The following is a 144,179-nucleotide window of genomic DNA, read 5'->3' as shown; positions in this document are numbered from 1 at the left end:
TGATGCAATTGGTTAACAGAAGACTCTTATATATGCACGTGGCACACCTCTAAAACTTGTTTCCTTTGCTAAGTGACTTGCAACTTGAGTTCAAGGGGGTGGGGAACGATAATCAACAAGTAGACACAATATATTATATTTACATCTTTCAATCAATTCTGCCTCATATTTTATAGAAAAAAATGAGGTCTTTCATTGTGAATTTCCTCTTCTCCTGCCTTCCACATCTGCTATCACTCAGGTGTCTTTGGCCTCTGAGAGTTTCTCCTCCTTTACCTTTGTCTCACCTGATGAAATGTTTTCCCTCCTTATCAAGGCCAACCCCTCTACCTGTTCAAATGATCCTATTAAATTTTACGTCCTCAAATGGACCACAGTCATCCCCACTCTAACACTTGTCTTCCATCTCTCCCTCTCCACTGGCTTATTCTCTATTGCCTTACTAACATATCCATGTCTCTCCCATCCTAAAAAAACCCTCACTTGATCCTTTCATCTTCGTTTTCATTCCCTATCTCTTCTGCCTTTGGGGGCTAAACTCATTGAAAAAGCCATCTACACTAAGAGATCTTCCTTTCTCTCCCCTCACTCTCTTCTTATCTGACTTCTAACCTTATTCTGCTGAAACTGTTCCCTCCAAAGTTACCAATTATCTCTAAGTTGCCAAATCTAACTTTCTTAATCTTTATTCTCCTTACTTCTCTGCGGGCTTCGATACTGTTGATTCCCATTTCCTCCTTGATACTCTCCTCCCTCTAGATTTTCAGGACACCATTCCCTCTTGGTCCTCCTCCTATCCATCTGACTGCTTCTTCTCAGTTTCTGCTACTGGATCCTCATCCAGATCATACTCTCTAATCCTAGGTGTCCCACAGGGGCTCACTTCTGTTCTCCCTCTATAACATTTCTCTTAGTAATCTCATCAGCTCCTATGGATTTAATTATCATCTGTATATCAATGATCCTCAAATTTATCTATCCTGATGCATCTTTTCTGCTAGGCTCCAATGTCTTATCTCCAACTATCTTTTAGACATCTTGAACTCAATATGTTCAAAACCAAATTCATTATCTTTCCCCCTAAAATCTGCCTCCACCTAACTTTCCTATTACGGTTGAGAATTAACTGTACTCCTAGTCCCCCAGGTTCTCAAACTAGGTGCCATCCTCAACTCTTCACTATCTTTCATCCCCCATATCCAATCAGTGACCAAGGCCTATTGATTTCACCTTTGCAACAACTCTTGAATATGCCATCTTCTCTCCTATGACACCGATACTACTCTAGTGCAGGCTCTCATCACTTCATGTCTGGACTATTACAATATACTGCTGGTGGTTCTGCCAACCTCTGCCCACTCTCCTTACTTATATCTTTCCCTTCTCTAATCCATCCTCCATTCAGCCACCAAAGTGATTTTCCTAAAACATTCAATCATATCAGCCTTGCTACTCAATAAATTCTAGTGGCTCCCATTTGCCTCCAGGATCAAATACAAAATCCCTCTTTGGCATACAAAGTCCTTTATAATCTAGATCTCTCCTGCCTTTTCAGTATTCTTACACCTTCCTCTCTGTCATAAATCCTTCAAACCAATGACACTGGCCTCCTTGTTGTCCCATAAAGAAATCATTCCATCTCTAGGCTCCAGGCATTTTCTGGGACTGTCCTCCATACCTGGAATGCTCTCCCTCCTCATCTCTGCCTACCACCTTCCCTGGCTTCCTTTAAGTTCCAAAAATGCCATTTTCTACAGGTAGTCTTTCCCAATACCTCTTAATTTTAGTACCGTCCCTCTGTTAATTATTTCCTCTTTATCCTGTATACAGGTTATTTGTACATATTTGTTTGCCAGTTGTCTCTTCCATTAGATGGTGAGCTTCTTAATTAAATCCATTTTTGCCTTTTTTTTTTATGTCCCTAGCACTTAACATGGTTCATGGCATGTAGTAGACACTTAATAGGTGTTTATTGACTGACTGTGAAAATGTTGGCTGCTATGGAAAATCAGCCATGAAGGTCTACCTGTATGATATTTGGGAATATACATAGGACTTTCAATGACCCCAAGGTGACTGATCCAATAGTCCATTTTTTTATATCAATCCGAATCAATCAACAAGCATTATTTGACATTTTTGTGGTAGCAAAAATTGGAAACAAAGTAAATAGGCATCAATCTGAGAAAGGCTAAACAAATTGTGAAACATAAGTGAAATATAATTGCTATTACAAGAAGTAACTATGATCAGTACAGAGAAACATGAAAACACTTATATGAACTTAGACAAAGCGATGCAAGAAACCCATACACATGACTATCACAAAACAATTGAGACAGAATGTTGCAAAATCATAAACAAATTTGTCCTCAGGGAAAAGATTGAGAAGATTCCTTCCCCATTATCCCTTCCCTTGCTGGGGTTGACCCCACAGGTATGGAGCATTGCAAAATGTCAGATTTTTTAAAAATAGGTTTTGTTGAATCTTTTTTTCTTCTTGTTTTTGAAAGAAAAATGTTACAAAGAATGACTCTCTGGAAGGAAGGAGGGATAGAAGGAAAAATGTAGGTGATGTTAAAACTAAAGATGTTAATAAAAACTATGTTTTAAAAGAATGCATTTATTAAGGGCCTATTTTATTCTGGACACTGGGCTAGTATAAGGATATAAAGACAAAAATGAAATAGTCTCTGACTTCAAGAAACTTATATGCAATGGGAGGGTACATACAATATACAAAGGGAGGGGGGAACATCATGTACATCAAAGAATCAAAATTGCAGGTGACCCAGAGCACAGTGGAGAGATACATGCACATATGAGTAGGATATTACTAATATAATTTTTATACAATATAATAGTACAAAAGATATATAGGAAATGTATGATCAGAAAAGAAGGGCTAGTCACATAATAAAAAAGAGTGCTATCAGACAGGAAGCCCAAGGATTTCACTTGTTTCCACAAAATATTAAAAATTTTATTGGAAGTGTTGACCTGAAAACTTGGTTAGAGAAAAGGCATCATGGCTAAATGCATACATTTTATGATTTAATTAATTAATTGATCAATTCCCCATAAAGAAAACAGTTACATAGCGCTATGGAGTCAGAGGTGACTCTGACTACCTAGTACAGAAATCATCTGTCTTAAGTACATTTTGCCATGAGAAAGAAACTCTCCTAATTAAGCAAATCATAAATTCAGTAAGACAGGACAATTAACAAAGCAATGTTAGTCAGGCTTTGGGATTTCAGGCTGGGTAAGCATATGTCTCGGTGATAAGGAAAGAAACCCCAGCACTAGTAAGTGGCAGGCTTCCTCCCCTAAACAGATAATTGACATAGGAAAGGGTAAACAATGTTCAATAGAAATTACGACCTAAGATGTCTATATTTTCTTTACCATTAATATACCATAACATAGTACATGTCTGTAGATAATAAGATTCAAAGGAAAGTCTCATTATTCAAGATATAGTGTCTTAGGTTAAAGGTCTCCTTAAGGAGTGTAGAGTCGGCCTTGGCTGGCTTTTGCTGACATAGGAAGAGGCACTCTCTGAGTTTACTTCAGAGAGAAAAAAGAGATTATTCCAAAATTTTATATTAAACATTATCAGAAGGTCACTGGAGCCATGGATAGTGTGTCTATGGAGAATTTGTGAAAGATACAGACAAGAATCACCCAGGTTGAGAAGAAATGGATTTAATGGCAATAGACACTAGTGGAAGGAGTACCTTCATCAGTCCAGAGAAAAAATAAAATAAAATACATAGTAGCTTAACTTTAATACGTCAATATCCTCTTCATCATTTTAAGGCCCATAAAATAATCTTTTTCTCCACTGAGTCTAGGATATGGCAATGTTGCTCCCATGAATTTGCTATATTTCTCAACCTTTTCCATCAAGGAGTTATAGAAAAGGGGGAAGAAAAGTTATTTTGAAATTTTCTAACAATGTCACTCATTTAATGGCATCTAATAACCCCAAAGTTCAGACTTTTTCCAAAGAAAGTTCCCCAGGGTATGAATCTTCTTAGTTCTTGATAAAGGTAATGAATATAATGCATATGTAATTAGTTCCTAAGGAATGCTAGGGAACAAAAGACCTTTTACCTTTTCTTTTCCTTCCCACTACTGACTTTAACAGGAGATGTTATCTAAAAGTCAATAATAAACCAGATCAGAGGCTGAGATGCTGTTCTGCAGCAAAGTCTGGAAAAGCAGTGAAAAAATCTTGAACAGGTACATGATAGGATGGGCTCATAGACCCTGGATCTAGTACTCAACAGGACTTTAGGTGTCAGTGAGTCATCCAGTTTCCTCATTTTACAGGCGTGGAAACCGAGGCCCAGAGAGGCTAAATGAATTGCCCAAAGTTTAAAAACCAAGGCCTAAACACATTAAGTGACTTGCTTGAGGTCACTCAGGTTGAAACATTACAGAACCAAGATTTGAACCAAAAGTATCTAACTCCAAATCCATGGCTCTTCCCACCCTACCACTCTGCCTGTGCCAGCAAAGGTTAAAAAGAGGGTCTAAATTAGGTTTAGATTGATTCCTTTCTATCCCATCACCCCTCCTTATTAAGATTTTGAAATCAAGTAAAATAACACCAAATATCAACACGTATAACACTAAATGGTTTAATAGGAAATGCTTTACTTTCATTAAGTTTTTGCTTTATTTTTTAATTTTTAAAAATTTATTATCTGCTTTCTTTTAAAATTTTGACCAGTGGCCCAATTATACCATTTTGCTGGATCTGCAGTAGCTCTGTTAAGCCAAAACAGTAGTCTGTTGCTGATGAAAAGTGTTACCCTTTTCTGTCCCAAGATACTATAAAGGGTGACAGATGATATAGCCCAGCACCCTGTGGAAATCTTTATGGGATACGTGATAGACCTCAAAATATATCACCACTCCCTTGGTCTGGAGAGCGTACAGAATGAGTAAAGAGTGAAAGAACTACCAGGGAACTAGGGAGCTTCCAAAGGTATGCTTGGACAGGGTTACGTGGATAAATGTGAGCAAGTCTCAGACCTGGTGTCAGGGAGATGAGTTCAAATACGACTTAAGACATTTAGTGGTTAGGTGACCCTGGACAAAGCACTTAATGTCTGCCTACCTCCTCCTCAACTGTAAAATGAGATTAATAATAGTACATACCTCCCAGGTTTGTTGTGAGGATCAAATGAGATGGTTTGTAAAATGCTTGGCACAGTGCTTAGCACATGGGTGGGGAATCTGCAGCTTTGAGGCCACATGTGGCCCTCTATGTCCTCAAGTGAGGCCCTTTCACTGAATCCAAACTTCACAGCCACACGTAGCCTCCAGGCCACAGGTTCCCCACCCATGTATGGCCTAGCACCTAATAGGCTCTTAATAAAGCTTATCCCCTTCTCTCTAAGTTTCACTCTTGTGGACCTGATAGCTTTTTAAGACTGCTTGTAAGGCTGGTTTATCTTTGTCTGAAAAGCATTTGAACGGTTTGGTTCTCCTATTTTTTCAAGATTCTCAGGCAAGCGAAACTATTGCTACTGTTCTGACTTAAATTTGAGATGACTTAAAAATACTTTTAAAATGATCATGATTCAGTGAAAGGATACGTCCCAATTTAAATTCAAGGCTGGTTTCAGCAAACTTCCTGTTTCCTTAATAATAGGGTGTTGGCAGCAGGAAAGAATGAAGTCTTTCTCTTTCTCAAGTATTTGGAAACCTCACTTATTTTGAGACTCCTCATCCATTAGTCATCTGTCTCACAGATATTACTTGATATTACTTTCCAGTTAACCCTCTTTGGTCACCTCTTGTCACATGTGAAATACACCATTGTTGGATCCATTCAGAATCTGGTAATTATCTCAGACCTGAGAACCAGTGGGCCCTGCTTCTTTCCCCTATCTACTTAATTGCTATTCAAAAATGGGGATGGGAAGAGGGGCTAAACTGCCTGGAGGAGAGAAAAACTAGAGGGAATAGAAGGTAGATGCAAGTAGCTATTCACATGCATAGGATGTTTGCAAGTTGAATAAGGAACTGTCCCTGAATATTCAATCACAAAAGTGACACTTTTTTTTCTTAGAAATACTAATTATTCTGCTTCACTGGATTCTACCTTAGGTGCTCTGAGTTTTGTCTCAATTTCCTTGTAACAAATGTGGGTGGCCTAGGGGCTGAAGGGTGCTGCTGAGAGCCAATGCCAAAACTTCTAGTCTAGATGGCAACATTTTCTTGGCCATACACTTCGGTAAGAACCAGCCCCTCATCTGTGCTTTTATTGCCAAAACACCCTTCATCTGATCAGTAATAGACAGAGGAAAGAAGGATCAAGGGATAAAAAATGATGACAATCTAACATTGTTCAATTTTAGCAGAGTTTGGGAAAACTGTGCCTATTACAGGAGAGTGGCCACCGTGGCTATTACACACACTACAATTTCACCCTTCCTTTAGTCACAGGGCTGTTTTTCTTAAATTCCGTGCTGCTTTGTGACTTCCCTACTCAGTCAACTCCAGTGACTTCCTATTGCCTATAAAACCAAATATCAGCTCCTCTGTTTAACTTTTAAAGTCCTATGCCACCTTGCCCCAAACTAGCTTTCCCGCAACAATGGACACTACTTTCCCTCTTCTGCTCTGCCATTCAGCCAAACTGGTCTTCACTCTGTTCTGCAGATGCAATCCTCCATCTTTCACAGGCTTGGAATGAGACCCCTCCTCACCTTCATCTCATCTCCACCTCTACCTCTCTTCCCTTAAGATTCAGCTTCATAAAATAGTCTTTTGATAAGCAAATGTTTTGCATTCAAACAACGTGGCCAGCCCATCAGAGTTTTGCTCTCTGAAGCAGAGTCTGAATACTTAGCAGTTTAGCTCAAGAAAGGACCTCAGTGTGTCCTGGTACTATGTGATAGGAATGCAAATACGATAAATGGGGGGAAAAATTCCTAACTACTAAGAGCTTATGTTCTAATGGAGGAGACATCAGGGACATATATATACACATACATACAGAATAAATATAAAGAATTCAAATACAAAGTAGTTTGAGGAAGGCATTAGCAGTTGAGGGGAATTGAAAAGGTTTCATGTAGAAGGTGGTAAGTGATCTGTACCTTAAAGGAAAAGAAGAGCGGCATGAGGCAAAGACAAGAAGGGAGTATGTTCCAGGTCTGAGACACAGCCGTGCAAAGACCTGAAGACAGCAGATGGAATGCTGTGTATTAAAAACAGAGGGAAAAAAGCCAGTTTGGCCTTATCTACTTACATACTGGCTTACAGTGTGTGGGAGGAGGAGTCATTTCAACCATGAGACTGAAAAGTTAAGTTAGGGCAAAGTTAAGAAAGGCTTTAAAAGTTAAAATTTTCATTTGGTTCTAGAGGAGATGGTTGGTTTTTGTCCTTCATTCTTGAAGAGGACCATGACATCAGGGAGGCGATTCTATGACATGCAAGGAAATTGGATTTAAGTGAGGGAGGGCTGTGTAAAGTCACCAGCCTCACTTTCTTCTCTTGAGCCTTCTGGGTCTAGAGGCAAGATATAGATCAAGATGACTGGAGATGGCACCTTAGAGGAGATTAATGAGGTGGAGAGTGATATTTGCAAATCTTCATTTAAGCAAAGTCATTTTGGTAGTACATTTGGTAGTACTACATTTTAGTAGTAGTACAGAGGATGGAATAAATGAACAGAAGCTTCAAGTTCTATCAGTCTGAACCTGCAAAGCTAGCTGCTAGTGGTTTAGTCCAGTAAAGTCTACAGTAGCTCCAAACTGGAGAAATTCCATAGATGTGCTGCTCAGACCCAAACACAGGTTAGGAACTGGCAGAGCTCCAAGAAGGACAGCAGCAACTAGAACTTGCCCTGAATCAGACCGAAAACTGGTATGCCCCTAGCCTGAGCTGTCCTTGAGATAATGGTGTTGGTGCTCATGTTTAACTCTTCATGAACCTATCAATCACAGCATGCCAATACTGCCCATCAGGTTTTCTTGTCAAGGATACTGGAGTAGTTTGACGTTTCCTTCTCCAGTGGATCAAGGCAAACAAACATTAAGTGACTTGCCCAGGATCACACAGTTAGTACATTTCTAAGCCTATACTTGAACTCAGATCTTCCTGACTTCAGGCCCAGCACTCTATTTACTCAGCCACCCAGCTGCCTCTGAGATAATGGTATATAACACTTAATACCTCAAGAAACCGGTAGGATCCAAGGGGACACAAGCTCAGCCCAGATAGTCTTTCCATAATTATATAAAGGAGTACTCTAATATAAAGTCTGAAGTTAGGAAATAGGCTGGAAGAATGAGCAAAAAAGGAAAAAGAACTCTACCACAAAGAGTTATTATGCTGACAAGGATGTTCAAGACACAGAAGAACAAAAAGATGCCAAAACATCTATAAGTAAAACCTCACACACACACACACACACACACACACGTTCAACTAGAATTCCTTGAAAAGATAAAGCAAGAATTTTTAAAAGAAGTTTAAATTGAAATAAAAGCCCTAAAGGAAAAACTGTAGAAGAAATGAGATCTATAGAAGAAAGAACTAGAAAGAGAATTAATAGCTTGACACAAGAGACACAAAATCTTACCAAAGCAACAGATACTTTTTAAATTAGAACGGACTAAAGAGAAGTGAATGATTTTATGAGATAACAAGAAATATTAAAACAAAGTCAAAAGACTGAAAAAAATAAAAGAAAATTTAAAGTGTCTCATAGAAAAAATAATTGACCTAGAAAACAGGTCTAAGAGAGATGATTTAATAATCATTGAACTACCTGAAAGCCATGATCCTTCCCCCCCAAAAAAAGCCTTGACAGCATATTCAATAAAGCATACAAGAAAAAATACCCAGATCTCTTAGAACTAGAGGACAAAGTCAAAATAAAAAGAATCCATCAGTTATTTCCTGGAAGATATCTCAAAATGAAAACCCTCTAGACCATTAACCAAAGTCTAGAGCTTCCAGGTCAAAGAGGAAAATATTTCACACAACCATAAAGGAAGAATTCAAGTACTGAGGAACTATAGACAGGATCACACAAGATTTAACAGCCACCACCATTATAACGGAGTAGAGGACTTGACATATAATGTTCCAGAATGCAAAATTTTGCCATATAACTAAGCATAACTTCCTCAATATTACTGAGCATAATCGTTAAGAAGAAAAAGGAGATAGTTAAGGAAATAAAAGACTTCCAAGCATTCCTGATCCAAAAACAAAAACAAAACAGACTAGGACTGTGAAGAAACTTTGAGATATGAAAATAGGAATCAAGAGAAACATGAAAAGGTAAAGATAAGTAAACAATTATGAGAGACTAAACAAGGATAAACTCTTTTAATGTGAAGAGATGATGTATGTAGTCCCTCAGAGCTCTATCATTATCTACAGTCATAGAGGGAGTTCATAAGAAAGAGTTTTGTTATATTGTGATGATCTTAAAAGAAGAAAGGAAAGCAAGAGGGAAAAAATACACTAGGGTAGGAAAGGGGAGATGAAATGTGAGGAAAATTATATTACATAATCAGAATGCAAAAGTATAAGACACTAAAAACAAGGAAGAAGGGATGAGGGCAGTGGACAACACTTGAACCACTTCCTCATCTGAAGTGGTCAAAGGAGAGAAGAATATGTACACACAAGACACACATATACACGTACACAGACACACACACAGAGCTGAGTACAGAAATACATTTCACTCAATAGAGAAATACAGGAGGAGAATGGGCAGGGGTAAGGGGATAGATTAACAATGTGATAATTTCTAAGCAAAACAAACTTCACCCATGGAGAGTAGATTTAAAAGTGATTTAAAAGAAAATTTTAAAAAGATAAGAACATGGGATTGGGCTCTGGGTGAGAGGAGCATAAGTAGATGGCACCAGACCTAGAACACTGATTCTGAACACCCTCCTCTCTTGCTGCCCAATTTTCCTTTAGGGGTGGGAAACAAAGAGAAGCAAAAGTGGATAGAATAGGATAAAGGGATATACAATTAACAAGCATAACCATGAAAGGGATGAATTCAGCCATAAAACAGAAGAGGATAGCAGAAGGGATTAGAAAGCAGAATCAAATAGTACATTGTTTACAAGAAACACACTTGAAACATAGAGACTCACACAGAATTAAAAATAAGGGGCTGAAGAAAAATCAATTATGCTTCAGCTCAAGTAAAGAAAGGTAAAGGTAGTAATCTTGATCTCAGGCGAGACAACAGCGAAAATAGACAATTAAAAGATAGAAAGAGGGAAACTACATTTTGCTAAAAGGTAACATAAGCAATGAATTAATACCAATACTAAATAAACATAGACAAACGAGAACAGAAAAGGACAAAGTCTACTCTTTTAAGGGGCTGACAATTAAGAAGGGGAAAGTAGGAAATATAGATAAGCATAATACAAGGTAAAATATGATAGAACAAAAGAAAATATTTAGTATATAGGTTTGGGTTTTTGGTTTTTTACTATTAACTATTTTTAATTTTTTTTATTATTTATGATTAACCTGTATTCTTCCCTTCTTGTGAGAAGGGACCATCAGCTATGACTACTTGACAGTCAGTATTTATTAAGTTCCTACTATCTGCCAGGCACTGTGCTAAGTAAGCTCTAGAAATATAAATATAGATGAAAGGAAGGAAGGAGAAAAAGGAAGAAAAGAAAGAAAGAAAAAAGGAGAAAAGAAAGTCAGCCACTGCCTTCAAGGAACTTACAGTCTAATGGGGTAGATGACAGCAAAGAATAACAGCTAACATTTCTATAGTGCTTACTATGTGCAAAGCATTTTGCTGTGAGTTCTACAATTATCTCATTCGATCCTCACCTATCATTATCCCCATTTTACAGAGGAGGAAACTGAGCAAGCAAGGTTTGTGATTTGCCCAGGGTCATGCAGCTAGCAACTGTCTGAGGCAGGATTTGAAACAAGGTCTTCCTGACTCCAGGTCAGGGTCTCTATCCCTTCTACCACCTAGCTGCCTAAAACCCACACAAGGAAGCTGAAAAATGGTGGGGTTGGGGGAGGGAGTGGAAGGAGATGGTACAGAAGACAGAGAAGTCCCAAAGTAGTGCAGCCTGGTAAAAAATGAGATGTGTGGAGACTTGGAGTTCAAGGGCCCACCCTCCAACTAGTGAGACAGAGGGTGTTGTTTTTTTTGTCCTTTGTTTTCTGAAAAGCACCAGTGGCATCATGGGCGATGTCTTGACTCATAGGTGAATTGGATGTAAATGAGGCAGAGTTGCACAGTCATCAGCCTCACTCTCTTCCAAAGTCATAGAAGTCCAGTGGACAAAAGTCCAGACAATTAGAGATGGTCTGGGGTGCAATGGATGATTTTGGTGTCTTCGGTGACTGACCAAATTCTTAGAGCACTCCACAAGACCTGTTTCATGGCCATTGGAACAAATTGTTCTCATCTGCCCACTCCACCAAGGGAAAGTCTTTACACACTTGGGATAAATATACTCCCAACTCACTGAGGGGTTTGAAGCCTACCTTCACCCTGATTTAATCCATCTGCTAAGATGGTTTACCAGAGTGTGGGCACTGCACATGCTACAGTTTCTTGGAAGCACAGGTGAGAGTTGGGTGAAAGGTAGATGAGTAGCCCTGAAAAGGGCTCAACAGACCTTTGCATCAGAGGTGCTAGTCCTCCTGGAATATCCCATACACCCCTAGGTAGACAGAGGGTGGATGAGATGGAGTACCAAAGCTGATGAGATCTTATAGAATGATAAGGTTACCTTAATAACAAACTTCTTGGAACAGAGTGGAGAAGTTAGTCAGAGAAATCTCAAGAATTTGCAGCCTGGTGAGAAATGATGAGATGTCTCTCTCCTTATATGGAGGTTTGACCAGATCCTGGCAGGTTGAAGCAAGAATGCCAGGAAAAGCTGTCAGTTGTCCATTGACTGTAATACGTCTATTATTTCAGTTTTTCTAGTGAGCTAAGAGTCAGGTGAGTATTAGAAATAGGAATTTTGTGGGAAGTCTACTGAGGAACACATTTGTGAGCAAGAAGGAAAGTTAAAATAATCTGGTGAGACTGAGAAAAGCTTGAAGATTTGAAAATAAGGGAAGGAGAACATATAAGAACTAACTTCATAGTCCTGGACCATAAAGCTTCCAGAGAAGAAGGGGATCAGGGCAAGAGGGAGAGAAGCTGAGATTGAACCAAAAGGACAAAACTAGACATTTTATCTGCCAAGCACATTTGGTTCAGGCAATCCTACCAGAACAGAGAGCATTGTTATAAGTAATCCAAAGTGAAGAGAGAGTGTGAACCTTCAGTGGCTTGAACCACTGAGATCTCCAGGAGGGCAAGGAAGGCAAATGCTAGATTCTAGTATAAGAAGGTCTGAAGTCCAGAGAAGAAAATTTGGGTACCCATAAGGGGAAGGGTCCATGTTATCCTGAGTGGCAAACACAGGAGTTTAGTTAACTCATGCATGGCAAATTCAAGGGTGAGGATTGTTCCTGAAAGGTCTTTGAAGCCTGGGGAAGATTATGACTTACAAAGTTCTACATTTTCCTCTCCCTTGTTTGCTATTTTAACACTCTCTATATTTTTCCATAGGGGTAAACAGGAAAAAATTAAGAAAAAAAAGGGGTTCCTTTCAGGGAACAGGATAAGAGACTAAGGCTTAGAGTATCCTCTTTAGCCAGGCAAGCTGGGTGACAAGCCAAGGTATGAGTATCTTAATCCAAAATTCTGGGCCTCCCTGGTAGAAAAAAAGTTGGGAAGGAGTGTGGATAAGAAGGGAAGAATCACTTCAATCAATTCAATCTTCATATTTTTTAAAAGAGAAGAAAAAAGCCAGGGATGGTTACTGTATTTAGAGATGAAACTCTCTCTCTCTTTCTCCTTCTCTCTCTCTTTCTCTCTCACTATCTCTCTCTCTCTATCTCTCATATATGTATATCTACACACACACATATATACACATGTGTATACACATATATACGTATACATTATACATACACATATATACACACAAAGAGAAGTATACGTCATAGGATCATAATTCTGGAGTTGAAAGAGAATTCAGAAGTTGTCTAATCCAATCACCTCACTTTACAGATAAGGAAACTGAGGTCCAGAGACAAGTGAATTGACTTGCTCAAGGACACATAGGTCATAAGTGGTAGAGTAGAAGCTCAAAAGCAGCATAGCCTCTGTAATGCTCAGGAGTCCATAAGAGTTCACCCCCTTTTTGTTCTAACTTAACACTAAGGTAGCAAAGTCAGGGTATTTCTTAGGGGCTTCAGAGAAGGTGAGACTCTTAAAAAATTTTGCTTAGCAGTCTAAATTTTAAACTTGTTCCTGTACAAAAGAATCCATAAAATCATAGAATCACAATGGAAGGGACCTCAGGGGCCACCTACCTTCCTAGTCTAATCCATCCAGTCCTCTTTCTAACATCCCACTTTACTTGAATGTGAAGACTTCAGAGGAAGTGTGCAGGACTTCACCATCTACCAAGGCAACCCATCCCAGTAGAGGACAGCTCTACTTCTAAGTTGTGTATCACATCAAGCTGAAACCTGTCTCTCTTTGCAGCTTCTACCTCCTCTTCCTAGTTATTCCATCTAGACCCAAGCAGAACAATTATCTTTTTTTTTTTTGTCCTGGAAAACTTTTTATTGTAGCTGGAGTGGGACAGCTGGACACAGTTTAGATGATTTCAATTTTGTTGGCAACATCTAAAGCAGCATAGTCTGAAACAAGTCAGACATAGGCCTTCTTCTCTTCATCAGGCCAAATCAGTGCATTGCCCTTGGCCATGTCAATGTCATACAGCTTCTTTACCTCCCTCTTGATCTGATGCTTGTTTTCCTTGACGTCCACAATGAAGACTAGGGTGTTGCTGTCCTCAATCTTCTTGATAACAGACTCAGTGGTCAAAGAAAACTTAACGATGGCATAGTGATCAAGCTTGCTTCTCCAAGGGGCACTCTTTGGAGGGTATTTGGGCTGCTTCCAAAGTCTTAGTGTCTTGGTTTGCTGGAAGGTGGGGGATGTTCAGATCTTCTTTATTATGGACACCCTTCAATACTGCCTTCTTGGACGTCAAGGCCTTGGACTTGGCTTCTGTTTTTCGGGGATTGAGGGGGACAACCACTTCCTTATTTGACTTTAGTGACTTTAGTGCTGTCTTGGGGGAAAGGGAGAACAATTATTTTTTAAAGTATCCTATTTTGTATTGATAGCTTTTGTTTCTACATCCCATTTATTTACAAATATATTTCTTTCCTCTACTCAGAGAGCCATCTCTTGTAATAAATATATATATATTTATAAATTTATGTACATATATATAACACAAATATATGTATATATACACATATACATATACACACATCTGCATATATTATATAATTATATATTTATAATATGTATTATATTACATGATATATTGTTATTTTCCTGGTTCTGAAGCAGATCAGTTCCAATGACTCTTTAACATGACAGTCCATAATGTTTTTCCTAAGTCTTCTCTTTCCTAAGCTAAACTTTCACAAGCTCCTGCAGCTGCCAGTTAAAAGATATTAATGATCAATGAAGAGTCTTTAAAGAATCCAAATCTTAACAAAAAAAATAAAGGGAATAGAAAAACATAGAAAAAAAGTTTCCATTAGTATATAATAAAGATACATTCTGTGCAGATGTATCAACACATTTATCTCCAATAAGGACTATTCAAAATGACTTGAATGTGTCCTGTGTTTCATCTTTTAGAATTCTGTTAAATATAACTAATCCACTTTAAAAAAAACAACACCACCGGAATCAGTCCTTACTGGACAAAGAAAGCACTGTCAATATATTTTTTTCTTATTTTATTATTCTGAACTTAAATATCCCCTTCTCCCCCCCAAAAAAGCATTCCCATATACGTAGTAGAACACAGAAAAGGGAAACTATGTGGAACTGTAAATCTCCATTTCATATTTTTTAAAGCACATAATAAATTCTATGTTACTTTCAAAACTTCCTCGCTTATCTATGCTTCCTTTTGAACTTTCTTCTGTTCTCTTTCATGCATTTAAAAAATATTTCAATGGCCTTCACTTTTTTTTGCTAAACCCCCTCTTCCTCAGCACCCTTCAAATAAAAAAGCCAGAAGGGCAGGTATAAAAAAAAAAAGCAACAACTGAACATAGCTGAACAAAATGAGGTCATTTAGTGGCCATGCACAAAACTATGTCTTCTGCACCTTGAGTCTATCTTTTCTGTCAGAGGTGGATAACGTGCTTCATCACTGGTCCTCTGGAGGTACAGTTGGTCGTTGCATTAATGAGTTCTTAAGTCTTTCAAAGTTGTTTATCTTTAGAATATTGTTGCCTTTGTATAAATTCCAATTCCACTCACTTCACTCTGCATCTCTTCATACTACCCAGAATTTTCTGAAGTTTTCTCTTTATTTCTTACAGCACAATAATATTTCATTACATTCCTCAATCACAATTTTTTTCAGTCCTTCTCACACTGATAATCACTCTTTTAGATTTGAGGTCTCTGATTTTCTTACCCCCACCCCAAATTCCCCTTCCCTTTCAGGATCAGGTAATTTGTTTTGTTAATGATTGTTTACTCCCTAGTCTACCCTACTCCCATTCCTGCTTGCTTCTCTGCTGTTTGATGGAGTTCTACATCAAAAAGTTTGCGTGTATAATATGCTCAACACTCTTTTATCTTATTCAGATAAATGAGATTGATCTGCTCCCCCAACTCCTTTCTTCATGTTTAGATACTCTTCCCATACACACTAATTAGGAGAAAAAGCAAGTTGCACCCTTTCCTTCCTTCTTTTTCCATTACTATAACTTTTTTTTTTTACTTTTCCTTCTCTTTCCCCTCTTAAAACCCTCAGAATAAAAAAAAATCTACACATAGATTCTTCTGTTTTTCTTATGTAACTTCCTTAATACACTTTGAAGACACTGAGGTTCTGAAGGGACATAGTTCTTTCCATCCTATTAGATTGTTAGAACTACGTTATCACACAGTCCCTTTTAATTTCTCAAATAAATTTACCTTTTTCGAAGTTGCCCTTGATTTTTGTTTTTGCATTTTAAAGTTCTACTTAGCTTTGGTCTTTTTGTCAGAAATGCTTGCATGTTCTCGATTGCATTACACATCCATTCCTCCCCAACCCCACCCATCCAGCTCCTCCCCATTGCTATTTTATTTAGCTTTCTAAGGAAAGCTATTTTTGTAATCCTATAGCTTTTGCTCTTTGGAACATTGCATTCCATGATCTCCTTTTAGCTGTTAGGTCTTGTATAATCATGACTATGGTTCTTTGGTACTTAAACTGCTTGTTTCTAGAAGCTTGCAGTGTTTTTTGTTTTTTAATTTGACATGGGAGATTTGGATTTTATCTATGACATTCCTGATACTTTTTTCCTCTTGTTTCTTTCGGGAAGTGACTGGTTTGTTCTATCTTGATTGTTATAATTGATAGTTATAATTGATCTGGGGAGTTCTAATTTTTGATTTTTAAAAAGTATAGTGTCTAGGCTTTTTTTTAAGACCATGGTTTTTAGGGAGTCCAGTGATTTTTAAGGCATCTTTCCTTGACCTTTTTTTCCCAGGTCAATTGTTTTTAATAACAGATATCTTACATTTTTTCCTATTATTCTATCTTTTACTTTGTTTCTAATATTTCTTGCTATCTTATACAGTCTTTGGATTCCATCTGGTCTATGCTAATTTTTAAGGAGCTTATTACTTGGGTAAAATTTACTACTTTCTCTTTTCAAAGCGATTTATTATCCTTCCTTTTCTCCAGAGCTTTTATTTCATTTTATATCTCTTATTTAATTTCTTGTATTTGTTTAGTTCTTATGGAAAATCCCTTTTTTCCTTTGAGTCTTTGCTTGCAGTTAATATGAAGTTGCTTTTACCCCATGAGACAGCTACATCTACAAAAAAAAAAATTATGCTGGTCAGTGTTTTCTTTGGTTTACTTTTATCTCCAAATTTAGCTTCTGAATTGAAGTTTTGTGTCAGCACCAGGCTCTATTCTCTGCTTCCCTTTTGAGTGTGGTGGTTCGCCCTATGATCTTTGCCCAAGTTACCTGGTTTCCTGCACTGACTTCCACTTCCTAGGGTTAACATCTTTTACGTTCAGAGTGTTGGATCTTCACAGCTCTGGGCTGTCTTAGCTTGAGCCACAACACAGTGGGTGGTAGCACCACATTGGTCCCTATAGTACCCTCATTGGTCTCCATGGCTCCCCAAGACTCTCAAGATCACTATTCTGGATTTACAGCCACTCTAGTATTTTCTTGGAGGAGCAATCATCACTTGCTGCCTCTCGACACAGAATAGTTACATCTTTGTTACATCTCTGGATCTTTGCTGGCTGAACTGGGAGGTTATAGATGTGCCTTTCTTTCCTATTGCCAGTAGGCTGTTGACTGACTTTTTGTGCAGTTCTGGGGTTGGAGAAGTCACTTCCTGCAGCTTCTCATTGGATTTACTGATCATTATTCTGTCTGGTGGAAATTTTAGATTTTTAAGTGAAGAGTTGGGGGAGAACTGGGAGGTCAGCACTTACCACTGTGCCTGGCCCATAGTAGGTTCTTGCCTTGACTTGGCATTCCAGCTTGGTCAGAAGTCTTCTCAATGTCCTTTTCAAAATCAGAATGGAAAACAGAAACTACTAAGGTGTAGTGAAAAGAGCTTGTGATAGAATCAAAGAAGCTGGACTTAAATCCTAGTTCTCTGTCACTTACTATTTATGTGACCTTGGGCAAATGGTTTAACCTCTATGGAATTCAGTTTCCTTATCTGTAAAATGAAAAGGGTCAGATTGGATGATTCTAAGGTTCCTTCCATCTGAAAACAGTCAACAAGATAGAACAGCAGAATCTTCTAAGAATAGTCTCAGGAGTGCCAAAAGAAAAAATTCAGAATGAGTCTGATAAGGAATGATAAAAGTGACAGAAAGGGTTGTTTTGGGTTTGCTAGGTCTACTGTGGGGAAAAAAGGAGAACTGAAGTAGAGATAAACCACTGTTTAGGGTGGATGGGATGATATATGATGACAGAAAAAAGGCAGAGTTGCTCAACTCTTGTTTTCCTACTTGTTTCTTTGCCAAGGAGGATATTTGAACTGTAAGAGAGAACAAAAATGACTTAGAAGGACTTGATACTCAGGGTATATATACGAGGATATAATCTGAGATCACTTAGCTGAATTTGATGACATCAAGATGCTCATGCCAGATAAAATATTTTCTGGGACATAGGGGTCAATCACATAGCCAGGGCAGCCCACAACCCTCCTGAATGGGATTCAAACCAGATTAAAATAAAATTGGGAAATATTTAACAAAATAAACGAAAATACAATAAGACATAGATAATGTTTATATGTAGTTTTCTGAATCAATATGCAGCCTACAGGAGTCCTTATGTATGGTTTAGTGGCCCTGAACCTATTTGAATGTGACATCACTGTCCTAGGGTATTAAAAGAACTAGTAGATTTGATTGCTGAACTACCATCAATGATATTTGAAAGATTGTTCGAAATGGAAGAAGTGACATAGGACTGGAGAAGAGCAAATGCAGTGTCATTTTACAAACAAAAGAATAAAGGTGGTGGGGGTGGAGGAAAAGGATAAATTCTGCACACTATAGGATAGCAAGTTTGATTTAGATTCTTGGAAAAATTCTAGAATGTATTATCAAAGCCATGATTGGTAAATATCTAGAAAAGGAAATAGTGATCCCAAAGAGTTGGTGTGGCTCTAACAAGGTTGGATGATGTCAGATTAAACTTACTTTATTGAACTACTGAACGAGTAGATCAGGGGAATACTGTAGACATTGTTTACTAATATTTTAATGGCACATATGACAAAGTCTATTAAGTGATTTTTTGAGGGATGTAGGTTCAGTATGAGAACAATTGGGTGGACCTGGAGCTGGTTAAAGGACTGGAGTTAATGATGAGTGACTTCTATTAGGTACCTGTGTTTTATGCTCTCCTCCAAGGAGATCTTCCATGGTATATCCTTGGTGTCAAAAATACTGATCTTGCATAGAACTGATAATGATGAGGTTCTGGTCTCTTTTCTCCCATTAATTCACTGAGCATAGTTAACTTGACTGTTCTGGACCTCAGTTTTCTCATCTGTAAAACAGGGATAATAATCTAATTCTAGAGTTGTTGCAAGGATCAAATAAAGTACTTGATGTGGAAGAGCTTTGAAATGTTATAACCATTAAACAAATGTAAGAAATTACATTATGATTCACATTTTTTAAAAGTAATCACAAATGGTTTGATGTTAACTTGGCAGAATGTCTCCAATTAAGTGCCTCAGGGATCTGTGTTTGGCTGTGTGTTGTTTATCTATGACTTGGATAAGGTATAGATGGTAAATTTGTCAAATTAGCAAATGACATAGGGTGGGGAGAGAGAGCTCACACTCTAGAATTTTCTGAATCTTGACCAGCTCTCAGAACATTGGGCCAAATCTAATAAATGAAATTGTATAAGGATAAATTTAAAGCCTTATACTTTGACCAAAAAAAATCAGCTCATAAGTACAAAGAGGGAGAGGGAGACCAATGAAGTTAATCTGACCAATATATGGGGATTTTAGAAGACTACAAGCTCAACATGAGTAAACACCATGATATAATAGCCCAGAAATTTAATGTAATCTTTTATGTAAAAGATAACATCAGTATCCAGGAACAATGCAGTGATCAACCCCCTGTATTCTGTCCTGGTTAGACTACATCTGAAACGTAATCCTAGGTCTAAAGCTCATGGGTATGGGATTCCCTCCTCACTGGTGGAGATCCATGCTATGAGCTTGCATGAGGGGCGGGTGGGGATGGCAAAAGCCGAATACAGCAGAGGTTTGGGCTCTTGACCTTCTCTGAGACTTGAGAGTCCCTTTGGGCAGTTGCTTTGAGCACATCTGGCTTCTGATTTCAAGAGAGAAGATAGCTTATGCCAATTCGTCACTTCAGGTTGCTGAAAAAAGGCTAGGACTCTGGAAAGAAGCTTGCAGGAGAAGAGCTAATGCTTCATCGTGTTCTTATCTCCCGCTTGTTACACTAGAGACTTTGGGGGATTTACTCTTGTTTGAGATTTGGGGCTCTCTCTCTCTTTCTCTCTCTCAGAGGAGCCAAGTTACCTTATTCCCAATGGGAGAACTCCTTCATTCCATATTGTCTAGTATATATTTGATATGATTTCTGTTTTGCTGTTGACTTAGATAATGGGTTTCTTTGTTCATTGTGGAATTGCCATTTGGTGGGAAGCAATCGAGCCTTGTATCTATCTTCCCTTCCCCATTAAGAAACAGCAATCAGCAGTTTACCTTGAACCTGAAAACCACATTCCCTAGATTAATAATATTAATAGATATAATTCTAGCCCAGTACCCCCTCTCTCTTAAGAGAGGAGAGTGGCCAAGCTTTTGACCCAACTTCCTGCTTTTCCTCCTGTCAGGAATCAAAGTGTCCCTTGGAGAAGGGTAGGGGGAAAAACTACAAATGTCTAGTCTGCCTTTCTCTGAACCACACATGATACCCCTCATGCAACATGTGGGGAACAGCCTGGTTACAGAAGGATTACATTTAATCCCAGGCACCATATTTTAGGGAGGAAATCAATAACCTGGAAAATGTTCAGAGAAGGGTAACCACAATGTTGAAGGGCCTTGTGTATAGATCACATAAAACTTGTTTGAAGGAACTTGTATTTAGCCTGGAGAAAACAAAACTTGGAGGTAGGGAGAGCAGAGATTGATCTCTTCAAGTGTTTCAAGGGAAACTGTCACTTGTTAGAAGGATTAGCCCCATAGGCTAGAACTAGCAAAAAGGGGTGGAAATTGCAAAGTGGAAAATTTAGTTGTGTTATAAATATCATCTATAGCCCAAGTATGCCCTCACACTTCTCTCCCCAACTCCCAGGACTCTGGGCTTACATAAAGCTGGGTTAAAATCTCAAGGCCTGATTCCCAAAGAGATAAATTTCTTCCTTTGGCTCTTTGGTCCCACCCTGCAGAAAAACTCCAGGGAAATCTTAAAATAAAATTTAGGTATGGCCCTGTGAGTAGGTTTTCCCAGAAGTGAAGAACAAGCTTACAATTCCCATACACGTCTTTAATGCGCAAGACAAATACTAGGTACAAGACAGTCTGTATTTCCTGTACCAGGAAAAAATGTACAGTCACAAAGGAATTTTAAGGGCTCATATGTGGGGCAGCCAGGTGGCATAGTGGATAGAGCACCAGACCTAGAGTCAGGAAGACCTGAGTTCAAATGTGGCCTCAGACACTTACTAGCTATTTGACTCTGGGCAAGTCACTTAGCCCTGCTTGCCTCAGTTTCCTCATCTGTAAAATGAACTGGAGAAGAAAATAGCAAACCACTCCAGTATCTTTGCAAAGGAAACTCCAAATAGGGTCATGAAGAGTCAGACCTGACTGAAATGACTGCCAAACAACACCCACAACTACAGAAACACAAAGCATTTGCATAGGACAGTAGAAACCACTCCCACTGAAGAAAGAGATACTTTGGGAGACTGCTGAACTCTTCTCCCTCAGACCTTTATCCTCAGGGTAATGCAGAGCAGTATCACTGAGGGTTGGTAAAGTCCAAATTTCTTGGTCCCTCATGGCATAGTTTAATCTTTCAGCTGTCTGTTACAATTCTCTGAAAGACCCTCCTCCTCCAAGAAGCATGCTATTAAAGAAATCTCACTCTGAGAAGCTAGGGGTGCCCAACAGTCAAAATCAGGAATTCTCAATTTGGGGAACTCTTGAACTCAGGATTATTCGCAAGGTAACCTCATAGCCTGGAAACATCTCTTCTTGGGGTTATTAGACCTTGACTTGTGCTCAGAATAAGGAATCAGAAAAGCAAAAAAAGGCAACCAGGAATTGGAGGTCCAGGAATTCCATCCTCAGATTTTTTTCTCTGTTTGCTTCCCCACAAGTCACCAGTTTCTATTCCCAGAGGTGGGGGGAATCCCTACTGGTCTAAAAATCTGAGGACAAGATGAAGAGTCCAAAGCATTTGGTGTCTTGCAGGCCACTTTCTCCTGTAATGTGGATTCTTTGGACAAAGGTCCAACCCACTCATTCGTCTTTGTCCCTAATCATCTTAAAGCTAGTCTTACTTACTGGGGACCAATCAGAGGGGTTACCTGCATTTTTTCAGGAAGGGGATAAGGTGTATGTCTATCCCCGTGAAGGATGTCCTCCAGGAAAAGGTCCATAATCTCATCCAGTTGATTACTTGTTGTTTTTCAGTCGTTTCAGTCATGCCTGACTCTTTGTGACCCCATTTGTGTTTAAGCAAAGATATTGGAGTGGCTTGATATTTCCTTCTCCAGCTCATTTTATAAATGAGGAAACTGAGGCAAACAGGGTTAAGTGACTTGCCCAGAATCAGACAGCTAGTAAGTTTCTGAGGGCAGATTTGAACTCAGGAAGATGAGTCTTCCTGACTTTATCCACAGTGATATCTAGATGCTCTACTTCCCCATCTAAGGAAGAGACTACAAAATTTGGGGGTTTGGAAATTAGATGTCAATCAGAAATAGGTGGGCTGTGGGGCAGCATGCAACTCTTGGCCAGCTTGGCATAAATAAACGTTCTTAACTGATACCCTTACTTAGTAGTGGGTGGCTGGTGTGTAGATAGTCCCATGATGCTGAGTAGTGCTTGGGCCTGGGTCATAGCAGAGGGTGAGACCATTGTGTTACTCTTCTAGATGCAAAGCCCTCATTGTGGGTTGAGATTCTTTATTTTTTAAATTTTGGATTTAAACATCAAAAAAAAAGAACATTTATATACAAATAGCAGAACAAAAAAGAGGACTACATATAAAAATATGAATATCCATGTCATATTGTTTGGTTTTTTTTCTCTCTGTATGTAACAAATTCCACATGTTGCTTTCAAAACTGTCCTGCTTGTCCGTGATTTCTCCTGTTCTTTTCTGTGTATTTTTTAAAATGTTGCAATAGCTCTTATCTTTTTTCTGCCAAACTGCTAACCTCCCTTTCTCGCCACCCCACATTCCTCTACAAAAAAAAAAAAGAAAAAAAAAACTTGGAACAATCTAAATGAATCCATAGTGTTCACGTCTAAAAGTGTATGTTTCTTTTTGCACCTTGAGTCCATCACTTTTTCTATGTGCTAAGTTTCAATTGTAGTAGCATTACTTCTTTTTAAATTATATCCCTCCACAGTGTATAAAGGATGTAAAAAGCTCCAAGTGGCATTTACTCTCTATCTGTACGATATCATAAATCCTACAACTTCCTTTGTCATTGCAATGGAGACATTTTGATTTTAGGCTTTCTATTCAAGAAATTCATATTTACAGCTGAATGAGAGTTTCCAGGAGAATAACTCTTGTGAGTTTGACATTAGAGTATTAATTCTAGTAGCTATTTTTCAGCAAATCAATCATTAGCACTTTTTACTATATATGTATTTACTTGTGTGTGTGTATATATATATTATATATATATACACATATATGTGTATGTATGCATGTTTTCCCCCCTCAACAAAATTTCAGTAAAGCACCTGGCAAAAACATCTTGACCCACTCAGACCTTGGGGTCAGGGAGATGTGGGCCCAAGTTCTAAATCTGCCAAATCCTGGACAAGTTTCTTAATTCTTTAGTGCCTTCAGATAAGACTATAAATTATAATGGGTTGTTGACCTGCACTGGTAGAGGAAATTTCAACCCAGGGAGGTCTCTACACTGATGAAATCACGGGGCAAGAATTGAAAAAAAAGAGTATCTAGCACTGTAAAATTAAAGATTCCCCTCTTTTCACCTCAACTTCTAAATTTTCTGAATAAAACTCTAGTTAAATCATAGCCATCCCACATTTCTGTTGCTGCCCTGATTTCTTGAGGTACTTTGTGACAGTGTCAATAGCTCTCCTGGTCCGTATGTGAACTATTTTTTGGCTCCTGTACCCTAGAGTAGACGGTGCCTTTTACCAAGCTGTTGGTCTTGTGAAATCGGAAGCATGGGCTACAGCTACTCATATTCATGGGCAGGACTGGTCTTATGAGGAAAGCAGGGTAACAGCTGGTATTTATATGTCAAATATACATACATATATATATACATACATATATATGCTTATGATGTATTATATATATACTTTCAGATATCTCATTTGAGCCTCACAAAAACTGGGTGAGGCAAATAGTACAAATATTGTCATCATTTTGCAGGTGAGGGAACAGGCTCAGGGAGTTGAAATGACTTGCTCAAGTCCATAAAGCTAATCATTGTTGAAATGGGATTTGATCCGAGGCCCAACTCCCTGACTAGGGCTCTTTCTACTGTGGTATGATGGCATGAACATTGGCCAGGATTGTTGCTCAAAAAATATCTCCCTTACACCATGTCATGGTGCTTGGAATTCTATCATTCCAGATTCTCATTCTTTTGGATGTGTAAGAATTTCTTATTTAAATGCAAATATGGGGATCAGAGTGACATTAGTGACAGCTGAGAGCAAGACAGATGTGCTAATATGAGATGTGCCCCAGGCGGGGGCAGCAAGACGAGAGGGTGAAGCACCAGAGACAAGGGTCACCTACTGCACCATTTTGTTTATTGCTGGTTCTGTCCTTGCCTTTCTTTGTAAATAGCAAGGACAGTGGGCCATCCTGATGCTTTCTCTGAGTCTAAAATATAACCCGTTTTTAACCCTAAAGCACTGATCTCCTTTATTCTCATTCTCTTATTTTCCTCACTCTCTTTAGGACAGTGGTGGTGATGGAGACAGAGTCCCCTTTGGAGTGGTTGTGTTGTCCTGGGGTAGTTACCTGTGGATAATGATAGTCTAACCAGGGGTGGGGAACGTAGGGCCCAAAACAATCATTCTTTTTTCTCTAAGCACAAAAGAGTTAGGAAATTTTTATGGGTTACAAATACAAATGGTCTTGCTTCAGGCTGTCTTTTGCTTGCATTTCCAGGTGAAAATTGTCCTATTTCCTTTTTTTTTTTTTTTTGCAGTTTTCCCCCCTTTGGGACAGATGAAACCAAGATTTATTTCCCCCCCATTTAATAGTATTCTATTTTTTCCAATTACATGCAAAGATAGTTTCCAACACTCACTTTTACAAGATTTTGAATTCTGAATTTTTCTCTCTCCCTCTCCCCTCCCCAAATCTGATACAGGCTATACATGTACAATCATATTAAACATATTTCCATATTAGTTATGTTGGGAAAGAAGAATCAGAACAAAAGGAAAAAACCACAAGAAAGAAAAAAAGAGAAAGAAAAATAGTATGAAGCCAAGGTTTATTAAAGGCCTACTTCCTGTAAGGTAGGGACATTTAGAGAGAGAAAAAAGTGCCTAAGCTCAAGAAGTTTATGATGTACTGGTAAACATACATTTTAAACAGATTAATGAATACAGTATAATCTGAGGAGAGAGAGACAGAGAGAGATGGAGAAAGAGAGACAGAGAGAGACAGAGAGACAGAGAGAGAGACAGAGACAGAGAGACAGAGACAGAGACAGAGAGAGAGACACAGAGAGAGAGACAGAGAGAAAAACTACCAATCAGGGGAATTCATAAAGGCTTCTCACAGGAGGTGGCACTTGAGATGAACCCTGAAGGAAGCTGAGGATTCTAAGAGGTAGAAGGTGAGGGAGAAAGCATATGCAAGAGTGCTGGGGCAGCCTGTATAGTATAGCAGGGGAGCCAGAGATGGAAACATCAAGTATGCCAGCTGGGTTACAACCTAAGCTGGTGAAAGAGGGACCAACAGGACAGACGTCAAGAAAGGTAGTCCAGAACCATACTGTGAAGGTCTAAAAAGAGTTTGCATGGCAGTTCTTCACCCTTCTTTGTAGCATGGACCATTTTGACAGGGGTGTGTCCTATAGGCAACAGGGATACCAAAGCCTGTCAGTGCTACCTGTTTGGGTCTATCAGTCTGTCCATCCTATCTTCCTTTCTTTCGTCTATTTATCTTGCAAAGTCTATATGCCATGTGTGTGCACTGCAAAAGCCTATAAGCGCTATATATGTATATGTGAAGCCTGTTGTTACTCTATACACACACAGGGCAAAGCCCATACATACTATATATAAATGTGGGATGCAAAGCCATAGGCTCTATACACACATATAGATCCAATGGGCAACAGGAATACAAAAGCTATAGGAGATATATGTGTATATAAATACAAAAAGTCTCTTCAAAAGGCTTCAAGTCTCTGTTGCTTATAAGGATGTGTGTTGTGTGTGATGTGTGTTGGTGTGTGTGTGGTGTGTGTGATATGTGTTTGATGTGTGTGTTGTGTGTGATGTGTGTTATGTGTGTAGTGTGTGATGTGGTTGTATGTGATGTGTGGTGTGTGTGATGTGTGTGATGTGTGTGGTGTGTGTGATGTGTGTTGTGTGTGATGTGTGGTGTGTGTGATGTGTGTGGTGTGTGATATGTGTGTTGTGTGTGTGATGTGTGGTGTGTGGTGTGTGTGGTGTGTGTGTGATGCGTGTGAGTGTACAGATAGATATTGCCTACAGGCTTTGCGCTCCTGCTTGCCAAAAGCTAAGTGTGTATTTGCGTGTGGATGGATGGCTGGAGAGGTAGAGATAGATACAGACAGACAGACTGATGGATAGACAGGTATCGCCTGCGGGCTTGGTCTACAGATCCCTTCTCACAAAAGCGTTAACCACGCATGTAACAAAATAGCCAGGATTACAAGGGGACCAAGGATATTGACATCAAGATGTAACTTCTCCCCATCCCAGTTCACAGCCGCCCTTCGTCTGGCCCAGGTTGAGGCCCCGGGCCTAAAGACAACAGGGAGCCACCCATGCACGATTCCTGAGCCAGGGGCGCCTGGTCTTTGCCCAGCTCTGCCAAGACGGTTGGGAGGGCAGGATGACGCTTCTCTAGTCTTGGGGAGAGGGGAAGGACGAGCCTTGAGGATGTGGAGAAGATAGAGGGCCAAGAGCTCAGGCGGGAAAGGGGTCACTGGGCAGGCCAGGCCCACCCCGAGGCAGGGGCCAAAGGCAGGCCGGGATCCCGCGGGACCAAGCCCAAGACCGCTGATTGGTCGGGGATGAGGAAGCGCGGAACAGTCTAGAAGCTGTCGGGTGGCCTCGCAGGGTGGCAGGATGGACCTGCTCTCGGCAGGGATGGGGAAGTATGGAGGAGAGGCGGGAGCAGGCGGTAAGGGGGTTCCGGGTGCTAAGGTGGGGATGGCCGGGGGGAGCGGCGGCCATCATGGTGGCAGGAGGACTTGGGCTGCAGGCCCACCGGCTGATCCTTCCTGCCCGTGTCACTTCGGGTCTCTCCACTCGCTTGAGCTCGGGGTCTTCATCTAAAAAGCGGGGGTGGAGGGTTAGAGGGTGGCTGGACGCCGGCTCAAGGCCTCTCTGATGAAAGACTTGGTCAAATGAGAGAGGTCAGGGCTGGAAGTACCAGTGGGAAGGCCGGGGTGGGGAGCGGAGGAGGTCCCGCTGACTGCGAGGCCCCACCCCGACTCCCAGGCCCCGCCCCCGCCCCGGCCTGCGCGGCGCTCCTTTGCCCCAGCGAGGGCTCCCGCCCTTTCCGCCGCGCTCATTGGTCAGCTCCAGCGCCTGCTCTGGCTTCTGACTGGGGGACGCCGGCTGCCAGTCTAGAGCTGCCGGAACATTTCCGCATTGAGGTAGGGGTGCGGGGGAGGGGTGCACGGAGGGGGAGGGGAACCCATCGGGGGCCGGGGGTGTAAGGAGAGTTCGGGAGATGGGGGAGTGGAAGGGGGGGGCCGACGGGGTCGTGGCCGCCGTAGCTGTCTGGCTGAGATTCGGGGCGGGAGGTGGCGCTTTCTCCGCGGAGCTGGGCTTGGGGAGCGGGGGGGGGGGGGGGGGGGGGGGGGAGGAGGAAGAGGAGGAAGAGGGGACACATCCTCCCTGCCAGTGCAGAGCCTTCTCCCTGGGGCCCCGTCGACGTCCCCTAGCCCGGAGGCCTGAGGAGCGGAGGAAGGTGGGTCCGGGCGGCCGCTCCAGGGAGGGGCGAGGAAGGAGGAGGGTTTGTCCTTGGAGAGCCCCGGCGGCCCCCTCCCCATTCTCTCGCTGGCTCGGGCCTCGCCCCGGGGGGTCGGAAGCTGGAGATTTGGGGGAAGAGGAAGGGGCTGCTCCCTGTCTTCTCGTCCTTCTCCTCCCAGAGTGGGGAGCTGACCCGCTTTATAGAGGGTTCTTGCGCTCCCCTCCCGTGCACGGGCGGCCCCCACCGGGACGGACCGGGCCCGGGCTGGCTGGGCCCGCCCGGATCACGCGCGGGGCTTGTGGGCTGGGGAGATGCCCGGGCCGTGCCTTCACGCCCCCCGGCCTTGGGGAGGGGGCTGAGGGCGATGTTTACCGGAGGGTTTCCCGGGGAACCTGCCCATTGGCCGGAGGCTGCAGAGGGAGGAGGCGGAGGGAGCCTCCGTCGGTCCTGCTGCAATCCCACCCTCGGGGGGTGGGGGGACGAGGGGGCGGTGAAGCCGCCGCAGATCCGCCTCTTTCATTGATGAAATTTAAATCCGAGGGGTTTTACCTTTAACTTGGGTCTCCAGCTGGCTCTCATTTAGGTCTGGAGCGCTCTGGAAGGCTGCACTGGGGAAAAAGGACTCCATCCCACCGACTTGCCTTTTTTTTTTTAAAGTGGAAAAGGAGTAATTCCCCCGGTATACTTTTTCCTTTTTTTTTTTTTTTTTAAAGAGCTGCTTTTTATCGCTCTGAATTAATACTCCTCCAAGTTGTCAACTGTGGGTGGAAGGAGCACGTCGAGTTGTTAATCAGGAGAGGAAGAAAAACCTGCTCTAGTGTGTGACTTGTTGAAAATACATATATATAATTATTATATTTATACTACAGAGTATTTATTTTATTAAACCCCAAAATGTCGATATTTGTACAAGGTAAGATGTTCCTTATTTCCTGAATGGTTTTCATTGTACTTGCTGGGAGTGCTGGCAGTTGGGACGTTGGTGGGCGATTTGGAAGTGGAAATAACTCCTTTAAATTATCTTTTGCAAAATCTTTGTCATACTGTTAGCTGAGCAAATGGATCTGCCTTACCCACGAATATAATGGATGCAGCTCTCCCTTTTCTAGTGTTTCACTCCTAATTTCCCTTTAAATCAGGTTAAGTAGCACTTGTGGGTGGCATGGGACGGTGGCTGATGGTGATAAAATAGCATTTTAGCAACCGGAGCTACTGCTGTTCCGCTCCTTTCCCAACAAGGGGGTGTGGAAGGGGACCAGGAAAAGGATCCGAGAGAGATGACGGGAGTCAGGTGGGTTTTGATAAGGACTGTTCTTTACGGTTTGGCCGTGTCAGTTTCCACTCGGAGTGTCTACGTGGTTTGAGTTTCGGATTCATTTATTGCGAAAGAGAGACTAACTAGTCCATAGAAGCTGGAGGTCATTTCTGCCAGAGACATGACTTTGCTGCATTGCTGTGATATATTTCTCTTTCGAAGTATGAAAAGATTAATTAAGATTTCTTTAACGAAGGTCTGCTGCTGTGTTCTAGGACTTAGAAAGAGGTCCTTCAACAAACCACAGCCTGGAAATGAGTGCTTTGGAGGTGTGTAGTATAGGAATTAAAATTAGAGTTGTCTTTAAAAACTATCACTGGGATGTTGTGCCTAGTTTGCCACACTTTTTGTATGCAAGTTAAATATATCCTTAATTTGCAGACCTCTGAATTCGAAAGTTGTTGCCATTTTTTGCAGACTCCAACAGCCATAAAGTTCACAACTTCACAAGCTTCACATGACATCCCGAATAAACAGAGATACTCCAAAAAGAAAAAAAAAGGGGGTATTAGTAATGGTTACCCTGTTGGAAAGGGATGTAATTTTCACACCCAGGAATATCAGAGCCTGATGAAATTTCTCAGCACTTTGTTAATTCAACTATTTAGAACATTTTGGACTTAAGAAATATTTTAAGGTAGAAATTAATCTCACTATTATTGAAACAGGATGCTTTAACCAGCTGACTGCCTTCAGCACTAAGCCCAGAAATGTCACATGTAATTAAATGTCCACAACTGTTTTTTACCTCGTTCATGGTGAAAGATGATTGTATTGTGATTTGAGACCTGAGTAAAACGACTATAATGTATCTTCCAGAATAGAATGTCAAATTTAACTCCTTGGATTCTTGTCTTAGTTGTCTTGTCCTAGAAACTCAAGAGGGGAGGGAAGGGAACAAGCATTTATATACCACCTACTATGTGCTAGGCACTGCGCTAAGACCTTGTGACAGCCCTGGGAAGTAGGTGCTGTTATTATCCCCATTTTATAGTTGAAACTGAAGTAGGCAGGTTAAGTGACTTGCCAGGGGTCACATGGCTATTAAGCATCAATAAAGCCATTATTTTTATAAGTCCCACAAAGAAAATGAAGTCAGTGGAATAATTTTGAAAGTTTACCATATGCCAGGCACAGAATACTAAGCATTATGGTTACAAAGGCAGAAATTGCCCCTGCTCTCAAGAAGTTAACATTTAAAATAAGGAGGGAAAATAACATGGTTTATACAGAAATAGAGGAAATTTCTCAAGGGGAAGGCAGGAACACCTTGGGGAAAGAGGAGGGAGAAGAGTACTAGGACCAGGAGGACAGTAAGAGACCTCCTGGAATTTGATCTGAGTCTTGAACGAAGCTAGGAAAGCTGATAGTGTGGTGGAGCTCCATAAGGGACAGCCAGGCAAATGAACAGTAAGGGCAGATGAGGTGCCCTGGGCAAGGAACAGCAAGTAGGTTGTAGATGTCTCTGCATCACTTAGTGTATGTGTGGAGAGCAGTAGAGCGTAAGAATACCAGAAAGATAGAAAAGAGTCCTTTTATAAAGCACTTTAAATGTCAGATAGAAGAGTTTATATTTATAGATTCTGGAGGTAATAGGGAGCTATTGGTGCTCCTTGAGCTAGGAAGGGGGGACATAGCGAGACCTGTGCTTTACTAAAATCACATTGGCAATTGAATGGAAGATGAAGTGGAGTGAGGAGAGACATGGGGCAAGGAGACCAATTAGAAAACTTTTGCAGTAGTCCAGGCGAGAAGTGATCAGGGATTGAAATCTCTTAAATAGGAATAATAATTCTATTGGACTTTTTATGGTGTCAGAAGTACTTTCCCTACAAGTACGAGGTAGGTAGTATAAGTATTGTTAATCCTGATTGTGCAGATGAAGAAACAAAAGTTTAGGTTAAGGCACTTTTACACTGATTATGTAACTAGTAATTATCTTTTCACCAGTGCTTTTTAAGGGCTGTTTTTGGATAAGTTCACAAGGAGTGTTATTCACTAATTCATGTATGTAATGACTGTATAAATGTGCCTAGTGGGCTCCAAAACAAGTTCCAGTTGCTACAGCAGGTAACGAGTGTATATGAGATAGATGTCTCCATTTCATTGTTTCTTCCCGTTATTATATTCTTTCTTATTTGGTAGTGATTTCTCTTCAGTTGACAACTTGTCATTCACAAAAAGTGACATTTAAAACTTGTTTATCACTGGGCTTAAATTTCATGTTAAGAGTAAATTCACTGTTACTTCCTTGAATAGAGTTCATTAGTGATTTAACTCCATAGCTGGTTAGCTAAAACAGGGATGCGATTCTGTTGTATTTCTTTTCCTTATGTCCTCTCAGATCAACTGATTTGGAGCCCATGTAACATTTATCATCTTTACTACTAAGTTGTCACTGGCGTATGCTACTGTAATTTGTTTTTGTTTGTCTTTGTCTCCCAGCACTTTCATAACGCAGTTGCTCAATAAATGTTGGTGATAAAAACAACCCAGTTAAGGCTTAGAAGTCAAATAGCATTTTTAAATTAGGAAATTATTACAAACGTGGCTTAGAAACTTTATAAAATTTTGGGGACTTAATAAATTATGTAAGGTTAATATACTAATGTTAAATGCACAGAAGGGAATAGAAATAAAATATATAAATAAAATATATCCTATACTTCTTCTGTTTTCAGAAATTGATAAATAAACCTAAAGGAAATATACCAGGGTGGCAGGAATGGATCCAAAAAAGTATGTTCAAGTGACTACTAATAGGATTTAGAGGAGGGGAATGATAAGTCTCTGTTTTTCATTGAAATAGAAAAATCTTTAGTCTACTTTTTTCTTCTTAGATGATTTCAGAGTCTTCCTACATTGCCTTCCAGGTCTTCTATAACTGTTGAGCTAGAGGTTTGTGGAAAAGATTTTGACACATTAAGTTGGAGTTTATTGAATAATAGTGATACATTCATTATAATGCTAAGTAAGCTAATGATTGATTTCCAAGTATTAATTGACTTAAAATTTTGAAAATTTCTATATTCACTCTTACTTGTAACTATAATGTTTGTTATAATAGAATTTGAAAACAATACCCCACACCCCTTTTGTTAGGATTCAAGAAACAGTTGGAGATCATCTTTAGCAATAGTATTATGGAATAGTTATTTCTTCACTAAATTCCTACCCTGATGGCTCATAAAAACTGAGTTCTCCAAGCCTTTGTCAGTGGAACTCTGGTAGGTCTTGCCGAACTGGAAAATTTTCAAATGGAGCTCTGGTGGGAGATAGTATGTTCATTGTCTGAGGACCAACCTAGCCAAGTTTATAGGGGATCATCACCATGTTGACTTTAGGGTGATGAATTTTTCAACCATGGTGACTCAAAGACAATCTACTAAGTTGTAGAGACATTTAAGGTAAGTGTTAGTTAAAAGAGTAGCCACACTGATAAAATCCAAGTTATTGAAATTTTAGTTCATGTTATTGTTTTTATAGTATGTTCAAAGTTTACAAAGTATTTTTTTACTACCCTGTGAGATAGGCAGTTATAGGTATTATCACCATTTTATGGATGAGGAAACTGAAGAAAGAAATCATGTGCTTTTTTGCCTATAGTAAATAAAATCTTAGTTTTAGCACTGTATCACTAAAAGGAGCAGTAGAAATATAATTTCTTGGGTGTTTTCTATAAAAATCTATAAGAAAATAACTTTTTCCAGTCAAATTATTTATTGATGCATATTAATGTCACCATGTAGTCATTTGCAAAATGTGATATAGATAAACCAGTTGCTTTATTATGAAAATGAACTCAAAGTTTAAAACATTATCATTGTTCAAAGTTAGGTTCTGAAACCTTAAACTAGAGGAGGTCCCTGACCATAGATGTCAGTGTCTTATATGATTCTTAATTATCAAAGGCTTAGTCCTCCTAAGTTAGTATTTGATTATGGGCCTAACCTGGCTAAATTAGAAGGAGCTTATTCCTAGAAGGTTGGCCACAAGAGGCTGAATTCTCGCTACCCATGTAACACCCTAAGACATGGATAAGATGTAGTTTAAATTGGTGGATGGAGTACCCACATTGATGAAACTTTGTTTTTGAAATGTCTGGAGTAATTTTGTGTATTAGAGGCTAATGCCCATTTCTGTCTAGTAGGTATTTAGAATTTGTGAAATTATCCTTTGGACTTGAATGATTGCATTTAGTATATGCATATGCAGACATCCTTTAAGATCAATCAGTAAATATATAATTACTTATTATGTTCCTGGCACTATGCTAAACACTGGAAATACATAAAGAGGCAAAAGACAATCCCTGCCTTCAAGGAGCTTACAGTCTAATGGAGATAATAAACAGATATGTACAAACAAGCGACATATAGGATAGAAAGGAAGTAAGAGAGGGAAGGCACTATAATTAAGAGGTGTTGGAAAAGGCTTCCTGTGAAACATGAGATTTTAGTTGAGACATAAAGGAAGTCCATAAGGAGAGTTGAGGAGGGAATGCTGTTCCAGGCATGGGCAGCAGCCAGAGAAAATGTCAGGAGCCAAGAGATGGAGTGTCTTGTTCCAGGAACAGACAAGGCTAGTGTCACTGGATTGAATAATATGAGGGAATAAAATGTAAGAAGACCGAAAGGTAGGAAGGGTCTAGGTTATGAAGAGAACTCCAAAGAGAACATTTTGTATTGGATCCTAGAGGTAATAGGACGCTACTGGAATTTATTGAGTTAGAGGTGAGGTTATCAGACGTACATTTTAGAAAAATCACTTTAGGGACTGAATGGAGAATGGGTTGGAATGAGGAGAGACTGGAAGCAGGCTGTTGCAATAGTCTAGACATGAGGTGATGAGGGTCTGTGCTAGAGTAGTGGTACCATCAGAAGAGAGAAAGGAACCTGTTTGAGAGATGTTGTAAAGATGAAATTGATGGACCTTGGCAACAGATTGAGTATAGTAGTAAGACATGGAGTTCAGGAGGACTCCAAGTGGGGTGGGAGGATTTAGATGAAGGATAATGAGTTCTGTTTTAGACATGTTGAGTTTAAGATGTCGACTACATCCCATTCCAGAGTTGGAGATGTAAGATTGAAGGTCAGTAGAAAGGCTTGGGCAGGATAGGTAGAGTTGAGAATCATCAGCCTAGACATGATAATAAGTCCATGGGAACCAGTGAGATGGCCATGTAGTATAGAGGGAGAAAAGGTGGCCCAGGAAAGGACTGAGGGATACAAGGAGAGGTCCTGAAAACCTAGAAAGAAGAAAATATGAAGGAGAAAGGGGTGGTCAACAGTGTCAAAGCCTGTAGCCTTTTGTAGAGAGGTCAAGGAGAAGTGAGGATTGAGGAAGGGATTGCTTGATGGATTGGATCAAATAAGACAGTAGTTACTATGTAGAAGTCATTCTTATATCTTCAAAGGTGTTTACACAAGTATCTGTTTAGAGAGGTCACTTCTGAAAGGCCTCTTGCTCATATGTTAAAGATCCAAGAGCTTATCTATATACTGTACACCAGATATCATTAAGATGTACATTAATTAGAAGTTGGCTTACAGAATTCATTTAATAACTTGTTTGTTAAATGCCTGGTGTCTACAAACACTTTCTTAGGTGCTGAGGAAGATACCAAAAACAGACAGATCACTAGCCTTTCTTTTTTTTCCCTCTCTTGCCAAATTAAGAGACTTTCTTTTTACTTAATCCAGTTTTTCCCTGCTTAGCAGATTCACAGGCAGCCAATTAACTGACAGACCTCTCTTTAATACCAGGTTGGTCAAGAAGGATATGAGAGTGGAGTGCCAACATTGGACCCTTTTACATATGACCTAGGCCTTAATCTTAGGATGCAATTGAGTTTTTTTTACTTCTTCAGATGACCAGGATGTGTGTAGCCTCTTTGAATTCTAGAGTTTCAGGACTGTGGACATAAATCGTTTGACTACATTGGTCTTGACCCTTATGAATGTTTGCGGTTTTTGCTAAGCACATATCTTTCTAAAACAGAGGAATTATATACCTTTCTTTGTATAATGGACACCTTTGGATAGCTGGTGAAGCCTAGGGATCTCTTTTCAGAGTAATGTTTTTTGTTTAATTCATAATTGAAGGAAATGCTAAATTTCATTTAAAACAGGAGTTCTTAACTTTTTTGTGTGTTCTGGATCCCTTTGGCAGTGGCAAATCCTATAGACTATTAGAATAATGTTTTTAAATGCATGAAATAATTCTTTTCGGCTTTTCTTTTTCTCTCCAGACTTGGGCATTTTCCCTAACGGATAGTAGGTAATTAATAAATGCTTGTTGAGTTGGTGAAATAGAATTACAAAGGAAACCAATTACATTGAAATACAGACAGTTCTCACTTTATGTCACTGGACCATTTGGCTCTGCACCTGTGGAGGGAGGGAGCCAGGGTCAGCACACCATTCAAGGACACCCAGGCGGGTCAGACGCATGGGGACTGGACACGGATACAGACAGGAGAGGACAGGCATCTGGAGGAGGCTGTGGCAGACATGCAGTGCCTGAGTTGGACAGAAGAAGACCAACATTTAGGCACCTGATACTTGGGTGGGGGAAGCCAGGAAAAGACACCAATCTCTCCATGTTCATTCTGCTTTTCCTTGGAGGTGTTTTGTTTTATTTTTGGTGGAGGGCAGGGGGAAAAGGAGGTATTGAGGTCACAGAGATGAGGGACAGGTGCAGAGAGAGGACACACGCAGTACTAGAAAGTGATATTAACAATTTCTTTTTTGAAATGCAGATTTTTTTTCAGAATTCTTTATGTAAAGTCATATTTGTGAAAAATGAACTTATGTAAAGCAAGAACTAGAGTTAAACATATATGTACACTTAAGCATATTTTTTAAGGTTCATAGACTTTAATAAAAACTCCTGAGTTAGAAGTTAGTGAAAATAAAAATGAAAAATATTTTTCTGTTTAAGTTCACAGACACCCAGGTTAAGAACACTTATTCTAAAGGCCGTATCCCCTCTAGCTCAACAAACCATAAATTTATTTTCTAAAAGAATGTATTACAGGGATATAGGTTAACATGAGGTTTGACTTAAGAGAATTTTAACTTTCAGGTTAATAGATGACACTGAATTAACTAGCCCAGCCGAGTTGCAAACAGTTTATCTTGGAATATTCATATTCTTCTACCAAGTCTACATTTTCCTAGCTAGTAATATGATTTTTCCATAGGAAGAAAGATAAGTTGAAAGCTCTGCCTTCTCAAAAAACCTTTGTGTACTTTCTTGGACTATGGTTTTCAAAGTTATGATGCATATAGCTATTTTTGGACCATTTCTGAGAGCAAATAGAGAAATTGGCCATTGCATTACCTTGTTATGTGGAAATATAATAGTTCTACATAATGCATTTAAATTAAAGGACAGTATCCTTGTGATTTCAGTGTACCTTTTAAAATACCACTTTGTACTGAAAGTAATTGTTTTCCAAGAATAAAAAGCAGGTAAGAAGCTAGATGAGGTGGCAGCTGGGAATTTCACCAACTTTGAAGCCATGAAGACCTGAGTTGAAGTTCCACCTCTGACATGTAGTGACTGTGAGATCCTGGGCAAGTGCCCTTCAAATATGGCCCAGAACTCCTTCAGGGTGGTCTGTGAGGCCAAAATTTGTTTTATAATAATACTAACATTTTAATTTCTAATGTAGCAAATATTGATATAAATCCATATAAAAGTTCTTAAGAGCTCTGGTGTATAAAGGGGTCCTGAGACCAAAAAGCTTGAAAACTGCTTGTTTGAGGAGGTACTTCACAGTGGCAGAGGAGGCGCAGAAATTGAGAGAGGGAGTTCCCTACAGCACTGAAATCATAGATCCAGTCTCTGTCTCTAAAAAGCAAGAGGCGAATGATGAATGGGGGCAGGAGTAAAGCACTGGCCTTTGCTGGAGGAGATCAAGGTTCTGGTCTAGCCATTGCCAGTGCTGGGTGATGTATCCTAAGCCAGGTCAACTCTTAGAACCTTATTTTATTCATCCGTAAATGACCTCCAATGACCTTTCCATGTTTTTTATTTCTCCAAAATTCCCCTTTTGTATGTTAGCTATCAAATTTAAAAATAATGTGTAAGAAGATGGTAATATCATCTAGGGATTTAGCCCTGTGGGTGATGAGGAACTTGACCAGCTGCAAAGAAAAATTGGCTGCATGGATAGCTGTGTTTCCCCTCTCCCAGATACTGGCCTCATATTATTATTGCTGTAATAGAGTTACCGTGATGATTCTCCCTTTGTGTTGATCTTATTGTTTGGAATCTTAAAACTTCTCAAAGAGTGCAGGGAAATGAAATATTACAGTTCTGTGCACAGTTTAAATGCCTTTGGGTCCATTTGTGCCAACAGTAAAAATACTTAGTCTGATAATAAAATATTTATAGTGATACATAAAAGCTTTTATCTATTTTTCTTTGCTTAGAAGACAGCCAATGTTTAAGGAATGATAAAAACACAGTAAATGGTGTTTATCTTAATTTGTGATTCTCCAATTACCAAACAGTTCATAAACGCTTGTCCAGTTTTAGATTTTTTTCCATATTATTGATGGTGTATATTCTAAAAGTGGTAAACCTACAACCTTATTTAAATGTCTTATGTCTGGCCCATATTAACTTTAAAAGCATCAGAGGTAGTCAATCCCTATAAATCAAGAAAAAACATACCTCTATGTGTATGTGTTCATAAATCTTTGGTTTTAGTCTGGAATTAAGTGAATGAGGAACACTGGACTAAGGTAAAATGGCTCAGGATTATGCAAGGAAGAGCCAGTCTTGATTGTTTCCCCTCTGCCTTCCCAGCCTTTTGTCATTTTAGGTACCCCACTACTGTATCAACTGTCAGGGACTTCTTTGGAGGAAAGACTATTGAAGCATCACTTCTTCCAGTGCAATATTTCAGTACCCTTATTTCGGCTTCAGTACATGAGCTAACAGACACCACAGTGTCTCAATAGGCCTTTGGGACCTTTCTAGAGCCCTCAGATCTTGAACTGGCTTAAATTCAGTGCCTTTCATTCTCTTATTCAACTGATCGGATGCTGTGTTGTGTCACATTTGACTTTGCTCAGTAAACAAATAGCTTTGGCTGTAATGGAGAGCACAAAACTTTATGTTCTTTGATAGACCTTTTGAAATGTTGTACACGTTTTCCCCTCCTTCCCAAACCCTCCAGCCTTCCAGACATAAGCACTGGAGCCTTTTGCAGGATTTCTTTTTCTTTTTATTTCTCTATTGTAATTGGATATTTCTTTAAAATATGGCAAGTTTAGTATATATGTATTGTCTTGTGGATTGAATTTTTAAAAAATTTTAGGTTCTGCTACAAATAGTTCTGGTAGTTATAGATTCTTTTCTGACATTTCAATAAAAGATGAACAGAAAGGGCTTGGTCAGTAAGAACCAATAGTTTTGCCTAACCAAAAATTGTTCAAAGAAGTACATCATCCTGGATAAGAACATAAGAGTCTCCATTCATCTAGCACTACATTTCACACAAGCCAGTAGTTTTTGATTGTAGTATTATCCCTTCTGCCTACCTTCCCAAAGTGTTAAATGGCATATGTACATTTTAAATTAAAATGAGTATTTAGGGAAACCCAGGGAAGAAAGTCGTCTTAGGTGTTTTGCTTTATTTACACATCAGTGTGTCATATGTAGGTTTTGGTCTAAGGAACATCAACCTGAGTTTCAGTCCTAGTGCATAAATATACCCGGAAATGGGAAATTTCAGAGATGACATAAAGTATATTGCTGATGGAATTATATTTTAATCCAGATTAAAGGGTTCAGATTGGGTGGTTTTGTTAAATTACAGATCTTCCTGGCTTGGGCTTCAAAAGGCCAAGAACCAAGATACTCATTTAATAAACATCCTTAAGAATGTTTTAGCTTCCATCACATTCTTGGGTTTTCTTGTCACGTCAAGATATAGCAGTTGCTACCCAGAGAATGATCTCTTAATTCGTATTCTTCACGACCTGATTGTGAGGAGAGAACGAACAGATCAGAAAGGAGGTTAGATTTATTTAACAGATCATTCGTGCCATAGAGGAACAGCATTGCATTTTTCTCCACTTTTTAGCCTGTCCAGTTATCCGTGTAAAGGTTGCAACCCTACCTTAAATGTTAGTTTGAAATTTTCATGTGCCATTATCAGGGCATTAGGGAACACTGATACCTGCCTGAAATGTTGAGACCTAATAATGTACGATGAGCCTGAAGATATGCAAGGATCATAAGATCATAGATTTAGAGATAAAAGAAACTTTAGAGGTCATCAAATCCAATCCATTCACTTTACATATGAGGAAACCGAGGCCCAGAGAAGTTAATGACTGTCCACCTGCTTCTTTGATGTTGAAGGGGAAAGTGGTTATTGGGAAATGGAATAAATCCTGTGGGGTTTTTTGTTGTTGTTATTTTGTTTTTGTAATTTGCAATTTACCTCAAATTAGAAAAATTGTTCTTTGATGGACAGTTACAGTCAAATTGGAATTAGGACTCTTAGGTTCCAGGTCTAGTTCTGACAATGGCTTCAGTTTTTTCCTATCTGTACTTGGGAAGTTATAAACCCTTCCACACTACAGAACTGGGAGGGGGTAATTGTGTCAAACTGAAACAAATGCCATTCTATAGGAAATCACAATTAATAATAGCCTTATTTATATTTATAAAGCCCTTTGCTTTATGTGCCTTATTTCATCAGGTCAGTCAGTCATGTAGTAAGTGCCTCCTGTATGTCAGACACTAGGCCACATGATGGTAAATAGAAATATGGAAGTGAAAATCCCTGCCCACAGTTATGCGAGTACATGATGACAGGGCAGGGAACACTGTGTTTGAGGTAATGGGGAAAATACAAATGGCACTAACAGGGCAATTCACTTGGACAGGCATCCTCAGGCAAGGTCTAGTGAAAAGGGTTATTGGGTCAGTGTGTGTGTGTGTGTGTGTGTGTGTGTGTGTGTGTGTGTGTCTGTATACACACATATATATACTGATACTAATACACACTTGTCCGCACATACATTATATACCCTATGTATAACCAAGCCCTTAATACATTTATTGACTGAATACATGGGCATACTTCTTTTTGCTCATTGTCTAATCTGCATAGTTCTTATGTTGTAAGGGAAGAGATTGTAATCATTTTTCTTATTGAACCCTGGATAGAATAGATGTTTGTGTGGGCATAACATTAACATATATTGATATCTATATAAATGTAGTATTTAAATTTAGAGTATCCACCCCAAATGTTCACATAGACTATTTGTGCCCAATCTCTGGTAGAGCATTCTGAGCTTGTAGTAGTCTGATCAGCCAATCAGGCACGTTGAAACTTGACCTTATCATAGTGATGTCATTTTGGTCCTCTTTGAGAACACAGGACAGCAACCACATACATAATATATAGAATGTATAGTTTTAGATGTGTACATGCATATACATGAAAATGTGTGTGTGCGTAACAAGTACCCCTTTTGGCCAGGGTACGATACACTTTTGGGGATAAGAAGAAAAATAACTGTAATCCTTTCCCTTACAATTTTGGAAAGATAACTATGCAGTTTAGACAAGAAGGGCAGAAAGGTGGAAGAATGTCCATATATTCAGTCAAGGAAAACAAAAGTGTGTGTTTGTGTGTATAGCTGTGTGTTTGTGTGTATAGCCTTGTGTTTAGAGGTGAAGGGGTGACCAGGTATGGAGAATATGTGTATTCTTACCTTCATGGAACTTAAGATCCATTAGGATAACACACTCAGCATAATTAAGATATACAAGATTAAGTGCATTAGAAATTTATAAAAGGAGACATCTGAGGTGGAGGAAGGTCCATATTGAGGGTCAGGCTTGAAAAGATGAGCTGGGAGGGCAGAAGAGCTCGAACACAGGAGCAGGAGCACATAAGGATAGTCACTGAAGAGGTAGGGAATTGTTCACTTGGGATAAAGTGAGTGTTGAGAGTAATAGGGAGAGAAGGGAAAGGTGGGTTGGTTCCTCCAGGTTGTAAAAGGTCTTAAGGAATTTAACTTGACTCAGGAGACTCTAGGAAGCTGCTGACTGTTTTAGAGGTTAGGAATGATATGATTAGATTTGGACATTGGACGTGATTTTGGCATTGAGGATGTCTGTAAGTAGGAATCTAGATGAGGATGGATGAAGCCAATTCCTGGTAACTTGTCACATCCACTTTGTACTGTGGTTGATTCTTTGGTCCTATCTAGATGTACTGATAGAAATATTTTTGAAACAGAAGTTTTGAATTGCTCTTGAGGCATAGATTAATTGGAGCTAGGTTTTAAGGAAAAATAAGTAGCAAACTAATAGAAGGAAAAGAGATTGGACTGATCAGGCCTTGAGAGCACTGTTTTCTAATAAAGATGGTAGTAGTAGATAGCTGTGTAACCATGGGCATATCCTTGGACCTGTCTGGCCCTCCATTTCTGCCCCTGCAAGAATAAGGGATGAGGTGACCACCAAACTTCTAGAAGGAGTAGTTCATTGTCACTGCCTCCATATTTTAAACCTCTTGCAGCCCTTCCGTTCCTCCAAGCCTATTAAAACTATTCTACTCAAGTCACCAGTGATCTTAGTCTCATTTAGTGGCCTCTTTATTTATTCTTAATTAATTTTACCTAGTTTCGACTTTCTTCCAAAGCAAAGAGGATCAATTCTATATTGCTGAAATTGGGGAGAGCAGGAATTCTTTAATAGACATTCCTAAACAAAATAATGGTAATTGCTATAACAATACTCTGTGTATAATAGGCAATTAATTTTATTGAGTGGGTTGATGAGTGGAAAACAGAAGTGCAACAATGAGAATAAACTTCCTTTCTAGGTAATTGTGATAGGGTCAGTAGGCGAGGGTATAAACATGTTGGGAAGTGGCTTCTGGGCCAGAGCATGTTTTTTACACCTCCCATCTTCTACTTCCTCTACTTGATCATTAAATGCTTCGAATAACTACAGTGATAACTTTTGCCCCTCCAAAACCCTAGGAGCACTGGAAAATAAACATGTAATGCATCAAACATGCACCTGCTTGTCACAGAGGAAAGATATATTTGTAAAATAATTGGGCAATTATTTACTGCTTAAGGAGCCATTAAATAATTAGTTTACAAACCCCTGGTGGGTTTGTGAAATGGGACCCATTGCTTCAATATTTAAAAATGGCTAATGGCTGAGAAGGCTGGTGTAATAGGCCTTGAGGCACCTGCATTCACAGTCTGGGCTTCCTACTTACTTCCCGAGTGGAAGTAAGACGTCATGAGATGTCTTGGAGACGTGAGAAGACGTCATGAGAACCTGTAAGGTCAACAAGAGGGAAGAGGGAAGGGAGATTGAGACAGAAATAAGTTGTCTGAAGTGACTCAGAACTTTGAGAAATCATGTAGTTACTAAAAGAAAACACTTCAAGTCTAAGTTTAAAAAGAATATTGCTAGTTAAGTTGTAAGGAGAAAATGGAGATGAGAAGGGATAGGAAGGAACTGTATTTGAATTCCTCCCTCTCCTTCCTTTCTTTCCTCCCTTCTCTCCTTCTGGAGTCTAGAGAGGTTCAGTGACTTAACAGGTGACAGCACTTTGAGAACTGCCAAGGGTTATGCAGATGTAATTACATACTTTCTAAGGCTGTTTAAGCATGAAAGACCAGTTTCATTCTATAGATCACTTTTCTTTTCCTCCCTGGTCCCATCTTTACCTTTTCCAGCCTCCCCTTTCACTCAATGTACTTGACATACTAGATCTGTGTTGGACAACTCAACATTACTAGCAGCCTCTGTGCGTCCTCACAAGTTGTCTGCTGTGCCACGAATGCAGTTCCTTCTCTTAACATTTTGTATGTGCCTTCTTCCCTTGAAGGCTTTCCCTTCCTTTCGTTCTCTCTCCCCTGCCCCCCAATCTCCCTAATCAGGTTACCTTGTATTTCTGAACTTGCACCCCCCAGGTGACCTCTAAAGTACAAATTCCTTGAGGAGAAGGACCAATTTTTACTCTTGTTTTCTGTCTGACGTTGTACTTGGTGCTGTCTAAATACTTGTATAAAACATGTTTTCTGACGTTTTTGATTAGCAAGTAACTTTGTACTGTGAGGATGAGAGAGAAGTAGGTGTCGAAAAACTTAGTTTTGGCATCAGCCCTTTCCAGAATTTAATTTCTCTGGTGCTCCATTTCCTCATTTATCAAGTGAACATATTAGATTAGATAGTATTTTAAGTCCAATGTTTTGTTTTTTTAAATTCTTAATTCTGTCACATAACATAGGCAGAATTCCATGAATTCTGAACATAAGTTCATTCATCGGAAATGGTTTTCTTTTTATTTTGTAAGTACCAGGTTGTTAAAAGAGAGCTTATTGTGTGTCTTGTTAACAAGAGTTAAATTGAAATAACACCATTGGTCTGATTCAGCTTTTTTCAGCTAATTCAGTTCAGCAAATACTGATTAAGCGTCTCCTGTATGCTAGGCACTGTTCTAGGTATTGGAATAAGAGGGCAAAAAAAAAAAATTAAATTCTGTATCTTTATTTTTAAACCTAAGAAAGCCCCATCCTTTCCCCTCCTCCCACCAAAAATTAAGGAGGAAACAGGTTATATGTTTTTGGTTCCCTGTCTTCAGGCTTCATTTAAAATGAGCAGGGCCATTAAAATGCTAACTGCCATTTTTGCCACCCCCCAACATATCTGCTTCTGGAAGCTCACTGCCTGCATTTCATTTGAAAACAAGCATGGAGTCACCGCAGAACTTGCCCTACCATCTGAACATTGTCAGAAATGTTTGTATTTTACCTACCACAAAATGGCTTATCAACAGTGGGTAATCTTATTGTGAATATTTTACGGTTAAATTAACCTATTTATGTCTGCCTAAGTACTTAGTAAAAGCAGGATTTCTACGTTTGCTTAGCAGAACATGGGATAAATGTTTCTTAGTTTGAGTTCTAACTACTGTGTAGTATCTTTTATTTTTAGTATACATATTTTAGCAAGATAAACATGGTAATCTCACTACTAAGTAAGTGGAAATCCTTTATACAGCAAGCTATTTATAGCACTGCTTTTTTTGGAGAGCAGAGAACTGGAAATAATGTAGATGCTCATTAATTGGGGGAATGGCTAAGCAAATTGTGATATGTGAATGTGCTGGAATATTACTGTGCCAAAAGAAACTATGAAGAATTCAAAGTAGCGTGATTAAACTTAAATGAACTGTTGTTAATACAACCAGGAAAAAAAGTATACAGTAACTTCAATAATGGAAAAGGAAAGAATAGACAAAACAAAACTGAAAGTTGTGAAAGTATCTTGGCTAAACTTGTCCCTAGAAAAGATGAAGAAATGAATCTTCTTTGTTTTTCATGGATAGAGGGACCATGGATATGGAACATTTCCTTTACTATCAGACTCAGTTGATTGGTTTGTTAGTTTTACTAAATGTTTTTCCTCTTTTTTATCCTTCCTTCAAGACTCACTGCATATTGGAGGGGGAAAGGTACATTTGGAAGTAGAAAGTGGAGTAAAAAAAAAACAATCAGTAGATTTTTAAAGGGATCCATACATAGTTGCTTTAATACTGTTGCTTTGAGTCCCAACACACACACACTGTTGCATGTTTAATATTTGAAGTTTTTGCACCTAACCTCAAGAGCTCAGAATATGTATTTACAATAAAAATGATTTCACTCATATACTCCTGTCCAGTGTTTTTGTTTACTCGTGTGCTTTTGGTTGGGTTTATTTTTGTATGACTATTTAAAGCATAAGAACAGTGCTTGTCTGCCATAGACCATAAGTGATGTCACAACTCCTTAATTGGAAGGCCTTTCAGAGACCATCTAGTCCAGCCCCCCAATCAAACTATAATTCCCTCTACAGCATACTTAATAAGTGGTCATCCAGCCTTTGCTTTAAAATATTGGGGAGGGGGAGGTGTTGAGGGAAATTGGGAAGGAGAATCCTGAGATTTTATTGAACTGGAAAGCTAGAGAAGAGAAAATTAGTATTCCTGCTCATCCCATCAAATCACTGAGGCCAGAGAGACCTGGATGAGTCTTCTAAATGGAAGGTGAAAACCCCTCTTAGGTTTATCTTTATTCAGGGATTAGAAAAAGGAAAATTTCTCTCTATAAAATGAAAGAACTGACATCCTCAAATTAGAAGGCCTTCTATCATCTGTTTCTACTGGTAATATTGACAGTCTTTTGTTCTTGACAATGATATGCTCCTTTTCTATCCCTTATGAAAAGTCATTAATAGGGAAAACGAGGCTACATTAAATGGAAAGCTAGGATTAGGGTTAGACTGATAGAATCGAGGGTTAGAATCGAGCACAGGATTGTATTTCAAACTGGAAGGGACCTCAGATCTAGTCCAACCTCCTTATTTTATAGATGAGGAAACTGAGGCCCCCCTTGGGACACAAGCTTTGTAGCAGAGCTAAAATTTGAAGTCGGGATCTGCCGCCAAATCCACTGCCATTTGTATCATACCAGACTGATAAACTCCCAATCTATTACACCAGTTCCACTGGTGTATGCACTGATATTGTAGGCACATTAGTTATGCATAACCTCTCGAGTAGTTGGATTTTGTTCAGTATTCTATTTGATGTATTAAAATGTTAAGAAAATATAAATAGGACTAAGAAATTTCCTAAAGACTCTGTGATTCAAGCATTCCAGGAATAAGTAAGAGATTTTACCAAGATAGTTAATTTTAGCCTTTGTCTAATTTTCATTTCCTTTTTTCTTTTAAGATCTTAGCAAAGCAATGTCTCAAGGTGGTACTTCTCAGTTCCAAGAAGTCATCCGACAGGAGCTGGAATTATCAGTGAAGAAGGAGCTAGAGAAAATACTTTCAACTGCTCCACAAAATGAATCTGAGGTACGAATTCAAGTATTCCTGATAGCATCAATTTAAAAAGTAGCCACTAAAAAAGTCAGTGTTACATGTTGGTTGGAAAGCTAGACTTGGAGTCAGGAAGACCCAGGTTTAATTTCTGACACTTTGAGTTCATTTCAACAGTTAAGTGCTTAATCTGTGTTTACAAACACAAAGACACAAATTAGAGTTTCTGAATCTTGCCTTCTGGAGTTTATATTCTATTAGAAGTAGATGTGTGGTCTTGAGAAAGGTATTTAACCTCAGTGAACAATTCTCCAAGGCGTATCCTTGGCCCTTCTCTTAATCCAGCTTGAAAAGATTCCCTATAAGGAAAAAAAAAGTTAAATATGTTTGTTTATAAATTAATAGTGTTGGATGGAATGTTTCTATGTGAAATTGAGTCAGTTGTTAAAAATCTGAAGAAATGTCAAATTATTTAAGATGTCTTTTCCTCCAACAGTTAAACATTTTAATAACTCATTTTTCAAGGTTGACAAGCAAATTTTTCTTTTATATGTTTGAATCAGTAACCAGGAAAAAAAAATGTTTAATTTTTTTTTTTTTGACAAGAGTTTTGGTGGGAGATGAGACAGACAGCCCATGCTAGTAGCTTACCTCCTTTGTCTTCCATTTTGCCCCCTAGTGATCTCTTTATAGTCTTTCCTTTTCCTGGTGCTCACAAGATACCTGAAGCTCTCCAGAAGCTGTAGTATTATTTCACCTGGCCACCTTTTAGTGCTGACTGAACACTCTCTCATCCCCTCTGATATAATGGACTTTCTTCAAGTCCCAACTGGTATGCCACCTGCTATAGGAAGCCTTCCCTGATCCCCTTAATGCTAGTGCTTTCCTTCTACCCATTATTTCCAATTTTCATGGAAACTGGATGTAATTTGTGTACATAATTCTTTCCATGTTGTTGTAAATTGTAACCTCCTTGAGGGCACAGACGGTTTTTTGCCTTTTGTTGTATCCACAGAACTTAACAGTGCCTATCACATAGTAGGTGCTTTGTAAATGTTTATTGAATGCCTGAGCGTAAAACAGCTCACATAGCTTTTTGCCTGTTCATTTTTACTTCATTACCGCCTTTCTGCTGCCATTTTTCAAGCTCTCTTTTGAGGTTTATTTTCCCTCTGTCATCACCTGGTCCACATTTTTCTGGCTATAGTCTACTGACTTTTGAGTGACTCTCCCTCCTTTCTCAAGTATATGGCTCAAAATCTTTTTCTACCTAAACTCCTGTTCTTAAACTGAAAGCCTTCTGTATGCACATGAATGTTCCTGTGCGCGCCCTGACCTCAGTAGTTTGTCCATCAGTCCATTTTAGGTTTATCACCAGAAGGTTGGCTGCCCAGTGGTAACTCTTTTTCATCCAGAGTAACTCAAGAAGACAATCTCCTGAACTTTATCAAATGCAATAGCATTTAGTCCAGTCCCTCATTTTATAGATGAAGCTGAGGCTCAGGGAGGTTAAGGGTCAGTTTATACAGGTCCTATACAGGTAGGAATCAGTTTCAGAGGTAGGAGTTGAACTCAGATCTTCTGACTCTAAACCAAGTATTTTTTCCACTGGCTAGCAGTTTGATATAAAAGCTGAGCAGAGGTTTGACATTTAATGTAATGATTGATGTTAACCATCTCACAGAATTGGTAGGTATTACTTTTGGTGTCTCTACTTCATGGAAAAGTTGGAATTTTTCTTTTCAAATTTTAGTTAAGTCATATTTTAGTTTTAGTGCTGTTAAACACTGTGTCTTTCACTTTGAAAATCTTTGTTGAGTGAAAGTAAACTACCTTTATTGATAAAGCTCTCATGTGTGTATGTATACATATTTATATATGCATAGACTGCCTATACCATCTCCATTCTTCCTGCCATCTTCTGAACTAATAAGGTCATGTGTATGTAATTTGTGATAGGATCTCTTTGAAATTTCTGCAATTAATGGTATTGGTGATTCAATAAGTTCCTTGTAGCAAATCCTTATTTAATTGTGGATATTCTTTGGGGAGCCTATGAGATCATGTTCCTATATATAATGTTAAGAAAAACTAATACTCCCTTCCCCAAGTATGTTTTATTCCTTGGTTTTAGGTCTTTTTAAGTTGTAAATATATAAAGTTGTGTGTATTCTGTGACCTGAAGTAGAAGGATTTCATTGAAGCATGCTTTATAGTTTCTGTCACATGTGTCCTATTGCTCTAATACTGGAGTATTCTTTCTTTTCTTAGCACACTAAAAAAGACCTGGAAGGATTTCAGAAGTTATTCCATAGATTCTTACAAGAAAAGGGACCTTCTGTAGATTGGGGGAAAATCCAGAGGCCTCCAGAAGATTCGGTAAGCCTTGGGTAAAATGACGGAGGGATTTTAGCATGTTTTGATACCTTCCCTTAGATTAGAGGGAGAGTTGTCCTGGTGTTGGGAGGATCAGTTGTGAGGAAATAACAGACCCCCCCCCCCCCCCCCCCCCCCCGTCTCTTTCTTCCTGTTCCCACCATTACTACCCTGGTCTTGTAGCTCCCCTCATCGTATTGGCAATAGAACACTGTTGCCATTGCTTCCACTCTCTCCTCTAGTCCATGTGGCATCTTGGTCCTGCTAAAAAACTTTGGATGGTTCTTTCTTGGATACTTCAGGTCGAAACACTAGCCTAGAATTGAAGCCATTGGCAATCTGGCTTTGGTCTATTTTTCCATATTTACCTTAGGCTGTTTCCCAGGACACGCTCAATCCTTATTTGCTATTTCCTGAGTAAGCATTATTATATTTCCATGTAGCCTTTCTGTTCTGTGTGTACAAGGTACCTGCCATTGTCCCTGTGCTGTATTGTTGGTCTCCTGTGACTTCTCTACCTCTACCCCTTCTTTCCTTGTTCATCTGCTTCCATCATACCTTTCCTAATTCCCCAGGGTAAAAATAATTTCTCTCTCATCAGAATACAGATAGGACATAATCCTGATTCTTAAGAAATTCTCCAGCATACATTATCTCAGTATATCACTTACTTGCTTGGAACCTCAGTTTCCTCATTTATGAAATGGGGGAAATATTTTTCCTGTCTACCCTTCTCAGTTGTTAGGAAGGCATTTCCCTGGATAACAACCCCAGGAAGTACATAATAAAAATAGGAACATTCCCACTTTCCAGATGAGGAAACTGAGACTCTAAGACTGTTACAAACTGAGATGTTTGCTTAGAGCTTTGTAAACCTTAAAGTGCTAAATAAATGTTAGCTCTTTGAATTTTTTATCTTTCGTAAATTATGAGTTTCTTACGATCCAGGACTGTATCTTATGTAATTTTTATCATGCACATATTATCGACTTAGTTAATATCTATTGAATGGTATGGTTGTTGAGTAAGTGAATATTATAGACTGGCTTTACCCGATTTCATTTTTCTTCTTTCTCAGCACCTTCCCTGGGATATAGAGATGAAATAAAATCACAAAATTCAGTAACTTAGGAAGAAGGGGTTGAAGAGATTGTAACTTGGAGGTTAAAGAAGCTTATCTGTACCCTTCAATTGTATATTCTAAACCTGTACCTCTTTTAGCAAATTCTAAATGACCTAAAATTGGCTCAGAATTAAGAGGTGTCTAGAGTATAGTTTTAGCTAATGATACATTTCTCAGAATAAAAGAAAAAGAAAAGAATCTTAAAGGCAATCTGGAGTTCAAAGTGCGTTATCCTTAAATGTGAGAGCTGGACCTAAAATAAAGCCCAGATGTTATTTTTTATATTCTGAATAAGCTCCCTCTGTTGTTTTTGCTTTCTTAATTACTCCCTTCCCTAGCATTTGTAGGTGAATTATGCTTATCTGTTGATTTTTTGCAGTCTCACCCTAACTACAACTACTTCCGATTTTTTGGTGTTCTGGAGTAGTAGAAATCTTTAGGGATTTTTTTTTTCTGAAGAAAATAAGCATTAATTAACAAATAGATAAGCATTGATATGAATCAGCACATATAACAGATGCTTTGACAGAAAGGTACTCATTTAAACAAAAAATCCTTTTGAAAACAGATGTATAACATAAATCAGAAATAGGGCTTTAGGATAGGATAATGCAAGGGTATCTCTTATTCTTTTAATGTTGTTTAAGAGGACAAAAAAGTATTTTTAGCTTTTTGCATAGATTGATTACATTAGAGCAGGGGTGGGGATCTTGTGGCCCCAAGTCCACATGTGGCCTGCCACATCCTGTATGGCCTTCTAGATCTTTGGGTACAGCCTTTTGACTGAGTCCAAGTTTTACAGACCAGATCCTTTTATTAAGGGGATTTGTTTATGAAGTTTGGATTCAGTCAGAGGGCTGCACCTGAAGACCGAGAGGACCAAATGTGGCCTCAAGGCTTCAGGTTCCCCACCCCTGCTGGAGGGTGTGTGTGTGACATTAAGAAATGACACAAAGCACTTTCCAAACTTCACTCTGCAGTATAAATACGATGATGACGATAATGACACTCTTGTACCTTCCAGAGCACTTAACGTAGTCTGAATCACATAATAATTACTAAGTAATTTTATTTCCTTCTCACAACCCTTGATATATTGAAGATTGTACATAAATAAGTTTCTGTCTTCAAGAGCAGGGCTTTTTGATATGAGAATGATTGTTTTTAAATGATAGTAATGCTTCAGCTAACCAAACAGTATATATCATTGGCTTGAGAGGAAAGAAATTCACTAATTGTGGAATATGCTGCTCTTTCTCATTTTTAGTCTGGCATCAAAGGTGTGAAAATAAATGCTATTGTAACAGAAACAACCTGAAATTTTAGCCTGTTCATCTGCAGGATATCATTTGCTGCTTTCTTTGTTGGAAGAAGAGTAAAGTTCAAATGCTAATTTTTTATTTAATTCTGTGATTGTTTCAAATTATTTCCTTAAAAGTACTTCCCTCCCATCCTCACTCTTTCTTTGAGGTTAAACTTATGCAAGTATAAAATCTTAGTGTCAGATTTGGCTAATAAATTATAAGTCATTCACTTAATTATTATTTGGAAGCATTATTTTGCAAATAGATGTTTGATTTTTCCCAACAATTTGTGACATTTGCATTGAAAAATATTTTTATATGTATAGGATGGTGAAGATGTGACAAACCAGCCATTCCTCTGAAACATACCTGGGGGTTTTAGTGGAGTACAGCCTCCTTATGATGTAGGAGTATGGGGTGGTGGGATTAGTCCTGGTGCATTCTATAGTATGATGTTTTGTTCATTTGAGGAATTTCATTGTTAAAGTGAAAAGGATTCAGATAGATGTAAGCTACTTGTGGGGGTCCATTTGCCGGTATCCCCATTGTCTCATACACTCCCTACCACATAGTAGGTGCTTTTTAAAAGCTTACTGATTGAATACAACCAAAATGATGAAGAGCCTTGAACTTATGCTATAAGAAAATTGTTAAGAGGAACTACAGAGGAAAAGACCTGGGGATAGTATGATTAGTATTTCTAATTCGATTCAGTAATCGATTTTTAAGAGCCTTCTATGTGCAAGGAATGTACTAGGCTATGAGAACCTAAAGACTAAACAAAAACCAGTCTCAGCCCCCAAGAAACATTGTACTTAGCAAGTGTATAAACAATAATCTGAGGAGCAAAGTGGGTACTAACACTTAGGGGAACCAGTAAATGTTTCCCTTAGAAAGTGGCACATGAGCCTTGCAGGAAATTGAATGACTTTTAAGAGGCAGTGGTGAAGAGGGCTAGGGAAAGTCTGGGCAATGGAAGAGATGGAGAACAGTTATGGGAACAGTCAGTGGGGTAGCTTGACTCAAAGGCAGATTGTTTGAAAGGACATAGTATGAAATAAACTTGGAGGCAGACTAGAGCTGTAAATGCTAAGCTAAGGGAATGGCATCTTAGATGTGGGGAGGTCGCTAAACTTTTTCAAGCAGGGGAGTAAAGGGCTGTATCTAAGTTTCTATCTTAAAGAGCAGGGCTTTTTAATATTAGAATGATTGTTTTTAAATGATAGTGATATTTCAGCTAACCAGACAGCACATATTGTTGGTTTGAGAGGAAAGAAATTCACTAATTACGGAATATGATATTTAGAAAGCTCTAGAGGACAAGAACTACAAGCAGATTTGGGCGGAATTTGGGAAAAACAGCCTTTTGACCATGAAACTGTTTCAGACTGAATTGAGCTGCCCTGGAGAGAGGATGGTTTCCCCTTCCTGGATGTCTTCAGGCACATGTTGGAGGGCCCTTGCTGACTGTTGTAGAGGGGGAATCTATATTCAGATAAGCATTGGATTAATGACCTCTAATACCTTCAGCATAAAAATTCAGTCATTCAAAATTCAGAAACATGGAATTTCACATGGAAAGGAACTTGTCCAGCACTAATATTAAGTGTATTTTTTGTGGGATTTATTTTCCTCCTTACATGTACACATATAAAAGTTATGTTTTTTGCTTTTCGTGGCACATAGTAAGCACTTAGTCAGCGCTTGTTAACCGACTGAGTGGAAAGTGGGGTGGATCATGGATTCACTTTAGGGTTTATGAAGGACCAGCCATCAGGTGTAGCCCCAAATGATTTTCTTTTGTTTTCTACTATGATTAGAAAGTGTTCTTTTCCTTAGCTAAGAATGTGGCTATTACTGATGTTCAGATGCACCATCAGTGGTTGGGGGAGAGGTAGAAGGAAGTGGCATAGCTGGAGAAAATCCAGGTTCACTCCAGCAGTATGTTGAGGAATTTGAGATGGACTTTGGTGGAGACAATTTACAATTTAAACTATAAATATGCCCTTTATTTTACCTTGGTGCATGTCCCTTTTCCTGCTTTTCCTCCATCCAAGGAGGAAACATAGGGAAATACTTGTTCTATTAGTTGAACTATTTAACAGGAACAATAACCACAACGATATAGCACTTCCTACGTGCAGGCTCTGTGCTTAGTGCATTACAAATGTTATGTCATTTGATATTCTCAACCATCGAGGGAGGTGCTATTACCCCCATTTTGAAGGGGAGAAAAATGATGCAAATAGAGGCTAAATGACTTGCCCAGGGTCAATAGGCAGTAAATATTGATTAACCTCCTACTGTGTGTCAGTCACTGTACTAAGCTCTGGGAATACAAATAAGGAAAAAAAGAAAGAGTCCTTGGTCTCAACAAGCTTACTCTTTAATGAGGGAAGACAAACCACAAAAGGAAGCTGAAAAATGGGGGATAAAGAGGGGAACAGAAGTCCCAAAGTAGTGCAGCGAGGTGAGAAGTGAAAATGTCTGAGGTGAGCTCTCCCTAAATGGAGCTTTGGAATTCTTCCAATCAGAGAGACAGGTGGTGGTGATAAGGTGGAGGATCAAGGCTGATTACCAAATAGTGAAGTTATCCTAATAACGAGCTTCCTGGGGCATAGTAGAGTAATCCCAGAATAGTGCGTTCATGTGAGAAATGAGATGTCTGAGCTGAGACCCTTTGTAAATGGAGGTCTGGAGTTGGACATGACAAATCCAGATATTTGTTTTGCTTAACTATATACATTTGTAGTGAGTTTTGTTTTTCTTGCCTTCTCAATGAATGGGGAAGGGAGAGGAAGCAGGAAAATTCAGAACTGAAAACATAATAGAATTGGATTATTTTTTAAAAAAGAAAATGCCCCTAGCAGTACCAGGTTTCAAACTAAATGAAGTGGTAATCATCAAAATAATCTGGTACTGAATAAGAGACAGAGTGATAGACGAGTGGAGTGGGTTAGGTACACAATAACACGGTAGTAAATTACCGTAGTAATCCCATGTTTGATAAACCAAAAGATTCAAGCTTTGGGGGCAAGAACTCACCATCTGACAATTCCTGGGAATACTGGAGAGCAGTTAGGCAGAAACTGAGCAAAAACCAACGTCTCACACCATATTCTAGGGTAAGATCAAAATGGATAAATGATTTAAACATAAAGTACATAATTAAAAGTAAATTATGGGAGCATGGAAAAATGTTATCTGTCAGATCTGTGGATAAGGGAAAAGTTTATGACCAAATGAGACGGAGGCTCATAGGAAGTAAAAGGGATAATTGTGATTACATGAAATTAAAAAGGTTTTGCAGTAACAAAACCAATGCTGTATTTGAATCAGTGATTAAATTTAAAGATGTAAACAGCATCAGGGTCTTATCAGGAAGGAGACACTTTGTACCTGGAGTTTTATAGTTTCAATTCTTATCCTCAAAGACAGACTTTTCAAAAGTTTTCTAGCCTCATTTGGGTTAATCAGAGAATTACACTAGTGGGTGAGGTATGGACAGTGCTGTGAAGTGGGTTCTCAACACTGGCCCCTCTCCACCTCTGGGTACATTCAGCTTCCCAGTGGGATTCCCAGAGAGCTTCACAAGTGGAACAGGGGCTGTCAGAATGTTAGCCCATTGCCTAGAAGGCTTAGCCATACATACCCCAATAGCTGGAGATCAGCTAAATGGGGAAGGAAATGAGTTGTGTATTTGTTTTTGACACACTTATAATTTACATTTCTCTGGCATGTGAAATTTTTATGAAATATGGTATACTCTGTCCTGCTAATGAAGCTTAAACCTTAAAAAGTAGAAAATTGCTCCTGTGTAGTTTTAATGTTAGACATCGCTCTATTTCTGGGATACTCTTTGTAGTTTACTTTTTGTGAGTCTTGAATGTTTTCTTCCATTGTGGTTGTAATTGCGTGATGTGTTTTTAAACTCCATGCTTTAGACTGCATAGCAGTTGCCCCATCTGCCAGAAGGTTTTGATGGTTGAGCTTAACGTAGAATCTAGGACTTTAGATGCTATTTTGCACCTATTCTCTAAGTGCTTTTCAGAGGTACTAATTTGACCAATAAATTGCTGAAGACTTTTTGGATGGTGCCTTACATTCAAGGCTTTCTTGTATAATTGAATACATAAATACTTTTAAAAAGTAACTTTCCTTTTCCCCTTTGACTTGATTTACGCTTCATGTTAACCACTTTGTCACTGGTGAACAGGCAGAGACTGTAGTTTGCATCTGCTCCAGTTACACCCATAGAGCACGTCATCCCAACTGTGGATGAGTTTATTGCTTTCTATTTAATTCAGCTCATGAATTCTTTTTTAATATAGAACTTAGACTCCTTTGGAAGAACATGGCAAAGATCCATTACCCATTCCTTCATAAAACAAAAAGACACAGTGTTCAAGTCTGACTCCCAAAAGCTGGCAACTTGGGACTTGGGACTAAAATAACAAAGAGGTGGCTTCATGGTTCTCTCTCACTGTAGGTAGTGTCTGTGGAATTTCACTAACGTTAAATGTAGTCATATAAATTATTTTGAATGATAGGTTGAAGGATATGTGGCATTACAAGATGTTACTGAGTTGATGCTTCCAGTTAGCCTCTTTGGTTGGAGTATGGAGCAGAGTATGTTAAAACCATTGACTCATCCCCAGCATGGAAGTTGTTCTGTGATCACAGAGTAAACATCTAACCTTGGTCAGCTATGTTGTAAATTTGGGCAACTGGTATAGTATGGAAGAGCCACAGTTTCAAGAAAAGGAAGTTCATTTCTAATGAAGCTTTGCAAATGGAATATCTCTCACACCATGTGTACTGATTTTTGGTTCAGAAAATATTCGCCCAGTCACCACAGTTACAAAGGAAAAAAAAACTCGTAACTTGGTAAGTGGGTGATTGGGACCCAATCAATATTGTTTATAGAAAACAGAACTCAAACATGCCCAGCTGAAAATGACAACTTCATGAATACTTTTTCAGTAATACTGGAGAAAGAACTGTTGTAAACCCTATTTGAAAAGAGAACTGCCAGTTTATTTTGTGAATCTGCATTTATAACAGTTATGAATGTGAGCTGTAGTTGGAGGGACACCCCATAGATTTGTTTCATCAGTAGATATTTTCACTGAGGCAGTGCCTCATAGAAGTGCTCAGAATTTTATAGGAAGAAAGGAAGGGGGGCTAGATGGTGCTTTTAATGACCCTAAACTTTTCCTTTGAAACAAAGCCCTATTTTCTTCACATATTTATTCTCCCAGTAAAGTACAAATGTGTAAAGAAATACTGGAGACCTTTCTTGAGGAATTTACCTGCTTCCCTCAGAAAAAGGTCTTTGTAAAATTGTATACTTTGTTCAGTTTCTTAAAATGGTGATTGAAATTTGCCTAAAAATACATTACACTTAGGAGGAAACAAAGTAGTAGTTTTGGTGTAGTTTAAGAAAAGGCCAGATATGCAAAAGATGGGAGAGGGCAAAGAGTCACCACAAATGTACATGAAGTTAGTTCTCCCCTCTCTCACTGTCACTGTCACAAGCAGTGAGATTTTTGTAGAAGAACTTGTGTATGTCAGAATCAGAGGGCCCTCATTTTGCCCAGATTGGTTATGTGGGCACTGGTACTTTGGATTTCATGGAGGGTGATTGCTATTAGTTTTAGTATGTCTTCATATCCTAAGTACTTGATAAATAATTAATTGAATGAATGATTAACTCATTGAATTACTAATAACTTTAAAAGGAACATAATAGAAATTAACTTGGATTTTGCCAGTATCTCTAATAGAAATACTGAATTAACTATTTTGTCTATAATAGGGACTTATGGAGCCTCTCACTTTCCCCCTCCACAGGGCGGAGAGGGGAGAGAGAGACAGAGAGAGAGAGAGAGAGAGAGAGAGAGAGAGAGAGTATGTACGTGTACCTCTGTCTACTTCTCTCTTTCTCAGTCTCTGTCTTTGTTTCCCTCACCCTCTCCTTCTTTGCTCCCATGTAGTGTGCTGCATTACATTATATGCTGGCTATTCCAACTTTTAATTTTTAAAAATAGTTTTCTGCTTGAGCCAATTTTCTTGGATTTATGAAAATAACTCTCAGACTTTAAATTTCGTTGGGAATCTAAATCTGGTGTTAACAGAACATTACAGATGCATGTTTAGTCTCCTCATTTTTTTCCATACTTATATGGTTCATTTTCTTTTGGTCAAATTTACTTTTAATTGTTAAAGTTTTTTCTTTACAATGCAATACCTTTAACAAAGACCCACAGTCCTACTTAGATCATTAATCATGTTAAGAAGGGAGCTGCAAGTTGTGCAAAGCTATGCTATAATCACACAGCAAATGCTGAGAGGTCCTTCCCAAGCCAGAAAAGCTTCGAGGACCAGCCTAGCTTAGATTAATGTAGGGCACCACTGGATATTTGATCAGCAAGTGACGATACGTGTTTTGGGCTACAACAGTTTGTAAAACTTTATAGTGAAAGAATTGCTTGGAATCACTGAGAAAAATCACATCTCTTTTGAAGCTGAAGCATATTACAGGGATGGAAATAGTCTCGATACCTTGTTTGGCATTATCTATACTAATAGAGATATACTACCAAGAATTATACCTTTGTATCATTGTCACTAATGAAAACAAAATTTTTCCTCCAATTGGAAACTCAGTAATTATACAGCACAAATGTGGGATGGTGTAGATTACTTTAAAGAGGAGATGGCAAGAGAGAGGGAATACTATAGTCATGCATGTGGAGGGAACAGGCAGGGTAAGATGTGTCTGAAAGTTCATAAAGAAAAGTAGAATGAAGTTAGATTGGGGAAGGTTAAAAAAGGGAATTCAGATTGTTTGTTGTTCGGTCATAACTGATCCTTTACCTTTCTTGGTAAAGATACTGAAGTGGCTTGCCACTTCCTTCTCCAGTGGATCCATTTTGTCAGGCAATCAGAGGTTAAGTGACTAAAGTATCTGAGGCTGAATTTGAACTTGGGTCCTTCTGAACTCTTGGCCCAGTGCTCTATCCATTCAACCACTGGCCACCTCATTCAGATCGTAGAAGGCCTTCAATGCCAAGAGTTTGATTTTTTTCTTCTATAGGGATTGGAAATGTACCATAAAGGTTTTTGAGCAAGGGAGTTGACATAGACACAGACTAGAACTGACCTTGAGTTAGTGTGGATTGATGGAGTTGTAACTGGAGGGAAAACAAGGAGTAAGCTATCCGAAAGAAACTCAATGGACAACTCAGTTGACTTTGCAATAAATGACCAGAAACTCATCAGGGAAGACTGTGTTAGTTGACTTTGACCTGCCTTTCATTTTTACTTAAGGTTTTAATTTTTTAAACTAGTAGGTATTTTTGGTGTTTTCCCCCCTTTTTAGATTCAGCCTTATGAGAAGATAAAGGCCAGAGGCTTACCTGATAATATATCTTCTGTCCTGAATAAGTTGGTGGTGGTAAAACTCAATGGTGGTTTGGGAACTAGCATGGGCTGTAAAGGCCCCAAAAGTCTGATTGGTGTGCGGAATGAGAATACCTTTTTGGATCTGACAGTTCAACAAATTGAGGTAAGTAATATTTAATAAATTATGATGTTAAAATTGAGTTTAGTAAAATTAGGTGAAACAGAAAGTTGTTTTAGGGTTAGGTTTTGGTGGTTTTTGTTTTTTGTCACAAATGTTAAAAGGAAAGAAGCCATTGTATTTTAATGTCTTACTGTCCCTCAGCTTAATTTTTAATTAAGCTCAAGAACATTCACTCTTAAATAGAATCTGTCAGAATTGGTCAGTGGAATTCCTAAATCTCTTGACTAGTACTCTTTTTCCATGCTTCCATTAATATCAGCCTTTTCATCAAGAATTTAGGTCCTAGGATGATAGATTGGAAGTTGGAAGGGACCTTACAGGTCATCTAGACCAACCCTCCTATTTTACAATCAGGAAATTGAAACCCAGAGAAATTAAGTGTTTTATTTACCTAATAACAGTAATCAGAGGCAGCATGGCATAATTGATTGAGAGCTGCCCTCCACTTCAGGAAGGCTGAGGTTCAAGATTTACCTGGCTGTGCCTCTACCTGACCTTTATTAGTAGAGAGAATTTCCTCACTTGACAGTTCCGTATGAGGTAATCATACTTTTCAATGAAGTCACAGATCAGTCCCTATCCTAGTAATAATACTTGATGTTTATATGTCATTTTAAGGTTGGTAAGGTGCTTTATATTATTTCACCTAGGCAGTAAACCACAGACCTGGGATTTGAATTGAAGTTCCCTGATTCCAAATCCAGTGCCATTTCCATTATACCCCATGGCCCCTCTGTTTCAGATGTTACATTGATGGGATTGGGGAAGTGGGGAGTATTAATTAGACTTACTTTTTATATTAGCTGTTAAGGTACACTTGGGCATCCTCCTTTGTAATCCCAAAGTATATCTGAGAAGTTTAAAATGAAAATTTAAATTGGAGGTAAATTCAGATATCTGAAGGATATTCAGACCAGGAAGTACCTGGAGGGCAGGGATTGTTCCTTTAGAAGCTTTCTCCTTCCCTTCCTTCCCCTTCCCTCCCCCTCTTAGATTCTGAGTAGGCACCCACTACTTGTGCACTTGTTTAAACTATAATCTGCCGTTTTAGAAAGCCATTTTAGAAAGATTTTGTGTTATAGTTATGAATAAAGAGGAACTTTGGGGTTTTAGAAAGCCATTTTAGAAAGATTTTGTGTTACAGTTAAGAATAAAGAGGAACTTTGGGGTTAGACAAAAAGTACAACTGGGTAATATTTATTTCACTTATACCCTTTTGTTTAGCACTTGAACAAAACGTACAACACAGATGTTCCTCTTGTTTTGATGAACTCTTTCAATACCGATGAAGATACAAAAAAAATACTTCAGAAGTACAGTCATTGCCGTGTGAAAATCTACACTTTTAATCAAAGCAGGTACCACAGATATACAACTTGGGGCATGTTAACTTATTGAGCGAAGTGAGGGATTCAGAGGGTGTTCATTTTGCGGTTCTCCTCCATCACTTTCAGGATAGCCTCTGGAGATAATGTGCTGTTAAATGAAATGATTGTTGTTGTTGAAGGTTGAGCATTTGCTTCTGTTCTTGGAAGTGTGAATTTTTAAGTTGCTTTGTGCTTTAACTGAAAATATAAGTGAAAATTAGTTCCAGAGTATACCTTTTTAGGTTTTCTTTTAGGTTTTCCTAAGAAACAAAATTAAATAAAATATTGATTGGGGTATGCCTTAGTTTTATACAATAGATGTGTTCCTAAGGTTGTCTGCAAATCTATTTTCCTGAATTCATTTTCCTACTGATATTCAGTGATTTTTACTGCCTTCATTTCTGGTTTGTTTTGGACTTTCCTTAATGTTCCTTTGCCCTTTTCCTAGCAATGTGTGCCTAGCAATTTTATGTGCTTTTTATAAAAAGAACAGTATTTAGTATTTAGAGAAACCCTATAGTGAGGCCTTTTGTAAGAGAAAACATCTTCCCCTGCATTTGCTTATTTTGTAAGTTTCGCTTTTCCATAGGAGATTTTCTTAAAGGGATGCGGTTCATTTAACCTGTAGTTTAAAAGTCTGCCAGAATGGTCTTTGAAAGGGGGTTAACTTCCGGTGAGGTGTGTTGTCCTGTACATGAGGATCTTTGCCCTCCTTTGGAGTTGATGGTCATTTCTTTTTTTTCCAGGTATCCCAGAATTAATAAAGAATCTTTGCTGCCTGTAGCAAAGGATGTGTCTTACTCAGGGGAAAATACGGAAGCGTGGTATCCTCCAGGTCATGGTGACATTTATGCCAGTTTCTACAACTCTGGTTTGCTTGATACTCTTATAGCAGAGGGAAAGGAGTACATTTTTGTGTCCAACATAGATAATTTGGGTGCCACAGTGGATCTGTATATTCTTAACCACCTTATGAATCCACCCAATGGAAAACGTTGCGAATTTGTCATGGAAGTCACAAACAAGACAAGGGCAGATGTGAAGGTAAAGGCTAAAAGAAATTGCTAATTGATTTCATTTTGACTGATGGGTTAATCTTTAACATTTTTATTTCCTTTTGTCCACTAAAAATTGTACGGTTGCTATATATGTTGTGTTTTTAGAGTGTTTATGATCATAATTGAGAGGCATTTAGTGGAAAGAGAAAGAGCTCAGACTTGGGAGTCAGGATGACTTGGGTTCGAGATCTGCCTTGCACATATTCTGGCTGCATGAGCCTTGACTTCTCAGTGCCCTTGGGTAGTTTTAGGACTGCAAGTGGCAGGATAGATGCTCCTCTGCCTGGGAAGAGAGAGCTCCCTTACCCTGTGAAATCAAGGACCTAGATCAAGGATCTAGGATGAGGAGCTAGAAGGGACTTCACACATCCTCCACCCAACCACCCCCCCACCCCTCAGAGATTTGCAGATGAGGTCACAGGGGCTCAGAGATGTGTCTGAGGTGACTCCAAATCCAGTGTGCTTTTCACTGTCATCACTTTGATTCTCCATAGGTTAATTATTTCTGTGCTTAAAAAAGTACAATTGCTTCAGTACCAATTAGCAAGAAGTTAGGTGGCTATGAGGACAGGAGGCGCAAAGTATTTTGTTTTATAGCTACTGAAAATTCCTGGGATGTCCACAGAAAACTTCCCTCCCCACCTCACGATTTCCCGTCTTCCCTTTCCCCATCCTCTCCCTTTTCCTTTTTTCTCTCCCTCCCCCTTCAGGTTTTCTTCCCTGTCATTGCTCCCTGATACTCCTTGCATCCCAACCCATTCACCATTTCATTTTGTTTCAGTCTGGGGATCAAGGTGGTCAGAGAAAAGTTGAAAGTAAATTCTCAAAACTACTTGTTCAGATCATTCCCCCACAGCAACTTCCAGATCTCCTATTTCTTAGCTTCTCAGAGCCCTTAATGCTTCTTATCTCCCATTCAGGTTTTTCTCTGACATGTTGATTAAGGCACCCCCAGGTCACCTGCATGGCCTTTGTTTTTCCCCACCTGGCTCTAAAGGTAAAGGTCAGAGGAGTTTGCCTTCTGGCTTCACCTCTTGGCCACCTCCCACTTCCAGCTTCCTTTTTTAGGGAAAGTGCCTATTCCTAGGCCAGTTTGTCCCTTGTCTCTGAAGGGGCATTCCAGCACTTGGTAGTACCTCTGGAGGGGTTTACACTGGAGGCCTCCCTGAGTTGACACTAAAGAATCCCCTTTCTTCAGGCCTGGGGAGCTACCACAAGTAGCCTTGGCACAGAGGAAAGAACAGTTGAGGTGGGGCATAGGCCCTAGGCTCAGCCCTGGCTCTGCCACTCAGTCCCTGATTAGGCACCTTGGGCCACACTCTGAGCTTTTCTCCCACAAGAATAAAATGAGGGGTTGAACTAGTTAAGTTTTGAGGCCCCCTTCAGCCCTGCATGAACGATTCACTCTGTGGTGGTTAAGAAAGGCCTCGATAAGATTGCCAGGTTAGGGAGTGTTCCACACATTCTTGATGTCTCAGGGTAAATGTGCTGCCCCGCCTTGAGATTGGTGTTATAGGCTATGACTTCCTGCCTTTGCCAACAGAGCCCAGGACTCTTGATTCCAAGTCTAGTGCTTGGTTCACTAGGTCACAGGTTTTCTTTCCTAGTATTTTTGAATCCCATATCAGATTAGGAGGTGGCATCAACCAACAAGCATTTAGTAAATGCCTACTGTGCGCTAGGCACTGGGAGACAAAGATACAAATTACAGTCTCTGTCCTTTTATTGGGGTGGGGGGTTGAGGGCAACAACAAAATATATACACGTAATACAATACAGATGCAAGTAATTTCATGGGGGAAGAGGGGAGGCATCTGCACCTGGGGGAATCAGAGCAATCTTTGTGTAGGAGATCGCACTTGAGCTGAGTTGTAAAGGCAGTATAGTACACTAAGAGTACATAGATGAGGTGGAAGGTTACATACTTCAGGCATAGGAAGCAGCCTGTCCAAAGGAAGGGAGGCAGTGGAGATGACGGAGTGTGGTACATGAGGAAGTGGCTACAGTTTGAGAGTGAGTGGAGTGTCATTGTAACAAGTCTGCAAAGAGAGTGAACCCAGATTGTGAAGAACCCTAGGGGCAATAAAGAACCAACAGGGGATCTATGCATTAGTGGTATCCCTTTGACAGGTGTGTGGAGAGTGAGGTGACTGCATACTGTAATAGCCTGAGTAAGAGAGGGTGAGGGTCTGAATTAGAGTGCTGGCTGCCTGAGTAGAGACTGGAAAAGTTGCAAGAGCTTCTGTGAAGATAAAATGGACAAGACTTGACAACTGACTGTGTGAATGACTCTCAGGATGCCTGAAGTGTGGTGGTTCCCTCCACACATGTAGGGAAGTTGGAAGGAAGGTGGGAGTTTAAGGGAGAAAAGAGAATGAGTTGTTCTGTTCATGTTGACTTTGAGATGCCTACAGGATATCCAGTTGTAAATGTCCAGTAAGCAGTTGGTGATTGAAAGATATGGAGCTCAGTAGATTAGGGGTAGATCTATAGATCTGGGAATCCTCTGCATAGAGATAATTGAACCTAGGGAACCTGTTGTTTGTGGAGAGGGTGTCAAGAGAGAAGAGGGCCCAGGACACAGGTAATGACCAGCAAAAGTGGCTGAGAAGGACTGGAGAGGTAGCAAAACCAAGAGAGCACAAAGTCAGGAAAAGCCAGAGAAGAGAATATGCAGAAGGAGATGGTCAGCTCTGTCAAATACTGCAGAGAATTCAAAAAGATTAGGGATTTAAAAAAAGGCATTTGGATTTGGCACTTGAGAAACCTATTGGTAAATTTAGAGAAAGCAATTTCAGTGAAGTAGTAGGATTGGAAGCTAGATTGCAAGGAATTGGTGAGTGAGGAGAAGAGTACAAGGAAGGAACCAAGGATAGCCTTTTACAAAGGTTTTGTGAAAATTGTATTTTCTTATCTTAAATTGAGTCATTATGAGCTAGGTGGGGCTGGTAATCTAACCAACATCTATAACCTTTTGTAGAGAAAAATGCCATCTGAATTTTTAAGATTTCTTTTAAGTTGGAGACAAGCCTGTATGATAAAATGCTGTGCTAGTATAACATATATATATATATACATATATGTACATATTAGTTCAAACCATGCCCAAAACACAAAACATATGTTGAAATGTGATGTGATTAGCCATGGGAAAAGTATTAGTCTTATACCTAGACACTGAACAAAGACTAGACTTTTGCATTGCTACCTGTTATAATAAGGTCAGCCAATCATTCTGCGTACTAGAAAAAAAATACAGTGAAATGAATGAAAAAGTCCCTGCTACAGCTGGAAAGGACTTTAGACACCAGAGTCTAAACCCCTTCATTTTACAGATTAGGATGATGATGCACAGCTTCTGTGAGTAACTTCCTGAGGGCAGAAGGCTGTTGGAGGCAGGACTTGTAGTCAGGAGCAACTCTAGTAACTTCTCTGAACCTCAATAAAATGAGTCTGTAACTACTATATTCTATCACGTAGAGTCGTGACAAAAGCTTTTTTAAACCTTAAAATGCTATGTAAAGATGAGAGTGTTTGTTATTATCCTGAATTAAGAAAACTAGGTTAACTTTCTGTTTATTAGTTTATGTTTCTGTGACCTCAAGTCACAGAGTCCAGTCTTTGTTTATTATCTATAAAGGTAAGAGGGTAACATTTATTTACTTAGGGTGTGGTAGAGGTAAACAGTGATTTATAAGATGTTATAATAGTTCTCCATCATAATTTCCTGGTTATTTCAAATAAGTGGTTCTTTGCATCATATGTAAATTAGTCATTGCTATATCTTATTTTTAAAGCTTTTCTTTTAAATCTAGTATAGGTATAAAAACCAAAGATTTGGAGCTGCGTATGTAAACTCTCAATGCCACTTTTTCCCCCTGTCTTTCTAGGGTGGTACCCTCACACAATATGAAGGCAAACTGAGGTTGGTGGAAATTGCTCAAGTGCCAAAAGCCCATGTTGATGAATTCAAGTCTGTATCAAAATTCAAAATATTTAACACAAACAACCTGTGGATCTCTCTAGCAGCAGTCAAGAGACTGCAGGAGCAGAATGCCATTGATATGGAAATCATTGTCAACCCAAAGGTGAGCAAGCACATGGGAAGAGTAGTCTAGTATATCCATGTATACTGTGCATATCTCCACTGGGAAGTTTCAGTGGCTCTCTATTTTAATAGAGACTTTTAATATCTCAGAGCCAAGCTGACAAGTACATACAGCCCAGTCTATTTCCTTTTTCAGACCTTGGATGGAGGCCTAAACGTTATTCAGCTGGAGACTGCAGTTGGCGCTGCTATTAAAAGTTTTGAAAATTCTCTTGGGATTAATGTTCCCCGAAGCCGTTTTCTGCCTGTTAAAACTACATCGGATCTGCTTCTTGTGATGTCCAATCTCTACAGCCTTAACGCAGGATCCTTAACAATGAGTGAAAAGCGAGAGTTTCCTACTGTGCCCTTAGTGAAATTAGGAAGTTCTTTTACAAAGGTATTATTCTAAAAATAAATGTCTCTTTGATTCTGTGAAAACTATAAGTTGCAAAAATGAGTTTTGTATTTTTTTAAGTATTTTAATTTAAGATGAAGTGTTTGTCTCCATAGTTCAGTTTTTTGACCTTAGCATATTTTAAGATAACAAACATTTGTAGGTAAGATAGGCTACTGTGGAGATACTTGGCTTTACCTTTGGGGAAAAAAATCACAATCTTATGAAAGCACTGTTTCCTTTTTTTGTGTGTCACTTTCTACAGTCAAATCTGTTTCAAAATTCAAAATATTGAATACAGGCTGTTTTTGGATTTCTGAGCAGTAAAAGGACTACATGAGCCAAGTGTCATTTGACATTAAAAATCCATTGTTGATCTTTCGTCAGCTTATTTATGGGCAAATACTTCCATATTTCTAAAACGTTTAGTGTCGTCAAAAGCCATTGCTTAATCTTTGTGAATCAGAGTAACTGTCACAGTGGCTCCCATTGCCTTTTAGTCTGGCTCTGCCTATCCTTAAAGACTCCTAAGTCAGAACGTTCTTCACCCAGTGATCTCTCCTGATCTCCTCCAGTAGTTGTCTGACTGGCTCCTCTGGCTCTTAGGTGCTTATTACTGTCAATAACCTTTTTTTTTTGTGGGGAATCCAACTAGATGGCAAGTTCTTTGAGGGCAGTTTTTTTCCCTCTCCTTCATAGTGCTTACTAGATTATTGGGGTGACTGCTGATGAACTAAAGTTGGATAGACATGATTTCAACTTCTATTTGTATAAGGACTTGTTAATTTTTTTAATAAAATAGCACGTCACATGGTAGGGGCTGTGTTATTGTTTGTTTTTGTATTCTCAGAGCTTGGCTTGCTAGGCAGATGTTGAAATGAAGTGTTAGTCACGTTTTTTTTCCCCCTTATGTAAGGTCCAGGATTACCTAAGGCGGTTTGAAAGCATACCAGATATGCTTGAACTGGATCATCTCACAGTGTCTGGAGATGTGACATTTGGCAAGAATGTCTCATTAAAGGTATGGAAAATATAATGGAAACTAGGGCATGGGGGGAGCAGTGTGTTTGCTTTGTAATATGGAAACCTGAAGAAACGGACCTCATGTTTTTAGCCCTGTATTTAGTTTTATTATTATAGGGAAGATGTTTGGTTTAAGTTCAGCTGTGCAGAAGGCATGATGTTTATTTTCTAAATGAGAAACATACTGACTGATGTGCTGATATTGGGTTATTACAGCAGCTATTTTATGTTCAGTAGTAAATACTGCTGAGGCTAATGCTAACATCTTAGAACAGGTAATGTCTAAGTATATAAAGGTAAATGCAATTCAAATGCCTGTTCTCCATTTGGGAATTATGTTTCTGAAGCTTTTAGGGTACAGTTCATTTTCTTATTAAATCAGCTAACGTATTCTTTGTTGAAACTTACCTTGAGCTTTAGTCTGTACCAAAGCATTCTCCTACTAAAGAAAGCCACCCTAAACTGTTCCCTAGGCGTTCTTAGAGGAAATGTAAAAAAAGCTGAAAATCCACTCATTTTTATCTACAGATAGTATCATAGTGCCAAACTCAAGCACAGCCTCAGTCGATTACTGGTTACATTAACTTGGGCAAATCAGTTAATCTCTCAGGCAGTTCCCTCATCTATTAAATAAGTTAATAATAGTACCTGCCTCAGAGTTGTAAGGATTAAATGTTTGCTAATTAAATGTTAGCTAATTTTTGTTACTTATCTGCAGTCATAGGTGTTGCTGATAGCAAATAAATCCTGTGATACTTTGATGGAGGCAAATCCTGACACCTCAGCTGAGCTCTCATTTTCTCCCATATAAAATGAGGTTGCACTGGGTGGCCTGAAGTCCGTTCTGTCTCTAAATCTGTGACTTGTTTTGTTTGAGGCAGTAGTTTCCGAGTCAGAACACCTAGAGGTGTATGTGCCTACCTGTACAACCTTAGGCAAGTTAGCAAGAAGTCACTCTGGGCCTCAAGTGTCCTCATCTGCAAAGGAAGTTTTGGACTCATCAAAGAAATGCAGATTTTGGAGCATTTTACTTGTAAGAGCTGCAGCTAAGCCCATTAGTTTCACTGGTATCAGGGATACTTACGGTCTGAATGATTGCCTAGACAGCATCGAGGTGGAACTTGAACCCCGGTCTTCTTGTCTTCCAGGCCAACTAGCTATCCATCTCTGACACTGCCTCTCTCCCAAGCCTGTGTATATGTAGGCACAGGGTAAGGACATGATTATAGATAAATCATCTAGAATGCCAGAGCAGCAGAGTCTTCTGGGGTGACCACTATTGACCTGTACCCATTCCTCAACTTCTTAACAGGAACGTGAGAAATCGTGATCTGTTAGTTTTACTATAATAGGAATAATGTCATAGGGAATTATGTAAAGCACTGGATGTCTAATATTTGTAGTATTGTTTGTAAATTTCCTAGCTGATTGTGCCTTTTACAACTTTCCCGGGGGGAGACAGAGTGTGTATCTTGACTGACCTCTTCCTAAGGCTAGAATATTTTGCTGAGTCAGTAGAGTAAACCAGTGATAATTGAAGAGTAAAATACAAAGCTGCCTTTACTCATTTAAATTTTTTAAAGCATCACCTTTTTTTATTTTCCTCTTTAATTTAGGGAACAGTTATCATCATTGCAAACCATGGTGACAGAATTGATATCCCTCCTGGAGCTGTGTTAGAGAATAAAATTGTGTCTGGTAACCTTCGGATCTTGGACCACTGAAGAAAAAAAGTGCTCCGTATATTTTATTGATTATGAGTTAAATTGTTTTTCACAAATGGAATGTTCAGTAAGGTTTGGGAATAGAGGCAGGTGCTTTATCCACTATTTCACTGTACCCTGAAGTATTAATTTTTAAAGTAGAGTTTTCTGCAGTATGCTCTTATTTAAAAGCACAGATGGACATTTGAAAGCAATACTACTTCTTCTCTGAAGAGATCTGTATGTCATGAACTTTTAAGTGCAATATTGCTGATCTTAACACGGGAATGGCTGTGCTGGAAGATCTTTCACCAGAGGCCTGCCTGGCTCTGGTCGTTCTGAACTGCTTGTAATTTAAAAATAAAGCTGTGAAGCAATATATACATGTGCACATTAATAATTTTTCAACAATATCATTTTTACGAAGTAATCTTTCATTATCGCAGAACAGATATTTAAAAGACTGGGAAGGCTTGAAATTGTGGTACTTAAATTTTTGCATCTATAAGAATCTTGTTTGGTTTTATCTATATTCAAAATGGATTAATACCTCATCAGATTTCATTGTGAGGATATAGAGTAGCCAGTTTTATTTCCTTAAAAAAGAATTGTGTTTATTCAAGCACGTGCGTGTGTGTGTGTGTGTGTGTGTGTGTGTGTGTGTGTGTGTGTGTGAGAATGTATGAATGAATTGCTTATTGGATTGGATTTGGCTCCTTTCTGCCTCTCTCCCCTCCTCGCCCACCCCCTCTCTCCTATGGGGTCAATGCTTTCCCCTTATCCTTTTCCTTCCCTTTGCTGCACCCTCCCGTTATGGTTTTGGGTTTATTTTTTAAAAATCATACCCTGAAGCAATCTTCAGGAGAAAAGAGATTTTTTTTTTCTCAGAATGGCCAAATAAAGCTCACAAACAGCACTACAAGTTGTCTACCTGTTGTTAAATTACTGTGTCCTGTTATAATGGTCACTTTTCTAATTCTTCCATGCTTGTTCTTAGGCCACGTACTTTTAAGACCCATCGTAACACTAAACTGTATCTGACTGTATAACTATTAAAAGAAGTTGGTCTTTAAAAGTCTTGATATTTTCATAGCTTTATTTTTGAGACAGTTTAAGAACTGATAACATCTTCATAATGAGAAAGAAAAAGACAGGCTTGCCTTTCTGAGGAAACCTTAACATAACATAAGACCATTTGGTTGTACATAATCATTACAAGGTTAGGCACTCTGACATGTTTAGGTAAGATTGTTAATGTGAGATGAAGCACAGGCACTTTGTTACTTGTAGAGTGCTTACTGATTCTAATATTGAAGGTAAAGTGTTTATAAAAAGTCTCCAAACAAGTTAACTCCATTCATCAACTCACATTCCCCTCCCCAATACTATAGCTTATATATAGCAGCCTGTACTATATTATGCTAAAGAAATTCTACTTCTCTCTGGTCTTTAGACATCACATATCCAAGTAACTTAAAATTAAGAACCCAAGCAGGGCAATGCTTAGGTAACATACAAAATTTTAAGATAAAAACTTTTACAAGTAGGCAGACTTGTAAGTATTTTTACCTCTGCCCAAAATGAGAAAGGCAAAAAAAAAAAAAAAAATCTTCATAGGTTTTATAAATATAAAAATACAGATATGGAATACCAGCCCTACTTACTATTACTGAAAGGTACTTAAATTAGTAGCTTCATAAATTAATGCCAACATCTTATTCTTTAATCATCACTAATGATTAGCATTTCAAGTGGTCAGACTAACCTGGAAAGCTTTATTTACTCAGTCAGCATTGGTGGCAGTATAAAGAGAAGGTATGAGACACACAAACCCTAAAAACACCAAACTGCTTACTAAAACAAAAAGGGGAATCCTAAATCCAAGCAATCAAAAGATGTTTATTTTTTTATAGAAAGATCTGTAAAAAAATAATTTTTCAAACAGCATTACTTTCATAGAGAAAACATTTTCTACAGAGGTTGACTAAGATTTTAATATTTTAAATTGTACCATCATTTAAATAAGGTGGGACACCATATGAATTTCATTGCACTGGAAGAAATGCAAAGCATTTTTTAATATAAAGGTATATAGAGCATTCTAGTCAGCTACAGCTGTGTTACAGCTATGTGTTCTTTTGGATTTGGTCCAAAGAAACCTGAGTCTGTTTCCAGAGAGAATGAAAAATGTTATAGACACCTGATCGCTTATCCCTCACTGAGGATGCACAAAAAGGACATTCCTTGCAGGTCCCACTGAATCCAGTTCCAACACTGATACTTTCCCCTTCCCTTTCCCCCACATACATGCTTTTGGGCTCTGCTTTAAATATTTGAGACAGGCATCAAAATTCTTCTCAGATACATCCTGTGGTCTGACACAAATACATAGTTTTCCAGTATATTATCACCTCTTCTGTTCCCAGATCTCAGCCATATTTAGGTCCAAATCTTTAAGTCCTTTTAAGGCTTGAAGATTTCCAGTGTAAAAAGCTACATCTGCTGTAACCAACCTAAAAATTAGAAAAAAAAATATTTAAAATACATTAACTGACCATTGGTGAACTAATCTCAATGTAAACCAAATAAATCTGTTTATATAGGAAATTACCAATTAGAGGTCAATTCCTCTCATATGATATACGACATTAAAGTACTATAATGTAGATGCACATGACATATTTAAATAAGGAATAAACCAATGCATACTGGAGTTAGTTTATTAATCAGTTTTATGAAATGCTTCAGTATAGTATCTGGGGAAAAAAAAATGTGACATGCACGGCATTTAAAGTCAAAGGCACTGGGGTATGGATAGAATCAGGACTCTAGGCTCTCCGCCACCTGACTATGACTTAGGCAAGTCACTTAACCTCTGTGGTAATGACTCCTCATCTGTAAAATAAGGAGGGTGAGTAACTAAGGGTCACCTCATTTGAAATTTGATCTTAGGATGACTCCAAAATTTAGGATTGGGAGAGTGATGACATGGTAACAGCCTATAAATGCTTATTAGTGACAGATCACGGCATAAGTAGGACAGTTTTTTTGCCTTCTCTTCCTCTTAGGTAGAATAGGATTTAATAAATAAATGATAGGAAACTGAAAAACTGGTGTAGATTAAAATAGTGAGAGAAAGTTATCTTCTATAGTAAAAACTGTAGCCACAGGTGGTTAATGAATGCTTCAGCCATACCTGAAGCACCATCCCCAAAACAGCGACCTATAATGTATAAAATTAGATAAAAGCTTATAATAAGTTTTTGTGCGTTTTTATTGGGGGAAGGGTAAAATTGTACATAATCCAGTAACAACTCAGTCCTGAAATAATTTTCTAAAACAACTGAACAACAGAGATGTTTACCAACTAATTGTTTTGTTCACTTATAGCTCATTTTCCACTTCCTCCTCCAGTCCCCTTTCTTCTCCCCTCCCACAATGAAAAGAGTGGACTATTTTTAGTCCCAGTCACTGCCTGGTTCAGACTCTTCTGTACCAATTCCTGCCTCTGAATGAGGGGAAGCTGATGTACATTTTAGTGTCTTCTCAAACCCTTTAGCTATGCACAGGGGCAGTCACATGTTTGATCCCACCAATACTCACAAGTCTATGTCCATGATCAAATATTCCCTAATTCTGTCATCCTATTATCCTGTTTGCCCCTCACCATAACTTTCATCCCTCAGTACTCTCCCTAGCCATCATGGCTGCTCTACTTTCACTTTCCCACCTTCCTAATCTCAACTATAATAATAGTATGCATACAGACTTGAAGGTTTGCAAAGCACTTTACACATTATCTCAGGTGATCCTCACAACAAACATGTAAGGGAGATGTTACTATCTCCTGCATTTCACAGATAATGAACCTTAGTGTATGCAGTAATAGCAATATATTGTACAATCCTCAATCAAATAACAGCTGTCTTCAGCAACACGATAATCCAAGACAATTCCAAAGGACTTAAGATGGAAAATGCTATTCATCTCCAGAGAAAGAACTGATGGAGCCTAAATGCAGATCAAAGAATACTATTTTTACTTTCTCTTTTTTTCTTTTGTCTGTTTTCTTTCACAATATGGTTAACATGGAAATCTGTTTTTGCATATATATTTATATATAAAATCTATATTAAACTGCTTGCTTTCTCAAAGAGGGGGGAGTAGTGAGAGGAACTCAAAATTTTAAAAAATGAATGTTAGAAATTGTCCTTTACATGTAATTGAAAAAAAATATGTAGTTTAAAAAATAAAAGGATAAGGAAACTTAGGCTGAAAAAAGGTGATACGGCTTGCTCGGGTCACACAGCTATTAAATGTCAGAGTCAGGGTTTGGACCCCAAGCCCAGAGCTCTGCTGGCTGTGTCTTGCAGCCCTGTGCTCCCAAGGCTCTTCCCTCTCATCCCACCTCACCCAGTTATAGAGGTCACAGGAATGGTAAACGCCCTCAACAGTCACTGTATATTCTACCCTTTGCCCTATGTACCTGAAGTAACAGAGTTTTAAAATATGAGACCAAGTTCCACAAAGGCCCTGCATTTTAAATTCAAGAAAAGTTTTAGATTGAAAATGTTTTTTGTTCAAGAAACAGAGTTTTAAAATGAGAGGCAGCAGGGTCTAATAGAGCTTAAAATCAGGAAGACCAAGGACATTGACTATAAATTCTAGACAGACCACTGCTGATCTGTATTAGTGGAAGAGGTTCCCATACTTATGACATGGTGCTCAGTGTGTACACTGGCTGAAGTGAACAGTGATTCAAAAAGATCAAAACCATATCAATGTGAAGACATAAACTTAGAAACCAGATGGCAATTTAGCATAAAATGTTTCATGACATTTCTTCTCCAGCACTGTTGGGAAGATGGTTACACTGAAATAAATGTTTTTTAGGTGTCAACACCAATATTTAATAAATATCCTGCTTTAAACAGGGCACACAAAAAATAATGCAGTGAAAATAATGTATACTTTGTAGGCTCATTTAGAGGACAAAGGCTGCTTTAATATCTCAGCTTATTCTAGTCTTGATGAGGGTAACGCCTACACTTTCAAGAACTTAATAGACATGAAATGACTCACCTGAATGATATACAAAAAGAGATTGTGACCATAAGTAGTTATAAGGATGTCACATGCAAAAGAAATCAATTCACAATAAAGATTACTGATAACTTGGTTGCTTTAGAACTGCTAACACTTGAAGATCAAATCAGCTATCATCAATTAGGATCAAAGTAATAAGGTGCCTGCCCAACATGGGATCAGGAGTTTTTAATCCTATTCTTGGATATTCCCTTTAGGGGGAATTACATAACCTTATAAGCCCCAGATTAATAATATCTTTTTAAAAATCTAGTTAGTAAAATCAGTTCAATGATCATTTGTGCAAAAAGAAGTATGCTAACAATAACAAAATACATTATTTTTCTCTTCTTTTTCTTCCTCCTCAACACAAAACACCTAAACTAAAACTAGTATCTGTGTGTAACTAGGCATAAGATGGGGGTAAAGAGTTTCCAAACAGTTTTTAGCCACATAACTTCAGAATATTACTTTAAGCCAGCCTTCCTAGCAAAGGACTCACTAGCCCTCTGCAAATACTTCATCTTACTTGCTGATATCTGAAATTCCTTCAAGTAGACACAAAGTTTTCAATTTCATTATTACGGAAAAAGTCTTAGAATTTCACTGCCTTAAAAATAGGAAGACACTAAACTGAATTTATGCTAAGGGGTAAAATAACTGCTTTAAGATCTTTTCTAAAACACCCCTTCCGACAGGGTAGAGGATGCTGGCTCCTTGAAAACAACACCATTAAATGGAAGGGGAAACCATGGGCCAAAGACCAGTAGAGGGCATAACAGTTACAGGAGGGAAAAATGGAACTATAAAAGAAAAAGTAATAAAGCAATCCAGAAGTGAAAAATATGTTAAAGGTATACCCATTTTGAGGTCCTCCATCATTTACCACGTTTAAGTGAGATAACTGTCTCTTCATGTGGATTTTGTAACTTGCATTAATTCTTAAAAACAGTATCTGGAAATACATGGGGAAAAAAGTTATTTGACATTCTCCTGAAGAAGAAAATAAAATGATCATCTGAATTGTAGATTTTTTTTTAAAGGAAAACATACAATATGAAATTAAACTTTAAAAACTGAGTCACAGTTAACCCATTAATGTGACTACCATCTCTGTGAGATGAAAACTTGTTTTTGCCCCAACTGACTTCCTGTGTCTTACAAGAAGTGTTCTGGTGTACACAGCTTGGATCAGACGATAAAAATTAATGAGATAAATAATTTAGGAGAGCTTTTCTTCCACACTTACTTCTGGAGCCACCCCCTTTTCAGGAAGATTTCCCTGGAATCCCCCAGTTCTCCATCTTCATGTGGCTTTGTACTGACTAATCTGAGTTCAGACTGTCTTTTTACAGCATGCTATACGCGCCTCTGGGGAAAGGACTACTTGCAGTACGGTTGTTTTCTGTATCCCCCTTTTCTAGCACAGTGACTTTCACATACTACACTCCCAATACCGATTTGTTAATTAAAGTGAACTTTAAAATCCATTCACTTAGGTAAATTCACTAAAGGTAAATGTTTAGAAGGGGAAAGACTTACCCATTATAAGAGGGTTAGCAATTATAGGGAAGTCACACTATATCACTGCTGAAGCAAAAGGGTGGGTACAGCAACACATGTAGTCAAAACATTTCCACTTATAAAGATTTTGTGGGGTTGTACCTTTTCTCTGCTCTAAAACTGCATGTTTTTTATCTAAGGAAAATCCTTGGAATTGATGACAACATGTCATAAAAACGTACCACAGTCCGACAGTCCCTAGCTTTGGTACAGAGAGACAAACATACTCTTTCCCCTACAAGTGGCAGGATGGTCAGGGATTTTGTGTGTAAAGTAAGAGGCCAACAAAACAAGGAAAAGCAGTGAGGGGGCCTATAAGGAGCACTTCCTGGCACTCTGAGTACTTCAGTGAGTCCCAGGGCACCTGGGAGATAAGACACATTCACGCCGGAGAAATAAACTAGGTTTTTAAAAAAGCCAGTTTCCTTGCATGAAGAAAGCCACCAATCAAGCATAACTGGTTAGTATACTTTGCTTGATTCTACTTATTTACTATAAGGGAAGGGTTCTATGGGAGGGGAAGAGATGTAGACTTAGTGGGTTATGAGAGAATGGAAAAAAAATAAAATATTTTTAAATACATAGAAGAAAACAAAGTTCTGAAAAGGAGCAAATTATTTTTAAAATTTAATATATACTTTAAAAAATGAACTATGTAATAGAAGTTGATGGTTTCATACGTAGTATTATTTTGTTCTCCACATATTGAAAATGTTTGTGTTGATCAAGTTCATAATAAAAAACAAAAATGTAAAAAATGGAGAAATAGCATCAGTAGGGGAAGAAATAGAGTAACGAAAGGAAAACAGCAGACAAAGAACAATGGAAGGCTCTCATCGGTGTTACTTTCTCCTAACGAGATCAGCAGGCACCAAGGGGATGGAAGTTTTCCATGGGGAAAGAACAACAGAACCAATCATTTTAAAATGAACATGGAATCTTCAGGAGAGGATAAGTAGAGGTGGATTTGCCATAATACTGCCACCCACCACATAGCACAAAATAAATAAAAAAACAGATTTGTGCTTTATAATAAATAAGTGATATTTAAGAATGAGTATTCACTGAATAAACAAATATTATAAATAAATGAATACATGAATAAATAAATAAAATTTATAAACATTTTAAAAAAGACAACCATCTGTGAGTGAGTCCCAAGAATTAAGAGAAAATACAGAGAAGGTGTCAAAGAATAATTTTGCAAACTTTGCAACTCAAATGAGTTGGGTAACTTGCCTGTGTCTTGTGGAATATATTGTTAACAATAAAGTATACTGATTTTGAGCTAACTGGCCTATAAATATCACCACCAAATTCTTCTATATCCCATTTGATTCCAGTAAGAGTGGGAAAACACATCATGCCTCTCAATAACTGACAACTCCAATTTTTAAAGTGATTAAAAATTTTGAATCTATAACCCCTACAACCTGAGACTTCAGGACACTAATGACATCTTCCTTTTCACAGCTGCTATGGACTTCTTAGATCAAGACGCACTTTGACTAGAAATTACCATCTTTATACTCAATATATTAACTGAAATGTCATGAACAACCTAACACTGACAAGCAGAGATTTTAACTGAACATTTCACTGAGTCAAAAACGACATGTAATGATACAGCTGGAAGCACTAACTGTATATGTATGCAGTTTCAGAAACAGAGACTTGCCTGTGTTTGTTCCTCTGGAAGGAGCTCATAAATAGCTTCATGCATTTTTGCCATTTGTTTACAGATATTCCTGAAGCAGGTAGAAGGAACAGGAGCTTTCACCTCATACTGCCAAGAGAAGACAATAAGAAAATGTTTAAGTTCACTCAGGGCCATACTGGATATATTTTTTGTGCTCTCTAACTTAAGGCATCACGGCATGATGGCAGGAGTCCTAGACAGAGAGTCAGGAAGACTCGGATCAAAATCCCAACTCTGATAGTAGCCATGTGACCCTGGGTAAGTCACTTCTCTGAGCCTAAGTCTCTTCTTCTGTAAAATGAGAATAAGAACACCTATAGTATAGAAAGTTGCTACAATAGAATACATTTAAAGTGCTTTGCAAATTTTGAAGTATAAGCTCTATAAACTGCCAACCATTAGTAATATACCACTGTTACCTAACTCACACAGCACTTAGGCTGACTGGTGTGAAACCACTCTGCCAATTCTATCTTCACTTATTCTCTCTATGCAAATCTTGAAAAACTTATAAATATTGCCACGCTATTTTACGTTAGAGAATAACTGGTTGCAGATGTCATGTAGTAAATGTTAAAATGCTCCCTCTAGACCCCCAAGAAGTATTAAAAAAGATTATATTTTTAAGAAGGATGAAAAAAAGATCTAAGGAAAGTATTTGCATTTTCAGATCTGAATTCAATATTATTTTGCTGGCCTGTAATTAAACTCTGCTTTATTTCACAGTCAAATTTTACAAAGGTTTGCAAAGGGTATGCAACCAAATTTTGGATATTATGTTATTGCAAGATAAAAGAAAAATTTCTAAATAATTTTGTTTAATGTCAATCTTTCTTACCTATAATGTGTAGTCTAGTTAAGTCCAGCAGTCACGAAATAAACCAAGTTTGCCTATTACCCTTATGTCGCAACCTGAAAACGTCAGACCCTGAATTCTAAAGAAATAAACAAAAATACTTGTTCCCAATTCAACGATGGAGTCAGTCCAGTATTCCATGGTTCCTCACAGCAAAGAATAACATGCAATGATCAAAAGAAATCTGAGAGCCACTGGTATGTGACATACATCCCCGTTTTTATTTCCTTTTTCTCAAGTAATCAAAAGGCAAATACTGGGTCTAAACTTTCTTAGCTACCACCTAAATTCTATTTTTTAATCAATAAGATTGAAGACAGCAAGTTGGCATAGTCCAAATCATCATTTTTAAGTCAACATACACTTGTCACATTTGGAATATACTCAGAATCAATTAAATGACCATTTTATTTACAAGGTTCTAACTAACTAAATAATCTACCAAACTCACATCTAATACTATTCTTTGGTAAAATGTGAAATGTTAATATCTATTATATTCAAGTAAAACAAGTATTATGGAATAGGAATATTAGAAAAGTCACAAAATTTGTGATATTTCTTTAATAGCTCCATACACTCGTACTGACTTAAGCAATCTGTCCTATAAAAAAAGGATTTCTTTATAGAGGCAGAAGTTTCATGTGTGGGATAACCTGAACATATATAACCAGACTTTTTTGATTTACTAATCAATTATGCTAATTTTTCCCCCCTTTTAAAAAAATGTTATATGGGATGGTTCTCAGAAGGACAATGGGAGAAATTTTGGTGGCATTATAGTAACAGTAAAAATTTATTATTAAAAAAAATAAAAGAAGTAACTAATATAATACTGGCTAGGAAGCTCACTTGAGCCATGCTAGATGCTCTTATGGTACTACTGTTCCTTTATAACCCAGAATGAAGTCTCCTGTGAAACTAGAAATGAGAAAAGTGGGGAAAACTTCATTATGCTTTAACCTGACAGATTAAAAGCAGAGGTGACACACGGGGAGGGCAAAAATAAGGAGGGAAGGAAGACAGGACGAGCACAGTGTCAACATAGAAACGAAGGACTGTGGGGCAGGGCTCATTTCCATTAAACAAACGTCCGTTATCTATGACGTGTGCAGCACTATCCCAGACACTTTGAAGACAAAGACAAAAATGAAACAGGTTCTGTCCTCACGGTATATGGGGATATATCAAATACGTGGATTAGTAAATAAGAGGTAATTTTAGGAAGAAAAGTCCTAACAACTAGAAGGATCAGAAAAGGCTGCCTGAAAGTCAATGCATCTGAGCTAGTCCTTGAATGAAGGTAGGAATTCTAAAAGCACTTCCCAGGCATGGGAGATAGCAAGTACGAAAGCACCAAGATGGAAGATGGCATGTCAAGTTTGGGAAAGTAGCAGGAGTCGGGGTACTAGTAGGAGCAGCAGCAGTAGCAACAGTAGTGCTGATAATAACTCATATTTATATAGTGTTTTAAGATTTCCAAAGCATTTTACATGTTACTCATTAGATCTTTACAACAATCTTGTAAGGCACATGCTATTATTATCCTCATTTTACAGCTGAGGAAATTGAGGCTTGGAAAGGTTAAGTGATTGCCCAGGGTTACATAGCCATTAAGTGTTTAAGGTAGGATTTGAACTAAGGTCTTTCAAACTCTGAATCCAACACTCCTCATTATGACAGAGCTGCCAGTTCAGATACACTGATCAGGTGAAGGGGAGAGAATACCACAAAGGGCAGGCACAGCTTCATCTATCACCTCATTCCCATTTCACAGATCGTTAAGTCCTCAGTGGGAAAGGTAGAACAGATGGTAGGCATACACTTAAAGCCCTAATTCTTAAATAATGTTCTGTGAATACTAGATTTTAAGGATTAAAATCTAAGTGTTTCCTTGAGTCCTCTACCCCTTCACAAGTCAAATTTATTGAAAAAACTACCTATGTCAATTCTCTACAATCCTCTGCAATCTGGCCTTGTACCTACCACTCTACTGGAACTGCTCTCTCCAAAGGTAACCAATAGCCTCCTAATCATAAACCATACTGGCCTCTTCTTAGTCTTTAACTTTCCTTGACCTCAGTAGCATTTGGCCCTACTGATCATTTTCTCCTTCTCGAAATATCCTTTTTACTTGACTCCCCTAATTCTCTAACCACTCCTCTGTCTCCTTTGCTAACAACTCTTGATCCTTGTTCAGACTCCTCAAGGTGGGTGTTATTCCCCAAAGTCTTGTTCTTGGGCCTTTTTTCTCTCTCCACTCTCTCATCTCTGTAATAGATGTCTCCCATGTCTATAGCTAAGCTCTGGCCTCTCCTGAGCTCAAGCCCCACAGCCCTAAGTGCTTATAGGACATTTCTCCCTGGGTACAAGGCTGTCATGTCAAACTCAACAAGTCTAAAACCACAATGTATATATTTTCCTCCAGGCCTGTTTCTCTTTTCATTTATTTCTCTCTTCTACCTGAAATATTATCATTATTGATTTTCTCTTCCCCCTTATATCTAATCAGTAGCAGAATCCCATCAATTCTATCCCTGCATTATCTCTAGTATCTATCCTTGCTTCACTATTCCTAGTGCCACCATCTTAGTTCATGTCTTAAGTACTACTCACCTGTACTATTATAGTGACATTCTAATGGGTTTCCCTATTCCCACTCTTCACCCCTCCCAATCCAAGATAACCTTCATCATGCTACCAGACTAATCTTCTTTACCCATAAATATGGTCACATTACTGCTTTGTACAAAAATCTTTAATGATTCTTTTTGTGATAAAGTTCAAATCCCTTACTTAGCATGGATTCAAAGCTTCCATACTCTGGTACTGCTGTCTTTCCAGGCTTCTTTTATACTTCTCCCCTACTCTATATTCCAGCCAAACACCCTACTCACACCCCACAATTTCCCACCTCTATGACTTTGTTCATGACATTCTCAATGCATAGAATATTCACTCCTTCCCTCTTACTACCTCTCGAACTCCTGCCTCTCCTTTAAATCTCAAATGTCCCCTCTTCCAGAAAACATTCCTTAATTCCCAGCAAAACCTTTCCACTTCAGATCTAATATAGGCTGTGATTTGTTCTTCTTTTATAGTTATATAATTTTGTATTCTAATTATTTGTCTGTGTCAAATACCCATTCTGTACTCATAAGCTCTATGAGAATAGTGTTCCTGTCTTATCTAAACTTTGTATTTCACCCAATGCCTAGCACAGTGCTCCATATACAGTGGAGCAGTGTGCTTAATAAATGTTTATTAAATTTTAAATTTGAATTACCTGGTACTTCTACTGCCTCAAGGACACTCTTGGATTGTAGAGTTCACACTAAAATCTGTCTCCTGAAAAAAAGAATGTGCTTTCTCCTACTAAATTAATACAAAGTCCCATATTAAGTATTGCTGATATTATCTGTATTTTTTCTTCATGGATTATCTCATCTACCTTGGGGACTTGAGCATACTGTTCTGATGTTTTTTTAACATCTGAAGCATATAATTTACCTAGATATCTAGATGCATGGCTATCCCCGTTTTCCTAAATTACATTCTACCAATTAGTGACCAGAATTAGTAAGTCCAGAATAGCCACTTCAAAAAGTTTACATTCTCTTCAAGTTACATACAAAAGATCCTAATTAAATTAAAAAGCCATTTTGCTCTTTCAATATATTTGATTACTTCCATGCAACATTACCTTAGATAACAGTTTGTCAAATAAGTTATCCATGATGGCTACCAGTTTTGCTGAGATTTCTGCTATGTGGTCATGGTAATCCTGTAATGAAAAAATAAAGTCTGAGTTTTCAATCCCCAGGTACATCTAAGGTAATTTTATAAAACCCAAGTGGAAAATACAAGAAAAATTACCTTAGTGATATGATCAAAATGCCTAAGCATGCTGTACTGCTTAGGCTGCAGGCGAGCTTCAAAATGAGCTCGGATCACAGGAATGTAGTGTACAATTAACTGGAGGCAGCGTGAAGAAAGGGCTGTAAGATTTAGGGAACATGGACAAGAGAAAGGAAACGAAAACAAAAGGGTCATAGTAACTTTAATTGAATTAACTAAAAATATAATAATTACATACAAGTCCCAGCTGATTCTGTCAACGAAGAGAGCTGTGCCAAAGATAACATATTCCACTACATTTAAGAAAATCATCTGGCCACAAACTGTTAATTTGAGTCCTTCCTCCCAAACAATGTTCCCAATATAATCCAATTCTAATTTCTATCAGTATAACTAGTCATGACTGACCAATCTATCACTGCCTATCATTAGACAGTATCTTTCATCCTAAAACACTCCATACATATTATATTTTTAACATATTTTCCTGAATATTAACTAAATAATTTTTCCTGAATATTAACAATACTTTTCTACTTCTATGATCATGAATGAAAAAGAGGTAGCCTTTACCATGCCTGAACAAAGCTAAGCCCTCCTTGGACTATGTAAGCCTCATCTTCTCACAGCCATCTTCAACCTTGTCTCTCACCAGTATGCTTCCACCCCCCACCCCCTCCTCTTATTCCACCTGTGACACAGAGAACTGTATTCACATCAATACCAGAGCCTCTGGTAAAGGCATTTTGGTTAACTGCTAGATTATTATATTCATCATCACTGTGTAATCACCTAGACCACAACTCATTTCCCTGGCAACCACTTCCCTGTATTTGTCTTTTTCCTTGAGGAAAGAGGTGGTCTTCCTTTTGGATTTATATCCCTTTGGCAAATGACTCTTAAATGTTTTTCATCCTTCCTGCATGTACTACTTAAATTTAAGAACCTATAGTTGACGTTATACAAATTCAACATACTATAAAAACACGATCGGCCTACGGACATTGCTATAACCTCACAATACAAAAGTACAATTTTAAAATGCAGATATCCATACCTAAGTTTTTTGTAGTTATCGTTTTTAAGCCAACGACCTGCAAAGCCCCTGCTCCAAGAACTAACTGGCAACTTCTTGAGTTGAAATACTAATGGGTAGGAAGGAGGAAAACAATGTACAGATTAAAAACATTTTACATATAAAGTATTTCCTTCTTATCCACTGACCAAAAAGAAACAAAATTGTTTAGACCAAAAAAATCTTTCTGAGGGAAGAACCTTTAACATTTATAGTCTAAGAAAAATAATAAAGGCTTCTACATAACTTCTCAGGCTTTAAAATAAAATTTTCAATTTGCATTCAAAAATCAATCTTAGCCAGTCTGCTTTAAAAGTCCTGTTTCAAAAGTATAACACATAATAAGAACTTTTTTGCAGACTGAAATCTGACTATTCCAAGCTTAAATTAGTTAAAAGATGTTATAATATTTTAAGAAAAGCATTACAATACTTCCACTTTATTCACTTCACTAGCTTAGTAAAATTACTTTTTAAAAAAATTTTCCACCTTGGCAAGATGAATTGTGAAAAGTTTAGTGAATTTTTAATTTTCATAACACACTGAAAACAACTATGGTGGCCCCACTCACTTCCAGCAGCTAATGTACACATTTTCAGATTTCAGAGTTAGTAAGCACTGCTACATGGCTTCTGATGACGAATCACTAAATGACGAATGAGAGGCAAAATGCTGCTCCCTTTCAATCATTTCTTTATAACATGTTGTGATTCAAATGTCAAAAGACCAAGATCCTAAAAAGTTACTTTATCTTGACATGCTGTCTCAGAACTCAAAAATTCAAATTAGATCACAAAAGCAAGGAAGTACAAAGCTTAATATATAACCTGTTCAAACAATTTTTCCACACTGACATGAAAAATCATACATACCTTCAATAAATCTGACAAACGAGTAAGCATGTCAGTAGTAACAGATGGGATGTTATCCACACACTGGCAATATTCAAGGATAATTCTTATTAAAAGCAACACTGTTCTGTGAAGGGGAAAAAAAGACAACTCAACATGAAAAGTTTACTGCAAAAAGAAAATCAAGCCAATTTAGAATATAAACTTAGAAATCCAATAGATGATAAATTCGTTAAAAAAAAGTGATACACCCTCCCAACTTGTCATTTTATTAATTTTTAATATTCCCAATGTTATATACATTAAACCATCAAAGTCCAAGCTCTAGGAGGTGCCAGCATGGTTACCTACTATGTCTGTCTTCTGAGTCCCAGTCTAGCTAAACTCAAAAATTTAGCTAACAGGAAATTAGCTATTAGGTAAGTTAGTGAACATATCTCCTAAAATGTGATGTTGCAATCTTCATCTGCAGAAAAAATACTCACAATTATGATGTACTAATGTAATCAGTAGCAATAGTGTGTGGAAAAAACATGCACATAAATTTTGGAGGGGAAAAATTTACTTCTATGTTTCCTCTCACAATAGTGCTACTAATTACATCAGTATATCACAAAATTTACTATTAAAGTTACTGTTGACAACTGAAATAAAAAGATCTAATTCTTCTAACCCAAACAAGCAATGGCTTACTTAAGATATTAAATATTAAAAGGTTTGTAGTGCTATATAAGCAGTCTCGGAATAACTAGAAATCAAATTAGTGCTATTTGAAAGGAAGTGAAGTCACTCTGATACAAAATGAAGAATAAAATTTAGTACTAAGCCAGAAAATGTTTTTTAAAATGAAAATTTCCTTCATTAACCATCCAGTTTTTGTAGAGTAAATAAAATTTTAGCTGTTATGCTTAAATAACTCTTAGTTATGAGTGCTAATGGAGAAGGAAAGAAAATTATATGAAATAAAAATATATACAAAATAAAAACAACCAATCCAAATTATACGTATTTGGCTTCAAAGTTAAGGGACATATCAAATCAGAGATATACATACAAAAATACACAGGCAATACAAATACATGCTCTGCTTAGCCCTTTCATACTTTGGCCCTACTCTTGGTATATTAGGATCTATGTGGATTCTGAGTCTGGAAAGGGTTGGGAATAAAGGGGGGTTCAAAATGTTATGTATTATCAAAAATTTACTATATAGTATTATCACATTTATTCTGTTAAAAAATTATTTAATTCAAATATTGCCATCACAGATTTTCTTAAAAGAGGAAACTTTAAACATTTTATCTCACATTTCATAAGAATTTTAATTAAAAATTAAAAATTTTATTTTAAGAACTAATGCTATATCTGTGTAAACAATATTTAATGATATCAAATGAATCAATACCGTAACAGAGGCATATGAAAAGTGGTTAAAAAAAGTTTTATGAGTCAAAGAAATTTGAACTTTCCTTCCAAATATTCCTACTGCATTTGAAAAAGAAAAGAACTTCAGTTTTTAAAAATATGGTAAAAATGACACAAGCAAAAAAAAAATGCAACTTACCCAACAACAGCATATGGCTGTCCTTCAACTATCAGGAAGTCAGCAGGCTTTCTCTCCTCTATAGTAAGAAATTTAAAAAATTAAGCAAACAAAACCATCAACAAAATCATTAATTATTGTAGAATCACTTAAAACAAATTGGAAAAAGTTGAACAAATCACTTTCTGGTTATGGACTGAAATCAATTCATTTCTGAAAGTAAGTGTTTCTCCTTTGGAAACAGAGCTACCATTTCAATTTGTTATGTGTTCTCTCTGACTGTAAAGTGCTTAATTTCCAAAATTTAAAAGGCACTGATATATGTAAACATAAACTTCTGGGCAAAAACTACAAATTTATCTCTGTTACAAACAATACTGCTATATTTTCAGCACATGGTATTAAATAAAGTAATTTAGAATCTCCAGTTAAAAAACATTATTTCAGGGGATCTGTGATTCATTTCATCAGTGTGAGTACTTATTCTATAGAGGCAGATCACAATCTCTGGTGAACAGTCTTTAAATTTGCTGTGGTGGAAAAATTAATCAATCTGCCACAAGTGTGAGTCAGTGAGCCAATCAATAGCGCCTTTTGCACTCCAAAGATCTGCCAAAAGACAGGCTATAACGTACTGACCCAAACTTTAAGAACCTTGCATCACTCTCCTTGCCACAATGAGTCCTTGGAATAGGAATTTGTGGAGAATGTATATGATTAAGACAAAAGTTTTCCCTAATCTTTTAGCCAATTAATTCAGATCCCATATTTCCAACCTGAGTTCTGCTACTTTATGTGGAAGAAAATGCCTTAGACAAATGGCAAAATGTTAATATAACCCTAAGGCTTTAACCTTTCATTTCACTCTTGAAAGGTCTAACTACTATTTTGTTATCATTCTCAAAGAAAAAAACCAAATATTGCAGAGAAGAAGCAGGGAGAAGTTCTATTCTCATAAAGGAATTGAAAAGATCTTTAATATATATATCCTCTGAGGAAAAAGAAAGGAAGTGATTCACTTTTCAGAATAAAAACATGATGAAGTCAATTCCTCTGTCTTCCCAACTACTAATTCAGAAGTTTCACTTCAAACCAAAAAAAGTAACAAGGGTTCTTACTTAGTTGCAAATTATACATGAAATAAAAATTTCATAGAATAAGATGGATCCCAGTTATCAGGAGAAAATTTTAAAACATGATATACAAATATACTTTAGAACTTCAACGATCTCCACAACATGGGTAGTCTCTCTACTTATGACCACCGTATTCCCTTCACAACTTAGTAGATGGTCTCTCAGACTTGTATAGAAACTTCATCACTCTGCATCCAACCAGTTAGGCTGATCTTATCAAGACAACAGATATACAGTCAATCACTAAGTCCAAACACTGCAAAAATAACAATAAGGGGAGATGGCAGAAAGAATAACATAACACTAGGTTTGTGAAAGACTGCAAATACCTCCAGATTTTTTTTCAGGTAAAGCAATCTTCCCATCTGTTATGGAATCAACAAGGTCCTGAAATTCTGCAGGCACATCAGCTTGTTTCCACCGTTCATTCTCTAATAGGAGACTATTTAAAAATTAAAGGTAAAGTTAAAAAAGAGAAAGGTGAAAGTTGGAAATGTTTTTATGACTTCTTTTATTGCTAGGATAGAAATATAATTAAAACTAAGTGGGTACAAATTGGATTTAAGAAAGCTTAGGTGAGTGCAGTAAACAAATAATTCAATGAAATGAAGTCTTTGATGGGCAACCTATTAACAAAGAACTCTCCTTTTTAAAGCTGTATTTCCAATATTGTGAGAGAGAGCAAAGAGTTAAGTTTCCACAGAGTAGCTATTGATGAAGTCACTGAGAATAAGTCAGAAAATAAGAAAGCTAGCAGACTGCACGTTGGCTCAACCAATCAGGAGACAGACAGTAGCCTTCAGAAAGTCACAAAATTTTTGATAAGGAGGTCCAGACCTGGAACCAGCCTGAACCAGTCAGGGAATATGACCGGGAATAACTGGCAGAAAGCTTTTCTTCTTTGCGTTTGCTTAATAAACTACTTGCATATTAACTTCTCCGCCCAGGGGGAAGAAATAGCACAAAATTAGGCACAATTCCTATGTTGGGGGGAACATATCAAAGATATATGTAGTAGGCATGTAGAGAAGATGGTGTATGTGTTTATCCTTCGTTCTCGAAGAGGACCATGACATCAAGATGATGACATGACTTGCAGCTGACTTTGATTTGAGTGAGGGAGGGCTGTGCAAGGTCACCAACCTCACCTTCTTCTCCTGAGCCATCAGAGTCCAGTGACCAGATATTCATCAGGATGACTGGAGATGGCCCAGGATGCATTATGAGACCCTGGCCCTTTTAGGCTAAGATCCTATTATATTCTCACTTTGAGTGAGATATACCCATTCAATGAATAGGCTTCTTTAAGTAGTTACTCAAGGGATGGCCCCTTTAATAAAAAAAAAAAAATCAAACTGGGAGGGTGAGACCCTCAGGGTTCCTGCATAAAACAGAAACAGTTACTATTTAGTAATTACATTCACTCTGTGCTAGGTGGGTGGGAACTTGTTGACCAGTCTATGAGCTCCAGAGTAGGTACACCCTTTGATTAGGGACACGAATGTGATAGAATGGTACTAAGCTGTAAGATATCACAAATACGAGTGATTTGGGAAGATCAATCTTGACTCCAGTGGAATGCTGATGAAATATAACCTGCTTCTCTTGGTAGAGAGGTGAAAGACTCTAGGTGGAGAATGGGGCAAGAGAAGATGGTGACTTAATGGAGAACGGACCAATCTGTCTTCTGGTGGGAGGATCTGTCTTGAAGTAATGGTATATAGCTCATCTTGCTTCTGTATCCAGTGCTCTTCCTTCTTAGGGAGGGACTGACCCCGCTTTTGGATAAGGTGTTTGATTCCTCTGAACTCTCCTGTAATAAATTTTCCTTGATGCCTTTTAGTGTCAAGCACATTTCTAACAATATGATCTTAACTCAGGGAGTGATGACAGTTAATTTGCTTAATTTTGTATGAAGTAGCTGCTAGCACCAAGCAAGTTTCTAATGTGCCGCTGATAAGAATGTTCCTCTTGTGTGCTATTTAATTACAGTCATAAAAGAAATCATTAAATATTTTAAATGAAAATCCAGTAAGGTGATTTTTTTTTATTCTCCAATTTAACTTTATTTTTTAAAGAAAGGTATGGGCTAAGATGCTGCTATTAAACAAGCTATTAAGGTTTTCTATTGCTCAGATACATGTAGTTTGTTAAGGAAAAATAATTTTTTTAACATTAAAAAGCCAAAATGAACACTGGGGATACCTGAGTTTGGTTTTTCTCTCTTCATGAAATCTATTTACAAATTTATTAGCTTGACTCTGAAGAGCCCCACGTAGTGACATACTTTTTCGTCCACAGATCTGTTCAGTATCTAAAATAAATGTTTCCATTAATCGAGAAAGCGCGATGAACTCAGAGGAATTCAACTTCTCAAGAAAGCCATCCTAAATTTACAAAGTAACACAAAAAACTTCTGTCAGAAAGTTAGCAGAGTACCAAGTCATGGTTCAATTATGAAACCTATAAACTGAAACCAAATATAATCTATAAACTTAAATCCCTAAAATGGTTTGTTTCAGAATGATAAATCAAATCTCCCTATATTATTGCTCCAGCAACTAGACACAAAAAAGTTTGATGTCAAAATCTAGAAATATACAATTACCATCACTAATCTATTTAGTCTAACTTCTTTTCCTCCAACCAAACTGAGTTACTCACTGTCCCTAAATACTTCCTCATCTTCCTTTTCTCTTCCATCCCCCCCTACCCTCTGAAATCCTACCAAGATTAATTTCAAATGCAAGCCTTCTTATAGGAAGTTTTTCCAGATCTGTCCACTAAAATGCAATCTCTTCCTTCTTGGAACCCTCATAAGACTTTCTCTGTAACTCTACAATAGTATTTACAGTCTACCTTATAGTCTGTGATTTGTGTCTTGTGCTATCCTTTCTACCAGCTTCTTTGATGAAAAATTCTATCTAACCCGTAACCCCTCCCATACTTTAGCACACCACAGCAGACCAACAATGTGGAACTAACATATTAACAAATAAATTCATATTAATCATTTAAACTTTTAAAAAGTATTTTCCCAATTTCACTAATAAAATAATTCAGCAAACTTAAAAGCATCGAAGTATTTTATAATTGATCATTGTTTTGGGAGATTTTAAATTATAACCAATAAAATTTCAAAATAAGGCTCTGACTCATTTTTAAAATCAATAATAGCCCAAAGCTTTACATTTTGTTTATTTGGACTACTCTGGACTTTTTTTTATTCCATTAATCAAAATCCCCATATAATCTATAAAACCGATGATCCTGGTGATAGCTCATTATTTATTTAGCGCTTTATGTTTTGTTTTATTTTTAAACTCTGAATCTCAGTCAAGTTAGCTAACCTTGGCTCTTGCCATAAGAAATTTGACCGACCGATCATGGCATATATCTGAAGCATTATACAGCAATTCTTGAATGTTATTTGCCAGCTTCCCCAGCTCTAAGTCAGTCAACTTCATGTCCTCACTGACCCTGAAAATGACATAAGGTTATTTATAAGTCAAGTAAGATAAGAAGGCACATTCTTCTTTACATCAAACATACTCTGAGGAAGAATAAAGAAATGGTTTAACAATCAAATGAGAGAAAGTCTGTACTACACAATATGTATAATACTATTTGTGATGAAATAGCTCTTTAGTGTGCTGAGAGGATGTGAATCATGTGAGACTTGACATCTCTACTTTAAGGTTTTATAGGATGAACTTGAATTATATTTGAAAGCTCCCAAGCAGAAAACCTAATTTCAGTATGAAGGGGACGGATAGGAAGGGATCCTTGGTTTCAGACTATAAAAGTTAAGAACAAGAGAAAGATGAAGGCCACTGTTATGTCCCCAATAATCAATCAAGAAATTCATGTGGTGTAGGAGAAGAGTGCCAGCTGAAGAATCCCAGGCCCTTAGCTCATATTCCTCCTCTAATGTTTTGCTCCAGTAGATAGCAGAAAAACCAATGACAAAAGGACCATGGATCTCAATTTTAGGAAGCATGGACAACAACAGGGTTTCTTTCATAGCCAAATAAAAAATATGTATATATAAAATGCAGATCTCTCTCAGCACTAGAAGAAGAGGTAGGTATAAAGAGCACCTGCTCTCTACTCTGGCTCATAATTTAAAGCTCATCCCCTGCTCTTCCATTTCATCACACATTCCTCCCCTTCCCATACAAACTCCTCTTCTTGTTCCACATGCTTGTTTCCCTATGTCGTGAAGGCATGCCCTCCTCACTTCTCTCTTTAACTACTTCTTTGAGATTCAATTCAAACCTCTCCTGCACGAAGTTTTTCCAGATCCTACCAGTGTCCTCCCTTGCAAAACAACCATCTTTTTCTTAGCAGACTGTAAGCCTGGGAAAGAAAGGATCTTTTCCTTCCATCTTCATATCCCAGCACCCAGCACAGCACTGAGCACATAGGAAATACTAATATGTGTTTAATTAAACTGAAGTAAACAAAAAAAAAAGAGGGAAAATCCAAAGAGATGGAATCTAAAACTATACCAAGGTTTAATGAAATGGTAGAAAAGGGTGATAAAAAAGGGAAGAATGCAACCAGCATTTATTAAGCACCATATAATGTTAAAGGCACTGGTCTTAAAGACAAAAACAAAAGCATTCCTGCCTTCAATAGTAACATGAACAACAACAATAATACACTAGCATTTATAAAGCATTTTAAGATTTGCAAAGAACTTTACATGTTTCTCATTTAGTCTCAACAACAACTCTCTGAGGCAGGTGCTATTATTATCTCCACTTTAAAGATGAGGAAACTGAGGCTGAGAGAGGTGAAGTGACTTGTCCGGAGATATAAAGTTAAGAAGTACCTGAAGCAATATTCAAACCCAGGTTTCCTGGCTCCAATCCTAGCGCACAATCCAATGAATCACCCAGCTGCCCCTAAAAGGGCTCACGTTCTAAGGCTGAGGGGTGGGGCAGGGACATACATTTTACTTAGAGAACAGACCAAAGCTGAATAGAAAATTTGACATTTAAACATAAGACTCAGGAAAAAACATAAACAGGTAAACATGAAAGAGTAATCCTAAGGGTCACAACAAAGTTTAGCTGTTACCATTCCTATATGAGAAGGTGACACATGCAAATCCTAATCATTACTAGGGCAGTTAAAAGGACCTTACACAGACAAATGGCATGGATGTCAGTTGGAATAATCTCCAAAAAAAAAGAAAGAGGTAAGAAAGAAGGATGCATTGAGAGAAGGGGGAAGGAGAGGAGGAATGCGGAAAATATTCTCACATAAAAGAGATACACAAGGAGGAGCTTTTACAGTGGAAGGGAAAATGGGTGAGGAAGGTTTCAACATCTGAACCACATTCTCATCAGAGCTTCCTGGTTTAAAGAATAGATACAAACTCAGTTGTATACAGAAATACAGCTCACCTAATAGGGAAAGAGGAGAAAAGGGGATAAGAGGAAGGGGGAAGCAGATTAAGGAAGGCAGTGATTAGAAGCAAAATAGACTTTTGAGGAGGGACAGGATAAAAAGAGAGACGAAGCAATAAGAAAATAGGAAAAAGACACAGTAGTCATAATTATGAATGTGAATGGGAGGAGCTCGCCTGCAAAATAGAAGCAGATAGAAAAACAGATTAGAAACCAGAACTCAAAAATATGTTGTTTGCAAAGACACACTTGAAACAAGAAGACACAGAGCTAAATAAAAAAAAAAGCAGAATCTAACGTTTCAGATGAAATAAAAAAAGGCAGGGGCAGACATCTTTATCTCAGACAAAGCAAAAACAAAAATAGACCAAATTAAAAGAGATAATTGTGGAAATGACATTACGCTAAAAGGTATCGACAATGAAATGATATCAAAAATGTTTAAAGTTTCTCTAATAAAGGCCTCATTTCTCAAATATGTAGTGAGCAGTGAACTGAGTTAAATGTATAAAAAGTACAGGCAGTTTTTTGATAGTAGTTCATGTAGAAAAGCCTTGGAGGGTGGGGAGGGGGTAATTTAGAGGATTACAAACTCAATATAAATAGGCAGTATGAGATGGTAACCAAAAAAGCTAATGAAAATTCTAGTAGGAAGAGATAAAAGGAGAAATTCCATTTGAAAAAAAAAGTATGGAAAATAAAAAACACTTGGAAGCCCACCTGCCAAGAAATACGCAGGAACTATATGAGTACAACTACAAACCACACTTCACACAAATAAACAACTCTAAATAATCAGAGAAATATTAACTGTTTAAGGGTCAAAGTGAGCCAGTATAACAAAGATGACAATACTATCTAAGGAAAAAATTACAAAGTTCATTTGAAAGAACAAAAGGTCAGAGGAAATTAATCAGGAAGAAGTGTCAAAGGAAGAGGAGCCTGGCAGTACCAGATTTTAAGCTACACTACCAAACTGTGATCAATCTGATACTGGTTAAGAAATGGAGTTGATCAGTGGAACAGATTAAGTATACAAGATATAGAAGCAAATGAGCGCAGCACCCTAATGTTTGATAAACTCAAAGTTATCAGTTATTGGGACAAGAACTCACTACTTGACCAAAAATGCTGGGAAAATTGTAAAGAGTCTGGTAAATTCTAGGTACAGACCAACATCTCCCACCATAAATCAAGACAGGCTCCAAATATATGACTTAGACAAAAAAAACTGCATCATACCCAAATTAGAGAATAAAGATTTATGGACAAAGGAAAAATTGAAGACCAAACACAAAACAGGGTCAGAGAAGGTATAGTGGACAATTTTGATTAAATAAAATTTAGAATGTTCTGCACAAACAAAACCAATACAGTAAAATTAGAAGAGAAGCAGGAAACTGGAAAATAAATATTTGCAGCAAGTTTCTCTGATAAGGTCTTATACTTCATTTGCGTGGACACAAACACATGTGTGTATAAATATATCCATGTATACACACATAAAATGTATAATATGTATATACATACATTGTGTGTGTGTATGTGTGTGTGTGTGTATATATATATATATATATATATATATACACATATACATACACATATATATAAAACTGATTCAAATTTATAAAATTAAGAGCCATTCATCAATTGATAAATGGTCAAAGGAAATGAACAGGCATGTTTTAGAAAAATAAATTCAAGCTATCAACAGCCATATGGAAAAAAATGTTCCAAATCACTAACAATTAGAAAAATGCAAATTAATACAATTTCGTACTTCTAACTATAATGGAAAGTAGGATCTCTTGCTATTTTTGTTTCAGACAATCAAGTGCCTCTGACGGAATCTTGCCTTTGATTAATGAAGAGTCTTTAACTAGAAATAGTGCATAATATAGTAGAGAGAGTTTTAACCAGACATGTGCAAGTAGGCTCCAGCCAATCAGATGCTGAGTAGAACTGTATATAAAGAGAGCCAGAGCTGAGAGAAGATGAGAAGAGAGCCAGCGCTGAAGGGGAGAGCCAGCATTGAGAAGAAGAGAGCTGAGAGGAGACCTCTGACAGTTGAGAAGTCCTATCTGTTGATCTGTGTTGATTTTTCAGACAGAAGTCCTGTCTGTTGGTCTTTATAAGTTAATTGCGATAATGGTGCTGGTGGTGTGTGTTAGTTTTGTTGCTGCCCTGCAGAGTTTTGTTTTCTCAGAGACAGAAGCTGTGGAGTAGAGCAGCCCCATGAGCTAAGACATGGAGCAGGAGCTGCCTATGTGTGAATTCTGGCAAGAGTTGGGAGTGGTTGGCCCACAGAGAAAAAGCCATGGGACTTGGAAGCCAACCGTGAGTTAAGATGCAAGAGGACTTTACTCGGACACTTGATATTGATTAAGAAGATTGTTTTCACAGTGACCTGGGGGTAGATACACAGTGTGGTAGTTTGCAAAAGGACTTTCCTTGGATACTTGATATTGATTAAATGATATGTTTCACTTAAAGATGTTGCTGTGAATGCCATGCTTTACATTACTGAACAATGCTTAGTTTGTTGTGGAATAAGGAGTTCATTATCCTATGCGATCAGACCCCTGAAATCATTCACAGCAGCAGTCCTCGGTACGCTGCCGTGATTGGTATTACATTAACCTCATGTTTCTTAGACTGACAAAGCTGACAAAAAGGAAAATGACACGTGCCAAAGGGGTTAATGCACTACTGGGTGGAGCTATAAACTTGTCCAAACATTTTGGAAAGCAATTCGGGAATTATGCCCAAAGCTATTAAACCATGCACTCTGGCTCAGTTATGTTACTACTAAATCTCTACCCCAAGGAGATCAAAGAAAGAAGACAAAGACCCATAGGCACAAAAATATAGCAGTGCTTTTCATGGTGGCAAAAAATTAGAAAACGAGGAGGTTCCCTTTGACTGGAAAATGTCTAAATAAGGATATTAAGGTGATGGAATATTACTGTACTGTATGAGATGATGAAGAGAAATCTGAAAAGACTTGAATGAACACTTGTAGAATGTAGTGAGCAAAACCGGAAGAATAATTTATATAATAAAAATAATATTGAAAAGACTTCTCAACTTTGAAAGATTTAGTACCTCTGATCATCAAAATGACCAGAATGAAAGAGGCTACTCATCTCCTGACAACTCAGAGTTATGACGCTGAGGCATAATACTTTTGGCTATGGCCAATGAAGCAATCTGTTTTGCACGACCACACACGCTTTTAACAGTGGTCTCATTTTTCTTGCTTTCTCTATGAGGGGTGGAGGCAGAAAGAGCATGGAAGGAAGAAAAGGGTATCTCCATTTGGAAAAACATCTAACTTTTTTAGAGGGCATAATTTTGTTTTAAAGCTAATGACATCTTGGGTTAGGACTCATCACAGATAATATACTTCAATAACAAATGAGGGAAGTTATAGGTCTGACATATTCTAAATATGTTCTGTTTAGTGTCTTGACTATAGTGTGTGTTCAATACATGCTTATTAATTGATTAAGCACAATATGTTAAGCATGCTGAGAAGCTGCTGTGCAATCAGACTAAGGCAACAAGGTGGGGAGGGAATTCCTCATCACACAAAGGTCATTTGATGGAATTCAGGATATTTGAACCTGGAGTAAAGAAAACTTAGGGAGGATATGAGATTGTTCTAAGTGTCTGAAGGATCATCATGTGCAGAAAGGTTTAGATTTGCTTTATTTGTTTGAGGACTGTTGTGAGGAAAATTTTCCTTCAATCAAGAGGAATTCTATCGCTTTGCACATTTTCTATTCATTTTTCAGCATTCCATTTTCGACGTGCTTTGATCCTATTAGTATTTCATATAATTAAATGTATGAAAAAGTGAATCCACATTTAAACTGTAAACCACATCACAAATTACCTAATTTTCTTAAAGATAGTACAGAATAAAATAGAATTTTTTAAATGAATCCATACAACTTGTTGCACTAAGTGATTCTGAAGGTACCTTCTTGTTTGAACCTTCCTACAAGTATGTTAGTGAGAAAGATAACAGTATCTCAACACTGGAAAATCAGCTTTCAATTGTTTAAAATACTCAAACTATAATACTGGCTGCCTAAACAGAGAAAATCATTTGGAAGATATGTAAGAAATGTAGTGAAAAGCAATAAGTATCTTCTGAAACATACTTAAAATAGAATGTGGAGATTTTTGGTGGCAATCTCACTTATGATAGGCAACTGGACCACATTCTAGTTACTGTATAAATAGAATAATGGCAATAATTTGCTACCATTAGTCTTCTTTTATTTAAGAGCAAAGCACAGATCCACTTGGATTTTGTCCCTGACCCATAAAAAGTTTAAGTTACATTTTTTAAATAGTTCAAAACTCACAGGTTTCAAACCTTTTTTTCCTCTTTTAAAGAGCTGTGTACATTCTTTTAGCTAATTAACTTTACAACATAAAACGTAGTTCAAGTTTCAAATTTTATATATTTCTATCAAAACAATAAATAATGTATCTAAACGAAACAACTGTCAACAACTTGCCAAAATATGGTCAATATTATGCAATAGCCAGTATACTTACATAAGTTCAACACCTCCTGGGGTAAGAGAAGATATTTGCTCTTTACTGGATGAAGAGTCAGTAGTACATTCTGGTTCGGATACCGAATCACTGCTGCAGGGTTCACTGCTTGGAGATGCATTTCTTTGAGAGGTAGTGTCAGTTACTCCAGGTGGTAGATCACCCTCGCTAAATGCATCACTTATAAACATACCTTCATGGGTTAAATACGCCACCTCTGTATCTAATGAATTGTCTTTTGCAGCATTCTTCTGTTCTGAAGTTTCTTCCAGTTCCCTAGTTCTTTGATTTTTATCAAGGACTGAGAGGACAACACTTCGAACAATATTTAATGTTGCCTAGAATAAAACATAAAGTGATTTTTAAAAAGATTTTTTCAATGTTCTATATCCTTACATTTTAAATCAATGAACTTCTCTCTCCCCTACCCAGATGGGAAACTAATTTCTTATATTTGTCACTTCAATTTTACAATAAAGTGAAGATGTCCACCTTTAGAAAAGAACTACAGAAATAAAAAGAGTAACACTTAAAGTACCTACTTCATTTCCAATAATTATAATGTCACTTCAGTTTTGATGTAAGGTGAAGAACATCAATTTTGTCTGTATTTTTATGTGTAGATAATTTGTAGGTACACTAAAACCTTTTCCTGGAATTTTTTGGGGGAAAGGAATTGGTGATTTTTCATTTTTTTTCAAACTAACTGTTTCTAATTGATTCATTCATTAAGACAGCATTTTACAAGCAGTACACCAGTTCAGAGCAGAGGGAAACTCAAATGAAAGTCATTAATCTACAATTTCTGCTTTCATGGACCTTATTGTCTAGCAGTACTGTGCAAGTAAAGTGTAAAACAGGATATGAGAATGTAGGAGTGGTGCAGGTGTTATGAAAAAAGTCAAGTACAATAAAAGAAGCATTTCCAAGCTGGGTGAGAACAAGGAAAGGCTATTTCAGGACCAGTGTTGAGGATAAGACAAGATGCTGCTGAGCAGCGATCCACTTTGTTCAGACTGGAGTGCACAGAGGAGGACAGTGACACGCCGCTGGAAAGCCAGGACTGCAGCTTCTCCAGGGCTTCTGAGGCTCTGATAAAGAGCTTACCGGTCTGTAACTGGTGGGCAATAAGGAGCCACTGGAGCTTTCTCAGCGCGAGTGACACGAGAGCCACGCAGAGGGGACATTTTATAAGGGCTATGATTTCACGATGGGATTTCCTTCACTAATACAGACAGTTTCATGAGCTGCTGTGGCCAAAAAATTCATCACTTGATGTCCAGCCTTTTGAGTGGAACACTTCCCCTTGGTTAGATTGCATGGTCCTCAGAAAACATACTCAAAATCGTGTTAGGTGGTACAGTAGATAGAGCACCAGTGCAGGAGTCAGGAGGACCTGAGCTCAAATCTCACCTCAGACACTTGACACTCATTAGCTGTGTGACCTTGGACAAGTCACCTAACCCCAACTGCCTCATCCTGGGTCATCTCCAGTCATCCTGATGAATATCTGGTCACTGGATTCAGATGGCTCCGGAGGAGAAGTGAGGCTGGTGACCTGCACAGCCCTCCCTCACTCAAACAAAGTCAAGTGCAAGTCATGTCATCATTCCTCTGATAGCATGGTCTTCAGCAACAAAGGATGAACACACTCAAAATAATACCTAAACTCCTTTAGCTTGTTAAGATCTACCAAACTGTGGGCACAGGACACCCACAACAGAAAGAGACAGCTCTGAATAGGTCTCCAGTGGAGGCAATAAGGAAGATATAAACCTGGCAGAGATGTAAAGGATATATTGCAGTGGGCAGAGCCTTAGAGGGGGACAAAGCAGCTAGGAAGCTATTGCAGTCATATTAGAAAATAGTAAGACAGACCTGAATTATAGTTAATGGCAGCAGATTCAGAGAAGGGAAGGACATGAGAGAGATTGTTGAGGTAAAATTTACAGGACTGTGTAACTGATTAAATATGGAGAAAGAAGAATTTAAGATAATATTGAAGTTTTGAGCTTGGTGACTGGATGACTGCTAGTGTCATTAGCAGAAATAGGGAAATCAGAAAAATCTAAAAATCTATTTTAAAGAAAAGACGCTAAATTCTGTTTTAGACATGATGAATTCTAGTTGCCACCAGCAAAGAGGGAAGTCAGTGTAGAAGATGACTAATGAGAAAGAACCAAAAGTGTGTAGCATCAAGGAAGCGAGGAGAGAAGGATCTACGAAGGAATGCTGAACAGTCAAACACTGCAAAGATGATGAAGAGGAGGACAAGAAATGGCTATTACAAGAAGACCAAACACCTTTGTTGAGTCTTCAGCACTTTAGCAATTTCAGCAGAGGACCACAAGTTGAAGCCAGAGTTCAAGGAGTTAAAGAACGAGCAGGCTGGAAGTAAGGAAAACAGAGGCTTCAGGTCCAGCTTGCTTTTCTCAGTTTTAGGATGACATCAAGAAGTCGGATGAACAAAGAAAGCACAGCTACAATACAACCATACACAATAACGAAAATTATAAATGAAGACAATAAAAGACAACAAAACTCAAGTTAAATATACTGGACAACGTTGGTATCAAATGGTTAAGGTCCAAATATTGTACACACCTTTCCCTTCTATTAATCCATCAACTACAAAACAGAAAGAGAAATACCACTGTTTGAAATTACTTTTGGGGGGTAGAGAGTGGGGAGAGTGGGGAGAGTGGGTAGAGATGTGTTGAGGGGCTGCTTTAATTGTTGTATCAAAACAAGATATAGTGTTTAGACATGAAATGAACTTCATAATTTCCTGTCTTTTTATGTAGAGCAGATTGAACAAAACTGAGTGTTTTTCTTGGCTTTTCAGTCATGGAGTAGAACGACCTTTACCTGAACGACACCAGATCATCCTGAAGTTGTATAAATCATGAGTCTAAGTCTTCCCTATGTAGCAGCAGGATTACAGATGTATGCCACCTTGCCTGTCTACTACAACATTTCATCATTACAAAATACCATCTTTGAGATATCTATAAAAACCATGGAGTATTAGAAAATCAGGGCTCAGAATCACTGTTACAAAGCACCACCATATATATGAAAAGAATCCAAGGATGTGAATAAGGAGAGCCTTGACCAAGCCATGGCCATTCCAAACCCACTTCCTCCACTTATGAGCAGTTGGGGAAAATCATTTAACCACTCTCAACCTAATCTTACTGACATGTAAAATGGCTGATAATGCCGCCTGGGCTACATGCCTCACTGGGTTGTTATGAAATTCAAATAACCCAATGTTTGCAAAGCACTTTGTACACCTTAAATGCTATATAAATGTTAGCTATTCTTCTTAGCTATTCTTTAGCATATACAAATCTTAAAACAATTTAACATGAAAAATGTTATCAAAAAATAACCTGTATGTATTGACAGATGTGTGTGCTATTAAATATTTAGGTCTCCATAAAATATTTATAAAAGTTAAAAAATTATACTTTATTCTATATAATTCCATATTTCAGTGTTCTACAAAATTCATAATATCTCCAGTGTAGGTATTTCCTCCACTGATGTAGATCACCATCCTTCCACCCTCCAGAGATAGTTTCTATGAGTTACGTGGTTGAAATAAAAAATCACTACCTCATGATGAATCTTAGTGATGTCTCCCTAAACATGGCTAAGAGAGTCTTCAAATAATAAATGAAAGTTTATGGCAGAAACTTGAGAACTGCTGTTGGCTTAGTCTTCAATAACCTAACGTTACCTCCAGACCATAATTAGGGATTTAGTAGACAAGTTTGATTCAATGGTATATTAGGTATCTGAGAAGCTAACATATAAAGGTTTTCAGAGTATACTGATAATTATATAAGCCTTACCTTAACCCTCTGGAGGAAGACTGTAAACTTAGAGAAAATATCCTTTAAGAGATCAAACCATTGAGGAAAATTCATCAATCTCATCTGATCTGCAAGTCTGCAAAAACATAAACAATTTAGGGAACAGTAATTTTTCCTTTAACTTAAATTTTTTTTTAAATCTCTTGTTTATATCTCACCTTCATTTCTAAATATGTCCCTCCCTCACCCATCCAGCAAGCCACCTCTTATAATAAAAAAAAAAAAATAAAGAGGAGAAAACAATCTAGCAAAATAAATCACACAGATCCAGCCTAACAGTATATGTAATTCTCTACACCCATAAAGAAAATGCATACTTTTTCATCTCTTCTTTAAGACCAGGTTTGGGCCATTATAATTACATGGGTTTCAGCTCCGATAGCTTTTTTTTCTCCCATTTACATTATTATTGTCATTAGGTATGTTGTTCTAGTTCTGCTCATTTCACTCTGCATCAGTTCATATATGGATGAAAAGCTTTTCTGAATTCTTCAGTCATCCTTTCTTAGGAAATGGCTAAAACAAACTGTGGTACATTTATTACATTTATGTACCACAATGTTTAACCATTTCCTAACCTACAGGTATCTACTCTCCAGTTCTTTGGTCCCACAATTAGTGCTGTTATGAATATTTTTAAGTATGTGGTACCTTTCAGTGTCTTTATTTGCTTGGGCCTAGCAGTGGCATCTCTAGGTCAAAAGGTATAGAATTCACTCACTTTTTCAAGCATAATTACAAATAACGCAATTTTCAGAATGGTTAGGCTGATTCACAGCTCCCCCAACAATGCATTACTGTGTCTATCTACCCAGAATTTTTCCCCATCAGTCATTTCTTTGTAAAACTTGGGAAATTTTTCAGTTTTTTTGATTATCATTTATTATCAATGATTTGGAGCAATCTTTCATATAGTTCAACATTTACAACCCTTTTGAGAATTTTTAAAATATCTTTTTTACTATCTACTGGGGAATGACTCTTGGTCTTATACATGAGCCCCCTAAGGGCCCATGCAGATCTTCCACACGGATTTCACCAAGGGAATCTCATCAGAAAGAACTGCTAATTCAAAAAAGCAATAACACGCAAACCTTTGCTTTCTCTTGACCCTGATTCATCCAGACCCTATCTGGACAGACAGGAAGCATAAAATGACCACTCACATTGCTCTGATGAATTGAATCACCAACTTTCTAGTAACACAGAGGCCCACAAGGCCTTTCAATCTGCCTGCTCTAGTATACTAAGGTGATGTTTTACATTTGGGCTGTACATTCCTGACCCACAGGAACTACCATATGACCTGCTGATTTATAGACCTTTCCATCTTCCCTGGAGTGAACTTTCCTTTAAGTGTCATATTCCCCAATTAGAAATCTCCATGAGAACAGAGACTAACTCATTTTTTTCTATTTTTAGTCCCAAGAATTGGCATATAGTAAACACTAAATAAATACTTTTCATTCATTCATTCTCTTCTATGTTTTTATGACATAACCTTCAAAGCTACATTATCATTCTGAGCTTATAACATGTTGGTATAAACTTAAATTTGGCCAACCTTTTTTCAAGTTTCCTAAGAGCTCTTGTGAAATAGTCATTTATATCCTTAGGTTTGCCAAACACTGGATTATTGAGTTAAATCATTTCTGTTTCTCATCTCTGCTGTTATACTAATCTACTTTTCTATTTTTTGAACTGGTACCAGTTTTGATGATGAATACTTTTATAGTACAATTTTAGGTCTGTGCATGCAATATTTTCTCTTCATTTCCACTTTTTTTTCATGATTCCCCTTTTGAAATCCTGAACATTTTGATTATTCCTAGAAATTATTTTGTCTAGTAATATAAAGTATCCTTTTGGTATTTTTGTATAGCACTAAGTATGTAAAATAAGTTAGGTAGTACTGTCATTTTTTTAATCATACTGCTATAACCTGATCATTAGCAATCACTATTCCAATCACGTCATTCTTTGTTTCTTTAAGGTGTTTTATAATTACATTTCTATGAATATTGAGTGTGACTTGGAAGATAGACTACCAAATATTTTATACACAGAGAAGGACTTATTCTATATACTGCTAATTTCCTAAAGCTATTAATCATGTTGATTAATTTCTTTGATGATTATTTTATGGTTCAGTAAACTTATGTCACCTTTAAATAGGAATCATTTTCTCTCCTCTTTTATTAATGGCATGAATTTCTTTTTCTTGTCTTATTTACTATAGCTAGCATTTCAAATAACAATAAGGAAAAGGCGCATCCTTGGTTTAGCCCTGAATTTTTAATAAAAGTTTCTAGAGTGTATCTATTGCAAATAACGTTAGCATTTGGCACTAGATATATATATTTTAATCATATTTAAAAAGTCCCTTCTCAGTGTATGTTTCCTATGTACGAATGATTGTTATACTTTGTCAAAATGCTTCTTCTGCATCCATTAATATAGTCGTATGGTTTGGATCTTTTTGTTTTTACTGTAATCATGTTAATTGCTTTCTTAATGTTGAACTGTGCTTGCATCTCTGGCATAAATCCAAGTTGGTCATTACAAGTAAGTTTTAGATATATTGTTAGAGTTTTTTTTTTGCTGGAATTTTATTGAAAATTTTCAGTTTGTTAATGATAATAATAGCTAGTTAACACATATACTGCTTTAAGGCTCCTAAAGCATTTTAACATACTTTATCTTGTTAACAACACTGGATTTGTCTATAGTTCTTTTTCATTGCTGCACGGTTCCCTGGTTTAGGTCTCATAGGAAAGCACAGCATTCACTGGTACTGGTAAATACGTATAGACCAGAGTGCCACCCTGTATTTCCTTTGCACCTGGTTCAATTTCTTTTTGAGATGAATAATAATTAACCAGCAAATTACTGATAACAATAATGATGATAATGATGATGATGGTGATAATGATAACTAACATTTACAGAGCATCACTATGGGCCAGGTCCTCTGCTAAAGGCTTTAAAAAAAGTATCTTACTTGATCCTTACAACAACCCTAAAATGTAGGTACTATTATGATCCTCATTTTACAGATAAGAAAACTAAGGGCAGACCAAGGTTCAGTTAACTTGCCCAGGGTGGTACACCTAGGAAGTGTCTGAGGACAAATTTGAACTCAGATCTTCTTGAGTTTGGCTTGGAACTCTATACACTGCACCACCCACTGAATTGAAAAATTCCGTGCTGTCTCAAACATAATATGCTACAGAAGAGAAAAAGACATTTTTATTAATGTATTATTAAGTGACTAGATTCACTGAAATCGGAAGTTTGTCCCTACATGATGGTCTTCCAGGCTTTCCTTGTTGAATACCTCGTAGTGATTCATAAACTGTATCAACATATGAAAGTTCGCTGTATACTATTTCCACGTGAATAAGTTTCATGATCACTGACTAAACCCTAAGTACTACAGTTTTTATAGGGAAATACATAAATCATGGCCAAATGTAAAAAAAAAAAATATTCTGGAACAAAAGTAAAATACATCATCTTTTCTCAACAAAATGATCTTTTTAAAATTCATAACTTATTTTCTGCTGTTAACCATAAAGAATTTTTTCTAATATAGCTGAAGCCAAACATTTGTGAAAAGATAGAAGAAAATAAAATTACAAAACCTAAAATTATTTCAAGAAACACAGTATTTCATAAAATTAGGATTACTTATTTACTCTAATGGGGCAGCGAGTTGCCCAGTGGATAGAGCACTGGGCTTGAAATCAGAAAAACTCAACTCTGAGTTCAAATGTAGCATCAGACACTTTCTAACTATGTGACCCTGAGCAAGTCACTTAACCCGGTTTGCCTCAGTTCCTCATCTGTGAAATGAGGTGGAGAAGGAAATGGCAAACACTCCAGGAGCACTGCCAGGAAAACCCCTAGTGGGGTCACAGTCAGACACTACAGAAAGGGTTCAGTAACAACACTAAGGACTCATAACAACATTCTAAGACTTCGAATGAGTTCCTATGTAGCTTGAAAATTTATTCAACTAAATCCAACAAATATGTAAATACTCATTATGCGCATAAAGAACTGTAGCCCCAAAGATAAAACAGAAGTTTTCCCTTCTCTAAAGAAGTCTAAAATCTAATAGGCAGGGGTGAAACACACACACGGGTAAGTGGAAAATGATGAAAAGTATAACGCTTAACACAGTACTTTTAAAAGTTCATAACTAACAAGGGGTAGAGATGGAATACAGCATTAGAGATTCAAGGAGGGAGGAATGATGAGGAGAGGTTTGATGAAGGACAAAGGCCCCAAGGCAGATGGAAAGAGAGATATGACAGACCATTCTCAATACATGGACACAAATACTAAAAATACAGACGATAACTTGAGGCTAAGAAGAGGTCCAGGCAATGTGCTCTATGGCACTTCAGCTGGAAGAGATCATTTCCATTTGGAGTGAAGGATATTACAAAAGATTTCATGAAGGAGTTCACATTTGATTTAGACCCTGATCAAACTTCAAGAGATGGAGAAAAACCCTTTTCAGATTAGGGGTTATGGAATCAAAGGCTGAGAGGCAGGAGGGACAAGATGAGAACAGGCATTGTCCTGTGTGGCTGGGAGTAAATCACAGAAAGAAAAACTGTATGACGTAAGGCTGAAAGGATAAGTTGAAACCATATGAAAAGCCCATCAATTTTATTTGGTAGTCAATGGGAGCCAATGAAGATTTCTAACTAGGAAAATGACATGACCAGTAGTATGTTAGGAAGATGCCTCAGATAGCAGTGTGGCAAATGGATTGTAGAGACAAAAAGACCATTTAAGTGATAATTACAACAGCCCTGGTAAAAGATAATGTAGGACCTGATTAAAGCAGTATTAGTTGGAGTGGAAAGGATTATTACTATTCTTTTCTAAATTAGGATAAAACTGAATGAAAACATGGAAAAATGAAAAATACGTAGTGGGAACAAGTATTCAACAATTCAGAGTCATCTCCACACTAATCAATGGTATATAATTAAAAAGGTATGATTCTATAACTATGTGGTATACCTGAGAAACTAGCCTTTCTTAGTGTTCTGATAATTTCACAAATGTTACTTTAAACTATCTAGGAGTTACAATTTTTATTACTTACACTTAAGGCACTTAACATCCCCATCCCACCCCCAGATCTACATTTATACTTACTTCACAACAACTTCTGTGTCTATCTCTTCTATCTGTGAGACTGTATTAATCACACACTGAAAAATTTCAAAGTAAAAGATATCTGTTTATTTGTTTGTATGAAATTATATAACTCACTTTTACTGTATTACACAAATATTTCCTTCATTGGCATATGCAAGCATAAATATTCTTTTGAATAACCATCCAATAGTTATTAAAATTACTTAAACTAAAACTGCTTAAAATTGTTCAAGATTTTTAAAAAACAAGTTTACATAACAGTTTTACCACAGTATTAAAAGTCATGAAGTGGTTCAAGGAAACACAAGGTAATCGTAAGGGTTAAAATATAGCTACAAAACTTAGGTTAAAAAATTCTATCTGTCATAATACCCTTACTGGTAGTAAATGAGGTATTTCATTTGAGAGTTTATCTGAAGAATGGAAGTTTTAGACACTTAGTACTGCAGATATCCTACCACATTTTACTTATCATGATACAACCTCTGCACTGTGCCACTGTCACAATTATTAGCAACGGTTGGAAGATTTTGTAATCCTCAAAATACGGACTATAACTTGGGGAAAAATATGTTTACACATTGATAAGAATTTGGGAATTTTTTTTTTAAGTGAAGATGTTTCAGAAAATTTAAAGTGTAAGAATAACTGAATTTTTGTTCTCTTTATATAAGAACCCTATATTTTATGTTCAGTTCACTGATAGTTAGTTTTTCAGTAATGTATTTTATATTTCACAGATGGTAAACTCAGTCTTGGAAAGCTGGACTTAAAATAAAGAACAGGAATAACAAGTGAACTCACACATTGAATTGTCCAAATCCGTACTCAGTTCATTTCAAACATAAATAAAAATCTCTCAAAGAAAAAGGCCATTACCTGTTTAATGATATTCTTTGCTGTGATAATCATCTCTTCACCATAAATTTCTAAAAAATTTAGTTTTCTTTGTTTCAAAAGTCCAAATATAAGGGATACTAGTCTTTCCTATTAAAACAAGGAAAATGTTAATAATTCACATTTCAAAGTACTTAATGTATAAAAAATCAGCCTCATTCAAGAGTAGTAGTAATATTCAATAGCATGGATTTGACTACCTGGAGACCAGATCCCTAGTCAGCAAATGGTATTCCCTGCTAAGTCAGTGAAAAAAGAAAACAATTCTTAGCAATTCTGTCTTCCATTTTTTTAATGAATACCTTAATGTAGGTGAGTCCTACTGCACCAAAATGCTTCAACTGAGGCTGGCATGGCAAAGCAAAATCTGGCTGCTTTTAAGAATGGCTCTAAAATGCAACAAAAATCACAAATGCCATGGAACGGCTTTGGTTTTTTTTTTTTTTGCTGTCCAGATCTGAATATACCAATTCACTAGATATACCCTTATCTTTCTTTCCACATATCATATTTTTAATAATTATGCAACATTTTTCATGTCATACACAAAAATATCTCATTTGCTTGACAGTATCAAAGAAAGTATTCCACATAAGAGATTTTCCCAAATAAATGAATAAATAAAATAAAGCATTTTTAAAATGCTAATGATTCTGGAAAAAAATCTAACTGAAACATAGTCTAAAATTTCTTTGGAGTGGATAGAGCCCTGGGCCTACAGTTCAAATCTGGCCTCAAGTCACTTAGCAGCTGTTTGACCCTGGGCAAGTCATTTAACTTCTATTTGCCTCAGTTTCTTCAACTGTAAAATGTGAATAATACCAGCACCTACCTTTCAGGGTTCTGTGAGGATCAAATGAGATATTATTTATAAAGTACTTAGCACAGTGCCTGATATACCGCAGGCACTATATAAATGTTTATACATTCCTTCCTTACTTAAAGCATACTGAATATAATGTAATGGAATAGCAATTATGAATATAAATTCAGTGTCACCCTCAAGGATTAGTAAGTACATAGGGCTAAATCATCCTACTCTAACTGGCCACAGAATCTCATCCTTTCTGTTTTTTCTCTTCCTTTCCACTCTCCCACACTCTACTATTACCTTTCACGGCTATCTGTGTACTCTGTTTCTCTTCTAATTTACTTTTTCTACTTTGCGATAGGCTGAGAAACCCAATAACTAAACTTATTATTGTCTTGAAGAAGAGTAAAGACTTTGAGCGAAGGACTAAAGGACTCTCTTTTTGATTAATAGATGAATTCTGAGACATCTAGTATGGCTGGTGAGGTCTTTTTTTTCCCTTGGTAGCTTTTTGCCTGATTCTCACTGATATTCCAAATAGTAAAGGCTGCAGGACTCATACCTTGTACTAAGAATCAAATCAAATAAGGTATATAAAGGTCTTAATAATGGTAATGCACTACATGACTATATAGCAAGTATTACAATTACTCTTCAAAGGGCTGTTGATGAGTGTGCCTAAGTATATATAAAAAGGATTGCTATTAGGAATGAAGTAACATGATAACAAATTCCTTATATTTATGGAGTATAGTTCATTTTTTGAAGCATTGTCAAGTATACGAAATTAACTGACCCTCATCATCTATAAAGATTAGAGACAACATGACACAGTGAAGAGAGGTGGGACCTCAACATAAGGACCACTTGGGTTCAAGTACCACCTCTGATCTGTACTAGCTATGTTTCCTACGAAAAAGTCACTTAGCTTCTTAGTACTCCAAAAAACTCTTAAAGCCTTCTCTGACAGTTTCCTTAGCTTTTACACCAAGGAAATTACAGGTCTGGTCAAAAAAGAATCTATAGACGTAGCTGACATCATTTCCCCAATTTTACAGATGAAAAAATTCAATTAGAGAGGTTAAGTGATTTGTCTGAGATCACACAGCTAGTCAGTAACAAAACTGTGATTATAATTTTCTAGCTTATGAACTTTGATACAGTAAAAAAGAATTAAGCACAGACAAGATTTTTGCTTGACTTATTTTGGAAGAAATGTGTTAAAAGCAAGGGAACTGTTAATGAACAAAGACTTTAATTTTTCTTCTATAATTCAAAATACATACCTCTTCTAAAATTTGACAGTCATCTTCCAGTGGTCTATTTAAATCACTATGAGAATAAGTAGAAAATTCTGCAATCATCATTTTATCTATTAGTTTTTCTAATTCACAAAGTTGTGATCCTAGGTGCCTATAAAAAAACCACAAAGATATTACCTAAATATTCATTAAAACCTAAAAATGCATTTTAAGATCTAAAAATAATAAGCAAAACTTTATCAACATAAAGTTTTTTCAATTTAATTTTGCAAACAAGTAAAAAAAATTGTATCTATTATATATATACTATATACTAGGCACTTGAGATTCAAAAACAAAGCATTCACAATCTCAAAAAGCTTATACTCTACTTTGGTGGAAGGTGCAGCACATGTACACAGATGAATAAATACAAAGTAATCTAAATCAGGAAAGGCTTTGTGTAGGAGGTGCCAAGTGGGATGGGTTTTGAAGAAAACTAAGGACTAATAGGCATGGAAAACTTCAGGCAAAGTCAAAAAAATGACATGAAAAATCAAATCAGGTCAGTTTTCCAGAAACATCAAGTATGTGAAGAAGAGTAATATAAAATAAATCTAAAAAACAACATTAAAGTCAGATTGTGGAAGCCTTTAAGGCCAAGCTGAAGAGTATGGATTTTATCCTAGAGGTAACAGGGAACTATTGAAGTTCTTGAGCAGTAATTGCCATGGTCAGATCTATGTCTTAAAAAAATTAGCCAGATGTGTAGAAGATAGTGTAGAGCAGGGAAAGACTTGAATGGAAGTAGGAGGAACAATTAAAAGTCTACATTACAGTAGCTTAGGGATAAAGTATCAAGGCAGTGGCCAGAAGGAGACGGATAAGAGATATTTATGTGTTAGTATCCTAAGACTTGGTATTTGGTTGGTTATGGAAGGCAAGTCATCAAAGATGACTCCAACGTGGCTGACTGGAAAAGACAGAAAGAGAAAGTTTGGAGGAAGGGTGAATTTAGGAGGAGCAAAAGTGAGTTATGTTTTAGATACCTCTGGTTTGAGATATCAAATGGCTATCCAAATAGACATGTCCAGCTGGCAGCTAGAAATAAGAGAATGAAAATGAGAAAAATGATGAAGGAGGCAATTTCCTAGAAGAAAACATGAGGGGACAGGATCAAGAGCACAAAAAGAGCTAAAGATACAGTGAAGTTGTGAACCTAACGGGAAGAATTCCTTAAGAAAAAAGAAAAGAAAAAGAAAATTTAGAAGAAAAGAATATTGAGGAGGAAAGATGAGTTTGGTTCTTGATTATGCCAAGTTTGAAATACCACCTAAACCTACTTGTAAACAGGGAAGTCTAGAAGGCAGTTAGTTGGTGATGTTGGACTAGATGCACAAATTTGGGAATTATCTGCTTAGAAATGGCAGGTGAACCTAGAAGAGCTGATCATGAATCAACAAATGAGCATTTATTTATTATCTGTTACGTGCCACCACTTTGCTAGATATTGGGGATATAAAGATAAGAATGAATAGCCCCTTTCCTCAAAAAAGTTTATGGGGCAGGGAGAGGGTACAGCATGCCTACATATAAGTAAATACACTATTTGTATGTGTATATATGTATAAATATGTCTACATTCATGTATATAGACATAAAACACATACATATACACTTTGTATCCAATATATAACGGATTCAAAGGAAGAATGTGAAGACACGGTGTAGAGATAGAAGAGAGCTAAAACAGAAGACAGTTTTGAGTGATAAGACATGAATTATAATTTAGGAAAAGAGACTAGGAAGACAAAAAGGTCACAGAAGCAAGGCAAGAGAGTGTATCTGTGAAGAGAAAGATAATCAAGTGTCAAAAGCAGAGAGGTCACAAAGAAGGATAAGGACTGAGAAAAAGCTATCAAGATTTATTGGTTGATATAATCTAGCAGCCAGACTAGGTCCCTTGTCCCACAGAATGAAGGAAGGACACAAAGGTCTTCTTTATCTGGCTTATTAATGATCCGGACTACTTAAAATGGGCTTGGAGTTTATTTACTTTTGGTTAATATATATCAAAAAGTTCTATCTCCCTTTGCTCCCTTAAGTGTAAAATCTGGCTAACCCTAAAAAGCAGGCCGGAGTTCTGAGCTATAGTCCTGCCACTTGGGTATTTGGCAAAGTGGATCAACAAATACATTCCCTATTATATTTGTGTATTTTTTTCCTACTATTAATAAACTTTTCCCTACGATTTCATCAGTATGATGACCTTCCAATGGAGACTGATGCAATTTGGCAACTTCTCTGAAATCTAGTCTTAAAAAGTGAGCTAAGAGCACTGGGAGATTAAGAGATTGGAAATAGTATAAGGTAGAAGTCCAGGACCTTCCTGCCCCTCAATGCTGGCCTACAGCTAACCTAACACCAAGCACCAGAATGTGGGACACTATATCTGCTCCCTAAGGTCCCAAACTGGGTTAACTTGGAAGTTGAGGGGGCCTCTGGTTACCTTGGAGGAAGCAATTTCAGTATTTAGTCAAGTGGTAGGTTGCAGAGTATAAAGGGTTCAGAGATGAGGAAATGGAGTACTAAATGCTGATAAATCCGTTTTCCAGTCTGGGTTATAAAAAAGAATGGGGATCTAGATAGAGAATGGTATCTTTACTGAATGACAGGTCAGAATGAAGGAGCTTTTGAGGTAGAAGGCAGGGATTAGGATGGTTGAGACCTGGAAATTTCTGTAAGCTACAGGGAAAGAATTAGTGAATAATTAGAGACTTAAGATGAAAGGAAATAACTGAGGAGGCAAATTTCTGGGACTAATGGGACAGAGAGAAGTGGAAAGGGGTACAATAAGAGCACAAATGAAGAAGTTGGCCTCAGCCAGAAGAGCTATCTTTTCTTCAGATTGAAGCACATAAGGAGAGAATGAAGGATGACCTGAGTTTTAAAATATGTCCCTCACAGCAGATGTCCTTTGTTTTTCTCTTTTTTCCTCTCCACTGGAGCCAACTTGGAACTTCTACTTAACAAAGTGAGATGATTTTATTTCTTATCATGAATATATATTCATCTTGAAGCATATTACTTCCAGTTAATAAATGTTTGAAAGAGAGTGGAAAATGTTATCATACCACCAATAAATCATTTGAATGGTCTGTTAAATTTCTTTCCCAATTAATGGCAAGAGAGACAGAGATGGGGTGGAGGATGGGGAGGGGTGGTGTTTGGTCACATTGATAATAATATTGCTCCTTGCAGCATGTGGGAAAAATATGCTAAAATGATGTTTTGCTCTACACTTATCAAAAGATAATACTGTTTCTACAATGTAGACATGTGAACCCACTTCCATATCATTATATTCTAAAAATCCATACCTACTCAGAGACTTGCAGCACTCAATCTAACACCTTTGGAAGAACAAAAGTTTGAAACAAACTAGAAAATTTTGTTAATTTAAGTCAATCAATGAGGAAAAATTCGTTAAGATCTCTGTGGTAAAAACACTATTCTAACCTTTGGAAATTGTTTACCTTCCAATGGAGGAGACCACACAAATAAACAGATGCAGATAAGATACGTACAGCATAAATGGAGGACAGTCTTAGAGAGGAAGGCACTAGTGGCTAAGAGGATAAGAAAAGGCATTCTGCAGAGAAGGTGGTAAATGAACTCAGTCTTGAAGGAAGTCAGGGATTTAAAAGAAAGAGGGGTGAGGGGAGAGAGAATTCACAGCCCAGAGGACAGCCACAGCAAGGATATGGGTATAGATAAGAACATCGAGTCTAAGGAACGACAAGTAGTCCAGTATGGCTGGACCAAAGAATATGTGGAGAGAGGGGAGTAAGTGCAGGCCTTCATCAGCATTCTGGCTGGTCTCCACGTCTCAAGTCTCTCCCCAGTCTAGTCTATACTCCACTCAGCTGCAAAAGTTATCTTCCTAAAGGGAGGTCTGATCATGTCACACATAACAAACACAGGTCTATTACGTCTAGGAGCAAATGGAAAATCTTGTTTTAAGTCCTTTACAAAATAGCCCCTTTCTGTTTCCAATATTCTACTTTACTACCTTCAATATACTACAACCCAAGAAATACTGACCTTCTTGCTATTACTTACATACAATACGCTATCTCCAGACTCCAGGTCTTTAACTGTCTGTCCCCCAAGCATGGACTGCTCTCCCTCTTCACCTCTGCTTCCCAGTTTTCCTTAAGACTCAGTTCAAATCTCAACTTCTACAAGAAGTTTTTCTTAATCTACTACCCCACTACACTACACTATATATATATATATATATATATATACACACACACAGAGAGAGAGAGTGTATGTGTGTGTGTGTGTGTGTGTGTGTGTGTGTAGGGACAGTGTTTTTGCCTTTTTTGTATTCCCAGTCTTTAGTATAGAAATTAATAAATGCATATGAACTAACTATAAATACATGAGCGAGCATATGCACGTGTATTTATACATAAATATACAGTGATGTGAGACTTACTTGAGACAAGCAGTAATTTTCATATGGTTTTGATTTGTGAAGGCAATGATTATGCACTTGTACTTCTACTGCATCTAGGCTAATTCAGACTATATGACCATATGAAATTGGACTAAGTGGTTTCTGTATATTTAGCTAGTTCTTTGTCAGCTAAGCGATAGATTTTATGCCATACATACATTTCATTACTCTCCTTTGTTGTGTTTTTAAAAATTCTGTGATTTTTAATATGGATATTATTCCAAGGAGATAAAACTATAGCTCTTAAAGAGTATACATCAATGAAACTGCAAATACAGTAGTTGTTGGTGTGAGGAAGTCATATTCCAAGCATGGAAGCCCTCAACAAAATGGCATCAGTCAAACTAAAGAGCAAAGGAAAGTAGCTGAAAATGAAAATGAAAAACACACCAATAATTAACAAATCAGTGCTTCAAAACAGCCTCGCTGATACTTTTGAATACAGGCAAAAACCTTCGGACAGCTCTGGCAGCTAGGAGGGCTATTACTGATTACTCTACAATGCAGTACAGTCTCCTTGAAGTTGAAGTAATGCTAATAAATTCTATTTGCATCTAATTTATTATGCCAGGTTTGGAATGCAATTTCTTTTTACCATACAAGGGTTTACATTTGAATATATGAAGTCAACTTTGGTGGACTGAAATGGGTTAAACTTGGTTGAAATGGTTTGAAAGAACCAAAACCTTATATTCTTAAAGTATTTTCAAATGATTCAAAAGAATATTCAAAGAATTACTCTTTAATTATTCTCAAAAGAAAAACCCTAGAATAGGATTTCACACTTACTTAGCTAGTATCAAGTATTCATCAAAGTCCTGTTTTCATTTCCAATAAAGAGTTATGAGAGGCACATGGACAGAGGGCTAATCTCAGAATAAGGAAAACCTGACCTTAACTTCTCAGAACTCTAACAACTCTCTAAGACACTAAGTTTCTACATCAGTAGAAGGAATTTCTACCCTGAGAGTTCCCTATATTAATGAAATCTTTAGTACAGATTTTTAAAAATACTATACTAGTACAAACCTAGGTCAACATATAGTAACTGAGCCATGCCTAGCTCAATGAGGCAGGTTTGGGTTTGTTGTTTTTTTTCTCCCAAACTTATCAAATTGTTATCTTAAAATCAGTTGAGCAAACAGGATTTTTAAAGGGCTTTCATTATCTTTAAACTGTTTTCAAGTCACAGAAAAAAAATAAACTGCTGAAGTTACAAGCAGGCAGCTACAAATATTAATTTCTTCAATTAGGATTGTTTTATGCCTTTATCCAAATGTCCCCATAATATACACAGTTTTTTATCTTGTTACTACAACTACTATTATAACATTAAAAACTTGAAAACACCACTAAATACCAGGAAAGGGCAAGCTTCCCCCCCTTAATTACAAACATATTCTAAATGTTTCAAGTGGACATTTTAATACATGCCAAGTATGACGTAATACTTTACTGAGTACATACCGGAAACTATGGATGCCCTGAAGTTCCTGCTGTAGAACCTCTTGGGTTGTTGCTATTAAGTCCAAGGCTCCAACATATTCAGAAGTGGATAACAACACCTGTACTGTAGGCTGAGTCTGGTGCACAGTGGCCATTAACTTCAATTTATTGTACACTTTTACACAGTTATTTCTGGTAAGTGCCAGTCTTAAAATGTGCAGAGATCCTTCACACATTACTTTATCAATCTGTGCAATTTTATCTCGAAGCATTTTTACAGCCTGGGAAGTTTTCTTGAGGTAGTCCTGCAATTCGTGCTGAGAGGTCATTGCATGAAAAAATGCTTCTGAACGTAGAGAGATCTGATGAGCAATGTTTACTTCCACAATATCCAGATAATGGCTCAGCTTAAGAATGGAGGGAAAAAAAATCATATGCTGTTATAATCAATCAAGTACAAGTTTTCCTAATGTGTGCATTTCTTGCAAGCCAAAATAAATACAGAAGCCACAACAATCACATGGCCAGATCTGAAAGAGTACTGGATCAGGTAATCTCCCAACTGTAGCAGCCTTTATGTGAAACAAACAAAAAAAAATTCATTAGGTCAAGAAAAAGAAGCTGTGCTCTTACTGACTTCACCTCTATCACCCCTAGCATCTTGTACCCACAATGCCCCTGAAGCCGTTCCTTCTACAGCCACCAACCATCACTGCCAAATCCAATACTTTCGGTTACATGCAACAGAACTGATCATCTCCTGCATTTGGCTTCAGGAATAGTGCTCAGAACTGGTTATCTCCTACCTCTGCTTACTTCTTTTTTGATATCCACTGTCTCCTCCTCTTACTCTTCTTCCAGTGTGAATGCCCTCCAAGGTTTTGTCCTCTACTCTTGTCTGCCTACACTTTCTTCTTTAATAATCTCACCCAATTACACAGCGTTAATACTACCACTGTGAAAATGATTGCCAAATCTCTACCTCCAAACTGGAACTCTCCATTGAGGGTCCTCCCAAAAGAGAGAAAAGAGAGCTGCTTTCTCAGTTAAATATGAGAAGGGATCTGTGCTTTGCCCCATGTTCTTTAATATTTTTATCAACACTTTGGATGAAGGCATAGATGGCATGCTTGTGAAACCTGCAGATGACACAAAGCCAACACATTAAAGGGCAGTCCACATTCATTAAGTTCTTGACAAGCTAGAATGCAGAGCAGAATCTAATAAGATGATATTTAGTAGAGGGAAACACATAATCTTGGGAAAAAAATGAATTCTACAAGTACAAGATGAGGGAAGGATAACAAGAAAGCAATTAAGCTAAAAACAATCCAGAATTTTCAGGGAACAGCAAGTACAAGTCAAATGGGAGAAGCAGGAACCAAGAAAACTAAAGAAATTTTGGGCTGAATTACAAGAGGTACCCATTTCTAGGATGCGGGAGATGACAACGCTGCTGCATTTATTCTGTCCTAGTCAGATCACATCAGTTTCATTTTAGAAAGAACACCAGTAAGCTGGTGATCATCCAGGACAGAGTGACCAAGATGTAAGACTTTGAAGATCGTGGGGACACTTAGTCTGGAGAAAACAAAAATCAGGGAAAACAGGGCAGCTGTCCAACAAGGGTTTAAAAGGCTCAGATGTGGACACAATAATATTATCAATAACCATCACATTTATATAGTGATTTAAGATGTGCAAACTCCTTTCTATGCACTATCTCATTTGCAACCCTCTAAGGTAGTTTCTTATTATCCCCACTTTATAGACGAGGAAACTCTGCCTCAAAAATATTAAATGAGTCAATGGTCACTAATGAATGTCATAGGCAGGATTTAAACCCAGGTGTCTCCTGACTAACACACTTCTACTATATATCATACTGCCTCCTGTAGCCTTATCATACCTGACCTCACTGGGCAGGAGCAGGAGCAAACTGTGCAGCTTGCAACAGAGCAAACATAGGTCTGATGCAAGGAAAAAGTTCCCAAGGATTAGAGCTCTCCAGAAGGGAAATGAACTGTCCTGGGAGAAGGTGGGCTTCCCTGCACTAGAGGTTTTCAAGCAAAGGCTAATCATTTACTGAGGTATTATCATTCAAGAACAAGGTGAGTCAGACTGCCTTGGAAGTCTTCTCCAACTCAGATTCTGTGATTTACCATTCAGCAGATGAGAATTATTAATGGTACAGCAGAAGGGTTTCCATTTATGGAGAAAGTGGATTTTTCTATATTGAGAGGGTACATACTAAATTTGAGGCTATTCTCTATGGTGGACTATGGATTTTGTTAGAACAGACAACCTTGAAGTTCCAAAAGCTGAGAAATACAAAAATTACCTTGCAACCGGACCATAAGAGGAATAAATCAATCATGAACATGGAAGAAGGGGCAAAGACCACAACAGAAATGACTCCTGGATCGAACTATTCAGCCCACTGAAATCCCTCCCTTCCTTCGAGACCACGTTTAGGCCCTACTTCCTCCACAAAACCTTTGCTAGTCCTCCTCACAAACATCACCACCTAGAAGTGACCTTTCTTTCTACTGACTATCTTGTCTCTTTTGACCTTCCTTACACAATTATCACATTCCAAATGATATTACTTACATATGTATCTTACACCCCTCACCAGAACTATGCTCTTGAAGTCGGTATTATCAGGGCTTTGCACGTGGTAACATTTAAACATCCAATGAATTGAGTTCTCCAGTTCCAAAGGACATAGCATTACCACCACCTGTGTGACTTTCAAACATCACTTAACCTCCCTAGGCCTCAGTTTCCTCATCTGTAAAATCAGAGGGTTGGACTAACCTGAGATTCCTGCCAGCTCTAGATCTACGATCCTGAGAGGGGGAGACACAAATCCTTTTATGATCCTCCTGTCTCAATTACATCTTAACAACACCAGTCCAGTTACAAGTGTATATAGAATATTTTTAACGAAACAACAAGCTCTTCCTTAGAGATCACTTAGATCAGAAAGAATTCTCTGTTCTTTCAATTAATTTTATTCTCAGTCTGCTCAAATTCTGTCTCATTTTCAACTCTAGATTTTAAAATCTTTATAATAAAAAAGCCCCCAAAGCCAATTTACATGATATTTTATTTCAAACACAATCAAACTTTAATTACTAATTTTGCAAAACCAAATAAATTCTAATTTCCAAAAGCAAGAACACTTCAATGTTTCCTATTTCCTAACCATACATATTCCTTAAATATAAGATAATCCTATATATGCCATTCTTGTTCACAACTAGTTGCTTAAACCTTTCCCTCAATACTGAGGCAATCCTGAGCCTACTTAAAGACACACCACTTTTAAGAAATGGAAATGGCACCTACCCCAATAAATACCTCCTAAATTAGAATTTATAAATTTTCCCCATATAAGTTAAAATGTTTAGATACGATTTCCTATTTTCTTTCAGAGATGTTTAAAAATTAGTTCCTTAAGAAAAATTTAAAGGGGATTTTATCTTTCCTTTGGAGAGTTCAAGGGTGGGAAAGTAGCTTGAATCATTCCAGAAAATCACAAATCTCTATGGATCTTTGTTTCCTTATCTGTAACATGAAGAGGCTGGAAAAGATCTCTAAAATTCCTTCCATCTTTAAATCCACACTTTAAAATAAATGCATAGCAAATGAACAAGTGGTTTTTTCCTTAATACTATTTTATTTTTTCCAGTTACATGTAAAGATAGTTTTCAACATTCATTTTTATAAAATTTTGAGTTCCAAATTTTTATCCCTTCCTTCCCTCTCCATCCCCCCCAAGACAGCAAGCAATCTAATATAGGTTATACATGTACAATCATGTTAAACATATTTAAAGGAACTAGTCTTTTTCAAAGTAGGATTGCTGGTAAAGGGAAGGCAAGCTCTTTATTGTGGTCTATGAGAAAAGGGATATTCTCTGATCCTTTCCCCCTTTTTTCCTAATAAAAGTTATTCATTGTTGAGGACTCAGACATACTCAGGAGCTTCTCAGGGTTAGGCTTTCAGTTTGCCATAAGGTGTCACTAGCGAGTAAAGCAAAGCATTTTCTTCACAGATAAGCAATCACTATCTGACACTGTATGAATGTTCTCACCCTGAGTCAGAGAGAAGGAACAGAGACCAAACACAGACCAAACACTGATGTCTTTTATAGTCTGATCAAACTGTGGATCTTTAATTTCTATTACAATTTTAAAGGACATGTACTCTGGAAATAATGAACATGAATTTGAAGTGAAACATCCAAACCTCAAATGCCAATTTTAACTACTTAATAATTTATGGTACAAATTATTGTATGCAGATGTCTACCCATATTTACTCAACAAGTTTTAAAGAAAAGATGCTGGTCAATAAAACTGAGTACAAAATAGGCTGAAATTAAATTACTGTACTTTGTTTTTAACAACAAAAAGTTTTATTTCAAAACAATCACTTTTGTGAACTAAACAGGAAAATATTTATGACAGATTACAAACTGTCATTTCATGGTTTAATGAGACATTTATGAAAAATAAAATCTTTAATAAGACTAACACACTTCTATAGCGATTTAAGTTTATCAAGCATTTTCCTCACAATTCCAAGGCAGGAGGTATAAGTATTACTGTCCTCATTTTACCAATGAAGAAAATAAGGCTCAGAAGATGAAATGATTTGCCCAAAGTAAAAAAAAAAAAAATTTCAAGATTCCAACCCAGGTTTTCTGACTCAACTATTTTTATTATACTACATTGCCTCCTAGCAACTTAAAGAAGGTAATGAGCCAAAATTCTCCATTTCACTTGTCATTTTAAATGACTGCATAAGTAAAATTCTAAGCTGTTATTTTTGCTCATAGTAAAAACAGCAATGCTATGTAACATATAGCTTCAAATGAAAATTCTCTTAAATATGAGAGGAAAGAGTCTTGAACAACAAATTTTCCTCCTTCTTCCACCAATAATTTGAAAACCCCCTTACAGAGGAGAAAGGATTTTATTGTTTTCTTAGTCAAAGTTTGTAGGCTTAATAATTACCAACAGTGAGGTTAAAACATTAAAAGAAATTCTTAAAACTAAGTAATTATTTTCTTACAAAGAAATGATACCACTTCTTAAAAATGGAATTTTCTATATGACTTTCAAAAGTCACAGTGAATAATCTCAAGATGAGAATTCACCTTTTCTTGAAGCAACTTTGAGGATGCTGCATCACGATTTCCTTTTCCCCCAGCAGTATTAAAGTGAGACCATGGTAAAACAGAATTAAATGTTAAGGGATCTTCCAAGGCAAAATCTTGTTTCAAAAAAATCTAAAAGAAAAAAAAATTATCTCAATCACTCAAAAGCACTTTGTCATATCCCTTCAAGCATTCATAAGACTATGAGTAATTAATCTATAAAATACTACATGTGAATAGCATAAGCAAATTAAAAGAAATGTGTGATTTCTTTTAAGATTCCAAATAACTAATATATATTATCTAATCAAACCAGCTTGACCTGAGGCAGTGAAATGGACAGGATCACACACTCTCTCTATTGGAGGGCAATGTGGAAGTCTGGGTTCCCTGATCTTTCTTTAGTCTTTCCTCTCACATCACTCCTAGAGAATGCTCTTATCTGCTAGGTAGGGAAGTACTCAGAAAGCAAGAATAGTTATCTGTATCCAAAGGACAAACGACATCCTTGAAAAGAAATAATGAAATTCCCAACTGCCTTTTGGCTATCTCTACTTAGATGTCCTGCTGGCACCCCAAAGTTAAATTAAACTCATCTTTTCTTTCATTCATTCAATAAGTACAACTCAGCATCTCTTATGTACAAGGTATTGTGGTAGGTCCTCAGGATTAAAAAAAACAAAAACTAAATCATTCTTGACCAGAGTGAGCTGGAAGGAAACTATACTGGTAAGTCAAAAAAACCACATATAACACAAACACAAAAGATTTTTTGTTTTTGGTCAAGGAAGGCACTAACCACTGAGGGGAATCAAGAAAGGTATCCTGTGAAAACTGACAATTGAGCTAAGCTTTGGAAGGAGCTAGGGATTTACGTAGGGTGGAGGTAAAGGGTAGAGGGCATTTTAGACATACAAGGAAAGAGCTTGTACAAAGCCACAGAGGCAGATAAAATATCATGTATGGAATACCATGAATATAAAACAAGTAGGTTAGTAGGACAAAAACAGTATATGAGAAGAGGAATAATGTTAAGTATGGAAAGATAAATTGCAGACAGTTTGTGAGGGCTTTGGATGCCCTACATAGGTGTGTTTTATATATAACAGGGAGTTTTGCTTCAACGTTTCTTCATCAGGGAAATAACATAGATCTCTGCTTTAAGACTACCAATTTGGAAGCTACATGGAGGACAGATCAGAAAGGGGAGAGATATGAAGCAGAAAGATTAATTGGGCTGCTACTGTAATAGTTCACTAGAGTGGGGGCCGTGTGAGTAGAGAGCAAAGGATTGACATGAAAATGCTGTGACAATGCATAGGATGTGAGGGTCAGCTGAAGATGACACTGAGGGTTACAAACCAGAGTGACTAGAAGGATAACAGTGCAATTGAAAAAAAAAAAACAAAACGTTTACGTTTTAAGTTAAGAAGAGTGCATTTGAGAGCGAGTGGTCAGATAATGAATTCTGTTTTGGATGAATGCCATCTAGTTGAAGATGTCCCATTGGCGTATGTGGGAGTCTCCACAGGGAGGTGAAAACTGAAGTCACCAAGTGAAAAGACATGGTGGGGAAAAAAAGGAAGCAGACCTAATACAGACCCTTAAGGGACATATGTAGGGGGTCAGAACATATCTATTTCCATTTTGACCACTCTAGTTCAGATTCTCATTGTCTCTTTCCTGACCTTCTGTGGTAACATCCTTATTATACTTCCTACCTCAAGTCTCTGTCCTCTCCAATTCATCCTTTACACACTTTCTGAGTAATCTTCCTAATGGACTTTTCTAATCATATCACTCCTCTATTCCGAAGTATTCAGTGGCTATTTACAAAATAAAATAAGAACTTCTTACCTTAGTATTAAAGGTCCTTTACAATCTGATTCTACTCTACAATCTACTCCCTCTTCCTATTACTCTATATTCCTGCTAAACTGGACCTACTTCTTCCCAGGTTTTCATTCTATCTCTTCTCCCAAGCAAAACAGGCGTTTGCTCAAGTCCTGAATTGACTTCTCCTAGAAGCCCACCTCACCTCTACACAACGAAATCTTTCCCTTCCTTCAAGGTCCAACACAGGTACCACCTTCTTTAGTGAAGCCTTTCCTGACTCCTCTAACCTGAACCATTACCAAATGAAAATTATCCCTACCTCTTCAAATTTTTTTCCCCTGGTCTTTTCCCCTGAATTAATATAGAGAGAAGAAAAATTAGCTAGAAACTATAAAAGTAACTTTCCTAATCTCTAATTTTCATTAGGCTTAAGGGCAAGTTGACTAACTTCCTTGGGCCTCAGTTTCCTCATCTGTAAAATAGGGGGTTGGACTATGACTTCTAATTTTCCTTCCAGCTCCAGATCTATGATCACATGAAGAAGGAGCTCAAGGTGAGCTATTCTTGAAAGACAAAATTCTGAAAATCTGAAAGGCAGTTTTTCTCTAAAGTACCTTAGGTACTTGCTCCAGATCTGTCCTGGATTTATCTGCAAGAAAGAGAAAAGAATGTGCGATGAAAACTTTTTATTTCACTGTAGCCTTGATCAAAACTTCTTGTAGCTAGGGGACCACAACACAATAACTACATCAACATTCGTACATTTGCCACCCATGTTTCTGGTTCCTGTATGACCAGCACTGTGCTAAGCACTGAAAAGGAAATATTACGTGTCAAAGTCAGTTTCCATTAACTGTGTAGTTGCCTTAACAATCTTTTATGTTACATGTCTATTTTACTAGAGGAAACAAAATATTTTATAATGATCAACTGAATATAAAGTATTAGTGAGATTAAATCTGGTCTGTTTGGTAGTTACCACAAACTTCCATGAACTTTAAAACAATCCAAGAGGAGACAGAAAATACAGCAGAGAAACTTTGTTTAAAATGATACAAATTCGAAATCTAATAACAACAAAAAATTTTTAAAAAGGCTTTAATTTAAGGAATAGAAAAATTAAGAAAAATTTTCATATTATATATATATCAACTCAAAGAATTACTAAAATCAAAGATTTGATTTTCTATGCAAAAGGCTGAAATTTTTTTAAAAATTGTTTTTCCTAGTCATACACAGTCTTCTTTGCCAAGGGTACTACCACCAAACACACATATTGGGATAGAGGAGGAGGAAAAGGAAGAAGAGATCTTATTAAAAATATTTTTTACAGTTATTATTGTAATAAAGTACAAAAATGTTACTAGGAAGTAGAATATGCACTTATTCTTATGGAGACAATAAATCCAAATTGTTACTTTCTTCATTCATTCATTCAATCAAGTATAAAAGTTCTTACGTTGCTCAAAGTACTATATTATATGATCTTAAAATATGTGCCATACCATGAGTATGTAAGAGAGTCCTATCAAAGGTATCTTTTGGAGGACAAATAGTCTTGCATCTCTCATGAATCTTCTCTCTCTATTAAAAAAAAAAAAAATCAAGACAGAATTTTGCCATCAGTACCAGAAGACAATATGAGTTTTCAAATCATAAAAATACTTCAATATATGCTAGTATAGTATGACCCCCAAATTTTCCAATTTTTGCCATTATTCTCAACAGCTAGGAATACAATTAACTCAAAAGTATATTTATGTGTGATATGTGGGAAATAACACTAGATAGGAGATCTACAGACAGGTTCAAATCCTGCCTCTGCCACTTATTAGCTGTGTGAACCTGGAGCAAGTCCTACATGCTAATATAAAATTTTATTCTGATTCCAGGTCAGGATCAGGAACTACAACTAGAACATGTCATTCTAGGGGATGTATGCAGTACAGTTGAAATCTGAAGCACTGTCCACAAAGGTGCAGTTTAGCATGGCAAAAACTATTGGACAATGAGTCAGGAGCTCTGGGTTCTACTCTCACCTGTCACTAACTCATTTAATGACCTGAAGCAAATAAATAAACTTATAAATAACCTTTCCTCATTAGTAAAAACAGAGGAAATATCTTAACTATCTACAGAGCTATTGTGAGGATATGATAACGGATGAGAAAGAACTATAAAATAATAACTGCTTGTAGCGCCAATGCAATATTCACAGCACCATAGCTGCCATAATTCTGAACTGGAAAATATAACGGACTCTCTATATGGAAGACAAAACCAAAACATTTATTTTAACACCAGAAAGCCAAATCCATCAGATCCATCAGAGCAACAAATCTATACACAACAACAATGCAGGGGGGTACCACCATCCCCAAGCCTTCCCCCTGCTAGGACCTTCCCACAAATGAACACTCGCAGCTTAGCTCCCTGCTGCCTCTCTCTCCCTCACCTCCAACTGCTGTGACCAACTTCTCTCAGCTCTGTTCACCCCTTCAGCAAACTCCGTCCACCACAGACTCATGTGACTCAGGCTTCCATGTGACTCAAGCAGGACACATGGGCCTATTAATGGATGGGAAAGATTTTCCCATCATGCAAAAATACATTAACAATACACCGCTATAAAAATGTAAGCTATTTCATAATAATGAAATCTGAATTTAATACTCAAGAAAAACTCAGTAAGTTGTTCACATACTTTGATTCAGGAATACAAAAGGAGATGTAGCATAACAATCTACATTAATTACAGCAACACAACACACTGATCTTTGAGCTAAGGGGAAGGCATAAGATTTAGACAAAATTTATATTCAAAAATTTTCAAAATATTGCTGAACGCCCTCTATCAACAAGGATTCAGTTTAGAACTCCACTAAAATTTGCAGTGAACTTTTTAGTCATATGAAATAGAAAGGAGCCTTATTTTTTTCTCTTCAGAACAAGGATAAAGTTTCAGGTATTGAACTATGTAATAACAAACAGCACTGTTACAATGTTGCCAAAGAAGTATTTATATAAACTCTTTCGTACAAAGAAGTATAGGCTTAGAAGAAACCATTAATAATACAGTGAGAGTATCCAAAATAGGAAACAACTTAAAAATTCAGACATTAAGCACCTAACATTTCATGCCTATTAACCAGCTTAATTAAGTTCAAAGGGTTGGCTACCATGTGATCATTTCTTTTCAGCCATAGAAACTTGAAGAATAATGTAACGAAAAAGCTGGAAAGGACAGCCAACTCAATGTATAAAGAATTGCGCTACCACTACCAAAAGATTTCTACGACGACAGACCAAATCTGGTAAAATAGAATTCAATAAAGATAAATGTAAGGTCTTTCCTACACTTGGGTTAAAAAAAACCACACAGGTACACAATGGGGATGGCGTCAGAAGACGAGTTCATGTGAAAAATTACTAGGAGCTTTGGTGAACAGCAAGCTCAACGTAATGTACTCATCAATAGCTCCATGGACACGCCAAATAGTAGGATGCTGAGTTTGGAGTCAGAGCACATGGTACAAATACCAGCTCTGCTAGTTACTATTTGAGAGACCTTAGGTAAATCACTTCTCCTCTTCTGGGCCTCAGTTTCCTCATATATAAAATATGAGAATTGGAACCAAAAAGTCTCAGGGTGCCTTGCAGCTTTATATCTACGCCTTCATGATTTTCTGAGGCTGAGGTGTTGTGAGGAGTAAGAGTGAAGAAATCTTACCTACATTAATGAAATCGAGATTCCTGGAAATACTGGCATACAATGAATGCATTCAGTTTAAGTAGTAGCAAGCAGAATCTCATCACAGCAAGTCACTGATTAATAGTCAAGAGTAACAGCTTAATACCTGGACCCATACTGAAACCAAATTTGATAAATAAAGGAAGAATACACACACATACACATGCACACGCACACACACACAGAGCTACACTTCAAAGGAATATAAGAAAAAGGAAAGGGGAGAAGGGGAGACCAGGAATTAGAGGCAGAGGGATCAGTCCCAAGAACAACAAGCTCCAAGGATATACAAAAATATTTATAGTTTTTTTTTGGGGGGTGGCAATGAATGGGAATATGAAGATTTAATTTAATGAGAATATGAGAAGTTATGAGGATACTTATCAATTGAAAAATGGATAAACAAGTTATGGTACATAAATGTGATGAAATTATGCTGAACTATTGTCTGGATGTTACCATACTGAACTGTTATCAGCATAATAACTAACCCAGGATTCCAGAGGACTACTGAGCAAATATGCTAACCACCTCCTGATAGAGAGGTGAAGGACTCAGAATTCTTACTGAGACAATTTTTTTGGACGTGGCCAATGTGGAAATTTGTTTTAATTTACTATATAAAATAATGTTTGCAATGGGAGTAAAAAAGTGCATCTTGACTGAGGAGAGGAAAGGGAGGGAGGAAGGAAGGAAGGAAGGGAGGGAGGGAAAGGAGGGATGGAGGAGGGAAGAATGATTCTACCTGAGAGATTTCCTGTTGATATATTGCAAAATGTTCTTTGCTGATTTGTGGGAGGTAGAATGAAGGCAGGACTTCTGTGTCCACAAAGTCTGGACCCCAAGTTTTTGTGAAGAAATCAGATTCTCTTTTTGCTAACCTAGGATCATTTAATGCTGCTGGAAGATTTACTTTGGAATGATAAATAGTCCATCTATGTTGATCTGCAACTAGAGATGGGGCATCACATAAACTATGTGAATCACCTGCAGAAAATAAAGAAAATTCAGTTTTTACAGTTGCTTTTAAGGGTAAAAGCTCATTTTAAGAAAAGAATATTGTAAATTTTACATAACAAAGTTAAATTTTACACGTGCATATATAAAGACATATGTGTATATAGTTTGGAAAACAAAAATAATAAATTCTATTTTACACAAACCATCTAAAATCACTTTCAGTAGTAAATATTTTAATCAAACAAATCTGTATATAACAATCTTAATTTTCCAATACTCAGAAAAATGTCCAAGACTTTCTATTTCATTCAAATCGTTACTTTCACAGGACTTAAAATTGTAAAGAGTTACCAAATATATAACTATACTATTTTAGGGAACTAAGATTTCCTCTTTTTAAGAAAAGCAAGTAATCTTCCGTCACTCAATGAATATGATATTTCACCATATGTTCTACTGTTTAAAAAAAGAGAATTCATTACCTGTGGGTTCCTTGGGACACACATCTGGCAGTGATTGTACAGGTCGAATATGTTTAGTAGAATCTACCTCCTTTTTAAAGAAAACATCACTGCTACTTGCTTGAGGCACTGGTGAAGAACTGTGGCTTGAAGCCATTGCATAAAATCACCCCTCAAATGGAACTAAATAGGAAAGAATAATAAACATGGATCAAATCATTTATCTAGTATACAATGAATTCAGATTATTTTCCCCCTAAAAAAACTTCAAAAGGAAATTTCTACCAAGTTTTCCTCTAGAAACAGAATTTGTCTGTAATTGGGAGGACCTGGCAGCACAATGGATAGAATATTATTGTGAGGATCAAATGCGATAATATTTGTAAAGAGCCTTGAAAAGTTTAAAGCACCATATAAATGCTACCTACCATTACGATTATTTTTGTTATTATTAAAATTTCTTGTGGAATGCAAGTATAATGGCTCTACAGTCTTGTGCCAACTGTTAAAAAAATGTAATCCACTAGAAACTATCATCAGATATGCTGAGACATTTACAAAAGACACAAATATAAAACATTATGTGATTAAGTTCAAAATGAATGGAACAGATGATAATATGTGCTTATAAATTTAGAAGACAGAACGATGAACTAAGGAAGTTCAGTAGAATTATATCAGCTGTAGACACAGGTGAACTAAGAGTTAAATAAAATATCTCATGCTATTCTTGTGGAAGGATAGAAAGATGAAAAGATTGGGGGGGAGAGGCTTGGGAGGAAGAGGTCAATGGTGCAAGTAAATCGACTGAGGTCTGGTTAAATGGGTGAACACTAGAAGTCAGCTCAGGAATAGGAATAAGAACCTCTCAAGAATGAAATTCTGAAGACACAAAAGAAATAATTCTTTTGAGTTGTGTCATCAGCTAATGTCTAAAAAGATCAACATGACTCTACAGTAAACTTGCCAACCACCTTAGATAGAAAAAAATATATATATTTGGTAAAAACAAGGAAAGTTAATAGAGGATGAATAGAAAAAGTATGGTACAATACTCTAAGCACAGTGTCTGGGCACAAAAGTTGAGAAATGAAAAGAAGCTACTGAGAAAAGCTAAAGATAACAGAAAAGTATTTTTTTGGTATTGCTGTTTTCAGTGGGGTTTTTTGGGGGGGAGGGGTGTTGTTTTCTAACAATGGAAAAATTATGTTTTAAAATAAAAGCCAGGATTGATGCTTAGGATGGAAGGCCCTATAATGATAGAATTTGGCTCCTGTCTCTGACCATGGCAACTGACAGTACAGAAGACAAGAGCCATTCAAATCCTATTTTGCTCCTGCATTGTTTTCCTGCAAAGGAAAAGAATCTTTGAGTGAAAATGTCTGAATAAATGTCTAACACAGTTAATATCCACATAAGCAAGGAGATATTAAGGGATCATCTAATTTCCTATGATAAGTACATAAATACATACATACTGCAATGTGTGAGCACACACATACAGTGTGTATATACAGATACAGAAAGAACTAGCAACTATAAGCCACTATCAGTGATCTATAAAAGATCAATAGAAAACTGTAAGGAATTTACAAGATAAATCTCCTGATTTTTTTTTTAAGGGAAGAGAACAGAATCTGAAAACTACAGGCCAATGAGTTTGCTTTCTATTCCTGGTAAAATTCTAGAACATATAATCAATGCAATAGTTAGTGAAGATGCAGAAGAAGTGGTAATCACAAAAGAGTCAGCACTGCTTTATTAAGAACACACTGTGCCAGTCTAACCTCATTTCCCTTTTTTTTAAACAGGGTTACTGGACCAGCAGGTCAAAAAAATACTCTTTATCTAGATTTCAGCCGAGCATGTGACAAAATTTCTCACCCTATTCTTGAGGAAAAGATTGTGGAGAGATGTAAACATGCAATAATACAATCAGACAGGCTCAGAACTGACTGGAGGACCAAACATAAAGCAGACGTTCATGGTCCAGAGTCAACTTGGAAAGTCTCCCGTGGAGTGCCCTGTGGATCTTTACTTGGCCCTGACCTCTCTAACAATGCTAACAATAACTCGAAAGTATGACAGCAATACTTCTCAGACAGAAATTTGGGAAGACTAGGTAACACCTAGAATTCAAAAAGATTCCGACAGGCTAGAAAATGGAATCAAACTGAATAAGAGAAATGGAATAGTGACAAATTATTCTGGGTTCAAAAAAATCAGCTTCGCAAGGGCAAGATGAAATTGTGGCAAAATAACAGCTCATGTGAAAAAATATGAGGCCTTCCTAGGAAAACATCTCACAGGCCACATGACCCACCCCCCTCACTTCATGGGTGATGAAACTCTGACCCAGGGAGCTTAAGCAAGCAGTGGAAGATGGCAGATGTGGCCTCCGAGATGAGACGTGCATCCAGCTCCCCTAACTTTAGATGGAGCCAGTGCTCTTTTCACTGTACCAAGCTGCCTCTCTAACTGACCTCTAAGAGTGTAAGTCAACACTGTGATACAGAAGCCGCATAAACTTTATTTCGTGGAGATTCATGCTGAAGAAACTGAGGATGTTTAGCCTGAAAACTGGGGAGAGGGGTATGAAGGAGGGAGGGAGACTTGACAGTTATTGAAAAAGGGCTACTGAATTAAAGAGGGATTGGACTTGCTCCGTTTGGTCCCAGACGAAGAACTAGGAGGAACAATGGGTGGAAATTATAAAAAAAAATAAATTTAGGTTTTCTGTCAGACAAATCTTTCTGAACTAATAAGCAAAAGTCAACTGGCTATCTCACGGGGTACTTATGTTAGCCTTCAACGAGAATCTTTAAATAAAGGTTAGATGACCACTTACTGGGCACAATGCAGAAAGTTGGACTAAAATAGCCTCCAGGACTACTATTTTTCTTTTTTTAAATGTACCCTTTTTATGTCGTATTTTGGGGTATGCTAAATGCTATTCCTTATATGTATTATTAGAAGTTCTGATAATGTTACTTGATATTATTTTGTGTTGCCTTGATGCCTAATTTTTAAAGCTTTTTCATCAACGGAATTGATCATGATTAACTCTGCACAGGCTTGCCACACATGGGCTAGCAAAACCCCATTACTCTAGCATATGACACTCTGGATGTCACTACATGACTAGCTATTCCTAGTCATAAAATGTAAAAACATATAAAAAGTTTTGTCAGTCTAAACATGTTACAAAAATGTCAGTTATTATCTATGTTCACAAATAATTAGAATAATGTAAGGCAATAAGGCATACTAGATAAAGTAATGAATTAAGAAACAGGAAAATGGGTTCAAATACCACTTTTGACCAGCACTACAATAAGAAATTTTGGCACACAAAATGAGCCCTCAAATTCTAAAGACAGGGACAGCTAAGTGGCACAGGCCCTAGGGTCAGGAGGACCTGAGTTCAATCCAGCCTCAGATACTTGACACTTACTAGCTGTGTGACTCTGGGCATGTCACTTAACCCAAATTGCCTCACCCCCCCTCCCCAATTTTTTTTTCAAATTCTAAAGACAAATTCAGTTGAGATATAGTTAGATAAAGACCCTGGGTCACATAGCTCTCTGGGAGAGAAATCCTAAACACCTACTCTACTGCAGGGTGATTAAAAAACCTGTAGCACCACCTCTGGGATGAAAGAGATGTAGACCATCTGGCAGCTTCCTGGTTTAACCAATTATTCTTATTAATTAGTTGATATTCAGTTTTTTTCTGTGTTGCTGGAGAATCAATATCAGTGTTCTCTGCATTTCAGTATGGGCAAAGTCCATAAGTCATTCACCTTGTTGAGACAAAAGGTTCTCATCTGTAAAATGGGGATGACAATAGTATCTCCCATGATAACCTACTCAAAAAGTTGTCACGAAGCTCAACTGAGATAAACTATTTTACAAATTTTTAAAAACTAAATATATTTCAGTTGGTATTAAGACAGTATAATAAATACTATAAGAGAATTATAAAGTACTATGGAAGCTCAGAATGAAGTGCTCAGAGCAAAGAATGCTTCATGGTGGAGCTGGCATTTGAACTGGTTTTTAAAAAATAGCATCCTGATAGATGAAAAATGGAGGATATCCTAAAGGTAAAGAACTGAGGAAAGTATGGGGTAGAAAAGCACAAAAGATGCCTGGAAAATAGTGACTAATGCAAAATGAATAAAGGGTAGGACAGATGCAGAAGAATAGTATGAGATTAGCCAAAAAACTAGTCAGAGATCATTATCATGGAAGGAAATCAACAGTGATAGGAGCAGCAGTGTAACCTAAATATGTCTGTAGGCAGAAGGGGGCAGAAGACAAGGAAAGTGAAGAAACTGAATATACAGCAAACAGAATTTCTCACACAACTGACATTTCATATTAGTTCAAGTAAGTTAAAAATAACCTCAGAATGTACTTCAGTAAAAATAAGTCCCTACTCCATGCTAGGTAATGGTGTGCAACAAGCAAAGCCCTTGTGTACCATGACCATCCCGAGGCATTTCTGTGCCCTTTACCTGCCACTACCACCTCTCCCTATCTGTCCTGTTTTTCTGTGTTGTAGTTTGTCCTTCGTTCTCGAATGTCACAAATTTAAAACCAATAAGCCAAGATAGCTAATTTTAATATATAACCCAAAGCAAAGAAAATCTGTTGCAAGAAAATTGCACAGAGGGGCATGACAAAGACAAATATTCAATCAAGTATTTTGTTTTACTGATTACCTTTACTTTTCTTTAGTAGGGATTATCCAGAATAGACTACATGTTTTGTTTTTTTAAATATCATCAGTCTTAATTCTATAACCATGAAGGACACAGACTTCAAATTCGAATCATGGAATTCCAGAGTCAGAGAAGACCTCAAAAGCTGGCTAATTCAACTCCAATCTGAACAGGAACCCCCTCTATAACTATTAAATAGCCATCCTGCCTCCTCTTGAAGACCTTCTATGAGGGAGAGACAAAGTTATCACCTCCCAAATATAGACAATTCAAACTTTAAGAGACCTCTAATTTTAAAAATGTTCCTGACAAGTTAAAATCTGTCTCTGTAATTTCCACCCATTACTCCTAATTCCACCATATAGGGCCAAACAACAAAAGTCTAAAGCCTCTTGTACTCAACAGACTTTCAAATATTTGAAGAGGGCTATCATGACCTAGCAAGCTTTCTCTTTTCCAAGTTAAAATATCCCCCAGTTCTTTCAACTAACAAACTATTTCAACTAACAAATATTAATGAAGGTGGCTTAGAGAAATCATATTTTGAAAAATATTAAACTAAAGAGAAAGAAAAAAGATGTCTATTAATATTTAGTAAGAGATTCATTCTATAAAATCTAAGGAGTCATATGGTAATGTCCAAGATGGTCCATAAACCTAAGATACTTCAACTTTCAAAGCTCTGTTAAATACCACTAACTAATCCACTTGCCCATTAACCCTATCCCACCCCCAATGAATCAGTTAAGGAGATCCCTCAAAAAAAAAACCTGTCAAAGTCCTTTCCAAAGGCAAAATGAAATGGGAAGGGGAAAATGAAATGGTTTAGCTTGAATTAAAAAAAAACCTGATACAGTAAACACAACCATTTTTAAATATTTCAGTTTAGGGGGGGAAATAAAACATTTTTTTAAACTAAGCAATATTTTCCACTACAAAATAGTGGCAGTAAACAGTACTTGATCAGCCAAAGATAGTATAGCATTTTACAAATATATCAATCATTCCTTAAATGTTTCAAAATTAGAAAAAGAAACAAATCTACCCAAAATGTTATGTTAACCATTAAGATTTTTTCCCCAAAGTTTAATCACAACAAACAAGAGCACCTGCTCAGCTGGAGACAGTATTGCACAACTTAAAAAAGTAAAAAAAAAAAAAATAGCTCTCATGCTTTTACAAATCTGAAGATAGCTAAACAGTAGGTATTCTACAAAGGTTTCAAATTTATTCCTGTGCATCCTACTACTTAAATAAAGCAAACCTAGGTCAGCAATTCTCAGAGTACGGTACAGGGACACAAGCACATCCCTGAGGCCCTCTGGGGAGAGGGGAACCTCAAGGTAAAAGTTATTTTCGTAACAATAACAAGAAGTTTTAATTTATGATACAGTAAATATGAATACATCTAACCCACACAAACAAAAGTTCTTTGGGGCAGTCTAAATAATTTTAAAGAGTGTATTAGGGACTTGAGACCAAAAAGTTTGAGAACTACTGGCCTATGCAATAAAAATGTTTGATAATGAAGACTAGGTTCTAGGATGTTTGTGCTAATTGGCCAATTTCTGAAGTTAGAATCTAATTTCCACTTAATTTTTTTTTTGCAATAGCTGTTAATTAGTATCAGCTGTCATAGATAAAACTAGTTATTAAAACTGCTGGATTTTATGAGAATGTAAAGAATGTAAATGTATCTGATCTATTTCCAAGTATTGAAACATATAAAATCATGAATGAGGAAAATGAAATGTCTAAGTATAATACAATACCTCCTCTAGTGAATGAAGAGAATGAATTCCAACAGAACAATTCTATAGCCAGAAACATTTTTATTAGCTATAGTCCAGGAAGGAATTGAAAGAAAATTTTCCTAATAATTAAATCTATCCAAAAAGTGGAATGGGCTGCCTTGGTCAACAGTGATTTCCTCTTGCTGGAGGATATATCCAGCCTTCAGGTTAAATGAACACTTTCTGAGTATGCTGTAAAACAATTCTTGTGGAGGTATGCATTGTACTAGATGGCTACTGAGATCCCCTCCAACACTGAAATAATGTAACACATGTTCCCTCTCTTCTGCATACCTCAGCGGGATATATATCTTTGTTCCTACCTTCCACATGAAGTAGGTTCTAGCCCCCTAGCCTTTTTAGCCTATATTAGGGCTACTCTCACATCGTTCTGGATCGTCTGCTGCTTGGAATCACCTTACAAATAAGATACTTAATTTCAGAATTCAGCAAATTTAGTATTCTGTAAAGTCTGTCTCAAACCCTGACCCACCTGCTACTGACTTCAATACCTGAAGAAGTTACCAGCACCAACCTAGTAAAGAGAAGACTGGCGTTTCCCATGGTGTAGTTAAAAAGTGCTTCAACTATGTAAACAAAAGTCATCTGACATGTAAGAGCCTCAGTTTCCTCAAGAAGGATAACAATAGCACCTACTTCATCGGGTTAACTGGGATGTTCAAATGAGATGACACTTGTACAGTATTTTATTACATATTTAGCAGCCATTACTATTATTCCCTCAACTCCATTCTGCTCATATTAATTTTGCTGAAGTCGGTTGGTTTCCAGAGAAGGTTGTTATCATGGTACTTGGAAATATATTAGCATAAATGGCACAGCAGTCTCAATACAGACACTAAAAGTTAAATTCTCATTTATCCATATAAAAATTATTCTCTTTGAGGCTTATCTGCAGTGAATTTGTGTTCAAGGTCAGTAACCCTCTTCACTCTTTCCTAGCACAATACTAAAGTCGTTTTCTGCTGCCACAACCAATTCACACTTAGCCATTATATGTTTTAAAGTAATTTCAATAGTCTGAGTTAAACAAAAATGGGAAGGTATTTCAGTGGGAAATATATATACATTAATATAATACATTACTAAAACAACTATATATGTTTTGATTATTAATTATCTAGAATTACTGCACTATAGTCAGTCCACAAATTGACAAGCTAATTTTACAAATGAAAGCTTTTTTTAAAAATTATCAGAACCAGAAACAGGGCTCCAGGGTTCTAAGGAGATAGCTCCTTTGTGAAAGAGTTATATATAAAGACCTAGATAAGCGATCTCCCAGGATGAGAAGACATGGATGAGTTATTCTTGATATGAGATAAGGGAGTACTCCCCATCAATGAGAAAAGAGATCTGCTTAAGTATTATCATTTTCATCTTGAATGTTTGAAGGAAATATTTCAATACCTTAATTCAACTATATCCTTCCCTGAACGGTACCAAGTATCAGAAATTTATTGTTTATTTTGATACTAATTATCAGTTTGACCAGATTATTTCTTTTTTTCCTCTTATAAACTTCTTCTAGAAATTTACTAAAAGGCATTAATAGCCAAAACACAAAATAAGTTAACATAATTATTATTAAATTCCATAATATCTCATTTAAGAGACAGCTAGTATTTACATGGTACTTTCAGGTTTGTAAAAGACTTTGGATATATTATCTCATTTGATCATCCTGACAACTTTCTGAGGTATAAGAATACCCATTTTATAGATGAAAAAACTGAGGCTTAGATGTTGACTTGACCAGGATCACATAGGGAGAGGAGAGAGCCTCTTTGTAGTAAAATGATTCATGACCACATTCTGTCTGTTTCATACACTCAACTCCTCATGCACTTAAAAAAAAAAAGCTACTTTTATGAATATAAAAGCTATCTTGAATCCATGATTTAATTCTCTACAACAAAAAATTTCTCCCAGCCCCCAAAAGTCTTTAAAACAAAAGAAAAAAAAAAAAACATGCTATCCTTTAAATCCCATTCAACTATTATCTGCAGCTTTCCGGCTCACTCTTGAGTACCATCCCCAATATTTCCATAACTAAGGCTGTTTAAGAAATTTGTTCAAACTGGTTGAACTCTCACTTCTCTCTTTATCATAGTTGTAAACAAAGGCTGACACAATTTTGTGAAAGTAGAATAATGTCTTTTCCCTCATTAATGTGAGAAAACTGGCACACATATTAAGTGCCTAATAACTGTTTGCTGAATTGAATAAAAAGTGTTACTCCACCGTACATGAAGATGACCCTGGCCTCTTGGATCTAGGGTGGGAAGAGACCATCTAGTCCAACATCTCATGGATGAGACAACTGAGGTCTAGGGAGGTTAAGTGACTTACCCAGGTTATGCAAGCCTAGATCTCACCTCTGACTGGCACAGAAGCACTGACCTGCCTGTCCTGGTGGCCTCTACTCCTGGGAGTTCACATACTGATGCTCCTACAATCTGCTAACCCAAACCTTTGCAACATGAGATTATAGGCATGTGTGCCATTGCATGTAACTAAATATCTATTTCTTCAAATCCATGGGTTATTTGTGAAATTTCACATTTATCACTGTTCTCTGCTACCACTTCTCCCAAGAAGGACGTTCTGAGTTATCAATGTGCAGAAACATGAGATGCTCACTATAAACCAGCCTTGTAGGTTAATCTCCTTAAAGGTGTCATAAACACTGTGGCTCTCTCTGGGAGTTTAAATCAGTGACAAAGGCTAACTTAAGGGAGTGCTGGCAGATGGAGCTTCAGGCTTTCCATATTTTAGCAGCCTTCAGAAATCCCTTTTCAAAGAGGTCAAGCTTCATGTGAAGTTTTTACCAACCACTAGTTGAAATTCTTCCATTCTTCTCTCCCTGCTCTTCCCCCTCACTTTAAGAAGATATTCAGATGGCATAGAAATAACGACAAAGTGGAGAGGGCTTCTGATCCTTATCTATGTTTCTAGATAGAGAGCTGTCCTGCATGAGCAAATAGGTCTATCTACCTTCCTAAGGCAATCTGAAAGCTACAGTAATTGGTAAACTGCTTTTAAGATTCAAGAATTTCACTGAAAATAAGTATTAAGTAAACAGGTCTTCCACAAATTTTCTGAGGTGGTAATGGAGCAGAGGAGAAGCCACCCAAATACCCATATATTTTTTAATTTCTGAAAATTTAAAAATTATAACCAAAAGGAAAATAGCCCCATAACACACACACACACACACACACACACACACACACACACACACACACACACGATCGCGCGCGCTCTCTCTCTCTCTCTCTCTCTCTCTCTCTCTCTCTCTCCATTTTATGATGTATTAGCAGAACTGTCATGTATATGTTTATAGTGAAAGTAAAGGCAAATTAAAAGCAAAGCCAAAGTGAACTCTTCAACTCCCAAACTTTCACTTCTCCACTATACTTTAAATCACTGGTACCAAACTTAAGTATATACAGATTCCTGCAGACACAGCAAATTGGCTTAGAAAACAACAAATTAACATTACCTGTTGTATTCCTTTTTAAGGGCAACAAGATGGCAAAGTGGATAGAGCACCCAAGTGGATAAGGCCTGGAGTGAGGAAAACTCCACTTCCTGAATTCAAATCCAGCCTCAGACATCTACTGATGTGACCCTGGGCAAGTCACTTAACCCTGTTTGCCTCAATTTCCTCATCTACAAGATGAACTGGAGAAGGAAATAACAAACCACTCTAGTATCTTTGCCAAGAAAACCCCAAATGGGATCACAAAGAGTCAGATGTTGTAAGGGGCACTGACCGCCACACCATCTGGGACGCCACACTGACGGACATCAGGTAAACTGAGTCCAGAGCAGGGAAGGGTGAACAAGATGGCACTGGAAGGGATGGCCCCACCCCTGGTTTGTTGCTGTCACTATAGTTCCAGCTTGTGTTCATTTCTATAGTTTCGGGTTTGTGTATGTGTGTTACCATGGTTCACTGGGCTAGCTGGCAAAGACTATATAATCAGAGTGCTTGCTTGAATAAATCGGAGTTGCTTCACTGACACGCTCTCCCGCCTCATTCTTTTACTCGCGAGCTCCACAGGAGGACGAGCAGCCTACTGGCCAGGCATAAGACTTGCTCCTCTCGGTAAGCTATGCCGGCACCAACTTGGCACCCACCAACATGGGGCCAAAGCAAGATGTGACTAAAACGAATAAACAATAAATGTTGTATTTTTATTTATTTTCTAAAACATTTCCCAATTCCATTTTCATTTGTGAATTTTTACACCTCTGCTTTAAATGTTCTTGAACCACATAATCAAAGGATCTACAACCAGAAGCAGTTGATGGGCTCAGTGGATAGAGGGGCCAGCCCTGAAGCCAGAAACACTTGAGTTTTAAATTCTGCCTCAGACACTTGTGTAACTTTGGGAATGCCACTTAAATTCAACTTTCTTCAAATGTAAGATGGGAATTATAATAACCTCTGCCTCCCAGAGCTGTTATGAGGATAGAATATTTGTAAGATTTGTAAGTAAAATACAGTACATAGTAAGCACTATACATACATACATATACATGTATGAGTATGTGTGTTGACACACATATATATGCTAACTATTATTATTTCCTAAATCACAATATCCTGATCCTATAATAGGAAAGGAGAGGAAGAGAATTTCATAATAAATAAAATTTCTTTTCCATAATAGTCCTTCAACCCACAAAAGATGTAAGGTCCTTTGAGTCAATCAATTAAGTACCTGCTATGTGCCAGACACTAACCAGTTTGGATACAAAGAAGGGCAAAAAAAGAAGCCCCTGCTCTCAAGGAGCTCAGTCAAAAGGAGGAGACAAGCTAAGCACAAACAAACTATACTCAAGATAAAGTGGAAATAATCAATAGAAGGAAGTTACTCCAATTAAGAGGGGTTGGAGAAAGCCTTCTTATAGAAGAAGAAATTTTAGCTGGGACACGAAGGAGGCCAAGGAAACTTGAGGGAGAGGATCCAGGCATGGGGGCCAGCCAGTAAAGACGCCTGGAGTTGGAAAACAGTATCTAGTTTCAGGAAGAAGGCCCCGTGTGGTTATCACCAGCAGCAAGCACATAAGTGCTTAACAAACTGTGAATTGAACTCTTATAATAGTGAATGTGAATAACTGAATCAGTTTTGAAGCAATGATTTCTAATTTTTTCCAGTCCTCCAAACTTCATATTGAAATATGCTAAAAAAGTTCTGTGTTACTTTGTTCTCACATGTTTTTGAAATGGTATTAACGATTTTTTAAAACTGCTGCTTATTTCCAAATAAAACAAAAGCTAGCTAACAGCACTTAAGTTAGTCATCTTCAAGAATCAAAAATTTTTAAAATTCATATTAGTGACAATATAAATCAATAACTAATTTCTATATAGTTTTTTAATATTTGCTAAGTATTTTACATGCATTAGTCAGCTGAGCATCAAAAGGGCCTATTAAGAAAAGTATTATAGTCATTTTTGTCCTTACACTTGGACAAACTGAGTAGTAGAGTTTAAATGACTTGCCCAAGGGTACAACTCACAAAAAAGATGTCAGAAGGATGCAAACTGAGTCTTCCAAACTCCAAGTTCAGCTTTATCTATTACATTATAAATCTACCTTATAACCAATTTTGACATTGAGATGAGACAAAAGAAAAAAATTTAAAATTAGCTCCACAAGCAAGATTTCTGACAGTTTCTTAAAATCATAACATTTTATATTTTGATTTCTAAGATGACATTAATTTCTAATTCAGGTCCATTTTGTTAACACCTCTATAAAAAACCTCAACATACATGTGTACAGATAGATAACCATTACTTATTTAAAATCTACTTTCTACTCAATATTCTGTCACCAGCGAAAATACACTTCAGAAATTCCTTGTTGGTGACATATATACTACAACAAAATCATTTCGAGAATCCTTGAAGTTTATAGTAATAGGAAAACCAGAATTTTTTTTGTTCTGCAAAGAACCCTGAAAACAATTCTCCTTTCTTTAGAAAAAAAGAAGCCTGTATCCAGAATTTTCAGATACACTAGGTTTTCAAAAAATAATAGTAAATACATGCACTATAGCATGGAACCAATGTAGTCCATTACGGTAAAGTTGTACAAATTTCTAAAAGCCCCAATGACTAGTAACAAAAGGATACATATACCGAATGAACACCTTCACCAGACTCTCCAAGTGGAGATCTGTCAATGTCAATTTCCATGTAAGAGACATTCCCACGGAGCTCATTAGAACCTGACTTCAGTACAGAGACATTCAAAACAAACAACTCCCATCTTGGCCTCAGTCCCTTTTACAACAGCTCAGGAAACCTTCATCGAAAAGTTGTTTTGCAACTGGGAACTCTTAGGACATTAAAAACTTACTCCCGATGCACCATAATCCGCAACACAAATTATCCGATCACACAGGACACAACGCTCACCATCTAGCCACCCAGCATGCACATGGGGGGAAACGAAGGCACTTTTTCAGGATTCAAATCGATTAGCTTAGTAAGCATTTTTCATTAAAGCGCTCTGAGTTTTACAAATCACGAATCTGGCAACTAATTTGAAAATGAACAAATACTTAATTCGGTTATTTTAAAAAAGGGAAAATCCTGCTGAAATGTTTTAAAGCCAGGTGAAAGTTGTTTTTTTTAAGGTATGGGAAGATTACAGATGTTACTCCCTTCTGGTATGGCCAATACACCAAAAATGCCAGTACTGTGCTGGGCGCGGGGAGAATAATAAAAAAGGGGTCCCTTATCAGTGGTGGGAGGGAAGGGGAGGGGAGGAGGCCCCTCCAGTGTTTGCGGCTCTGCAGAGAGGAAGGAGGGTCACAACTGGGGAGCACTGCCAGGACCAGACGAAGGGAAGCCCCCCCAAAGCAGGGCTAGCTGAACCGGGGGTGGGGGGGGGGCCGGGAGGCAGGAGAGCAGGCTAAGGACCTCCGGGGTGACAGGAAGCCTCAGCCTCTAAACTTTCCCCACGTCCTGGAGGTCCGGGGGAGGGCCCGAGGGGTGGCGGCCCCGTGCCCAGCAGCTGGGGTTGGGACTGGGGCTGTCCCTGCCGGTGACCACAGCCCGCCCGGAGGTCCATGGACAGTGGCCCAACTGGGCAGGCTCAGGGCCCAAGGTGCGGACGGTGGAGAGGAGAGCCAGCGCCGACCCTCCCTTCCTGCCCCCCCTTTCTCTCTTATCCCACCGCACCCCGCTCCAAGCGGCCGGAGGTGCGGGGGGGTGTTCGGGGGGCCGGCTCCATACTGTACCTGCGAGTCCCGGGCAGCCGCCCCTGGGCGAGGCCTAGCGCATGGCCGGGCGCCCCTGGACCTCCACGTCGCCGCTGCTGCTGCAGCTGCCGCCGGGCTCGGGCCGCCGCCGCCGCCGGCTCTCGGCACCCCGGGAGCCGGGCTCGGGCCTCGGCCCGGCCCCCGCGCCGGCGCTGGCCCGGACTGCACGCAGAGGCGCAGGCCCGCCCCGGGCCCCGGCTCCGCTCCCGGGTGAGGGGCGGCCGCGGCGGCTCCTTCACGTCTCCGCCGGGCGTCCCGTCAGCCCGCAGTTCCCCCCGGGTCCGCAGCGCCGCCTCCGCCGCTGCCGCTGCCGCCGCCGCCGCCGCCGCTCCCACATCCCCGGCCGCCAGAGGAGCTGCAGCTCCCGCCGCCGAGTCTGCCGCCACGACACCCGGCGCGGCCCGCCCCGACCCGGCCTGGCCTCGGGCTGACGCCGCCGCCGCCGCCGCCTCAGCGACGGCCCCCCAGCCCACAATCCACCGCGGCCCCGCCAGCCCGGGCTGGAAGGCCGGGGCTGCAAGGCGGGGAGGGCGCAACGCCCCCCAGACTCCCCCCGCGGCCGGGGAGGCCCCTCCCCAACCCCCCGAGGGGTGCCCACAACGGGCCGCCCCGAGCCCGCCGAACAGCCTCGTCTTCTTTCGGACAGTCTGTGGGAACTGTCGGGGCCTAAGTCCTTGTTCCAGCTTCTTGGGGTGCCCCCCCATCTCCCATCTCCCTCCACGTGGGGTTTAACCTGCCCCTGCCTATCACCCCTCAATTCCCAAGCTTCTTTAAATGCTCCAGAGTCACTAGGGGCGCCGGGGAGGGCGGTAGTGTGTTACACCCCAAATTGCCACATTCCCCCATCCCCTGCAAAAATATGTTCATATGTAATTAATACTAAATGCCTCCAAAAAAGCTGCCCGAAAGGGCTGGAAGGAAAAAAATACACTTTTCCCTCCTCTCTGCCCGAGCAAAGTTCCTTTAGCAAGGGAGGAGGCTGCCTCCTTCAGCTTCCTCAGCGACCCAGGGAAAGAGACTGCCAGCCCTCAGGAATGAGTGTCCCAACTGGCAGAATGGATAAAGAGCATCTACTCCCCTTGCTGCAATAAAATGCAAGTGTTTTAGAATAACTTTATGATCCTAAATAGGGGATCATAGATCAAAGAGCTGGAAAAGACCTTTAAGATCATCTAGTGCAACCCATCGGTTTTACAGTTGAGGACATTGCGGCCCAGAGAAGTGAACTTGCCCAAAGTCATAAGTGGCACCACTTGGATTCTAATTCCCATTTTGTGACTCCAACTTCCTCAATCTTTCAACTACACTAAGCTTGGAAAATGACAAGTCACCGCCGAAAACAAATTACATAATAAAAGAAACCTTGACACAAATTTTACTTCCTATTACAGTCATCTTGAAAACTGAAGGCAAAAATTGTTTGAGACAAAAAGATAAGTTTTGCCGGTAAATAGACTCTTTGTGACATGTAGAAGAAGAAAAAACAGAGCACAGGTTAAAATAGTTAAGAAAAATTTATAAATTCAACAAATTGCTATGTTTCAGGCACTGGAGACACAAAAGGCACATTCTCTCTTCTATTGGAAGTAGTTTAGTTAATGGGAACACATAAATAGAATATCATTTCAAGTATGTTAAATGCATAGAAGAGATAAAGCCAAATGACTCAAGTGTTTCCAAGGAGACTTAACAGAAACCTTTACATGGTGAAATATCAACAAGCTTTATTAAAGACTTCCTATGTGCGGGACACTACACTAGACTTTGAGTTTACAAATACAAAATGAGTAAGTCTCTGCCCTTAAAGATGCGTTCTACTGTAGAGATACAACATATTGACAAATAAATAAGTAGAGAGTATATATGTAACCAGATACTGACTACTGAGCCCAGTCTTTATGAATACCACTGATGGTACATGTATGTACCACTCTGCAGAGTACCACTAATGCAATTCACCAAATAGAAGAGGCTGCAGATACAGTGATAACTAGTAATAGAAGTGCCTTGACAAGACTGAGGAACATTCATAGACATTTGTGACTGTTTCATGTCTGCTAACCACGGAGGAACCTTTTTAATTGACTGGGGATGCATTCAAAAGGCACTTAACAAGCGGTTTCTCTTGGTTTGACTCCACTGCCAGGGATTTCTTCCTGACCAATGCCTTCAGATAACAAATGGTGCTGTAAGTGGAGAGGCCTCAGGCCTTCTTCCTCTAAGGCTGAGCATTGTAAGCCTTAGTTTTTTGCCTTGGTGTCTGGTTTGTTTTTTGTTGTTTGGGGTAAAGAATCTGGAGGCTAAGATCTTGTGAGTTTTGAAAGTACAGAAGAACTCTCAGTGTGTGGAGGAGGAGGATGGGAGGGAAAGAACTTGGAACTGAAAATAAAAGTTAAATTAAAAAAGAACTCCAGAAGAGCAAGCCATGCAAGGTTAGAGTCTGAGAATTGAATCCATGCCCAGTTTTGCAACCAGCACATCTCTGGTGCCCAAAGAAGCATTGAGCAACCTCAAGAGTCAGTCAAGATAATGACTCATCTAGCATATACCACTTTGGGACCTGAACTTGGTGGGACCAATGACATATGGAAACTGTGTTAAATTGAACCCATTCTCCCCAGAGATCAAGGTAGGAAAGGGGAGAGTTACCCTGAAATATTGGGGGAAAGTTAGCTATGCTTCTCTTCTACTGTATCTTCAAAGTAAATCTCCATTTGTAAATGCAAATTACTATTACTTGATTAAATGCAATTGGGATACTAGACACTAGTAGCTAAGAGTGAGGGAAAATATTCAGAATGCGGGCTTCAGCTGATAGCATTGGAGAAGAAAAACCTCAAGCTCTGTGGGGTGCCAGTAGAACCCTGAGGGGGAAATGTAGCCACTCTGTGAGACTGCTCAGACCTGGGAGATTCAAGGTAGACCTTTTGAACAGAAGGGAAAGTATTCCAGGTATGGGTGGACTGTCTCTACAAAAGGTATGAAGGTTAGAAATGGACATCATGCATGACAAAAGCACATACTTGAAGCTGCAAGGACTGAGGAAGATAATAGGTGATCAGATTGTAGAGACCAGGCATCAGATTGCAAAGAGTCCCCAAATATCAAACCAAGGAGTTTATATTTTATCCTAGGAGCATGGGAGGGATAAATGTTCAGACCTGATAAGATCTTAATTAAGTCTGAGAGCAGTTAGGAAACTATTGCAATAATGCAGACTTCATGGAGAAAATGGCTCCTTATCTGGGTCTTAAAGGAAGGATTTCAATAGAAGGATGCTGACAAGAACCCCAGATTTCCCTTATGTTCTCAAATTTCCCAGGAGCAAATCTTAATAGGGACAACACAAGTCAAAGCTACCCTCAAAACTGGATCTACTCCACATAAGCCCAAGGCCTGGGCTGCCAGATCAAAAATTACATAGCATTATTTTATGCATCTCTTCAGTTACTTCATGTTCCATTCAAAATGGACTAATAGCTTCTGTCTAAATCCCCACAGATGTGGGTAACAGGGTTTCTATATCCCATTTAAATTCTCAAGAAAACAACATATGTATCAGATACAAAATAACCTTTATTCCACCTCAGAGAAAATACATAAAATATGTAAGGCACTCAAAGAGGTCTATAAATAATCAACTTCATTTTCTTTCTGTAGGGGGTCCCACTTTTCCCCAAAGCCCTGTATTCTTTCATATTTAAAAGTAAGCACCACTAGGTGACTTTGGACTCCCCTTGGAAAGGAAACAACAAATTTAGGGTTAGTGGAGTAATACCCAATTCTGATGAATCTCAGTTTCACCCCAGAAATCCATACAGGGTTAGCACTTGTAGACTCTGGACCCAAACTGAAATCAGTGAGTTAGGTCCCCAGAGGGTTACTGTTTCCCTTCAGGATTCTGTGGATAATCCTAAGGGGTTGGGGCTGGAACTGGGGCATACCTTCCTACCATTTCCTTGAGCCTGAATCCAATGTGTTCCTTTCAACATAAATCAATCATTTAATATTGCTCTAGTATCATCTAACAAATGATTAGTACCCCATATTGACTTACCTATTGATCTGTATTCAATATCAATTAACCGATTAATACCAACTAGCTTTTCAAAAGGGCATATTTACTGAGAAAGAATAGGAGCGACAGAACACATTCTCCCCCAAAGTGGGGCACACTTTCCTTTCTACACCTTGGTGCCTTGTGGAGAGTGGATTCAAACTTAAAGTGGCTTCTATTAAACATCACCCCAACCAAAATCACTTTTAGGT

At 37.8% G+C, this 144,179-nt stretch overlaps 2 protein-coding genes and 2 long non-coding RNA genes across 9 annotated transcripts; 1 reads left to right on the top strand and 3 right to left on the bottom strand.

The window, feature by feature from the left end:
- Nucleotides 1-13,647: 13,647 nt before the first annotated feature.
- On the bottom strand, nucleotides 13,648-17,676 carry LOC140520946 (uncharacterized). The gene is made up of 2 exons (XR_011972725.1): nucleotides 17,601-17,676; nucleotides 13,648-14,189 (listed from the first exon to the last, which is right to left on the bottom strand). It is a non-coding gene; the product is annotated as an uncharacterized lncRNA (long non-coding RNA).
- Nucleotides 17,677-27,163: 9,487 nt separating this feature from the next.
- UGP2 (UDP-glucose pyrophosphorylase 2) lies at nucleotides 27,164-68,647 on the top strand. 6 transcript variants are annotated; one of them, XR_011972722.1, is made up of 11 exons: nucleotides 27,169-27,251; nucleotides 46,151-46,278; nucleotides 48,514-48,621; nucleotides 58,430-58,615; nucleotides 59,858-59,991; nucleotides 60,747-61,044; nucleotides 64,949-65,146; nucleotides 65,303-65,545; nucleotides 66,459-66,563; nucleotides 67,714-67,776; nucleotides 68,182-68,647. XR_011972722.1 is itself a non-coding variant. In XM_072635417.1 (10 exons), exons 1-10 carry the CDS (start codon nucleotides 27,197-27,199, stop codon nucleotides 68,287-68,289), a joined length of 1,563 nt encoding a protein of 520 aa, XP_072491518.1. In that variant the 5' UTR covers nucleotides 27,164-27,196; the 3' UTR covers nucleotides 68,290-68,647. The 6 variants fall into 6 exon arrangements, 4 of the variants coding, with proteins under 4 accessions (XP_072491518.1, XP_072491522.1, XP_072491521.1 ...); XR_011972723.1 differs by lacking the exon at nucleotides 27,169-27,251 and adding an exon at nucleotides 27,640-27,729; XM_072635417.1 differs by lacking the exon at nucleotides 67,714-67,776 and having other exon boundaries at nucleotides 27,164-27,251.
- LOC140520945 (uncharacterized) lies at nucleotides 60,096-67,737 on the bottom strand. Its single transcript, XR_011972724.1, has 3 exons — nucleotides 67,650-67,737; nucleotides 67,487-67,542; nucleotides 60,096-60,198 (listed from the first exon to the last, which is right to left on the bottom strand). It is a non-coding gene; the product is annotated as an uncharacterized lncRNA (long non-coding RNA).
- Nucleotides 68,648-69,346: 699 nt separating the features above from the next.
- Nucleotides 69,347-140,027, bottom strand: VPS54 (VPS54 subunit of GARP complex). The gene is made up of 23 exons (XM_072635416.1): nucleotides 139,890-140,027; nucleotides 126,105-126,266; nucleotides 125,408-125,649; nucleotides 122,417-122,495; nucleotides 121,526-121,560; nucleotides 119,076-119,207; nucleotides 113,927-114,312; nucleotides 107,980-108,106; nucleotides 105,865-105,972; nucleotides 104,983-105,038; nucleotides 99,784-99,880; nucleotides 95,924-96,261; nucleotides 89,285-89,414; nucleotides 88,140-88,321; nucleotides 86,264-86,376; nucleotides 84,820-84,877; nucleotides 83,277-83,382; nucleotides 82,387-82,474; nucleotides 81,348-81,469; nucleotides 81,175-81,255; nucleotides 76,595-76,702; nucleotides 74,214-74,308; nucleotides 69,347-70,781 (listed from the first exon to the last, which is right to left on the bottom strand). Exons 2-23 carry the CDS (start codon nucleotides 126,238-126,240, stop codon nucleotides 70,676-70,678), a joined length of 2,925 nt encoding a protein of 974 aa, XP_072491517.1. The 5' UTR covers nucleotides 126,241-126,266; nucleotides 139,890-140,027; the 3' UTR covers nucleotides 69,347-70,675.
- Between the last annotated feature and the right edge of the window lie 4,152 nt (nucleotides 140,028-144,179).

Source organism: Notamacropus eugenii, chromosome 1 (assembly GCF_028372415.1).
Source record: "Notamacropus eugenii isolate mMacEug1 chromosome 1, mMacEug1.pri_v2, whole genome shotgun sequence".
Lineage (NCBI taxonomy): Eukaryota > Metazoa > Chordata > Mammalia > Diprotodontia > Macropodidae > Notamacropus > Notamacropus eugenii.
This window is presented reverse-complemented; position numbering and strand designations above follow the sequence as displayed.

Coding starts and splice junctions, on each gene's coding strand:
- VPS54 (XM_072635416.1), bottom strand. CDS start 126,240: ATGGCTTCAAGCCACAGTTCTTCACCAGTGCCTCAAGCAAGTAGCAGT. Junction 84,878..86,263: donor ACCTGAAAAAAAATCTGGAG/GTATTTGCAGTC, acceptor TTCTTACTATAG/AGGAGAGAAAGCCTGCTGAC. Junction 76,703..81,174: donor TTGACAAACTGTTATCTAAG/GTAATGTTGCAT, acceptor TTCTCTTGGCAG/TATGAGGTGAAAGCTCCTGT.
- UGP2 (XM_072635417.1), top strand. CDS start 27,197: ATGGACCTGCTCTCGGCAGGGATGGGGAAGTATGGAGGAGAGGCGGGA. Junction 27,252..46,150: donor AGGAGAGGCGGGAGCAGGCG/GTAAGGGGGTTC, acceptor TTTTCTTTTAAG/ATCTTAGCAAAGCAATGTCT. Junction 59,992..60,746: donor TACACTTTTAATCAAAGCAG/GTACCACAGATA, acceptor TTTTTTTTCCAG/GTATCCCAGAATTAATAAAG.